Genomic DNA, 135,725 nt, shown 5'->3' with positions numbered 1-135,725 from the left:
CTACTTTTTCTTTACCATCTTTCTCACCTATATAGTAGTGCTGTCTAAACAATTAACACAACTACCCAGAGCCAAGCTTTTCCTGAGATACCTTGCATTGCAACCTGAAGGCTATGTGTTTTTTTCTTTCCTTTTTTTTTTTCTTTTTTTTTCTTCTTCTTTTTACATTTTCCCCCCCATCTTCTTTAAATAATGCCTGATTCAGCTTCTTTTCACTCTGGCATAACAGATGGTTGGCACAGCATCATTTCCCAGGAATAGTAGCAGAGCTATTTCTACAGATCAGGCTCATTTCTGAGAGCTGGGTACTTATGGAATAACCCACACATTTATCTCACTTTCAGAGGGAAAGGCTTTTAGAGATCTGAAGTTCCAAATTAGTTTTATAGGTCTGGAGTGTATTTTTCTTTCAGAGAAAGAAATCAGAGACTCTGCCGACAACATAATTGAGTTCCTCTGAGTTTGTTGCCATCATAAACTGTACCAAGTACACACAGCTGTCTTACTTCTTGGTAGGTCTGTGATTACAAGGTTTTCATTTCGGGACATTTTGCTGTCACCTGGCAGTCATTTGTAACCAACTAATGCACATCCATTCAGAATGAGTGCCATGTTTCCAAGGACTCTCTTTGCCCTTAATTCCTTTTTGCTGGCCATGATCAAAGCTCCTTCCATCTGAGTACCATGCTTATCATTTCCTTCTGCAAAAGTTGGCTGTAAAGAAATGTCAGCAGCAATATTCTTGGCTCGCTTCCCAAGATCAAGGTCTGAACTTCTATGAGACTGCCAAATATGATTTCAGGGATAAGAAAATAATTGAGACAAAAGATAACTAATTAATTTGTTGAACCAGGTGTTGAGCAGTCACTAGCGATAGTGAAAGGTGTTACATAAGTTTAAGAACTGGACTTCATTAGCTATCTAGGGCTAGGTGGGAGGAGTGAGAAAAAGGCAGATTAAAAAATATATATCCAGATCTTGACTTAGATTACAGGCAGTAATAAATTCATTGTGATTCAGCTGATATTAAAAATAGCTTTACTGAGGGGGAGGCAACCTCTGAATTAGACTTACTAAGTAAATGAGGTATTTCACTAATCTGAAATATGAATGTCAATCCGAAATAAAGGACCGATTAAGTAGCAGCCCCAAGAATTGTTAATGCATTCTTGTGGGTGTGTCTAGACAGATGAAAGGCAACTTTCTGCTTTCAGCAAATGAATAAACGAAAGCATTAGATATTTGCTTCTCTTCAAAGTCAGTGTTTTGTGCTTAGGTAAGTGTAAAATATAATCAAAAGAAATAGTAAGCACTTAGTTTCCCTGAACCATTAACCCAAAGAGCCGTTTATCTATGGTTGGTGCAAGTAAAAGTAATGAGATTGTCAGTTACAGCTAAAGACGGCACTTTTTCACTTTAACCATTAAACAGCTTCCTTGTTGCACACAGTGTGCATAAATAGGATGAAATTGTTTGCTCAAATGCATGGTTGAATAGACACAAGCATAGCACTTAAAAGTAGTAATGAAGGTATTCTTGGAAAACCATATATACACCTCACATTAGGTTCCTTAAACCTGTATTGTAGTCAACTGATCAGTTATTTAAGAAGAAATTCACATTCAACTTCTGAAAGCCAAGAAGATAAAAGTAAATCCTGAGGGACCACGTTCATTTCTCAGTTTCACTGCTGTGTGCTAACTGCAAACTTCTTTTCATTCATCTGGAATAGGTCCCAGTCTGAACATGTAAGGCAGGCTGCAAAATCTGGTCAAAGCTCTGTGAAATATTCTTTAAAGCAAGAAAGTTTTCTTTTCTATCCTTTTGAAATTGGAATGACTGGCAGCAAAAAGGTAGAGAAACACTGACTTAAATTTCTCCTTTGCTGTACTAAAGATTTGTCTGTTAATATCTAAGACAATTAACATTTGTAGAAAATAGGGTGGATAGACCCTAGATCTTGAACATGAATATATTGTTAAAAATAAGGTTGATGGGTGGAGCATTAAGCAGATTTGTACTACGTTTCCTAGACCTGCTACCACTGGTATTGAGACACAGCTCTGATCTTTTGAGAAAATAGATAAAGCTGTAGAAGAGAAGAAGCTCTATAAAAGGTTCTGAAGAGAAGAATTATCAGTTGCCTCAGTAATTGTTTGTCATGTTATGCAGCATCTTGAGCTAACAGATGGTAAGGATGTTAAATAGCCAGCCGCAGCTACTGTACTGTAATGAAACCCTCAGCCATTACCACTGACACTTTGGAACAGGACAGATAGAGTGACAGAAGGAAAGGCAAGATTTGTGCGCTCTCTGGAGGACAGGATGAGAATTCAAAATGATCTTCATAAACGGAGTAAATGTCAAAAATCAGCAAGTTGAACTTCAGCACAGACAGATGTAATGCACTGCTCATTGCAAAGAGAAAGCCAAGGCACAAAGGCAAAATCATCCTCTTAGCTGGCACATAAGGGCCATGGAAAGACTGGAAGTCAACAGTGTTGGCACTGCAGTGAGCTAGTCCAATCTCAGCTTGCTCTCAGAGTGATACACTAGGTCTACTTATCCTCCTTGGCACTAATGGGCCCTCAGCTGCTCATTTGGTGATTGTACATTTAAGAAAGAGGTAACAGGGAGAACTTGGATTTAAGAAATGTAATAGGCTTGAAAATCATGAGCTCTAAGTTTAAAGAGCTGAATTTAGTTTATATGGGAAGTGTCTTTCAATATTCAGAAGAGGACTCTAAAGAGGATTGCCGTGAATTTCCCCCTGGAATCTGCAGAGAGCTAAAAGAGCAACTGTAGGCACTACAGAAGATTTCTATCAACAAAAGAACATCAAATGTAGTGTTCTACACATTTTTCCTGTGTCTTGAAAACATCTGTCAAGCCCAGAGGCAAAGTGTACATATTCATCTTCCCCAATGGAGATTTGCTTAGGAGTTTAAAGCCTACTGTTGCTATCAATTTCATCAGACGAGAAGGTAAAACAGCACGTAGTGGGTAGAAAGGCCCCCCCTCAGCTGATGACTGATGCAAAATGGCCCTGTCTGGTGAAACTCTGGCTTTAAGGTTTGCAAAACTTAATAAATTAGTATAGACTCATTAAAACATATATAAAACATATATTAAAACATATATAGACTCATTAAAATCATAGACTCATTAAAACAGCTCATTCTTCAAAAGCTTACAAAACATCTTTAAAAAACAGATGCCAGAATAAGATTTGCCCCAACAAAGAGAATGAGGAAAAGGTGGGACATATGCACACACCTTGCAGTGTGATCAGCATTTATATGGGGACCAAAGCCCCACATAAGTCAATTTCCCATCCCCAAAAGTGACCTCTAACAGATGCTGAGGGGAAGTATAAGAATGGGACAAGCAATCCTGGTTTGCACGGGATTGTCTCCTAGCAGCATCCTCTTGCATCTGGGAGATGTTTTTACTCCTGAACCATGCAAGGCAGACAGCTTGTGTCTGACTGTTCCTTACCTTCATTTGTTGTAGAGGATAATGCTGGAGTTGTGGCTGGCTCGCTAGTCTCTGTGACTGGGGCAGATGTGATCAAGTCATCCAGTTCTGTGGTAGAATCATCAGTCAAAGCTTTGAGGGAAAAAAAAAAAAAAAAACAAAAAAAAAACAGTAGGAACTATGAACAACAATGGCAAAATGTGAATATAAACCAGAAGTAATTTTTTAGTTAAAACAATCAGGATTTGTCATTTTTGTAGAAATGTGTGAAAGTACAAGAAGTTGTTTTTTTTTCAGTGAACAAACTTGGAATTGTCCCTTGTACTTCAGTCTGAGTCCTTATATAGCATCACATAATACTATGATAAATAAATATTAAAGCTTGGGATTTTTAAGCTTCTTGGCTACTGGAGAATGAAATAGCATGTTCTTATCCCTCTTTATGAAAACTTCAGTGCACGTATTTTCCATGCAATATGTCTTTACCTGAGCTCACCTAGACTCAAAACTGATCTTGGTACTACACCATCCAACTACAACCTTGGTATTACAAGCTGAATTTACTCAGGATTCTTGCTATAGATGCTGCCTCAGTCTCATCATTCACTGAAGTGTTTGAACAGAAGGAATACACAGGTATAAACATAGGGATCATTAAAGAGTTGAGTTTGTTTTAGATATAACTTGCAAAATGGCCATTCTTACCTTCAGAAACTGTGGTTGGGATTTCAGGGGCCAATGTGGTATTTTCCTCTGCAAGAACAGCGGGTGCAGAAGATGGATCTGAGGCCAAGAGCAAGTTGAGGAAAGAGGGAGAAGAAGAGAGAGGCAGCAATTAGGAGTGAACGCGTGGTCTGAAACCTTGATGAAAGTAAGCAGGTTGGGGCTTAGCAGGGAAGCGAGTCAATGCATAGCCCTTTATCGTTACTGAAAAAAGTCTCTCACCTTCATTTAACCTTTAACTCTAAAGACAGAAGATACCTGTGCTATTTCTGACTGTGTTCTTTTACTGCTAGAGGAGCAACAGGCATTTGGAAAGATGCAAAGTAGCCATTGTTAGGGAAATAAAGAAAGATTTTTCTTGATTTTCGGGAGTGAGTGCTAGCAGACAAGTGCTCCTCACCTTCTTCGAGGGTTGTCACGGTCACTGTAGCAGACAGTGTCTCTGTCCCTGTTATGTCTGGGCTGGGTGCAGAGGAGGAAGCTGCAGAGATGGGCAGGGGTGAGGGAATATGTTACTAGACAGAATCACCTGAAGGGTTTGCAAGGGAGGAATATGTGGGTGTTGAAGGGACTGTTAAATTTAAGGAATTCATTACTGGAGTGAAACATCAATCCATGATAGAAACTGGAGCTGATGTTTGGTGTTATGAGTTAGCTTACGTAATCTAATTTAAACAGGAACTTAAATGCCATTCTTAGATTTTACAGCATAGTGCCTGTTTTTACCTTCAGGAGCTGTGGAAGGGATTTCTGGAACCGAGGTATCACTGCCTGTTGTAGGTGGGGTTGGTGCTGTTGATGCTTCTGTCGTGTTTTCGGAGGCCATGACAAGAAGGAAGAAATGAGGAAAGGAGAGAAAGAATGCATTCAGGTAAGGCAGAATGGCTGAACTCAGCTGTTGATGAATTTAATTGGTTTCAGACTTTGTAGAAAAGGGTGTCTGTATATTATCTGTCATCCAAATCCACACATATGGCTCAGAAATGGGTCTTCATGTTAAAACTTTGCACTACAAGTGTCAGGAAAGTTTCAGACTTTTCTCACTGGGAGTGAGGAAAGCAAAAGGAGTGTGATAAGCAAAAACAGAAACGGGTGTTGTAACTTGGCAGTAACATATATATATATAACAGTAATAGCTTCCCAGTGCTGCAACACAGCGTGTTTTATCTACTTCATTATGAAGTCCAAAATGTGAAATAACAAAGGTATTTTGTCTCTCTGTAGGAAAAAAATTATTACAGCCATTTCTGTCTTATCTGACTGAAAGTCTTTCTCCCAAAGTTGTCACAGTCATTGGGGAGGAGAGGGAGAGTCTGTTCAGACTGTTTTTTCTGCAGTTCCCTGCAGGGTGTCTCTGCACTGAAGAGCATCACCACAAGCTGGTAAGAGGCGTGGTAGAGAGGGGAGGCTGGTGGCAGAGCCAGCTCTTGCCCCCAGCTTGCAGGGCTCAGCCTGTGAAATGCTGGGACAAACGTTGGGAGAGGCTGAATCTGGTACGACCAAACCTGGAGGCTTATAAACTGTTAAGAATCCAGATAAATATTGTTATAAATGGTGAGAAACACAGACTAAATGGCTTTATCCCAAGTCATGCTTCTAAAAAAAAAAAATATATATATATATATATATATATAAATCATTATTTCGTTCTGATTCTCTCATTTAAATTCTGCACCATTCAGCTTCACTTGAAGTGAGATTTGCAAGTAACATTTGCAGCTCCTTATTGGAGTTGTGGTCTGAGTGCTAGTGGCAGCCTGCCTATGCTGCCAGAAAGCCAGGGGTTGGCACCAAGCAAATGGGATTCAGAGACAAGCATTGGTGGCACTGAGAGATGCTGATTTTGCAATATTTCTTGGCATGTCCTCTGATCTCCCCTCATAACCAAAACTTGCATCCAGATATTAATTCAGCATTTTTCTAAGGAGGCTATCAGAAGGATGAGAAATTAAATGTCTGCCAGTAGCAATTAAAGGCAGATGTGTGCTTTGAAGAATTAGGGACTCTAGATCTCAGGCTCAATTAAAAGCTGTGTTATCAGTGTGCTAAATAGCTGGAAAGGCAGAGGTCCAACTCAGGAGGTGAGTTCAAACGTTTGGCTGTGCTCCTTAATGGTTCTGAAGCTTTTATGAAACTTGGACACACAAAATCACAATGATCTGGACACTTCTGCTTTACAAAACTATACCTGTAGTATTTATAGCTACAAGGTCAGGGAAATTAATAATTAAATGCATATATTTCTACTGTACCTGACAGTTTCATATTTTTTAAGTGAAGATGTTAAAGTGAGGGTTGCTCCTTCACAATAATATTTAATTTTCATTGGCTACTGTGACTATTTTACAGATTCATATGGTCACATCTTCTTAATCCAGTTGAAAAAAAAAAAAAACACAATTAGCAGAGTGTTTATTTTAGATATAACTTGCAAAATGGCCATTCTTACCTTCAGAAACTGTGGTTGGGATTTCAGGGGCCAATGTGGTATTTTCCTCTGCAAGAACAGCAGGTGCAGAAGATGGATCTGAGGCCAAGAGCAAGTTGAGGAAAGAGGGAGAAGAAGAGAGAGGCAGCAATTAGGAGTGAACGCGTGGTCTGAAACCTTGATGAAAGTAAGCAGGTTGGGGCTTAGCAGGGAAGCGAGTCAATGTGTAGCCCTTTATTGTTACTGAAAAAAGTCTCTCACCTTCATTTAACCTTTAACTCTAAAGACAGAAGATACCTGTGCTATTTCTGTCTGTGTTCTTTTACTGCTAGAGGAGCAACAGGCATTTGGAAAGATGCAAAGTAGCCATTGTTAGGGAAATAAAGAATTCGATTTTTACTTTTTTTTTTTCTTTTTTTTTTTTTTTTGGCATTTCCTGAGTGAGTGCTAGCAGACAAGTGCTCCTCACCTTCCTCGAGTGTTGTCACGGTCACTGTAGCAGACAGTGTCTCTGTCCCTGTTGTGTCTGGGCTGGGTGCAGAGGAGGAAGCTGCAGAGATGGGCAGGGGTGAGGGAATATGTTACTAGATGGAATCACGACCAGGTAAAATAAAAAACATTTCAGGGCTCAGTGAAATCATTAGTACTTTGGGCTTCATGGAAAGAGAAGTTAGTTTACCAGATTTTAGCTTTTGCTAATTGGTTCAGAAGAACATCTTCTAATTAGTAAGAATAAATTGATGTAGTAGTAATTAATAGTGAATTTGGGAGACTGATGAAACTGGTATACCTCTTGTCATGGTATGAGCACACCTGATTGCCATTCCACCTATTCACTAACTTCAGAACCTGGAAATATTAGGTCAAACTATTAAAAGAATTGAAGGTGAAGAAAATATCCAGATAAGAGTGCCTCAGATGATCCAATTGTACAGATCTCATCATACAGTCTTGATAATTATATTGTAGGTAGACTTAATCATGTACTTGTTTTCCCTCCAAACACATTTTCCTGTGAAAATGAAGATGGTGTTGGCCATTGGCTCCTCCAAGGCTACTTACATACAGGATTAGATAATGAAATATTTCTACTGAATTCCAAGTGTTCCTCCTGTATGCTTCTCAAATTGCTTATTACCCCAAATTTTTGCAGGTGCCATTTACAGCTTGAGTTTTTCCCTTGCCTTTGCCAGTACAAGTCGGCAGTTCTGTGGTAGAGGTTACGGTGCTGTCTGTGGTAATTGTTGGTGATGAACTTGTAGTTTGGGGATTCTCTAAGGATGTTGGAAGATAGAGGAAATAAATTATTAGGGAACAATGATAATGGCCATGAGAACTGAGACACTGGTAAAACAATTTAAATGTCAGGTTTCGTGTAGCAGTGGGCTAATGCACTAGACCTGGTAGTGTGATTGCTGTCAATTAATGACAGTTCTAAATGAACTTCTGAGATATTTGCCAGTGGTACCGTTAAGGCAGATGTAGATGCTTAGAATATGCGGCAATAGATCAGTGCTACTACACTTTTTTGTTTCTGTTTTTGTTTTGTGTTTGGTTTTGTTGATAAAGATCTTGAGGAGAAATTATTTAGGGAACCAGCCTTTCACTTTTGGGCAAATGGTTGAGAACTGCATTTTAGTGCCCACTTCTTTGTGCACCACAAAGTACATTAATGATTAACTCAACACTTTAAAAAAAATAAAAAATAAATTAAAAAAAAAATCATGAGAAACATGAGCGGCACCTATATTTTAAGATTTCCTATTTCCATTATTCCATTATTTCAGGCACATGGTGGTGAAAAAACAAGAGTCACAAGCTTATACCTGGAGTGTAAAGACTTGTTTTATGTTTTCCTAATTGTTAGCAGTGTACTGGGTCTGGCTGGAATGTTAACTTTCCCTGCAGATGAAAGGCAAATACAATTCCTAAGAGAAATCCAAACAACAGAAATAATTTTGGGATAGATGAATAAGTAGTAATGAGGAAAAATTAGGAACATGCACCTTTCTAGGATACTGTCTGCCAAGGAACTCTAATCATATGATTTTTCAAGTTAAAAATTAGTCTCTGAGCATTTAAGGATACGGTGAAGTGCTAATGGATTTATGTCTCAAAAACGCTGCCTTACCTGGTGGTGCAGTCGTGGAGGATACTGCATCTGTGAAGACAGAACAAAGCAAAAAATTGATATTTACAGTGGAGTTATTTTTATTGCTTCAAAATAGGTTGCTTCTACCTATGCGATTGTTGATTTCATCTATGTTTATGACAAAAAAATTAAAACACTTTTTCAATTCAGACATGTCTTGGTTCACATCTTCTGGAAGTACTTCTACCTCATGTTAACTGTTTGCCTGCCTTATTTTGGGAAGAGCCTACAATAAGATGCTGACTAAAATGTCTTGGACTATTTTCTTTTCAGCATATTCATACTCAGTGTTTGTTGCTGCTGGTCTTGGTATTTTGTACAGAACATCCTTGTGTTCCTTGATCACTTGGTTCAGCCTAAGTACAAGGAGCCTCTGCTTGCACACAGTTCAGCTCCAGTCTGATTTCTGAATGTTCCTCATTTTTACAGTTGACAGAAAAATCCAAAGAAAGTTTTCTAAGTACAGATTTATATATTTTTTACCTGAACAGATGACACCGACATCTTCATTGTGTCCACAGTCATTTTTGTTCCAGCCAGCGTGCGGACAGTCCCAAAGGTAAGATTCAGTTCCTGTACACTGCACATCATCCAGGAGGATGTTTCCTTTGCCAGGGCCAAAGTAAGACCATCCGTAGACAGAAACAGCATAGCCACAACCAAGTTGTCTGCATACAACATTGGCACTGTTCATATTGAAGTAATCATCACAGACTGTCCCCCATTCGCCTTCGTGGTAAACTTCAACCCTTCCGGCACATCTGTCCCCACCAGATGCCAGTCGCAATTGCGGCGGATCTTCTAAAATGAAAGCAAACATTGGCAGGCAAACATCTCAATCTGTTTATTACAGAAAATGTAAACTTCTCACATCTGAGGCTGCATCCGCCTCTCTGCAGGGATGGACTGTGCAGTGTTTCTGTGTCCCCAGTTCCTGGGGCTCACTGGGGAACACCTGCAGTGCACAAAATGCATGGGGCAGGGAGCCAGGATCAGTGCTGTTAATTCAGCCCAGTTCACTCAAGCTCTGCTTCATGCAGGAGCTGATCTGTCATGTTAGGGTATTGCTGACTGGGTGTGTTCTCGCTCTGGAGTATGTCTCACTCTCTTACCTTTGCGTCCAAATGTGTTTCTTATCCATTCTAAGAATCTGTTCCATGCTGAGTTTGGATCTCCACCTCCTGTGGGCTGCCACCAGAAACCACTTGCTGTATCAGATAAGAAAGCACATTATTAGCACTGACATAGTTCTAGATATGTTTTATGGTTTTCTGTGTTGACGCAGAGATGGACAGTTAGTACTCTTATGTGGTGTGTTTTCAAAGCAAGAATAATCCTGCGGTTCCTTCCTGTGCCTGGAAGGACATGCTCATTCTCTCGTAGTTCAGTGGAAGATGATCATAGAGAACCTTATTTCATGGCAGCACAAGAGCAAAGTAATCCAACCCCACAAGTCTTCATGTACCTCCTGTGAAGACACAGGCGACTGGGAGCTGAGCTCTCCCAGATTTTACTGTGGCAGTAGAAAAGGTTACTCATCTTTGCCATGTTTTTGCCGTAATAGCAGGTGAGAGTGTGGAGCATTTGTACAGACTGTGACAGTTACTTTGGCTGACAGCCCAGCAAGTTAGCTTAAAGTGCTCTCTTTGCAAATACCTGCTCAGGTGTGGTTGGAGAGCCCAGGCTTCATCTAACTCAGCACTGAAGAATACACTACACACTGCTCAAAGCATTTCAAAATGTAGGTTTGACTAAAACAAAGCATGGCATTAAATATTTGTAGGGCAGCTCTTCCATTTACAGTCGGCGTATTTCTGGCTAGTTCTGTCAGGTGTAGTGAATAACAGGCATCCATATACTCATAGGCAATCCTTTGCTTCCTCTTGTACAGTGAAAGTGCAAAGAATAAGTAAGTGGTAGTCTTCCACTCTTCTTTCCCACAAAGAAGCAGGAAAACTCTCGTAGGTCCCATGACAAGGAAGAAAAACCCAAGCCCCAGCATTTTAGTGTTTCTCCAGATTCAATGTGATCATGCAGAGGTGTACACCAAGAACATGACAGAACAAGAACAGTCTTCTTTAAACCCATTAAGAGATGTTCACAGGACAAAATTGTCCTCCAAGAGAGGATACAAACATTTGGGCTGATCATGTGGTTTTGGTAATCTGTAGATTCAGTCACATAAATACCTTTGAAAATCTGGCCCTACGTATATTCAATTAAAGAAAAAATTATTTAGGCTGCCAGAAGTCAAAGCAATGTTTTCAAATGGCAGCTGTTAAATATCCTTGTTCCTTTGGAATTAGCAAGCTCTGAAGAGCTGTACCTGATTCAATCACTAAAATCAGGAGAAATTTCATTTGGGGCCTTTATTTATTTATTTATTTTTCCCCTAACTGCATTTGGTTTTCAGCCACTTGCTTTCACAGACTCTTACTCTTGTGAATAGATCAGTGATCCTAAAGTTTTGGGTTTGCAAGACAGGACCCTAAGTGACTTTTCCAGTCAAGTTAATCCAGCCTACATCGGGTCAAATTGAAGACAAAAGTGAATTTACTGAAGAGAGATTAAAGGTTTGCTGAAGTGTTGGGATTTGACCACCTTCTGGAAATGCGGCTTAGTTCTCTTTGATGCTGAGCTCACCTCTGGGCTGCCTTTTCTCTTGTCTATAAATAATTCAATATAGCCAACCCCAAATCTACATTCTATGAAATTCTCTCTCATGATTGATAAGCCTTTATTCATGGTGCCCAAGCCGATTATTAAAGATCAAAGTATCTCATTCAAACTAGCAAGACTGCAAGGAAGGTTTGGGGTTATTTTTGTTTGAAATTTGAAGGACAATAGCACTGCGTCAATCCCAAGTCTCAGCAGAGACTTGCATTTGTAACATATATTTCCACCTGCGTCTGACAGGCTGCTCTTTGTTTTATTTTATTTTGCTCTCTTGGTCTACATTCTTAAATGTATAGTGTAGAAGAATTTTAGTTCAAAACTAAAATATTTGAAGAAGAATGTTTGGAAAACAACTTCCCCTAGCAATTCCCCTCACAGAAGAGAAATAAAGAAAATACTCTTTAACATACCCCATTTTAAAATCTAACCTATGAATTTGATCTGAATGTTAGAATTAGAAGACAAATTAAACCAACAATTACATGATATAAAGCTTGTCAGCAATTTCTAAGGGAACCCTGCCACCACTTCCCAACAAGTCAGTCTGTATGAGAACTAAATTTTGTCTTTAACATTTCCCTGCAAGCACAAAAAAAATACTCACTGTACCTGGTTCACATAGGAGAGAAGCACTTAACAGAAGCATCCAAGTGAGACTCACTTGAAGGTCCATTTTCTTTGTGGTTGTCTGTTCTAAACCAGTGAAGATTCAGAATTTATACTAAAGGGATTCTGGTCTAGACCAAAGGTGTGTGCTGTGTAATTTGATCTCCCTGAAATTCCAGATCCATGCCAAGGAAGTGATTTACCAAGTATTTTCATTTCATAGGGTATATCCAGACATCCGGATAAGCAGATCCAGATCACACCACTGTTCCGGACAGGCTACCGAAATCTTCCCACTCTACTGACACCTTTGCAGCCATGTATTGATGTGTTTTTTTCCAGGAAGCAATGATTTATTTTTGGAGATTAGGCTGTTTGGTAAGGAAAACTTAACTATTTTTTTTTTTTTTTTTACCATCAGTTAATTTAGTTTCCAACATACAACTGTGCTAAAACAGATTAAATTGATGTGATAATTGTGTCAAAAGATCAGTATCCTAAAAAAGAAAGCCTCAACCAAATGATCTGTGTTTTGTAAGTATTATCCCTCTAAAAAGGAGTTTCTACACTTTTCCATATCTCTTTGTGTCCTCTTTAACCTAGGTTTAGATCCCTACAGTATGCTCTGGAACTGCAGTCAGTTCTTTCTCACTTGCAGCCTACAGAGCAATGAATCAGCTGTAAGAGATATCGGCCAAGGCATGGTTGAGATGGACAAACTGTTTTGGGGGCACAGCAGCAGGGCAATTGCTGAAATACAGCAACCAAGGAGAGCAGGATAGGAACAGAAGGTGTTAAGCTAAGCTAAAGCTGTGAAAGTCAAAGAATCTGTATTTAAAGGCATACAGAGAGGCACGACCAGCTGCCATGCCCTGCTGTGGGGAAGACCAGTAGACTCCACTGACAATTTATTCCCAAATTAGTCTGAGATTTTCCCCTTCAAAGGACAAGGAAACATGCTGTTTGACAGTTCTCTGTGTTACATCCCTCATAAGCTGACTGCACAGAGCCAAAGGAAGTGCAGCCTTTGTGTGCTAGGACTTACGAGACATGGTTTTGGGTCTGTGAGACACTACACAAAAGAATCGAGGCACAAAATAATTTTCAGGTAAAGGGGAGAAACTACTAGTAGGTTTTTATCCTACTAGTAAGAGATATGAGACCATGGGATAAGAGGCAGAAGATATTCTAGTGCTAGTGGAAATACAAATTAGTAGAGGAGTAAGTGAAAACATTAAAATAAATAAATAAATAAATCATTGTGAATAGGAAATATACACCAGGACTTGCTGAAGATAATAGTTTGCCATTTGGTTTCATGCTAACTTTTCAGATTAGGTGGCTTGCATGGAAAAAAGGATTCCCACCTAGAAAGGCCATGCTACACAACTGGAAAAGATTTGCCTCTAGCAAACCCACGAATCCAGCAGGATCCCTCCAGCAACAGTTTTCTCGCTGGCACGAGGTGGTGGGGTCAATACCCTGTGGCTGCTGATATCCCAAAGGATGCCTGCAGCTCTGTCTTACTCAGTACTGGCAAGGAGAAGGTGGGCCTCAGCTAGAGAGAGGGAAAAAGCAAAGCTAGAGGTTATTAGATGATTTGAAAATGAACATCAATTGATTCCTTTGTTCTGTGAATGCTTTTCTTATTTTCTCAGCACACTGTGATGCATTGTATCTATCTAGATGTCCATGTTCTTACTTTCCCACTACCTTCTTGAGCAAAACCAGTCATGTCAAGTATTTAAAATCCCATTTCCGCGTGTGTGGATTATTTTAATTCTGCTGCCATTTCCTGAAGTGACTAAGTGGGTTTATGGTAGATCCTTATCAATATTTCTATCCAAATAACTGTACGCTGGACCTGAACAGTACAGTATATACCATTTTTCTTTCCTAACAGCAATTAAACTATTTTATACAGACATTTCTCAGTTCTGAATGAAAAATTTCAGAAACAGTCCAAAACTCCAACTGAAATCTCATGAAGTTTTTATTCCCAAAACAAAGGAAAACAAATTCTTTATCTCTTGTGATTTTACTCAAGTCTGGATGAAAAGATTTGGATTTGAACATTATCATATAGAAGACACAGAAGTCTATTACACGCATGCTGTTTCAGAGCTCTTCATATTCATCCCACAATGAACAAATTCAGAGTTTGGCTGATGTTGGACTTTCAGTAATCTTCTCCCTAGGAAATGTAGAGGCCTGTAGAAACAGCTAATGCTTCATTCTGGTGACTCAGGCCAGACAGTGTGGAGCCTAGTTAAGAGGACGGGAAGATACGGGGAACGCAGACTATTAGCTGTCTAGCCTGTGTTAGATGCATGACTGAATTAAAGTATCTCAGCTATGAAGAAGCATCAAGATTTGCTTTTTCAGCATTCCTTATGAAGGAATGCTGAAAGAAAGGTCACAAAGAAGCCACTGGTCCCAGCAGACGTGCCTGGGGCTGAGGACTCCACATCCCTGCTCTTGCTCAGAGAAGCTGGATCTTACTGCAGGCTATTTTACACCGTATGCAAGAAGTAATGGAGGTAGGTACAAATGCTAGCGAGGGCAGCAGGTTTGTACAGCTAATCCATAGTTACAGGTGACAAGGAACAAGCAGCCTCCACGTTAAACACTGCAGCCCTTGTCACTGACATTGAAGGTGCCATTAAAAGGAAGTGGTAAGCCTCCAGTCCAAAGCTAAGCAAGCAAACTAATCCCATGTGGCAGGAAGCAGCAGTGATGACAGTGGGGGCTGACCTTTGTGGTCTCGGCATAGCAGTGCTGTTTCTGAGAAAATCTTCTTAAAGAAATCTCTCAAAATTCACTCTGAAAACAAAGAGTATTTGTTTTCTGTGATATAGTGAAATAGCTTTGTGCTGGAAGGTGGGTGTTAAGCTTTCCTCACAGTGCTGGAGCTTTGCTGCCCTGGCAAAACTACCCCTCCCTGTTCAAAGCTTTTTTCAGCCTTATCAAACTACATTCAATTTTCATGGAATACTGTAGTGGATCTGGTGGACATAGTTTGAGGGGCTAAAAGCAATCAGAAAATGTAAAGCTGTTCTGGAGGCTATTACCACTGGAGGGCAGTGAGGCACTGTCCTTAAGGAATGAGCAAGTTGCTGGATAAGATAGATGGTGTAACGCACAGTACTTTTGTAGGGTCCATAAAGAGGTCTCAATTTTAGCAAATACCTTAAAAAGTAATAGAGACAGCAAAACAGATTGTGCATGAGACAGCTACAAAGAGCAGGACACTTGTTTCCGTTCCTCAGCTGTCTTCTACCAATGTCAGAGGATATTTCTTGGCCAAATGGTGCTCAGGAGAACTGGCCCACCTACTTAGGTGGAGGCCTCAGGAACCTGTTCCCTTGCAGCTCTTAACACATTATCACTTATCGAGGCTGTAAACCATGACATTTGATAGCTCTCATAACTAAAGTTTGCAAGGAATTTCTTTGAAATATCTTTGAAGGAATAAACTAGCACCAATTGAATTTCTCCTAGACATGTATTTCTTGTACAAATTCTTATTTGTATTTCTTCTTCCCTGACAAAGAAAACACCTGTATGTGAAGCCAAAAAATGGTACACAGGTCTATTTTTGTTTTGGGTCACGTTAATAACTTTTTCAGTCAATTGTCCACTGTAGATTACTCACTAATGAAGTGTGCAACTGGAAGAATTTACTGAAATGCCCCACAAGATTACCACTTGAAAGCTGCCGTAATACTTGCCATATACTCATCCTTGACTTTAGTCAGCCTGGGGATTTGGCTGATGTAAGCCCGTGGCCCGGTGTTGCTTCAGGCTGCATTTGAGGAAGACAGCATATTACAGACAAGTGTGCAGCGCTTGTTTATGGTTCACTGCACATTGCTCCGAGGAGAGATGTAATGAAAGATTCCTGCTAACTGTAAATATACTTACTATGCTTTTGAGAACATTTCTTATGCAACAAATCCTGCTTTTCTGCTGAAACCATCACATTCCCAACAGGCTGTTTCATTGGTTTTACCTTCTGTTTCTAAAAGCAAAGAATTATGAACTTCCAAATAACTTTTGAGACCTTCAAGACACATATGTAAATAAAAGTTCCTTATTTTTCTGCATTGAGAAAAACCTTGAAATTAACATAACAGTGAAATAGTGTGTTCACAAGAAGCATGCCCAAGACAATAGCAAGGGACACAGCAGGAGATGATGATGATGATGATGACGGTGACAACGATGATGATGAGGATGACGATGATGATGATGATGATAAGGAGGCACAGGCTTGTCTGGAAGAGACAGGGCTCCAGTACAGCCTGGACTGAGGAGCAGTGGGCAGAAGCTTTACGTGTCAGGAGCTTTTCAAGCTCTCTGCAGGCGTCGTGGCTTGGAACAGCTGCACAGTCTCCTTGTTTGGGTCAATGTCTCTCCCCAGAAGCTTCTGAAACATGGGATGTTCCTTCCATGAGGAGAAAAGTTTGTTGGCTGGTTTGGTTTTCCGAACCAGTCCCTGATGCCATGATAGGGCCTGCTCTGTACAACAAGAGGTTGTACACTCCTCAGAAGGAGTGATCACTTGTCATATCATGCTGGTTTACTCCTATTGTAATGCTTTTTACTGTCTTTCAGTTGCATGTTTAACTGAAAATGTTTTTTGCACCTTTTATCCCATTAGGAAGCAGTTCCATGTTCTGATCACGTTGAGGATAAAGAACCTTCTCTGAACTTTGACCCTAAATGTGCATGTTATGTATGGCTATCCACTCTCAAATTGACATTGTCCTCTGTCCTAAGCAGTGTCTCCCACACCTCAGGGTTTACAGATTTTACTCATTTCTGACATGTGAAGTTTTCCTGGAATCCTGATGGCACTGAAAGGATTTATCACCCTAAAAATACAAGGGGGGAAAGATGCAGTAGGAAAAGTAACTGAGCAAGGGAACCAGAGACTGTCTTTTTTCCGATTTCTCAGCCTCAGTCCCTGCATCTGCTTCCCTCAGAGGTAGCAGAAATTACCTGATAACAGCAGTCCTTACTCCTGTGTACACACCTATCTAGTGGATAGGTGTGTGGATAGGTGTCACACACCTATCTACTGGATAGGTGTGTGACAAGGGATGATGAACAGGTGTTGTGCAGCTTTCTGTTACGATTTACATCTGGAAATGCAATAAGTTTCAAGAAATGCATTTACATCTGGAAATGCAATAAGTTTCAAGAAGTTTCAAGACCCTGAGGATGTGCCTGCTTGCTTGCTCCTAATGAGGCAAGCCCATGATATCATATTTTCACTGCTGCTGTTACCCATTCTGTCTGTATGAAGCTACCATATGGTAGTGTGTGGTATCCTAACATCTGTTGCTTAGCTATCCAGACATATTCTCGATTATAATTAAAATGTATATTCTTTCAATTCTTTCTTTTTTCATGTTTCCTCTCTGCCAGCCTTTCCACCAAAATCAGCTTCAGCAGGTTCTGAATTGCATTTTGCAGACTGAAGAATGTATAGAGAAAAAGGCAAAGCCAAGCTGAAATAGATCACAGCCCTGACCATATAACCTTTAATGGGGTTTCCCACATTTATAGTGAATATCTTGGTAAACCAAAGTGGAAACTTTACACATGAAGTCATCTTCTGTGGACAAAACTGAGTGCTGGTACAGCTTCTGATTCTTGTAGACATACTGTCTTGGAATAAAGATGTCACCACCTAGTCCCTGTAAGCTCCAGTCCACCCCCGTGAGTCCTGTGAGGGAAAATCTTTGTCAGAAATGAAGGCTCTGCCAATGTAAATGGGTATCAATTATTTTGGCTCTGCATACAGTACTACAGTTCATTTCATCCTGTTACCCAGATAATTTAATTGGCTAACGCTCCATGTCAACATAGGTTGCTTACCTTGGCGTGTGCTATGTTCTTGCAGCTTTTCCTGCTTTTGATGTTTACATGGACAATGGTATAATCTTAATTAAGACATTTTCTTAGCTTCTTTCTCCATTTCAAAGCATATCCCTTTGATTTCAGCAGGTGCCATAGGTAGGGATCACATAGAGTATCACCAGTGCCTTTTGAATAGTTCTTGCTACAAAAATAGAAGTGATCTTCTGGTGTAAGGGGAGTGCCAGGGGGTGAGGTGTGATTGGGACTGCCTTTAAACTTCTTTTACTTAGGTTTTGATAGTGTGTAAAATCATTGTAACAAGGTACATGGATAGGTGACAGTCCAGCCAAATCCTAAATAAGTCAAAAGCTGTTTTACTCTAGAAATAAGATCAATTTATGAAAGCTACATTTATTTTGAGAGTTTTATTTCCTGAGAGTTTGGAGGGATCTGAATGATTTCTGATGATTTGATTCATAGACACCTCTAAGTATGAATAGTCAATACACCACTGATTAAAAAGCTGAACAGAGACAATGCAAAATCCAGCACATAAATGGTCAAACCCCAGCCCAATCAATTCCTAAATTAAAGTCATCAGAGTTCAAATCATGGAATAATTGAGGAAAAATTCGCATCTGCTTCTCTGCAGGAAGCAGAGTTATGCCTGCATAAAACTCCAGGATTTTTTATCCACGTTTTTATGCCACATTAGAGCTCTGGTAAAGGATCACAACAGGGCCCTCAGATGGCTCCTGCCCCAGTGACACCTAAGGGACCCAAGAGAACAGGTTTTGCATTTTGATTTTCCTCAGGAAATTCATGTAACATTCCTCTGGGTATTGATTCATAAGATAGCTGTTATTAAACATACCAGGTGCAGGCACAAAGCAGCATCAAATTTTGATACATATTTACTGGATATACTAATGATAAATAGAACTGATGTTGCCCTAGCTTTTCTTTATTAGCTACTAATGACAGATAATGAAATGAACTGTTAACAAAAGAGCAAAAATGAATTACTAGAAAAATATATAATAAGAATTAATCAGTCTAACTACATCAACTAATTAGGAAAGCTTTCTTTCCTGCATGAGTCATCAGTGGCTGGAAAGTAAAAGGAAAAACTGGACGTAAAAGAAAAGCGTAGGTTGCTTTTGTTTGTACACTGATTTTTTTTTTTCTTTTTTAATTTGACAATGCAGTCATTCACATGTAAAGCTATCCAAACAAAGTTGCAGTTGGTGTAGCACCTATTAAGTGACCAACAAGGAGTGTTTCAGTGGGACATGTTGGAGTGACAACTTCTCCCTCCTCATCTGTCAAAGAGAACCACGTTGGGTGGGGGTTGGTTGTGAGAGACTGGCTAGGGGTGACTCTGCTTTCCACAAGCGTGATGTGGAAAAGCAGGTGTCCTGTTTAACTGTGACATTTGGACAACGAATGCAGTCAGAGTCTTGGTATGGAAAAAAAGAAGGATGAATAGTAATCAATATTGTGCAATGAAAGCATTTATTACTAACTGGTGATATCTTATTGTCACATCATTTAATACATTCGCCTTAGGTATGTAAAGAAAATATATCTGACTATCCTCAGACCATGTATTAGAGTGATTTGTGCTGATTCTCTGTCACTGGAAATGTTTCTACTAGATCAGGTTGTAATCAGGCTTTGTGTTTATTTGAATCTCTGACTGTTTGCAAGCATGAGAAGAGAATTAATGCACAAGAACGGTGCATTTCCAACAGAATAGGGTGAGATTACTGGAGGAAAAATTTATTGTTAGATGGATTATACAAATATATTGTTTTCTAGAGTGTTTTGTCATGAGTAAACAGCACCATTAGCTAAAGCGAAAAGTATAGAAGGGTAGCAGTCTTCAAACTTCACATCTCCAGAGGATCCTCAGTCTCAACCCAAAACTGTTCTGGTTCCATGGCTGAGGCCAGCAGCCTGTGATGGATGGCAATGGAGCCATTTTTATCTCTTCAGATACAGGAATCAGAGGCATGGAGTGGTGGGAGAACACCACAAGCACTACTTCTCCGAGGAGCTGTCCTCTCCAAGAGAGGAGACTGTTGTGGACATGGGTGTGCCAAGTAGATCTCCACAATGGAGGAAGGTCATCATCCTTTTCTGATTCCAGACTGAACAAACCTCCTGTGTCAAATCTCCTGTGTCAATTGTCCTGTGTCAAATCTCTTTTGAGACAAACTTTGTTTGTCTTAAAGTTTTCTTACTGGGTACACCAATCCTAGTGGACTCTATAGAGCAGAAGGAGTAGAAACAGCTTATACATGTATTCTGCTATGTGAACTAAAGGTTGAAAACACGAGTCACAATAGTCAGCTTTGGGAGTGTCAGGCAGGTAGCAGATGCAATCACTGAGACTTTGAGTTTGCAACAGATAAAAGTGATTGGAAAGAAGCTTTCCTCATTACTCCACATTGAGAAATCCCGTTCTCATGGAGACTTTGCAAATCTGTAAGGTGAAAGTGGCTGCTGAGATTTCTTTAGATGCCTCAGAAATTTGCAAGCGTTAAAGGCAATGCAAATCTTTATCCATTCTGCTTATGCTGCAGGCCCTGTAAGAATGAGCAAAGAGAAAAATGATCAAATGATCTGGCAAATAGCTATGAGATTCATATTTGTTTAGGTCTCTATTAGTCCACAAAAGTGAAGAAAGAAATGATTTTTCAACACGGGCTCAACTGCTAATGATTTTTCAACTATACTTCAAGACGTATCTTATGGGAAATTCTTGAAATGAATAAAACAAAGCAGAAAGTACCTGAGCAGACAACGCTGGCATCTTCATTGTGGCCACAGTTATGTCTTGACCAACCGTTGTGGGAGCATTCCCATAGGTAAAATTCATTGCCTTTGCACTGTACATCATCCAGGAAAATAACTCCAGAGCCTTCCCCAAACTGGGCAGCTCCTGGTGCTGACATGGGCTCGCCACACCCAAGCTGTCTGCAAATGACCTGAGCATCATTGATATCCCAGAAATCATCGCAGACTGTTCCCCATTGTCCTTTGTAAAAAATTTCAACACGCCCCTCACATCGATTATCACCATTCTCCAGCCGCAGAGACATTTCTAGCAAAGACAGAGCAGAAGCAAATTACACACAGCCCTAATTCTAATCTCACACTTGTGCCAGATGTGGGATTGTGTTACAAAATGACTAGAGAAAAAGCTATTCTGCAGAATGGGGCTGTTCGTGCAGCCTGATGTGCCTTTTGGAGCAGGAAAACCTCCCTCTGATGCTCTCACCATACTCACCACACTTGCACCATAATTAAACAAGGAGATACAAAGACCAGATTTTTGTAAAAATGGTGTTAGTGGCCATTTGCTCTGTAGAAGGTCAGTGAATCTTTGGAGCACCAGAATGAATTAAGGAAGCCTGAATTCCCTGAGAACAACTCCTAGAGAAGCTAAGCAGGCACATGTGACTGACACTTTGCTCTTCTGCCATGATGAATTTCTTAAAGTGTGTCCAAGATTTTCCCTCCTGGCATTGTGTTTTGTTGAGTGGTGGGGTAGGCTAGGGGAGTCTGATTTCCAATCAGTAACAAGTTACGCATTACACACCTTATACGGTTTTAGGGTGTTTTCCCAACATTTGAGCCATACATAATCATCTACAACTTCTGAAAAACTAAAGTATGGAATTTGTCCTTCCTCCTCAAATAAATGTTATTTTTTCCCCAAGACTTTCCATCAAACAAAAGCAAAATGTGTTAACAGTAAATACCCAGTTTTTAGAATGATCAGTTAAATAAATGGTAAGACTTACCAGGAGTTCTGTCTCCCCTAGAAGCTGTGGATTAGGAATAAATATGAAAATTTTAAGGTTATCATCTTCAGTTGTATTTCAGCAGAACAAAGATGAAACAAACTTTGCAACGTTTGGTGAGAGTCTCTCTCTTATATTATCTAATTTGTTCTAAAACTAATTTATCTTTTTATAACCTATTATAACCAAGGCAAACACTTCAATTTGCATTGAAAAGTCAAAGCAAGAGTTAATCCTTTAGGAATGGCTTCTGAGATGAAAAAAATAAACCAGTTAAAAATTATGTTCTAGAGAGGCATCCTGGGAAGGGTTCAGTTTGAACATGCTCTGAAATCTGTGTATCTGCGCTGTACCTGCTGGCATCCAGCCACTTTAGAATACTTATGGGAGAGCCATGCCCATGAAGCCCAAAGTGTGATGTGCCTGCCAAGCCACCAAACACTTCCTCCTCTGGTACCATGTGTGAGACATACTGTGCCCCCTTTCTGCCCTCCCATCAATGTCTTCTGAGCATCCTAGACCAGAAGACATGCTGCCCTTCCTCTCACCAGTCCTCACTCCCTGTAACCACCTCTGAAGCATGCAGAGGAGAAAGGAGAGAGGCAGTCAGGCTCTCAATTTCTGCCCTCACTGTGCTTTTCGTGTGTCACACTCCTATAGCTCTGCTGGCTTTGTTGCTATAGCCTTTGCCTAAGGCCGATGATGAGATTTGCAATTTACGCAATTCACAGTTTTAATTTCATAAATAAAAACATCCCAAATGTACCTGAGCAACGCACACCAGCATCTTCTTTGTGCCCGCAGTTATGTGTTGACCATCCTCTATGAGAGCATTCCCACAGGTAAGATTCACTTCCAAGGCACTGCACATCATCCAGGAGAATGTCCCCTAGTCCTGGAGAGAAGTAGGCATTTCCCAGTGCAGAGAGAGCTTCTCCACATCCTAGCTGCCTGCACACGACCTGTGCATCATTGAAGTCCCAGAAGTCATCACAGACCGTCCCCCAGCTTCCTTTGTAGTAGACTTCCACACGACCTTCACACCTGTTTCTACCATTTATCAGCCTCAAGGACACTTCTGTGAAAGAGAAGAGAGAGGAGATAAGAGTGACCGAGAAGCAAGGTTCATCAAGCCAAAGCAACACAATGGGACTAAGACTTTCTAATAACTAAATTATCTCTTCTCCCTGAATTTTAATATCACTTAAGGGTTTCTGAGTTTTATTAGAACATGGAAAAAGTTTATCTTTTAAGAGTGTGGTGTAGGTCCATCCAACAGGTGGAATTATTGAAATACTGATTTATCTAATACCTTTTATTTTAAAGGACCTTAGACTTAAAGCAACCTAGTCCAGTGAATCCAGTGAAACTCAGAATGTCCTGTCATTTCGGTACTCTACAACAAACAGGTATACATTTCAGCTTCAGTTATGAAATCTCTTTAAAGATTAAAAACCCATGGTTATGTTCATAAAAACTGTGTAGATCAGTATCGCTACTTTCATTATGGTCAAAATACACTACATTTTAAGAAGCTATTTTCATGTATAAACTACTGAATAAACTAAATGAGATTTACATTTTTAATAATTAACAAGAAGTTGATTTTGCTATTGAAAATTCCAAATAGAAATGATTGAATATGAAATTTAAATTACCAGGTATTTCAGTTCCTGTAGAAGCTGTGAGAGAAGAAAACAGAGAAAAAGAACATTTTAGCCATCAGTGTTTATAAAATTAACTAAATTTGTAGAACATAATACTTCTCTACAAAGTCTACTTTTATTTCAGAAAGCATTCAACATCTAGTTAATTCAGCTGTTTGCAATATGTGTGTTCGAAGATGATAAAAATGATAAGACATGAGATTATAAACTGACTTTCCTTACTAACAACTTGAAAATCAGTGGAGAACAGGATAAGACTTTGAAACTTTTGTTACTATTTGACAGATGTAGAAAAATTTGTCAGGGTTACAACTGGCTGAGTACCCAAGACCACCAGAAGTCTAAGTACATCCTTCCTCAGAGGGATCTGACAGAGCCCTGGTTCCTTCTCCTCCTTGCTTCCTGTCCCCCAGACTGCAGAAGAGTCACAGCTCTAAACCTCTGGATTTGGTCCTTAGTATGAAACTCAAATAATTATTCTGCAGACATTCAGTAGAAGCTTTGTCAAGGAAAGGCATGTGGGATTAGGACCTGAGCTCATGAGAAGTCTCCTGTGTGAAAGCCTGTTAGTGCTGTAAAGGCAGAATGTGCCTCGGGATTGGATTTTGGTGCTCTGCTCTAGTCTGGTGGCAAGCAAATAGGATTGGTTAATGCAGATTGCAGATTATTAAAATAATATGATTGTTGTACAAAAATACTGGATGTACTCTGAGTGACACTGATTAAAATACTCTAAAAGTTTTCACAGCTTATCTGTGCAGAAGTTTGCAATAACTGATTTTGATCAAATTAGGAAAGAGGGAAATTCTCTGTGTAGGAAAGAGCCTTGTTACTTGCAACAGAACCAAAATTCTTCTGAGAAAAGGGTTTTCTAGTTCAGGGGAGCAATTTTCAATTTGACAAAATTTAAAATTAAACTTAAAACTAAAGCTTAGTTTTAAAGTTTAAAGTTAAATGAACTTAAAAGCAAAATTTAAATTAAATTTAAATTAAATTAGAGTATTTCTTATCGTGACTCTTTTTGATAAAGCAAATATATCACTGTGTACCTGAGCAAATGACACTGGCATCGTGCCGGCTGTCACACTTCTCTCTATACCACCCCCTGTGAGAACACTGCCACAGGTAGTTCTCATCCCCTCTGCACTGCACATCATCCATGACAATATATCTCGGGCCGTGAGTAAAGGTGACATTTCCTGAAGATGATACAGCATGTCCACAAGCCTGCTGGTTACAGACAACGTCTGCATCATTTATATCCCAGGAATCCTCACAAATGGTCCCCCAGGTTCCTCTGTAAAGTATTTCAACACGCCCTTCACACTGGTTCCATCCATTCACCAACCTCACTGACAATTCTTTGAAAGAAAAAAGAGAATTTCACTGAACCTGGGATATTATTATTATTATTATTATTTGCTAAGGAGGAATTAAGGTGGAACACAGCAGGTTAGAGGACAGACAGACTTCCATGCCATGATTATTTCACTAGTTAGCCATGCACACACATTTTCAACCTACCCAGAAACTCCTGCTTTTCAGAGTCCCTGGGGTAAAACCATGCTCCTTAAGCTACTGCCTACCCTATCTGAAGACAGTGAATCCTGAATAGTTCAGTCTCTGCAACACAGGATCCACAGCGCTGATGTTCTGAATAAACTGTAGTTGTGAACTTTCACGTAACTCTGCATGTACAAAGCCATGCCTCATTTACCCAGACCTAACATTTACATGGGTATAAGTTGGGGAAGATCTTGACTTTGTTCTATGTTTTACTCTAACAGAACAAAAATGCTGAGCATCTGTTTGGTACCTGGGCTACAGTGTTGTATTATTTTAAAGGGTAGTCCCTTCCAACATGAAAAGAGCAATGTCCAGGCTTTTTGATTAACATCCATCAGTGTTTTTAGCTCTACAAATTCAGTTCTAAAACATCAAAACTTGTTGATATTAAAGGTAATGACACAAATTTAAGAAGCTTACCTGTCGTTTCAGATCCTGTGGAAGCTGCACATGAGAAAAAAAAATACAGTTCATTTTTAGGTGGAATTTTCAGTTACTGCAGTAATAATTGAAACTATTGATGAAATATGAGAAACTGCACATTAAAAAAACAGTAATACACATAATAATGTTCCTTTTGTCAGTACTATTACACAGGCCAATAACAGAAGCTAGACCAGTTCTGAGATATATTAGCTTATGATTGTAAGGAAAATATGAATTATAAATTTATAAAGTTGTTAGTGATAAAAAAAAAAAAAAAAATGTTATAAATGATACAATGTAATCACTAGGAAGAACTCCAAGGTGATCAAAATAAAAACAAGGGATTTGATTTGATGTGTTTGGAGTACTACAGATGTTAATAGAAATGTTACTAGAAGGTAGAAATATTCTCAGAATTTGAAGAAGCAGTGATGGCTATTGTTTCTTTTTTTGATGGTTGCTTGCTGGCTTTCCAAAGACTTAGGCTAATGAGGAAGCTCAGGTAGCAGCAGAGAAAAGAGAAAAGCTAAAGGTCTAAGCTATTCTTTGAAGTACAGCAGTGAATCCTATGTCAAGACCAGGGGTTTCTTGTAAGGTGTAAGTTCAGGGTACTAATTTCCTTGTAGACCTGTAACTGACATACATTTTGGTGCGGTATGGGTTGCGTTATTACAGTTAACCATTAAAGGGTGAGGACGGGCTGTTCAGAGTTCAGCCGATCGATGTCCAGGCAGGCGGTTACTCTCAGTGACTGTGTGAGCCACTGTTTGTACCACCGCTAACACAATAAAAACTTTGTGTTAAAATTTGCAAAGATAAGCTGTGCGGGGTGGCTCAGACACCAGGCTGGACCTGCCCTCTGTGTCTGCTCAGGCACTTCTCCCATGGGGTGGCTCCTTTTGCTGCGTGCCGGTTATCAGATAACCAGGCATCAAAGGAACCTCCACATCAGGGGGAGCAGGAAATAATACCAGGTGATATACAGAAGCAGTTAGCTAAATGGTTTTACTGCCCCTGGTAGCTCTGTTGGACCGTTAGCCCATTTTCACTGAAAGATCTAACCTAGACTGAAATACCAATGGGGCATACGTAGCAATTTTTCAATTTATTTAGTAGATTTTTTTAGTTCATCGATGTGGAAATCATTAACAAGCACCACTGCATAATAAGAAAAAACAATTATTACACTGGACTGCTGCAGGAGGTGAAAAAGTAGCTTCAAACATGCAGGCCCTGCCTGGTTTGCTTGGGGCAGGCAGCAAAGCAGCTGGATGCCCACTCCATGCAGCTCGGCCCTTTGGCTGGCCATAGCTGTGCACCGGGCAGGTGAGTGGAGGTTCTGGATGAGAGGAATAAATCAGCAGGTTTTTGAAATAGTGGGATGTTTTTTTCTGCCTACATTCAGCTTGTGGTCTGCCCGGTGAGGTAAGGCTGCTAAACACACCTGAGCAAACCACGCTGGCATCTTCCACGTGTATGCAGTTGTGGACCGACCACCCTCTGCTGGGGCACTCCCAGAGGTAAGCCTCGTTTCCTTTGCACTGCACGTCGTCGAGAAGGATCTCTCCTGAGCCTTGACTAAAATTGGCATTTCCAGGGGCAGAAAGAGCCCTGCCACACCCCAGCTGGCTGCAGACGACCTCAGCATCCTTCAGGTCCCAGGAGTCATCGCAGACGGTGCCCCAGCTGCCCTGGTAATAGACCTCGACACGGCCCTCACATCGGTTCCTCCCATTCACGAGCCTCAGGGACAAGTCTTTGGAAGGCCAAAAATAAGAGAGTTATCTGTGAGGGATGCTCCCACACCATCAGGCTTTAAGTGGGCTGTTGCAAATTTGAGGCAACAATAACAACTTCTGATAAGTAAAGTTAGGAGATTGACCAGAAATATTAACAATCTTTTTTTTTTTTTTTTTTTTTTTTTTTTAACTCAAACTTGTGAAATTTGACCTATACATTAAAAATTAAAGAAATAAACTGAATACATTAAAAACTTAAAGATACAGCATATTCCTAACACAGAAGGTTGGGATTAATGTATGATATGATATGTATGATATACTTGCAAATATTCCTCTTCATAAACTCTGTACATATACTAAATGATTATATTAGGCAATTATTTACTTTGTCAGTAAAATCAATTACCAGGAAAATTACCAGGAACTTCAGACATCAAAGAAGCTGGGAAAAAAAAAAAAAAAAAAAAAAGAGAGTGAGAAAGATTAGTTTATAACAAATTGTACTAAACACAGTGAGCAGAAGTGTACCTACATGGCTAGGAAAAAAAAAAAAGAGACAACACAAAACCAACCCTCAATACATTGGGATTTTGTCATTATAAGCTAATTTATACTTTTAAAATGTACAGTAGTACATTTTCACATTCAATAGTATTTTCACATTCAATAATATCTCCAAGGAAAGACCTTTTTCTACATCACATATGGAAATTGCTAGTTATTTTCTCAATGATTCATAGGAATGACTAATTGAATTTATCCTTTAGGTGAGAAGCAATGCCAATAGCCAGATGGACAACCTTTGAATGAGGCTTGGAATAGGCTATACTCTATCAGAAAAGAAAACATAACCGTTCTGCTTCTTATAGCTTATTATTAAAAGATTTTGAATGTGAAGGCTAATGCGTAGGTTACAGTACTCTCTTAAGAAGTATTTGTTGAATTGCAGAGGGGATATCCTGTAAACCTCAACAATTATTTTAGTAGTTCAGTTCCCTTTCACTGAGCACCAGGACCTCAGTCTGGCTCACATTTATAGCACATTACTGACCACGGATGTCAATAAATCTAGTTACCTGCGCAGATGACACCGGCATCTTCCTGGTGAAAGCAGTCATTGGCGAACCACCCGTCATGGGAGCACTGCCAGAGAAAAGCTTCATTCCCTTGGCACTGCACTTCGTCCAGGAGGATTTCTCCTGTGCCTTCACCAAAGAGGGCTTCTCCCACGGCCACAGTGGCTCTGCCGCACCCGAGCTGACCACACACCACGTCAGCATCTCTTCTGTCCCAGGAGTCGTCGCAAATTGTTCCCCAGACTCCGTTGTATAACACTTCAACACGGCCCTGACATCTGTTCTGCCCATTCACCAGCCTCAGGGAGAATTCTTTGGGAGACAAAAGGAAACCAGACCAGCCCTTAGAGTAGCTGTTGTGCTTCCAGGGACACCTGCAGTCTCAGTCTATCAGAGGAAATGCTTCACCACAGCTTCCCAAGGAGCATATCAGCAAGGGAAGCATGCTCTAGCCTCTGGCTCACCAGACTTGAGCTCCTACGGGTTCAGAACTGAATTTAAAACATCTTCCAAGGGTGATGCACCTGAGTGCCCCTATGGCAATTGCATTAAATTAGCATTATACTGACACAAACCATCACCGTCTGGTGGGGACTCTGGTATGTCATATTGAGTTTCCTCTGACCACAATGAATTAAACAAATAAGGCAGTGCTCAGAATAGCATAGCAGAGGGTCACTGGCCTCAGTATTTCACTTCTGAAGGAAAATTTGAAGGCATGTGGTGATTACTTTTGCACTAGGTGCATGCAGTCTGCAGCTGAAGATCTGCATGAAGACCATGGAGTTACCCCTTGCCTCTGAGTTGCTTTCAGATTATTACCTGCATTTGTTGTTAATAGTGCCAAAGTGAACAGAAACCCTCTGATGGACGAGCACCTTACTATAAGGAACAGGTATGGTGTTTTTTTTGTATTTTTTTTCCTACAATACATTAAAATAAAATACATTTTCTACATCACACTAACAAAACCTTAAAAGTACCTGGTGGCATCATCAGTCCTTCAAGCCCGCTAAACATGCAAGATGTCTACCAGTTTGAGGAGGCTTTGCTGCAAGCTACAGATTTTGCCAGCATTGATTTTAGAGGAAAACATAAGCGATAGGGAGGTAGGACTGAGCAACACTGAGCACAGTACCTGATGCCTGCAGACCCCCACCATGCAGCAGTAGCATCCACACAACGGTCAGCATGGGTTTCATTTTAACTGCGCTCCTATAATGCTGATAAAATGTTTCAGAATTTATAAATGTGTAGATATAAAGGGGTGTGTTCTGTAGCTTGATCAGCCTTTTTTTTTTTTTTCTAAGTATGTTCATGATTTCATACAATGGAGATGCTTTTAACTTTTAAAAACATCCTCCTGATTTTTTTTGGCAAAACTTTTGTTAGCTTGATTTTTTGGTTACCTTAATTATCATTTCAATCCCTTCTCCTCTATGGAAACACTGGCCAAACCCTCCCCTTACCAGACCCAATGGCAGCCGCTGGTTCAGGAGGAACCGGCTGCGTGCAGCCAGGGAGAAAATTACTGATACCAAATGGAAAACAACGGCAGGTTTCTTTCACCTCTCAGTTTCTCCCCTGTCCTGAAATGGATACAGGTGTCTGTTGTGCTCCCTGTCCCCTCATGTCTGCTGGACCCAGGTGTCCCCAGCTGGGTGGCTGTAGCCCCATTGCAGCCCTGGGCAGGAGAGTGCCTGAAAATAAAAGCATCATTGGAGCAATGGACAGCCTTGGCTGCTAGGAAACAAAATGCTTTTTTTCAAAACTCAGTGCCAGACATCCCTCCAGACTGCACAAGTTCTAGCCTGCATTTTCAGATTAATTGGGCCTTTGAAAATTGTTAATTTTCAGTCTCGTACTGAAACGGAAGGCTGAGGGCTGAAATTTCCAGCTTTCTTACTTCCCAGCCTTAGGAAAGCATTTCACCTGATGCCTGGATTAATCCGTGCAGGCTTGGCAGAGAGAAGGGCACTTGTCTTCCTCAACAATACGTGCCTTAGAGACATCCAACAAACTCTTATGAAACAAAGGGGACTTGTTTCATGCTGGCATGGCTCAGATCGAGAGTTTACTTTACATGCACAGGGTGCAGCTTCCAAATACAACGCTGCCCAGGAGCTCAAAGAGAAAGTGAAGCAACAGGTTCTTGGCTGCCCTCCTGCATCTGGGGCTTTGCAGTCAGCTTTCTGAAGCTCCAGGATCCAGCATTTTGGAGAGGGTGGTTTTGCTACGTTGATATTGTCATGCTCTTTGCATGGGAGAACAGGGCCCTCACAGCAGCCTAATTCAATTCTCATCAGGTCTCATGCAAAAAAGCTCTGCTCGTATCCAGGTTGAGCAATGAGAGGTGGTGATGAATGCCAAAGGTGGATGCTTTAAGTCAGGTTTTCTATGGATTTTTACCCAATACCTACAGTAAAAAACAACAAGCAGAAATGATGAGGGAGATAAAGCAAGGAGTAACAAGACCTTGACAGGTGTTAGGAAGTTATTTGTACTGCCTTCGAGAAGGGAGAGGAGGGAAGCAAAAGAAACACAAAGGGAAAAAGCCATATGGGCCATCTACTAAAAACATAACGACTTCATCCCCAGCCTGGTAGATGGGCTGATGTGCTGCAGCTGTTTAAAAAAACACATTTTATCTCTTCTGATTAGTGACTCATCACCATAGAAAACTTCCTTACTCTCAGCAGGTTTTTATGATGACAACTGAGGACAAAAAAAAATCGCAGCCCTCATACAGAAAGAGGAGGAAAGGGAAAAGCTTTCTCTTGGAAACTACAGTTTCTGAAATTAGGAAAAAAAATAAAAATAAAAATAAATATTACTGTCATTCAAACTCAGTGTGTTCTTTAGTACAGTGGCAGTGCAATTCCTTTCTACTTTACAGCCTGTAACTAATTCATTTATTTGAGAAAGGAAAAAGCTGCTCGGATGGGTACTAATTGGTTCAGGGCAAAAGAGGTAATCCAGGGGTTGTTCTAGCAAATGAAAACAAATGCCACTCCCAGTGACCCAGCTGGGTTTCCTCAGCTAAGCAGGACTTTGTAAAAATATGTTTTTCATGTCAGAGTTCTTGAGCCTGAGATAGAAAGTCTCCCAAAATACACAAACTACTGTGAGAATTTCAGTATCTCCTTGTTTGTTTTTTTTTTTTTTTTCCCAGCTAGATTTAAACTGCCAAAACAAATACAAATTAAATTAAAAACAAACATGAAAACAAAAGCAAGCTATCAAAATAAAGAAAAATAAATTGGAAAAATCAGTTCTCCTTGTAACACAAGCCATTTAACAAAAACTGTGCAAAAACTGATGTTTGTGCTCAGAGATGCTTGACAGCAAAAGCCAGCAATTATTCTTATCTTGAAATTGTTGCAGACAAAGGGCAATGGTGAGCTCTCTAAGGAAATGTATTTGCTGTTTCCCCTGAGTTTATTAAGCATAGTGGGCAGGTCAGAAACCCAGCTGCAGCCTCTCTCTGCCTGACCTCCAACTCAGGTTAGATTCTGGTGCAATCTATGAAAAAAAAGCTTGGTTGGTGAGACTGTTATTTAAAACAGGTGAAAGTGATCTCTGCACTATATTCGTTTAATGATTTAATTAGAACATGCTACAAGTGTGGGTATTAAAGAACATCTAAGCTAGAACCCTAAACAGGTTAACTGCTTAGTTCAGTCTGATGTCAATAAGTATCTGCCGGCTTTTGTGGCAAGGCATGGGAAGAAAGAAGTGAAAACAAGAAAAGCTGTGTTTCTTACTCAGACCCTGCAAAAGCAAATTAGCTCTTTTTAGTTTCAGTCTACAAAACATGGGGATTTATTATTAAAAACTGGAAAATGAATCTGGTAGCTATGGGATCCAGAAAAAAAAAAAAAAAAAACAAAACAAAAAAAAAAACAATGTTTATTTATACCCTATTATAAATATTTTTATAATATGTTCCTGGGAAGGAGGCCTACAGAGTTGAATTATTGGTCCATACTCCAAAATTAGAATAGAAGGATAAGCAGGACAGCAAAGCACAGGAAATTCAGCATACAAACAAACAAACAAGAATTTTGTTTCTAAGACCTGTTTTAACCCCAGTTTTGGCCAAATATGTTGCATGAGTTCACTGGGGACAGCACGCTGGCAGGAACTCACACAGTCTGTCAAATGTCTTTTTTCCCCCCCCAAAAAAAAATTGCATATTTGAAAACAGATTGCTTTGACTCCATCCTGTTTCCATGAAACACCTTCTTAAGAAGTGCCACTTTGGGAGAGTTGTTCAAGAATTTGCAGTTTCATCAGCGTTACAAGCACTTGTACCTTCATGCTGTGTATAGGTTAGTTTTAGTTCAGTAATTATCTTCTCCTGACTCAGCTCATACTACACTGCTTGGCACTTTTAATGGATATTAACATGTTGTTTTTTATGTTCTGGGTAAGTCCTGAGTAGCCAAACTCCTCACAATCACAAAGCAAATAACTGTGGGGAATAATAATAATAATAATAATAATAATAATAATAATAATAATAATAATAATAATAATAATAATAATAATAATAATAATAATAATTTCATTGCAATCAGCAACCAAAAGTTTTAAACAATGAACAAAATTCTTCCTTCTGGGAAGCAAATACAAGATTTCTTTTGATCCTTGTATGATATCTTGATGAGACCTGAAAAATCTCCTGATTGAGATTCAATCTCTTTAATGAGATTTACAGTTTTTGTCCAGTTTAGGATGTATCCAAAAACCCATAAGTCAGTGTGAAGGCTTCCAATTGATTTGACAAGCCCTTGTATCAGATTATATGGCTCAGCCTTAATTATTGGAAACAGAACACCTTTAACAGCTCAGTGTCTTTTGAATTTGGAAGTATTTAATCTGGAGAATTGGAAATGTAGTGGGAAAACACCAGCAAAATGTACCTAAAGAGAAAGGTGAGAAAATTACTTTGCATGGCCAGGAAGGACAGGGCAAGAAGTAAGGGGCTTGAACAGCAACAGTGAAAGACAGGGGAAGGCATTTTGAAAAGCCTTTCCAACAGTGATGCTCATTTCAGTAATGAGCCTTGGGCAGCACAAGGAGAGATTGTCTTGGCTGCAGTGGAGGTTTTAAAGTTTGGGCAGCATCTGCTGGGAAGATGTGGTGGTAGTGATAAGGGTGCACCCTATACAGTTCAGCTCCCTTACAGTACCTTGTAACCACACACTCAGAGGTACATCCAGCACTCACACGGCACAGAGATACTGCCCTCATCTTCACAGCACTATGTAGAAGTGTTTCATGATACAATGGATGGGCAGAACACAGAATGCTGGAGGGAAAGCTTTCCCTCCAACAACGTGAAGATACACACCTGCACAGGTGTTCATCACGGGCACGCAGTGGGCTTTTTTCCACATACAGTGAAGAGTGAGATAGGTATTTGCAAGAGCCCAGGTTGCAGTGGGCATGGGGGCTGCTTGGATGGAAGATGATTCTCAGGGACTATGTCAGCCACATGGTTTGGAGGGAACTCAGGGTTGAGGGACATACCGATAAGTAGTTCCTTTGAAGTCCCCAGTGGGTTGTGTAGTGCTTGTATGTGACACTGGGGAGAGGGTAACAGAAAACTCAAAGAGAAGTCATTTCTCCACCAGGCATCACTGATCTATTCTCTGGCTTCCCAAGGCCAGAAATTTTCTGTAAATTTGCTTGTGCCTGGCAAGTTTTTGATCCAACAAACCACACTCCAACACAGCAAAGCATTCATTAGTATTTTAATCACAGAGACATTCATTCAAAACAAAAAATTAAATTATTGTTTTGTAAACATTCCTTCATTCGATTTTAAATGACACTGCTCATATAACAGACTTCTTCAGCTTGAAAATCTCTGCATTTTATAAATAAGCACAGACCTATTATTGTTTCAATGAGAAATTTAGCATTAAAACAATGCTTAAGATAATTGGAATAGTAGATAGCCACAATACGAAAAAGATCAATATTGGTATTGATCACTATTTCCCTTTCCAACATGGCCTATTACTTCCCCCCAAATTAATCTTCCTACTTTTAATAAACCTTGAAATATTTATTAATACCTCATTTTTTTTTTCTCCAGCTTACAAAATTTTAAGGCAGTAGATAAATAGTCTTGTGAAGATGTGAGGAAATAATTAAGAGGAGAAAAATGATAAAATGACCACACCAAACAGCTTGTGTTAGTGCAAATGTTGAAATTATTTCTCAATCATTTAAGAGGTGTTAGGATTATAAAGTTATTTTGAAGCATTGAAACAGGCTAGGATTCACCCAGGATAAGGACATCACAGCTTCTTACAAAAGGCACGTATGGGACTGTCGCTGCTGAAGCATCCTGGTGGCTCACAGTATGTGACTGTCCTGTAGTCATTTAGCAGATGATACTGATTTTCGGTCTCACATTATCCTCTGCAAGAGCGGTTTCTTCAGTGCAGGTTTCACAAGAAAGCCAGCAAGAACTAAAACGATGATGGCCAGGGTGGCAACAGCACCAGTAAGTGGCCCAAGCACATTCCCAGCCGCAGCAGGAACCGCGTGGGGAGGAGGCGCGGTAGAGTCCAGCTTTGTGAGGGAAGGCAGAAGGGCTTGGTCTCATGCCAAGGGCCTGGGCTCAAAGAGCAGCTGCGTTAAAAGGGGTGCTCCCTAGATCGCAGCCAGAATTAAGCTAAATTCTAATTTCATTGCTCTTTGAGCAGGCTTTGTATTAGCAGGGATGACAGCTTAACTATGCAGATGTCATTAGCAGAAGACAACTGAGGGAATTAAACATTTCTGAAGAAGCCTGGGAGCTTGTTTCTCAGGAATAGAGCTGGCAATCACATTACACAATCAGATTGAGCTAATTAGTTCAACGGAGTGATAGCACTATTGGGTTTATATGTGCCCTCTGTTTTGGTGCCACCAAAGCGGTTACCATTATTCGTGCATGCAGGTGAAAATAGTTTGCAAGGTGTTGAGAGAAGAAGGATATCATAGACATTAGAGTTAGCCAAACAATGCCTTCCTGTTTACAGTAGAGTTAACATAAGCAGATTTCAGGGACAGATGTCAGAAACAAACAGAGCTATGGCATTTTTTCACGAAGACCTAAGTAGTCTCAGAGTAAATAAGAGAGAAATTTATTCAGCTTCACCGGTGTTCCTGTTCTGAGCACCTTCTTCTCGAAGCTTCAGAGGTCCGACAACAACATCTACTTTCTCCTGGGTAGGGCTTGTGTCTCTCTTGAACCTACTCAGGCAGCCCTGGTAGCAGCGGGAGGAGTAGTCCCCGAGCCTGCACACCACTAGCTGACACCGCAGGTAGACTAATGAGTAGCGGTTAATGAACTCAAAGGCATTAAATTTGAACCGAGCAAAGTGGCTGTTGGGGGTGTAGTATACGGCATAGGAAGAATCTCTAGCACATCTGAAAAGGAATGAGGAAGAGAATTAGTCACCATGGATTTACACGTGGACATTCCTGAAAAAATGCAGTAGATTAAAACATAAACATAACCAGGCACTGAGAACACCAAGGGATAATAGTGCAACTTTCAGAGTATCTCAAAGTATAATTAAGTCCATGAAGAAGCTAGAGCAGAGCTGACTCATTTTTCCTGAAGAAAAGGACACCAAGTGGTGAAGAGGGGAGAATGGACCCTTTGCTGAATGTCTGTGGCACAAAAAAATGGGCCTGGGGCTTGACCTGGTTCTGGAGGTTTTACTAAAACGTTAATGCCTGTGGTAGAATAGATTTCTGCTGCCAGTTTTCACCTCCTAATCTAACTCACTCCCACCACTTTGAGTTTTGCATATAGGACAAGGATGAAGTTAGTGAAGCAAAATTTTAGTAATGTTTAGGTGTTGTTTCTTATTCCCAGGCTCATAGTGTAAAAATAAATAAATAAAAACCTTTTAACTTTCTATTGATAATGAGATCCAAACCAATTCACATTGTCTCTATTCTCTTAAAATAAATTGTAGAAAGGATATAACAGCTATGCATCTAATGACTTGAGAAAGTTCTTACCCATTCTCGACTATATCATAGGATAGAGTGCTAAAATCCTGAGGATCAGGTGATGCCACACATGTGTCCACAAACAGCATCAGATTTGGGTCAGAGCTGTGAAGATAAGCTTGAAGGTACAAATTTTGGTTCAGGTCAATGTAGTATGGAGAGTCATGCACTGGCTGCAGGAATGATGAGGAATCATAAAACGTGATGTTCACAGCGTATCTTCCAAACTGATTTTCATTAATGTCTGCAGTATCTTCAGCAACATACATGATTTGTATCCACGTGTTTTGTAACATCTTGCAACTGAGGTGTAAGTGAAGATCCTTTTTCCTCTTGATTATATACTCAGAAGAGGTAACTTTGATCATGTTGGAATAGTTGATTGTACCATTGCTTTCCTGTTTAAGGTGTAATTTAAAATGAGGATTTGCGTTTCTGTCACATTCTATATTCTAAGCTTTGACATAGTAATAAGCAATTAAAAATGTAGTTTCATATTAAAGATAAGCTGCATCTTGGAGCTAAGAAGCTTGATGATGGTCTTTTCTGCTCACATGGAAATAAACCTGCTGATATAAAGTATTTAATTAAACAGAAATTGGTGTAGAAAAGCTCTGTTAAATTCAAGGCAGAGCCAACTCATTACATTTCTGTACAGAACACTGATCATTTAATACACAATCATCCCAGACCTGCATGGCACTTAAACTCATGAGCTTCCTCCCTAGACTCTCATTTCTGGTAAGGATGGGGATTCCCTACAGCAAGGAAAGCTAAAGGCATTAAAACCCCTGGGTCTCAATTCACTTCTTACCACTGAGGACCACAATGGTCTCTCTTGTGTCTCACTTCAAAGTGTGCCCTGCAATTCAGTTCTCCCAGTTCAGTTCAGTTCACTCAGTTTAGTTCAGTTCATACCTCTCGTATTGTCCCACAGCTGTCATAGGGAACGCTGAACACCACCTCGTGTGCTGTAAGTGTTGGCTCACAGCGAGTGTCATTCAGGGTGACCGTCTCTGCAGAGTAGCCTTGTGACTGGAGATAGTCCCTGCTAACCACCGCATACATGTAGTCTGGCAAGCACGTAAGGGCTGGTAGAAGAAGATACGATATAACAGTTAAATCAGCAATTTGTTAATGATTGAAGGTTTTAATTGAACTAAACGCTGCCTTTTTTTTCTTAATGTAGAAGGTAGGCTGTTCGCATATCAACCCAGCATATTTCGCATGCATCACTTCCTTTCCCTTGTATCCTTAAATAAACACATATATTTATTTTGCAAACAAAAACTATAAACAGGCTTGTCTGCTGAGAAACAGAGTTTCTGTCCTGAAGGGGAACTCACCAATGTTGTGATCTGTTGGGATGGAGGAGTAGTGGGCCTGGAACCCTCTAAATGTGTATCTAGAATCGCTGTGAAAGTGAATGCTCATTAGGTTTGAAGACGACGTGTATGTGAGGAAGGAACCAGCACAAATTCTCCCAAGAAGTGGAGAAGAGTGTGGAGGCCCATCATAGATTTCAATGTAGTCATACTGGCATCTGCTGTTCTGCAACCTGGGGAACAAACATCAGCACCTTGTCAACATGCTCCAGAAACTCTGATTTACCTGCCTAACATGTGATAAAATATTTTAACAGCACATGCTTTATTCATTTTGCATGTAGTTACAAGGAGAAAATACTTCACTAACCCAGTGTTTGTTCAAGCCTTCCAGCTGCTAGATGGTATTGAAAATATCTTTAAATTTGTGAAGGATGCCTATCTCAAATAAGTCTTCAAGTTTTTCAAGTAAGTTTTGACTCTGTTATTTGCCCAGAGAATCAATGTTCTACTTACGCAACATCTCTAAATGTGAGCATAACACGGAAATTATTCTCTACTTGTATTTCCCACACACAGTCAGCGTTGTTTGGATAATTTCCAGGGTAGTTTGGACTCTGCAGCATCCCAGAGGAATTTGAAATTAAGCCACCACAAAAATAAGGTGCTGCAGAAAGAAATAGAAGAGAATTTATTTATAGTAACCTTTAAAAATGGTACTTTTGTTGTACATGGCTAATCTGCAGCTGCTGAAAAACAGGTTTCCTGCTGTCCTCAGGTCATCTTCAGTATTACCCAAATCAAAACAAATATTTGGTTTTGCTGTAGGTTTAATTTCATAGTGCATGCTGTCACATCTATGGTGTCAGATCACCATCTTCAGGCTTCTCTGGTGTCTCCTTTCTGTAGTTCTGGTTCTGGGAGGGGTTATGACAATCAACATGGAAACACCTTCCTGTACAGACAGTGTCCCCTCAGACTGCAATAAGCACTCCAGGCAGCTGGGCAAAGTAGGAGATATATCTCTTGCTCTACCTATGAGAGTGGCTGCAAAAAGTGTTCATATTCCTGCCAGCATGAGTGCTTTCTTATGCTAAACACAGAGATAATCCTAACAGCTTCCTCACAGGAAGGTGGGCATGAGTTCTGAATTTAATCCCTACAGCATGTGACATGCAAAGGAAACCCCTTCCCCACAACTACCACCATTTTAAGTTGCTGCAAAACATCATAGCCCAATGCAGCACACTCCTGGGTGGGCTTTTGGGCACATTCACATCCACACTGATTTCTGATGTGAGTGGTCCAGCTCTTCATCTGAATTCTGCTTTCCAATGCAAAAATAGCAGGCTGGATATCATAACACCTCTAATAAAGGCAAAAATTACTGATTGCATGCCACCTCACTGATAAACTACCTGCTACTATAAATACAAATGGGGAACTCTTCAATTAAAACAGAATTGTTTTGGAAAATGGTGTAAGAGCGCTGTATAGAAATCATGACCTAAAGAAAGCATACTACACACGAGCAATTAATGTCAATAGAAGAGCACTGTGCGTGTACAAATAAAAAAGATTCAAAGAACCATGGGAGAACATTACCTTCTGTAGGCACTGGGGTGGTCGTGGCAGCTGTGAGAGTGGAGGAAGAAGAGCCACACGTGAGATGTAATGCTCTGGAGAAGGGGCCCCGGGGCGCAGGGCACCATGATGGGGATGCAGGGCTGGAGAGGACAAAAGGCCGGGAGCTCCACGTGGAGCCGCTCCCCTACCTGCACAGATGACACCGGCATCCTCGCTGTGGGCACAGTTGTGCACGCCCCATCCGTTGTGTCCGCAGAGCAGCAGGGAGGCCTCGTACCCATGGCACCGCAAGTTGTCCAGGAGGATGTGGCCACTGCCGGTGCCGAAGCGAGCGTTGCCTGGGGCGGCTATGGCAGGGCCACAGCCCAGCTGTCGGCACACCACCTGCGCCTCACTCAGGTCCCAGTAGTCGTCGCACACCGTCCCCCAGCTGCGTCCATCCCACACCTCCACGCGGCCCTCGCAGCCGTGCCGGCCGCCGGCCAGCCGCAGGTGGGCACCTGGGACACAGCAAGGTGAAGGTGGTCACTGCGTGTCCTGCCTCTCCCACCCACCAGCCCGAACAACCAGCTTGTCCCCACGCTCTGCTCGCATCCTCCCTACAGACCCTCCTGTGCCGTCAGGTGTGGGAAGGGAGATCAGGGCTTGGTGAGTGACCCGGGTTGGGTTACCTGCTGTGCTCGTCTCTACTGCGGAGGTGATCTCTGCCAACCAGACTGCTGTGGAGGGCACTGGCTCTGTGGAGGTGCCTTCTGGCAATACAGAGGTCATTGTCACTGCAGTAGTTGTCCCCAGAGTGGGGGTCGACAAGGCGGTGCTTGTCTCCATTTGTGTGGTTGCTGGTGGTAAGGAAGTGATCTCTGTTGACAAGGTGTTTGGCATTGAGTTGGTCATCCCTACTGTGGAGGGTATTGGTGTTGTAGATGTCCTTTCTGTGAGTACAGGTGTTGTAGATGTCCTTTCTGTGAGTACAAAAAACATGACCCACATGAGGACTGTGTTTGTGCAGTGGATATGTCTTTGTGTAAGCTGCAGACCCAGTTCCTGGGGAATTAAGTGAAGGTGGGAGAAATTACTCTTTTGGCATACTCCATCTTGATAGGTCAATGGAGAAAATGGAAGAGGGAAACAGCCAGTTTAAAGTTGTTCTTGAAAGTGGTGTTTACAGATGGTGACACCGGAGAAAGGTACTGCTTGGCACCTGCTCCAAGTCACAGACACCATGGGCCAGGTGAGGCTGGCAGCTCTGCTCTACAGGTTCCTCCTAACTACAGGTGCCAAGTAGGAAATAAATGCCACTTAAAATGTAAGGAACCCAACATGCATGCAGCAACAGAGATATCACAGCAAGCTTTTTGGTATCTCAGGAGGAGGACGTCTGCATATCCCTATGCTGACACAGGTATATTGGGTGCAATTTATAGAAAAAGTATTTAGAATACAAAAAAAAAAAAAAAGTGACAGCACCTGAACAGACAACACCAGCATCTTCGTAGTGGTTGCAGTTGTGTCTCCCCCATCCTCTGTGTCTACAATGCCACAGGGCAGGCTCGTTTCCCTGGCACTGCAGATCGTCCAGCAGGATGTTGCCTGAGCCTTGGCCAAAATAAGCACTACCCGGAGCTGAAATGGCCTGGCCGCATCCCTGCTGCCTGCACACAACCTGGGCATCGGAAAGGTCCCAGAGATCATCACACACAGTCCCCCACTGTCCTTCGTAATAAAGCTCAACACGACCTTCGCATCTGTGCCTTCCATTCAGCAGTCGGAGACCAGTTCCTTTGGGAAAGAGGGAATTGAGCACAGAGTCAGACAAATAAGATGGAAGTGACCTTAAGAAGTTCCATTCTCCTGCCCAAGGAGGTGTTTTTCTACCTTAGTATTAAACACCTGTGAGGACAGAGATGACACAGGCAGAGACCCCACTTTTTTTCTTCCTCTCTGCCAGATCTCTAAATCAGCTGCACATATTCCTGTGATATTTCATGCAAGATTTCGACAGAAAACTTAGACAGATGCAGCACAAACTGTTTCAGCAAGAAATGAATATTTTTGATAGGAAAAACACATCAGGAGAGGAAATGAAAGAAAATAAATTTCACTATCAGAATGAAATGTAGGTAAAACTCTTAAGAAAAATAGCACTGAAATTTTTCACATAAGAAAATACATGTGCTTTAGGAACATATATCATGGTTAGGTGTTTTCTTTTTTTACATTGCCATCTAAATGTTTTATGGTAAAGAACAATGAGATGTAGCCATTTGCTTTGAATCCTACAGGAATTTAGGAAGTTTGGAAGAAATATCAGTGTGCTACTTTGTTTAAATGATGTCAGAATAAGACCAAATGAATTCTCCAGGAAAAATAAATAAATAAATAAATAAAATAAAAATAAACTAGAGAACTTTTGAGAAAACAATAGCCCTTCTTACCTTTTCTCCTTGATTTATGTGATTTAATTGGGATTTGTCTTCCTGTAAAATTTTTTAAGAGAATTTTAAAGACCTAAGGTCCACACATTGCAAACAAATCCTGTAGTTTTTAAGAGTAATCTTACCAGAATAATTCTGCAAAGTGTTCAAAAGACTGGACAACGAACTCAATGGGATTATAAAAGTTTCATTAGGAAACCACTGGCTTTTACTTTCTTAAATACCTATAAAATTGTATCAGAGTTAGAAATAAATACTCAATAACCTTGCATGAGTACACCTGATATCTGCTGTTACAATGCATTCGTTCAAATAAAACCCATCTGTTTTTCAGTTTGATTAATCTTTTTCATAATTTAAACATTCTGCATAACCACATGAAAATACCAATTTTAAAAATTCATTTTTGGTGAAGAAATTTATTACAGACTTTACCACTAAGTCTAAGTAAGTCACCACATAAATGTTAGTGTAACTTAAGATCTACAGTATTTACACTTTGGAAATCAAAATATGCATGCTGCATATGTCATGCTTTGCATGTCTGCCAAATAGATATTTAGCTTGTTATTAAACTCTGAATAAGTCATCCAAAGCAAAAGAATTCTGCAGAATTACCAGCTCCAGAATTTCTCACTGCATCTAATTAATTGTCAAGACAGTATCCAAAACAAATATTTCCCTATTTGTATACATTTAACTGCCAGTTCAAAGCAAGAAGCTACAAATCTGCTCCTTGACTTATATCAAAATTGTTTCTTCAAGTACTTACTTGAAGATGCATATTTTTAGACTATACTTGTAGGATTTTTGAGAATTGGAACAGCAAACCTGGGAAAAAGTCACGTACTGTGCCCAGGGGACAGAGGCAGGGGCTGGGAAATGAAGCCAAAATGGAGAGAAGGACTACAACAGCAAGAGTAGGATGGCAAGCAGAGGACAGATGAGGAAAACTGGATGAGGTGGATGATGGCAACATAAATTAACATAATGATCCTTAAATAGGAAGTTAGAAAAATTATCTGTAGTTATTCTAGGATTTACACTTACTTAGCTCAAAACCATCTAAGTCACTTAGGAGATAGAAACTATCATGTAAGAAAAAAGACAATGACAAAAAGAAAGTTGAATGAAAATCATTTCATGTCTTTGATTATTTTTGTCTGTCACTCATTTATCCACAGTGATAGATTATGAAAATTAAGCTCATTATATTTCACTGAACGGTATGTCAAAGAACATTCAAATAATGCAAGCAATATTTTATTCATAGTGTATGTATGCATACATATACTCTGGAATAATTATACATTTTAGTGAAAAACAAATCTGTTCTTCCATAATTCTTAGATCAAATTTCTGTAACTGGAAGAATCACTCATGTATAACATACTCATAGACACAATTCTAGCAAGGATTCAAGGCACAAAGACATGAACTATCCCTCAATTAAATGTTTTAAATCATTATTATCATTTACACTGATTAAGCACAGTTTCATTCTACTAAAACTGTTAATTTCTCATTTAATTTAATTTCACCTTTAATCTTTTGCCCTAACTGATACCAGCATGAATGCCATTTCTATTTATGGAATCAACAGTCCTTATATTTTATTTTCTATGCCAGTTATATCTATAAAATCAGCAGTCTTTATATTTTATTTTCTATGTGCCCTGGAACAAATCTAAGTGCTTTACCTGATCTGGCCTCCAGAACTGCTGGGCCAAAAAAGAGTAGGCTCATCAATATCGTAATGGTACCCATCTTATCAAGAGTTATTGATAGAAAGGACCATCAGAATTTATAGTCTCTATTTCTAAAGGGGAGTGGCTTTATCGGTCTCTTTTTCTACAGGAAGATGATAAAATAATCATGGTACTATGATCTGAAACAAAAATATGTTTGATTTGTTATTCAATATTTTGTAACATCCTGGTTTCTGCATTAAGATAATATCTCAAGAGTAACATTTTCCACTGCCTGGAAGGAAATATTTATGCTACCATAGGTGTTACAATCATCTCATTGTACAAACAAAATGAGCTCTTATCCAAAGATACATTTTTGGCTGATGAATCTCATATTTTTCTTTTATGGGAAGATTTCTTGGCAGGTCTGCGGAAGGTAGTGGGAGCTTAAAATTGAAACGGGCTTCCTCCAGCAAAGTAGTTAGAGAGCTTCATAACTTGGTTCCAGCTAGTAAAACAAGCTAGCCATGAATGAGAGCCATGAATGTCTTACAGCTTTGGCATACTTCAAAAATAGTAAGATAACACCATGTGCAAGCATGACTGGGGGGTCTCTGAACATAACCCATGAGAACAGTGGCTGTTACTGAACGCAACGTGATGACCAAGAGACACCTAATGAAAATACTTTGGTCTATCAAAATTGCTAGCTACACCACAACATCAATGCTTCTGCCATCAGCAATAGATCCAACAAGAGGGTTAAGGTTGCCACTGGAAGGGAGCCACTGGTGCTCTCTAGAAGCCCTTGGAGAGGCAACATGGTGGAGACAAGAAGAAAGGAGAGGGGGAAATTAGTGGTCATGGGCTGAGCTACCAGTCCAGGACATGGGGAAAGAGAGTTGATACAAGGAAAAGCAGACCTCAGAGATGCATGAAACCTTGCTTGCTAGTTTACATGATTGGGAACCTCATCCATAAGCAGAGAGGATCTCATGCCATAGTGTGCGATACTATGTGGGCAACTATAGTTTGCCATACTATGTGGGCAACTTGCTCCAGACAATTAGAGAGACTGACCCAAGCCTTATAAGCAAATCTTTGAGACATCTGAAGAATCTTTGCAGCTGAAGTGAACACATGCAGCCCCAATATTAACCTATTCCTTTCTGACATGTTAAGTTCAAGTCAAAACTCATACACTGTTCACTGTGGAACTTAGATGGCAAGAAACCGTCAAAAGAATCAGGATCAACAGATAACTTTTTGTGAAAGCCAGGCAGAAAAATCAGTGGATTCTATGCATATTTAGGTAAATTGCATAGGTTGCAACTTAAATATGTTCTTAATTTTCCTTTTATCTTTTGAACCATTAAATGAAAAAAAAAAAAAAAGAAGATTCAGATCTAAGAATTTCTGTTAATATATTCATTGTTTAATTTTGCACAGGGACAATTACTTCTCTGTTCTTTGCAGAATGAATCCAAAGCTTTTCCATAGCATAAAATAATGCTTATTTCTCACTCATAATTCTTTTGCCAGCGTGGCTACTTTCCTGTTTTCCTATTTTAATTATTTTCTATTTTAACCCTTTTCCTGTTTTAACTATTTTAAGATAAAAGGCTGATGACTATCCCAAGATTGCAGAGCCAAAATATTGTTCTTCATCTGATTCTTACTTCTACGGCCACCATGGCTTGGATGGCATTACCAGGAGTCAAAATCTGTGGCACAATTCTTGTCATATACAAATTTATTGCATCCAAGAACAGTCATCAAGGAAGAATGCTGAAGTCAAGAAGCCCAACAGAATGACCGAGAAGGTCTTTCCACAAAGGCCAGCATTATTGGAATGGAAGAAGGAAGTGCAAAACACAAGAGGCCAAATATAATGTTGGAAGCCTTGAAAGCAAACATAAATGAAGGGTAAATATATTTATTCTTTATCCAAATAACCACATTTGTACTTGAATGAGGAAATGTACCCAAGATTTCATATTCGCTATTCATATTCTTGTGGTTTTGACAACTTGGCAAGAAGCAGAAAAAATACAGTATACTGGCTGACCAATCAAACACTGCAATCAGTGAAGCAAGAAAAAATGATGGATAGCAATTCTTCTCCAAACTCTTGCAATAACTGAAAAGGCAGGGGAGGAAGGGGAAAAAAACAAATGATTCCCAGATGGCTCAAATGGAAAAAATACCCATGTAGCTGTCCAGGTAAAGGAACAGCACGGATTACTTATTTCTCAGTACATTCTTCACTAATTAATTCTTTGCTACAAATGTCAAAGATCTACATATTTCTAGAGATCTTAATTATCAAGCAATCTGCGCAGTAGGAGTAGATAAATGTAATGTTCATATTAAATTGAATTAATTAATGCAAATAACACACAAAGCATGTTTTCGTCCTTCCCATTGGTCTCTTAGGTCTCTTGTAATAATGCATATTTTCTCTGTAGGACCTGTAGGACTTTTCTGGCAGCTTGAAATGTTTGTTTTTTTTGTTTTTTTTTTTTTGTTTTTTGTTTTTTTTTTCAGCACATTAGTCTGTGAAAGAAGATCCATTAAGCTTTGAAAACACTTTCAGTTCTGCTGCCTATTTCTGCAGGAGACTTCTGCAGACATACTGACTTTTGTGAGGTTCAGATGAAAGCCATTGAAAGGACACAGAAGACTAATCAGCTTTCATTCATGACTACCCAAAAACCATCTACAATGGAATGAGGGTATCCACAGACTTCTGCACAAAGGAACAACAGTCTGAATGCTCAAGTTAGGATCCAGTGAGGTGGCGTAGTTGAATTTATTGGGTTTCTTGATGGCCTCTTGGGCGCTGTTGCCTGTGTCACGTGAAAAGTGTCATTATAAATCCGTTTGCATTGGTTTAATGGTGAAGAGGCAAGCAGATCAAAACCATCTATAGGTGAGTCAAATCAACTGGATTTACCACTAGAAGAGCTCCTGAATGTGGTGGGACAGGAGGGATGGTTCTTAGCGGAGGGGCCTTTTTCTAAGCACGTTTACTTTAGAACATGACCTTTTTTATAATACAGGCTAAAGTGATTATTCCCACTGAGCTGCCCACATCCTCCACATCAGGACAGGATGTTACACTGGAGTATAGGTCACTACCTGGTCTCTGGTCCACCTCAAGCATAGTACATTATGTTGCTCCCAACATTCATCTTTCACAGCTCAAAAGAAAATAGGAAAGTCTGAAGAGGTGCATTTCTCAATCGAACACCAGTGACCTTTCCACCATGGTGAGTGAGTTCTTCCAAGCAGGTTCTTCCTTTATTGCTGTTTTTATTGTGTTTTCACATGGGGATAGGAGATCGGTGACACTTCCTTATGGTAACTTACGTACACTCTCTCTTCCACCCACCACTACAGGTTTAGAAATGCGTAAGAACGAGAGCACATATCATTGCTTGGCAAATTCACTTTGTAAGAAATCATGTTCTTCAATCTGAAAATGTTTGAGCTCCCTGCTAAAACACACAGGCGGCGCATTTGCAAATACACAAAATATTGCTCTAAATTTTTTTTTCTCTTTTGTTTTTATTAATTACACGTTTACATAGCAGGTTTGATCTTATTCTATACAAAGGCTCAGAAACGGTCTACATTTTCTCAGAAAAACACCTAAATGTGAAGAACCATGTCCCTCAAAACAGGGAAGGTTGTACTGGAGCAATTCCTTACGTGCAAAGTGTATATTTTTGCTTATGGCTGATTACGGAGATACTTTTACCCAAAATAAATATTTTTCTTGGATTAGTCTCCAAAGTATCTCATATCAGTAAGACACTACCATATGCTTTATATGCATATAAGCACGGCAAAAGAAATCACTTCTTTCTCAAGCCACCCAAATCAGTCTCTTGAGACAGACTCTCAAAGTAGGAGCTCAGCTGAGATGCGCCGTAATGTTCAAATTGCACCCTCCACCAGCAGATGTTTGGTCACCTCTCACATTATCTGGTACGGGGTGGGTTCCTGCAGTTTGCGCTTCAGAAGAAATCCTCCCACAGTGAGGACGGCAGCTGCCAGCACCACGGCGGTCACAGCCAGAGGAACATGAGAGCTGGCAGCAGGAGCTGAGCTCTCAGACTCCCCTCTCTCCTGGGTGTTAGAGGCCAGATCTGTGCACAAGAGAGCAAACAGAATGGCTTGCATTTTCTTACTGAGCTGGTTAACCTCAAAGTCAGCGAAGCAAAGAGAAATTGATATAAAATGCTGCAATGCGGATCTGATCCGAAAACAAATTGCTTTATCACACATTGTTTAACAAATGATCCTGTGGCCGTACCAAACAAGTAAAGATTACGACAAGAAATGATAAAGGAACTAAGAATTTATAATGATTACACTTTAAGACCATAAGATGCTATTTCCTGACAGTAGAAACACCAGCAGTAGGACACTGGGAAACATTTTCAAGGGGACCTATAGATTGTTCACTAATAAATAAGAAATGTGCAAATCAGGCAGGGACAGCATTGAAAATTTAATACAGATCCTGCAGGTAGATGGATTACATCTCATTTCTCTTCCAGAATTTAATCAATTGCCATTTGACACATGCAGAATAAATAGTTGATCTAAGATAAAAAGGAAACAGTCTGTAAACATTATGAAAAATTTTATATCTATTATGAAAAAAAAAAATCACCCATAATAATTATAGAAGAGTTGTGAATAAACCAGCAAAGGCATATTTCAGAACTAGATTTCTGAACTGATATGCACAGCAACATGGAGAGTCCTGCGTTAAATACAAGTGGAAGTTATTTACCAATACCAGCATTTCTGTTCTCAGCAGGAGCCTCCTGAAGCTGGATAGGTCCAACAATAACACTCATTTTTTCCTGTGAAGATCCTGCATTCCTCTTGAACCTGTTAACACAGCCTTGATAGCAGCGGGAAGAATAGTCATCGTGCCTGCACACCACCAGCTCACACTGCAGGAAGACTGATGGGTATCGTCCAACAAATGAAAATGCATTAAAGGCAAACCGACTGACACTTCTGTCTGGTGAATAGTAAGAAGAATAGGTAGAATCTTTGACACACCTAGAGAGAAATATGAAAGTAACAGATTAGTTGTCTTAAACAGAAACACTATTACACTGTTTCTGTGCAATATGCTTCAGGTTCAGATATAAAACCAGAAGGTAAGAGTATAAGGGAACTCAAAAAGATTTTTAACAAAAGTATGTTTTTAGCAAGAGAAAATAAAAGGCAAAAATATGTAGCAGTGCTAGTGATTTCAATCAAAATATATACGTTTCATAACTCAACAAAGTTCTTGTAAACATGAATAGCTGAAAAATAACTAGTAGTTCTGCTGCCTTCTGTGTTTAAGGTACAGGTGAGGATCTGTTCTGCAGTTGCTAACAGGGTTACCTGCAGGTTGTTGCAGAAGAAGAAAGGGCCTATTTCTACTCTGGAAGAACAAAACTTATTCTGATACACACCATCATAGACAAGCAATAGACTCTCTAGTCCTTCGGTGTTTGTAGAGTACTGTGCTCAACACCTGTCCCAACTGTACCTTGCTCAGTACTTGTCCCAACACTTGACAGATGTGAAACATTTCCACATTTCACAGAGCAAGTTGTTATGTTAACTTTCTTGTCACTGAGTTTCTCTTCCTATCAGTGACTAGCCTTTGCAGTTACCCAAACTAGATCTTGGTCATTCCAGATAAATTTAACAACCGTGAAATGATTCACCCACAGTTGTTACCCCAGAATATTTCAAAGTTGTCATTAATTACTTTTTTTAATCTCCATAAATATTTCACTGTGCCCATTTGCTTAACAAAAACCTTACGGTTTTCACAGTTTATTTTAGACTGCAAGATATCCCAACACCCATATTTATAGATGGATATTATTGATTTAAAAGTCAGTCAATACATTTCCCTTTGACACAGTTCCATAATATATGAACAAAAACTAACTGGAAGAGTATCAGAATCTATTTGCTCCATCTCCTGCGAGAGTGTCCTGCTCACAGGGCTTAAAGAATATGTATTTTTACAAATAAAAAGAAAAAACAAAAGAAATCCTAACAAGAGGAAAACCTCTCTCGGATTCACATTATGTGTGAAAAGGAAGCCATTCACTTGGCACGCAATAGACACTGGGACATTTAAGCCTGATACACGCTGTAACGTTCCAGCCTAGTGGTAGGTTACTACACTCCTACCTTGCTGAGGTTACCAATATCAACACCCTCCCAGGAGGCAGAAAGATTCAAATCCTACCAAGCACAGGAGGGAAATAAATAAGCATACACCTATCCTTCCTAGAAGAAAATGGGACTCCAAGAGTCACACTTTTATGCTTCTATCTCTTTGTCTGTTTTGCATTCCTTACAAGAGACACGACTATTTTATCAAGAGTCACATTTTGTAGCAAATCAAGCAAAATGTCCTAGATGTTTGAAATAGCAAGAAAAGTCTAAGGAATTTGCTTTCTTTTTGAACAGACTATGTTGTGTTCTAGTTATCATTACCTAGTTATCATTAACACTATTTGAATAACATTGTTGCTAAACAGCATAACAGAAGGCTCCCGTGAGCCTTCCAATACTTAAAGGGGCCTACAGGAAAGCTGGGGAGAAACTTTTTGTCAGGGAATACAATGATAGGACAATGGGTAATGGCTTTAAACTAGAAGAGGGTATATTTAGATTAGATATAAGGAGGAAATTCTTCACTCGTCTATGTCAGAAACAAGTTCAGACCTCAGTGCTTTACTGCAAATTCTGAACAGAATTTCAATTGTCATATTTAATTTTATTCAGGCTTTGCCAGAAAGTCTTTCTTAGAAGTATATTTGTACTGAGAATTGCAACCAATGTATACTGGCACTAAATTACTTCTTTCATAAGCGAAGCACTTTAAGAACTGTGTACACAGATTTAAAATAATTCCTAAGAAAATTCTTACCCACTTCTGATTAATTCATAGTTCAGTGTTGTAAAATTATTAGGATCAGGTGATGCCACACATGTATCCACGAACAACACCAGGTTTGGGTCAGAGCTGTAAAGAGAAGCTTGAAGGTACAAAACCTGATTCAGGTCAACGTAGTAAGGAAAGTCATGCACTGGCCACAGGAACGATGAGGAATTGTAGAACGTCAGGTTCGCATCATATCTACCGTATTGGGTTTCAGCGACATTAACAACGTCATCAGCAATGTACATTACTTGCACCCAGGTGTTCTGGAGCATTTTGCAGTTAATGTGCAACTGAAGGTCCTTTTGCCTCTTGATGATGGAACCAGAAACAGAAGCTTTTATCACATTGGAATAGGTGATCGTTTCATTGTCGCCCTGTTCAACACATTAGATAAGAGCAAAATTAATACATGTAGTCATGTTCACACTGTGTAGTATAAACTTATGTATGTGACAGGTCTCATATTATTCAGAAAGAACATGCCACAGAATCACATAATCACAGAATGGTTGAGGTTGGAATGGATGTCTGGAGATCATCTAGTCCAACCCACCTGCTCAAGCAGAGTCACCTAAAGAACATTGGACAGGATCACTCCACCACCTCTCTGGGCAACCTCTTTCAGTGCTCTGTCACCTTCACAGTAAAGATATTTTTCCTCATATGTCATACACAAAAACCCAAAGTATCCTGGATGGGATTGTTTGCTCAACTCTATCCTACATTTTCTTCTCTAGAACATCACTCTGAAATAGATACAGAGACGACCTAATACTTGGGAAGGACACGTAGGAATGTTTAACAGACCCTAGCCTCCCAAAATGCATGATTATTTTCTGTGTTTTGAATACCATTGGACCACAATGCCCCTTGTGATTCTTGACAGTTTTCCAAATGTCTATCAAATTTCTATGCCCAGGCCTGGAGACCTCTCAAGAATACATCAACACCCACCTGTCTACGTGTACCACAGCTGTTGTATGGAATGTTGAATATAACCTGAGTCGATGTAATTGTTGGTCTACAAGAAGGATCAGACAAGCTGATGCTCCATGCTGGGTAGCCTTGTGACTGGAGATAGCTTGTCTGTATAACTGCATGCATGTATGTTGGCAAGCACACAAGGGCTAGTGAAGAAAATATGAATTATTAGTGAATTCAGGTAATTGATAATACTTACATGTTAAAACTTCACCAAATGCAAAAGCTACTACCGTTTAGGGGGGAGAATTTATAAACCAGAACACTTATTTTTACACCTTACACTTAGATATGAATAGTCTCTTACAAACCTCAGAAGCCTGAGGTTTCTGAGGCTTCAATTTTGCCTTCATCGATAGATAAATGGTGTTGATATGGTGTAGGTAATAGCTCTGCTTGGAAAAGTTGGAGTAGAAAAATTCCAGATAGTCTTTCTAACCAATATTTCTATGATTCTATGAAAATTTGTCCACAAGGATAAAAAAAAAAAAAGAAAAAAAAAAAAAAAGAAAAAAGGAGTGCAAGTAATGAGGTGATAAGAAGAAAGATAAGTTTAGACTGACCATCACAGAAAACATCTAAGGACAACTAATTACATAATTGAAGGTTTTTTAAAGTAAAAAGTAATTGTTTTATTAAAGTGATCAGTCAGTAGCTATTTATGAAATTAAAGAAGGAATATCATCTTTGTGGGAGTGGCTCAACAATGTTAACAAATAATTATCTGGCAAATAAAATCAGGGTATAAAAGCCTTTTAGCAAAGAAAACATTATTAAGCGAAGGAAACTTACTGGTATTCTGATCTGCTGGAAAAGAATGATATTCAGCATAAAACCCTCTACTTGAATATCTAGAGTCACTGTGAAATCTGATGGTCATTAGGTTGGAGGATGATGTGTAGGCAACATTATAACCAGAACAAATTCTTTGAAGCAGAAGAGAAGTATTGGGTGGCCCATCATAGATCTCAATATAATCGTTCTGGCATCCACCTTGCAACCTGAGGAAACAACATGAATATAGGGTAAACACATTCGGTAAACTTCAGTTTGTAAGTGCTGAACAAACAATAAAATAAGATACTGCGCTCACACCATTTCCAAATAATATTTAAAATTCCTTTATAAGTTCTGGAAATACGCTTGGGAACTGTGCTTTCAGTTGAGATTTGGGCCCTATTTATTGCCCAAGCAACAAGAAATTTACTTACTGAATGCTTCTAAATGTGAGTGCAATGCGGAAATTATTCATCACTTGTATTTCCCACAAACAATTTGCATTATCTGGATAATTTGAAGGATAAAGAGGACTCTGAATTGTTCCGGAGGATCTTGACAATAATCCACCACAAAAATATTTTCTAGCTGAGAAACAAACAAACAAAAGTGATACAGATGTGATTCACACAGATTTGCCTATGAACAAATAAATATACATTTTTTGTACCCAAGCCATAGCAACAGCTGGTAAAGTCTCTGGAGAAACTGGATGGATATGCTCTTGTAACTGAGACTACAAGGGTGATTTAATCAAAGTATTCTGACTCTTCTGTGATACTTTGAAGTTGGTGGACTTAAGACATATATGTGTACAAGAGACAGAAAGAGACACTAGCCCAAATAATATAAGATATATAAAAGATCAGAAACAAAATCAACAGAGGCTGAAATCTATCCCCAGAACAAACTGAGTCATAGAAGAGCAGTGTGTGGGATTCAAGAATAAAAAATAATTATATAGAATAAATTAAAGCGTGCAATTCCTACAATTCCAGTCTATGCATTAGTAACTAACACAAAACAAAATATATGCAGAGGAAAATAGTGAAAAATTCAAACACACATAGAGTAATTAAAACTGGAATAAGAACAGAGTTTGAGGTATTTATCCAACCACCAAACTGGGCTATTAAAAAGTGTAGTCCAAAATCACAAGGGAGGAGTATTGTCCCTGAAGAGATACGTGTTGAGAAACAAAGCAAAATTTCTTGTGAAGATTTCCAATCTCCATGCCTGCAAGCAAGGAACACGACAGCCCCAGGGGCAGCACCATGCCCTGCCCGGGTGCGTGCAGCTCCAAGAACTGCCTCCTGCCCATCCAAGCCAGGCACTGGGCAGTGTCAGACCGCCAAGCTGCCTGGGCTGCTAACCAGTGCCGCCTGAAAAGAATGCACAGAAAGGAGCCACAGGAAATACAGATGTACCTGGAGTTGTGGTGGGATATGGGCTCGCCGTGGAATTTATAGCTCCTGAGGAAGAAAGAGAAAGAAGCAAGTGAGGGACTATGGGAAGAAGGAGCATGACCAGGTTTTCTACCAGCAAAGATGAATTTGCTGCTGCCTGGTCATGCTGGCAATGTAGAGCGTAGGGGTCTCAGCACAGGCATCCAGCATGGGAACAGAGTAAACCAGAAATGGAAAATGTGGCTCCAAACCATCTCCATGTCAGGCAAAGTAGGGGCAATTTATGAAAACACAATGTGATTTATGGACGAAAACCAATGGTACCTGAGCAGATAACACCTGCATCTTCATAGTGCCGACAGTTGTGGACGCCCCAGCCAGAGCTGCTGCACTGAAACAGGGAGGACTCATTCCCTGTGCACTGCACATTGTCCAGGTAAATGCTGCCACTGCCTTCTCCAAAATAGGCATTTCCCACTGCAGAAACAGCATAGCCACATCCCAGCTGCCTGCACACAACGTGGGCATCATTGAGATCCCAGCCGTCGTCACAGACTGTGCCCCAGCTCCCATAGTGGTTGATCTCAATGCGCCCCTCACACCGGTTACTGCCATTCACCAAGCTCAGCGAGACACCTAGGAAAGCAGAGGAGAAGGAAAATGTGGGAAAAGCTGCTGGCACACAGGCACCTGCCCTTACCGTTGCACTTCATCACCACACCACTTTCAAGCCACCAGGATCACCACACTCTGCTCTATTAGACTGTGCCTTTTACAGAATCAGAGAATCACAAAATGGTTTGGGTTGTCAGGGACCCTAAATACCACCTCATTACAACTCCCACACCATGGCCAGGGACACCTTTCACCAGACCCCAAAGCCCCATCCAGCCTGGCCTTGAACACTTCCAGGGATGGGCCATCCACAACTTCTCTGGGCAACCTATGCCAGGGACTCACCACCCTCCGAGGGAAGAATTTCCTCCGTATATCTAATCTAAATCTACCCTCTTGTAGTTTAAAGCTGTTACCCCTTCTATCACCTCTTCTACAACCTGACAAAGAGTCCCTCCCCAGCTTTCCTGCATCACTCTTTAGTGCTAGGTAGATAATGGAAGGCTGTAATAAGACCTCCCCGGAGCCTTCTCTTCTTCAGGCTGAACAACCCCAACTCCCTCAGCCTGTCTTTTCAGGAGAGATTCTCCAGCCCGTCTCCAGATCATCTCTTAGTGGCCCCTCTCTAGACTTGTTCCTGTACTTCGATATTCCTTCGTGCACTGGGGTCCCACAGCTGAACACAGGACTCCTGGTGGGGTCTCACAATAGCAGAGCAGAGGAGGAGAATCCCCTCGCTCACGCTGCTGTCTGTGCTGCTCCTGGTAAACCCAGGCTACAGTTGGCTTTCTGGGCCGCAGGCATGCATTGCTGGCTCATGTAGATGTTCTCATTCATCAGCAAAACTTCTCCTCACAGCTGCTCTCAATCTGTGCTCCGCCCAGCCTCTATTTGTGCTGGGTATTCCCTGATCCAGATACAGAACCTAACACTTGGCCCTGTTGAACCCATGGAGGTTCACACAGGCCCACCTCTCAAGCATGCCCAGGTCCCTCTGGACAGCATCCTTTCCCTCCAATGTGTCGACCACATGGCATAGCTTAGTGATATCAGCAAATGTGCTGAGAGTGCACTCCATTTCACTGTCCGCTTTCCCTTGGCTCGGCTCTCCCATCCTTCTATTCTGTGACTCTGGTGCTTCTTCAAAAGGTATTGGGGGGATTTGGTGGATGCGAGCTCAACGAGAGCCAGCAACAGGCCCCAGTTGCCCACAGGGCCAGCCCTGATGTGGGGTGCACAAAGCACCACTGAGCTAGCCGGATGGAAGGAGTGCTTGCCCCACTCTACTCAGCACAGCTGCGCCTGCACGTAGAGTCCTGTGCACAGTTCTGGGCTCCAAGAAAGAAGGATACAAAAAGATTGCAGTCATTCCAACGGGGGCCACAACAGCCCCAGGGGCATCACCATGCCCTGCCCTGGCGCGTGTGGCTCCCAGCACCGCCCTCCTGACCCTCCACACCTGGCACTGGGCAGCATCAGAGCGCCAAGCTGCTCGGGCTGCTAACCAGTGCTGCCTGAGAATGCACAGAAAGGAGCCACGGGAGATGCAGACGTACCTGGAGTTGTGGTGGGAGTTGGGTTTGTCGTGGTTACTGCAGCTGCAGAGGAAGGAAGAGAGAGATGCAAGTGAGGGACTTAGAACAAGTGAGTTCCGAGCCTTCTCCACGTCAGGCACATAGGGGCAATTTATGAAAACGCAATGTGATTTATGGACGAAAACCAATGGTACCTGAGCAGATAACACCTGCATCTTCATAGTGCCGACAGTTGTGGACGCCCCAGCCAGAGCTCCTGCACTCAAACAGGGAGGACTCACTCCCGGAGCACTGCACATCGTCCAGGTGAATGCTGCCACTGCCTTGTCCAAAATAGGCACTTCCCACTGCAGAAACAGCGTAGCCGCATCCCAGCTGCCTGCACACAACGTGGGCATCATTGAGGTCCCAGCCGTCGTCACACACCGTGCCCCGGCTCCCATTCTGGTAGATCTCAATGCGCCCCTCACACCGGTTACTGCCATTCACCAAGCTCAGCGAGACACCTAGGAAAGCAGGGGAGAAGGAAAATGTGGGAAAAGCTGCTGGCACACAGGCACCTGCCCTCACCGTTGCACTTCATCACCACACCACTTTCAAGCCACCAGGATCAACACCCTCCACTCTATTCGAATCAGAGAATCAGTAAGCTTGGAAAAGCCCTCCAAGATCATCTGCTCCAACCACCCCCTACCACCACTATCACCCACTAAACCATGTCCCCAAGCACCACGTCCAACCTCTCCTTGAGCATCCCCAGGGACGATGCCGCCACCACCTCCCTGGGCAACCCGTCCCAATGCCTGGCTGCTCTTCCTGAGGAGAAATGGCTCCTCATTTCCAACTTGAATCTCCCCTCATGGAACCTGAGGCCGTTCCCTCTGGTCCTATCACTAGATACCTGTGAGAAGAGGCCGACCCCAGCTCCCCACACCTCCCTTTCAGGGAGCTGTAGAGAGCAATGCGGTCTCCTCTGATCCTGTTCTCTCCAGGCTGAACACCCCCAGTGCCCTCAGCCTCTCCCCATAGGACTTGTTTCCCAGGCTCTTCCCCGGCTTCATGGCCCTCCTCTGGATGCTCTCCAGGGCCTCAATGTCCTTGTAGTGAGGGGCCCAAAGCTGAGCCCAGCGCAGAGCACAGGGGGCGATCACCTCCCCGGCCCTGCTGGCTGCACCATCCCTGACACGAGCAGGGTGCCGCTGGCCTTGCCCACCTGGGCACACTGCCGGCTCATGTTGAGGTGAGCACTGACCAGCTCCCCCAGCTCCTTTTTCATGCACAGCTTTCCAGCCCCTCTGCCCCAAGACTGTAGCGATGCACGGGGTTGCTGTGACCAATATGCAGGATCTGACACTTAGCCATGTTGAACCTCATCCCCTTGGCCTCTGCCCATAGATCCAATCTGACCAGGTCCCTCTGCAGGGACTGTCTACCTCCAGAAGATTGACTCTTCCTCACAACTTGGCGTTGACTTAAAACCTACTGAGGGGGCACTTAATTCTCCCATACACATCATCAATTAAGATAGGAGAGAGAATGGGCCCCCACATGGAACCCAGGGAAACACAACTCAAGATGCAGGTGCAATCTGGACAGGGCATGGTGCAGCCCTGAGCTCTGAGTTCTCCGTGCCTGAAGAAAGGAGCCAGGGGAGATGCAGACGTACCTGGAGTTGCGGGACTTGGGGTTGTCGTCGTGGTTATTGCAGCTACAGAGGAAGGAAGAGAAAGAAGCAAGTGAGGGACTATGGGAGGAAGGCGCGTGACCAAGTTTGCTCCCAGCACTGGGGATGTCGCTGCTGCCCTGTCACACTGGCAATGTAGAGCGTGGGGATCTCAGCACGGGCATCCAGCATGGCAACAGAGCAAAATAGGAATGGGAAACGTAGCACTGAACCTTCTCCACATCAGGCAATGTGGGGGCAATCTATGAAAGCATGACATAACTGATGGAGGAAAACCAACACTACCTGAGCAGAGAACACCTGCGTCTTCACTGTGCCCACAGTTGTGGACGCCCCAGCCAGAGCTCCTGCACTCAAACAGGGAGGACTCACTCCCGGAGCACTGCACATCGTCCAGGTAAATGCTGCCACTGCCTTGTCCAAAATAGGCACTTCCAAATGCAGAAACAGCATAGCCGCATCCCAACTGCCTGCACACAACCTGGGCATCATTGAGGTCCCAGCCGTCGTCACACACCGTGCCCCGGCTCCCATTCTGATAGATCTCAATGCGCCCCTCACACCGGTTCCTGCCGTTCACCAAGCTCAGCAAGCCACCTGGGAAAGCAGGAAACAAGGAAAACGTGGGAAAAGCTGCTGGCACACAGGCACCTGCCCTCACCATTGCATTTCAGCCCCACACCACTTTCAGGCCACCGCTATTGCCAACCTCCACGCTATTAGGCTCTGCTTTCGCCTGCCTCCGCTCTCCCATCCTTCTATTCTGTGACTCTGGTGCTTCTTCAAAATGGATTGGGAGGGTTTGGTGGATGCGAGCTCAACGTGAGCCAGCAACAGGCCCTGGTTGCCCACAGGGCCAGCCCTGATGTGGGGTGCACAAAGCACCACTGAGCTAGCCAGTTGGAAGGAGTGCTTGCCCCACTCTACTCAGCACAGCTGCACCTGCACCTTGAGTCCTGTGCACCGTTCTGTGCTCCACAAAAGAAAGATATAAAAAGATTGCAGTCATTCCAATGGGGGCCGCAACAGCCCCAGGGGCATCACCAAGCAATGGCCTGGTTCATGTAGCTCCCAGCACCACCCTCCTGACCCTCCACACCTGGCACTGGGCAGCGTCACACTGCCCAGCTGCTCGGGCTGCTAACCAGTGCTGCCTGAGAATGCACAGAAAGGAGCCACGGGAGATGCAGACGTACCTGGAGTTGTGGTGGGAGTTGGGCTCGTCGTGGTTACTGCAGCTGTAGAAGACAAAAGAGAAAGAAGCAAGTGAGGGACTACGGGAGGAAGGAGACTGACTGGGTTTGCTCCTGGAACTAGGGATGTCAATGCTCCCAAGTCGCATTGGCGATGCAGAGCGTGGGGATCTCAACACGGGCATCCAGCTTGCGGACAGAGCAATAAAGAAACGGGAAATGTGGATCTCAACCTTCACCACAACAGGAAAATTACGGGCAATCTATGAAACCACACTATGATTGATGGAGGAAAACCAACACTACCTGAGCAGATAACACCTGCGTCTTCACTGTGCCCACAGTTGTGGACGCCCCAGCCAGAGCTCCTGCACTCAAACAGGGAGGACTCACTCCCGGAGCACTGCACATCGTCCAGGTAAATGCTGCCACTGCCTTGTCCAAAATAGGCACTTCCCACTGCAGAAACAGCGTAGCCGCATCCCAGCTGCCTGCACACAACCTGGGCATCACTGAGGTCCCAGCCGTCGTCACACACCGTGCCCCGGTTCCCATACTGGTAGAGCTCAATGCGCCCCTCACACCGGTTCCTGCCATTCACCAAGCTCAGGGAGACACCTGGGAAAGCAAGGGAGAAGGAAAATGTGGGAAAAGCTGCTGGCACACAGGCACCTGCCCTCACCATTGCATTTCATCACTACAGCACTTTCAGGCCACTGGGATCACCCCCCTCAAGCTATTAGGGCTGTGCCTTTTGTAGAATGGGAGAATCACAGAACGGATTGGGTTAGAAGGGATCTCAAAGACCATCTCGTTACAACTCCCACACCATGGCCAGGGACACCTCTCACAGACACCAAATCCCCATCCAACGTGGCCTTGAACACTTCATTTTTTCAGCTTAGTGAAGAGCATCCTGAGGGGTGAGCCCGCTGCTGCCTATGCCTTCCCCTCGATGGGGAATGGTAAAAGAGACACCGATCTCTTCCATCCAGTGACAGGACACGAGGAAAGGCCTGAAACGTGCCTCAGGGGAGGCTCAGCTTGGACGTTAGGAACAGGGTCTTCACTGAGAGGCAGGCCAGGCACTGCAGCAGGCTCCCTGGCAAGTGGTCATGGCCCCAGGCCTTTGAGTGCCGAAGAAGCATTTCCACAATGCTCCTAGACATGTGCTGGAGATGGACATGATGGGCTTTGTTATTCGCTACCAACTATGGATATTCTATGGGACTGGGACCCCGTGGAAGAGTCAAAGCCCACCCTGGCACTCAGCAACTGATGAAACCCAAAGGGAGTGCACAGAAAACACTGCAAAAACACAGACCTACCTGGAGGAACAGTTCCTTGGAAGACAGGTGTGGTTCTGTCTGTCCGACCTGTTGAGGGAGGAAGAGACAGAAGCAAGTGAGGCACTTCTGGATGAAGGAGCAATTGGGACAGGGCACGGTGAATCCCTGAGCTCTGCGCTCTCCATGCCTGCAGGCAGGGAGGACCACAACAGCCCCAGGAGCAGCACCTAGTGCATGCAGAACCCAGCACCACCTCCTGCCCATCCAAACCTGGCACTGGGCAGCGTCAGACTGCCAAGCTGCTTGGGCTGCTAACCAGTGCTGCCTGAGAATGCACAGAAAGGAGCCACGGGAGATGCAGACGTACCTGGAGTTGTGGTGGGAGTTGGGCTCGTCGTGGTTACTGCAGCTGTAGAAGACAAAAGAGAAAGAAGCAAGTGAGGGACTTTGGGAGGAAGGAGACTGACTGGGTTTGCTCCTGGAACCAGGGATGTCAATGCTCCCAAGTCGCAATGGCAATGCAGAGCGTGGGGATCTCAACACGGGCATCCAGCTTGCGGACAGAGCAATAAAGAAACGGGAAATGTGGATCTCAACCTTCACCACAACAGGAAAATTACGGGCAATCTATGAAACTACACTATGATTGATGGAGGAAAACCAACACTACCTGAGCAGATAACACCTGCGTCTTCACTGTGCCCACAGTTGTGGACGCCCCAGCCAGAGCTCCTGCACTCAAACAGGGAGGACTCACTCCCGGAGCACTGCACATCGTCCAGGTAAATGCTGCCACTGCCTTGTCCAAAATAGGCACTTCCCACTGCAGAAACAGCGTAGCCGCATCCCAGCTGCCTGCACACAACCTGGGCATCACTGAGGTCCCAGCCGTCGTCACACACCGTGCCCCGGCTCCCATTCTGGTAGATCTCAATGCGCCCCTCACACCGGTTCCTGCCATTCACCAAGCTCAGCGAGCCACCTAGGAAAGCAAGGGAGAAGGAAAATGTGGGGAAGCTGCTGGCACACAGGCACCTGCCCTCACCGTTGCACTTCATCACCACACCACTTTCTGGAGAAGGACTCTTTACTAGGGTAGATGATGACAGGAAAAGAGGGAATGGTTTTAGCTAAAAGAGGGGAGTTTGAGATTAGAGGTCAGTAGGAAATTCTTTTACTCAGAGCATGGTAAGGCACTGGAACAGGCTGCCCAGAGAGGTTGTGGATGTTCCTTCCCTGGAGGTGTAAAACAACAGATTAGATGACACCCTGAGCATCCCCATTTAGTGGGGGGCATCCCTGCCCATGCCAGGGGCATGGAACCAGATGATCTTTGAGGTCCCTTCCACCTCAGGCTATTTGAATATGTGACAGGATTTAGGGCCACTGGGATCACCACCCTTCACCCTATTAGGCTCTGACTTTCCCCTGGTTTGACTCTCCGATTCTTCTATTCTGTGACTCTGGTGCTACTTTGAAAGAGATTGGGAGGCTTTGATGGATGCGAGCTCAACGTGAGCCAGCAACAGGCCCTGGTTGCCCACAGGACCAGCCCTGATGTGGGGTGCACAAAGCACCACTGAGCTAGCCAGTTGGAAGGAGTGCTAGCCCCACTCTACTCAGCACAGCTGCACCTGCACCTTGAGTCCTGTGCACCGTTCTGTGCTCCACAAAAGAAAGATATAAAAAGATTGCAGTCATTCCAATGGGGGCCGCAACAGCCCCAGGGGCATCACCAAGCAATGGCCTGGTTCATGTAGCTCCCAGCACCACCCTCCTGACCCTCCACACCTGGCACTGGGCAGCGTCAGACCGCCCAGCTGCTCGGGCTGCTAACCAGTGCTGCCTGAGAATGCACAGAAAGGAGCCACGGGAGATGCAGACGTACCTGGAGTTGTGGTGGGAGTTGGGCTCGTCGTGGTTACTGCAGCTGTAGAAGACAAAAGAGAAAGAAGCAAGTGAGGGACTACGGGAGGAAGGAGACTGACCGGTTTTGCTCCTGGAACTAGGGATGTCAATGCTCCCAAGTCGCATTGGCAATGCAGAGCGTGGGGATCTCAACACGGGCATCCAGCTTGCGGACAGAGCAATAAAGAAACGGGAAATGTGGATCTCAACCTTCACCACAACAGGAAAATTACGGGCAATCTATGAAACCACACTATGATTGATGGAGGAAAACCAACACTACCTGAGCAGATAACACCTGCGTCTTCACTGTGCCCACAGTTGTGGACGCCCCAGCCAGAGCTCCTGCACTCAAACAGGGAGGACTCACTCCCGGAGCACTGCACATCGTCCAGGTAAATGCTGCCACTGCCTTGTCCAAAATAGGCACTTCCCACTGCAGAAACAGCGTAGCCGCATCCCAGCTGCCTGCACACAACCTGGGCATCACTGAGGTCCCAGCCGTCGTCACACACCGTGCCCCGGTTCCCATACTGGTAGAGCTCAATGCGCCCCTCACACCGGTTCCTGCCATTCACCAAGCTCAGGGAGACACCTGGGAAAGCAGGGGAGAAGGAAAATGTGGGAAAAGCTGCTGGCACACAGGCACCTGCCCTCACCATTGCATTTCATCAATACAGCACTTTCAGGCCACTGGGATCAACCCCTCAAGCTATTAGGGCTGTGCCTTTTGTAGAATGGGAGAATCACAGAACGGATTGGGTTAGAAGGGATCTCAAAGACCATCTCGTTACAACTCCCACGCCGTGGCCAGGGACACCTCTCACAGACACCAAATCCCCATCCAGCGTGGCCTTGAACACTTCATTTGTTCAGCTTAGAGAAGAGCATCCTGAGGGGTGACCCCGCTGCTGCCTATGCATTCCCCTCGATGGGGAATGGTAAAAGAGACACCGATCTCTTCCATCCAGTGACAGAACATGAGGAAAGGCCTGAAACGTGCCTCAGGGGAGGCTCAGCTTGGACGTTAGGAACAGGGTCTTCACTGAGAGGCAGGCCAGGCACTGCAGCAGGCTCCCTGGCAAGTGGTCATGGCCCCAGGCCTTTGAGTGCCGAAGAAGCATTTCCACAATGCTCCTAGACATGTGCTGGAGATGGACATGATGGGCTTTGTTATTCGCTACCAACTATGGATATTCTATGGGACTGGGACCCCGTGGAAGAGTCAAAGCCCACCCTGGCACTCAGCAACTGATGAAACCCAAAGGGAGTGCACAGAAAACACTGCAAAAACACAGACCTACCTGGAGGAACAGTTCCTTGGAAGACAGGTGTGGTTCTGTCTGTCCGACCTGTTGAGGGAGGAAGAGACAGAAGCAAGTGAGGCACTTCTGGATGAAGGAGCAATTGGGACAGGGCACGGTGAATCCCTGAGCTCTGCGCTCTCCATGCCTGCAGGCAGGGAGGACCACAACAGCCCCAGGAGCAGCACCTGGTGCATGCAGAACCCAGCACCACCTCCTGCCCATCCAACCCTGGCACTGGGCAGCATCAGACCGCCAAGCTGCTTGGACTGCTAACCAGTGCTGCCTGAGAATGCACAGAAAGGAGCCATGGGAGATGCAGACGTACCTGGAGTTGTGGTGGGATATGGTCTCGTCGTGGTTACTGCAGCTGCAGTGGAAAGAAGAGAAAGAAGCAAGTGAGGGACTATGGGAGGAAGGAGCATGACCAGGTTTGCTCCCAGCACTGGGGATGTTGCTGCAGCCCTGTCACACTGGCTATGAAGAGCGTGGGGATCTCAGCACGGGCATCCACCATGGGAACAGAGCAAAATAGGAATGGGAAATGTAGCTCTGAACCTTCTCCACAACAGGAAAATTAGGGGCAATTTATGAAACCACGCTATGATTGATGGAGGAAAACCAACACTACCTGAGCAGATAACACCTGCGTCTTCACTGTGCCCACAGTTGTGGACGCCCCAGCCAGAGCTCCTGCACTCAAACAGGGAGGACTCACTCCCGGAGCACTGCACATCGTCCAGGTAAATGCTGCCACTGCCTTGTCCAAAATAGGCACTTCCCACTGCAGAAACAGCGTAGCCGCATCCCAGCTGCCTGCACACAACCTGGGCATCACTGAGGTCCCAGCCGTCGTCACACACCGTGCCCCGGTTCCCATACTGGTAGAGCTCAATGCGCCCCTCACACCGGTTCCTGCCATTCACCAAGCTCAGGGAGACACCTGGGAAAGCAAAGGAGAAGGAAAATGTGGGGAAAGCTGCTGGCACACAGGCACCTGCCCTCACCATTGCATTTCATCAATACAGCACTTTCAGGCCACTGGGATCACCCCCCTCAAGCTATTAGGGCTGTGCCTTTTGTAGAATGGGAGAATCACAGAACGGATTGGGTTAGAAGGGATCTCAAAGACCATCTCGTTACAACTCCCACACCATGGCCAGGGACACCTCTCACAGACACCAAATCCCCATCCAGCGTGGCCTTGAACACTTCATTTTTTCAGCTTAGTGAAGAGCATCCTGAGGGGTGAGCCCGCTGCTGCCTATGCCTTCCCCTCGATGGGGAATGGTAAGGGAGACACCGATCTCTTCCATCCAGTGACAGAACATGAGGAAAGGCCTGAAACGTGCCTCAGGGGAGGCTCAGCTTGGACGTTAGGAACAGGGTCTTCACTGAGAGGCAGGCCAGACACTGCAGCAGGCTCCCTGGCCCCAGGCCTTTGAGTGCCGAAGAAGCATTTCCACAATGCTCCTAGATATGTGCTGGACATGGACTCGATGGCTCTCGCGACTCCCTCCCAGCTCTGCATATTCTATGGGACTGGGACACCGTGGAAGAGTCAAAGCCCACCCTGGCACTCAGCAACTGATGAAACCCAAAGGGAGTGCACAGAAAACACTGCGAAAACACAGACGTACCTGGAGGAACAGTTCCTTGGAAGCCAACTGTGGTTCTGTCTGTCCGACCTGTTGAGGGAGGAAGAGAGAGAAGCAAGTGAGGCACTTCTGGATGAAGGAGCAATCGGGACAGGGCACGGTGAATCCCTGAGCTCTGCGTTCTCTATGCCTGCAGGCAAGGAGGACCACAACAGCCCCAGGAGCAGCACCTGGTGCATGCAGAACCCAGCACCACCTCCTGCCAATCCAAACCTGGCACTGGGCAGCTTCAGACTGCCAAGCTGCTTGGGCTGCTAACCAGTGCTGCCTGAGAATGCACAGAAAGGAGCCATGGGAGATTCAGACATACCTGGAGTTGTGGTGGGATATGGTCTCGTCGTGGTTATTGCAGCTGCAGTGGAAAGAAGAGAAAGAAGCAAGTGAGGGACTTTGGGAGGAAGGAGACTGACTGGGTTTGCTCCTAGAACTAGGGATGTCAATGCTCCCAAGTCGCATTGGCAATGCAGAGCGTGGGGATCTCAACACGGGCATCCAGCTTGCGGAAAGAGCAATAAAGAAACGGGAAATGTGGATCTCAACCTTCACCACAACAGGAAAATTACGGGCAATCTATGAAACCACACTATGATTGATGGAGGAAAACCAACACTACCTGAGCAGATAACACCTGCGTCTTCACTGTGCCCACAGTTGTGGACGCCCCAGCCAGAGCTCCTGCACTCAAACAGGGAGGACTCACTCCCGGAGCACTGCACATCGTCCAGGTAAATGCTGCCACTGCCTTGTCCAAAATAGGCACTTCCCACTGCAGAAACAGCGTAGCCGCATCCCAGCTGCCTGCACACAACCTGGGCATCATTGAAGTCCCAGCCGTCATCACACACCGTGCCCCGGTTCCCATACTGGTAGAGCTCAATGCGCCCCTCACACCGGTTCCTGCCATTCACCAAGCTCAGGGAGACACCTGGGAAAGCAGGGGAGAAGGAAAATGTGGGAAAAGCTGCTGAGAAAAGCTGCTGGCTCATGGGCACCTGCCCTCACCGTTGCATTTCGTCACTGCGCCACTTTCAGGCCACTGGGATCACCACCCTCCATGGTATTATGCTTTGACTTTCCCTCTTTCTGCTCTCCCATCTTTCAATTCTGTGACTCTGTTGCTTCTTCGAAAGGGATTGGGGGGTTTGGTGGACGCGAGCTCCATGAAAGCCAGCAACAGGCCCTGGTTGCCCACAGGGCCAGCCCTGATGTGCGGTGCACAAAGCACCACTGAGCTAGCCAGTTGGAAGGAGTGCTTGCCCCACTCTACACAGCACAGCAGTGGCTGCACCTCAAGTCCTGTGTGCAGTTCTGTGCAGCTCCGTGACAGAAGAAGGATATAAAAAGATTGCACACACACTAAAAGAGGACCACCGAAATTGGGAAAGGGCTAGAGAGCTTGATATTTCCAGGAGAGGCTGAGGCCACTTTATTGGTTCAGATTAGAAAAGAGGAGCCTGAGGGGTGAGCCCGCTGCTGCCTATGCCTTCCCCTCGATGGGGAATGGTGAGGGAGACACCATTCCCTCTTCCATCCAGTGACAGGACACGAGGAAAGGCCTGAAACCTGCCTCAGGGGAGGCTCAGCTTGGACGTTAGGAACAGGGTCTTCACTGAGAGGCAGGCCAGGCACTGCAGCAGGCTCCCTGGCAAGTGGTCATGGCCCCAGGCCTTTGAGTGCCAAAGAAGCATTTCCACAATGCTCCTAGACATGTGCTGGAGATGGACTTGATGGGCTTTGTTATTCACTCCCAACTATGGATATTCTATGGGTCTGGGACCCCGTGGAAGAGTCAAAGCCCACCCTGGCATTCAGCAACTGATGAAACCCAAAGGGAGTGCACAGAAAACACTGCAAAAAAACAGACGTACCTGGAGGAACGGTTCCTTGGAAGCCAACTGTGGTTCTGCCTGTCCGACCTGTTGAGGGAGGAAGAGAGAGAAGCAAGTGAGGCACTTCTGGATGAAGGAGCAACCAGGACAGGGCATGGTGCATCCCTGAGCTCTGCGCTCTCTATGCCTGCAGGCAGGGAGGACCACAACAGCCCCAGGGGCAGCACCATGCCCTGCCCTGGTGCATGCAGAACCCAGCACCACCTCCTGCCCATCCAAACCTGGCACTGGGCAGCATCAGACCGCCAAGCTGCTTGGACTGCTAACCAGTGCTGCCTGAGAATGCACAGAAAGGAGCCATGGGAGATGCAGACGTACCTGGAGTTGTGGTGGGATATGGTCTCGTCATGCTTATTGAAACTGCAGAGGAAGAAAGAGAAAGAAGCAAGTAAGGGACTATGGGAGGAAGGAGCATGTCCTGGTTTACTTCAGGCACTAGGGATATTGCTGCTGCCTGGTCACACTGGTGATGCAGAGCGTGGGGATCTCAGCACGGGCATCCACCATGGGAACAGAGCAAAATAGGAATGAGAAATATAGCTCTGAACCTCCCCCACAACAGGAAAATTAGGGGCAATTTATGAAACCACGCTATGATTGATGGAGGAAAACCAACACTACCTGAGCAGATAACACCTGCGTCTTCACTGTGCCCACAGTTGTGGATGCCCCAGCCAGAACTCCTGCACTGAAACAGGGAGGACTCACTCCCGGAGCACTGCACATCGTCCAGGTAAATGCTGCCACTGCCTTGTCCAAAATAGGCACTTCCCACTGCAGAAACAGCATAGCCACATCCCAGCTGCCTGCACACAACATTGGCATCATTGAGGTCCCAGCCGTCGTCACACACCGTGCCCCAGTTTCCATTGTGGTAGATCTGTACGCGCCCCTCACACAAGTTCCAGCCATTCACCAAGCTCAGGGAGACACCTGGGAAAGCAGAGGAGAAGGAAAATGTGGGAAAAGCTGCTGGCATACTGTCCCCAGCTCCCAGCTATGGGTCTGGGACTCTATGGAAGAGTCAAAGCCCACCCTGGCACTCAGCAACTGATGAAACTCAAACGGAGTGCACAGAAAACACTGTGAAAACGCAGACGTACCTGGAGGAACAGTTGCTTGGAAGCCAACTGTGGTTCTGTCTGTCTGAACTGTTCAGGGAGGAAGAAAAAAGGCAAGTGAGGCACTTCTGGATGAAGGAGCAATCGGGACAGGGCACGGTGCATCCCTGAGCTCTGCGCTCTCCATGCCTGCAGGCAAGGAGGACCACAACAGCCCCAGGGGCAGCACCTGGTGCATGCAGAACCCAGCACCACCTCCTGCCCATCCAAATCTGACATTGGGCAGCATCGGACAGCCAAGCTGCTTGGGCTGCTAACCAGTGCTGCCTGAGAATGCACAGAAAGGAGCCATGGGAGATGCAGACGTACCTGGAGTTGTGGTGGGATATGAGTTCAGTGTGGCTGTTTTGTCTGCTAAGGGAGGAAGAGAAAGAAGCAAGTGAGGGACTATGGGAGGAAGGAGCATGATCAGGTTTGCTCCCAGCACTAGGGATATCGCTGCTGTCCAGTCACTCTGGCTATGCAGAGTGTGGAGGTCTCAGCATGAGCATTCAGTGTGGGGACAGAGTAAAATAGAAACGGCAAATGAACCATCACACTCTCTCATAAACCAAGCTGAGTTTCTTGTTGGAATTGCCATGTTTAAAGAGTGGCTACATTTGTCCACACTGGGAAGAAACAACCTCAAGTGAGGAATATTTTCCATGAATATCCCTCATCTATAATGGTGCAGTGCAATCCCTCCAGGATCTCTGCAATCTCCATGCCTGCAGGCAAGGCACATGACAGCCCTAGGGGCAGCACCATGCACTAGCCTGATGCGTGTGGCCGAGCTGCTTGAGCTGCTAACCAGTGCAGCCTGAGAATAGTGCACAGTGTAGACTTACCTGGAAATGTACTTGTGTCCAGAGAGTTTCTTGAGGTAGTTGTTCCTGTGGATTAAGGAAAAGCAATAATTAAGTTAGAGACTTTGGGAGGAATGAGCATTACAAAGCTTGTCCCAGTACTTGGTTATTCATTGATGTGCTTTCACAGTTTCCAGACTGAGACATGATCTTGTATTTGGACAGGGGAATCTTTCCAAAAGAGAGAATTTCTCCAGAATTCCTCCTTTTTCATTTTTATCTACTTCTCAGATAGATAGTTGTGTATTTGGTTGTACAATCTAATGCCTTGGATAGGGATTTAGTTGTCCAGTCTAACGTAGAAACTGACAGAAATGCAATTTGTAAGCAATTTAAAATAAATCAATAAAAACTATGCAGATTGCTTTTTCTAGGGCTATAAATTTCAGTTGAGACAATAGGTTTACAATAGGAAAACAAAACAGCTGGACAAACTTTCTGAGACATACTCAATCCACGGAATGACTATTACAACAGCACACTGATGCATCTTCTGACAAGACAGACAGGAGCGGTGTGAGGGAGAGTTGCTGAAAATGTGTTTTAGGAAAAGGGTCTGCTGTATATTTTTCCCACCAATATGTTTTAAATACTGGAAGGATGCAAAGGATGTTTTTTTTTCATAGCTGCAGAGAACAACAGATAGGTTTCAGCAAACAGACAGGTTTCCCTAGAAGGAGTATAACACTTTTTTTTTTTTTTTTTTTTTTTTTTTGCCTATGTCTTAAAAGCACATGTGCCTGAATTAAAGCTGGGAAGTCCCCTTGTTAATGCAAACCATGATGCTGACAGGTGTAATACTGCTCAGGAGGTGTCTGCTGAGAATGGCAAGTCCAAGATATCACCCTTGTAAAATATCAATACTATTTAGAAAGTCCTTGGTGATACTAAATGTTGGTTTCTGAGAAAGCACAACATACCTGAACACTGTCACTGTTATGATTTGGTTGTGGAAATGTGCAAGGCTGGGTTTTTACAGTCTCCAGGTTTTCCATCTGTGTGCATGACCATCTCAGTGGCATAACTGGGAGGAAAATTCATGTCCCTGGTACTACATGATGCCATGCATGATAGCAACTGTGTCTTACTATTGTGCTTCGATTAAGTTATATAAAGTTAAATAAGTATTGGGTGATTCCATAAGCATCTAGAAGGTTAACCTTGAATTATTTTAAAGCAAGTATAGATTACAGCCAAGGAATGACATTTCTTCTTTATTTCATATTGAAGAACACAGATTTATGCAGTCTTTTATTAGTACTTTCAAGGTAGTTTATTTTTTTCTAAATTTGGTTTAATCTATGCCACAGGACACTACTATAAAAGTTGGAACGATATTGGTTTCATTGTAATAAATTTACTTAAATATAAATAATAATTAATCACAATGTTGAATGGATCATATTTTTAATAAGACAACACAATGCTATCAAATTGTAGACCATTTTACATCCAATCTTTGCACAAAGTTGATAATATTAGCACATGAGTTACATGTATGGAACCACTGCAGAAGCATAAGACATCCCCTTTTTTCTACTTTTTTTTTTTTTGAAATACTAGTTTTAAAAATTTTAAGTGGTTTACCTGTGGTGGCATCCAGAAGAGCTGTACTTAAGAAGAAAAGCAAGATCTTGTTGGTACCCATCTTGCCAAGAGGTGCCAATAACACAGAGCATCAGAATTTATACTTCTACCCCTGTGAAAGGGTGAGGCTTCCAAGGCCAGTCTGTCCAAACAATAGGTGATTATGAAATATAGTTTAACAGTCATGGCCCAAGTTATGTCTGATTTCTTATCCAATATTTTTATGACTACCTGATCTTTACAGAAAGATAACCTATGTAGAACAAAGTTTCCATTTCCCGTAAAATTTGTGCTGTCATCACTAATACAAATTATCTTAACTATATATTTGACTTGTGTGCAGGCACAGCATTACCTTTGGAACCAGACTGGTGAACCGATGTGTTTCTTTGCACCTACCATTCCAATTTTATTTATTTGCTGCTTGTAGCTAATGGCTTAATTAAGCAGACTGTAATGCATTGCAAGGTGAGGCATCAAATTCATACCAGGCTTTCTGATGAATCCTTCAAGAAAGAATTCTGGTCTCATATATGTTTATATTTCTGATGGTTTCCTCTTGAAATTACACGCTTGCTTCTCTGTTGCTTGTCAACAAACAGCACATCATACATGCAATTGAGTCTGGTATCAAAAATAAATTAATGTCAGCTATTTGTTAAATACTCTTACTAAGCCTAACCAGGGACCTCTGTTGAGCTTGCTCTGGTTTAGCAGTGTCTTCCCTCAATCTACCACTATGCTCCTTAGCTGAATTTGGCAATAAAACTTCCTTCAACCTTTTGAATCATGAAGTTTATCAAAAGAGAAAGAAATATGGGTTGAAGAAAAACCAAAAGTTCTGTTGAACTGGTTTCATTGCTTGGTCTGTGTGAAGTCTTAATGCAGTTTTAGAATGCTTAGGGAACAATAGCCTGTCCTGCTAATTTGTTAACTCGAGTCACTATATTTCACTTCGACTGTTTCTCCTCATGTGATGAGAAGAAACTCAGGCCAGCTAAAAATAGGACATTTGTTGGTCTAATATTCTGTTCATTGCACTTCATACAGGCTATACTTATCTGTCCATTTTGGCTATGACACAAACACTAATCAAACCACATAGCTGACATAATTCATGATTCCTGATGGTAGACTCCAACCTTCCTCCTGCAGCAAGGCACAGCTTGGGTCTAGAAACAAAGGGAATAAGGAATTCTCTTTCTGAAAAGGTTAACAGCACTAGAATAGAGGAAGAAAGGACAAAAGACCAGGGTCCAGAAACAGAATCAGAAGTTGTCAAAGCAGTCACTGAGAAGAGCAAACAAACTGGAGCACAATGGTAAATACAAGTGATTGTATTCATGTAATGAAGAAATGGAAGCATGAACATTGCTATTCACAGCTCTGCTGTTCCTGACAAAAGGAAAAACAATACCATGTGCTCAGTGGAGTGATCACACATCATGAGTCGGAAGGGGCTGTAGGGTCATTTTCCTTCCTCTAAATTCTTGAAAAATAACATTTTTTTACAGGCCGAGTTGCTCAACCAGCTGGAAAGCAGTTTTGCAGACAAGGAACCTGGGGGTCCTGGGGAGCAAATTGATCCCACAATGTGCCCTTGCAGCAAAGATGGACAATGGCATGCTGGTACCACATTCAGAAGCGTTGCCAGCAGCCGAGGGCGGTGATCCATTGTCCCCTGCACTCAGCACTGGTGAGCATGCTGGTTTCACACCGGTGGCTAACTCAGCTCCACCACACCGCTCTCTTACTCCCCCTCCTACACAGAACAGGTGGAGAAAATATGAAAAAAAAAAAAAAAAGGAAAAAAAAACTCATGGGGTGAGATAGTGACAGGGAGATTACTCACCAGTTACCATCATGGGCAAAACAGACACAACGTGAGGGAGATTAATGTCAGTTGTCGCTTACTACTAACAGACTAGAGCAGTGAGATCTAAAAGTGAACAAAAAACACCTTACCCTCCATCCACCCTCCCCTACCTCCTCTTGAGCAGTGCAGGGGAATGGGGGCTGTGGTCAGTCACTGACCCTTTGTCTCTGCCACGCCGTCATGGTTCCTCTCTGCCTCTGCTCCCCGTGGGGTCCCTCCCATGGGATGCCATCCTTCCCAAACTGAGCCTGCAGGGGCTGCCCACAGGCAGCAGCTCTTCAAGAACCGCTCCCTACACAGCTCTGTGCCACAGGGTCAACAACTGGCACAGGTTGCCCAGCAAGGCTGTGGATTCCTCCATCCTTACAGATAGTCAAATCTGACTGGGCACAGTCCTGAGCAACCTGCTTTTGGTGACCCCACCTAGAGAAGGAAGGTGGACCAGATGATCTCCAGAGTTGCCATTCAGCCTCGGCTGTTCTGTGGTACCATGAATAGAAAATTTATGGATGATGTCAAGGAGGTTCAAGAACAGAAGAGGACTAGAGGTGGAGTGGTTTAATTTATCTACATTAAATCTGCAAGCACAGCTCTTTATCACAAACTAGGCTTTCAGAGTTCTTGCCAGGCCTCACCCTATTCTAGCCTAAGAGGAAATTTCTGACATTTCCAGTCAACATTTTTAAGTTAGCTTAGGCCCTATATCTTCAGATTTAATAACCTTTGATTTACATCTGCTAGAATGCCAGCATCCTCTGTACAAAAAAATCCCTTAGTACCTCTACTTTATACTGCACATACCAAAATCACAGCAGGAAGTCTCCTGTGAAATGACTCCTCACACATTTAGTAGTTGCACAGTGATTACTTCCCAGCACCAACCCACTTACAGCAGGTTATTCAACTTTTATGCTACTTTACAGCATATTCAAACTGTTAAGCAGCAAACTCCTAGAGAAAGCTGAAATTAACCCACATAAATCATTTTGTCTAGAAGATTTTAACCATTCCAGCTCCTTTCAAGACCATGTTTCCATGTCTTGTTTTAACTAGACAGATTTTTCCCTTTGTTCTCAGAACACGACAACAATAGCTTACTTCTAGAGACTTTCAATGACTTTCTGAACTTGGAAAAACTCATTAAAACTAATTATCTCACCACAACATGGTATCTTTGTCAAGGACATTCCCTTCATCCTATATACCTGCCAGAGCTTGTCATCATCTAAAAATTATCCTGTGATTAAACATAAAAATGCAAAGAAAGAGATGAATTAAGCTACTTAAAAATAATACATTTTATTTGCAGGAAATATTATTGGATAAAAAAAAATAGTGTGCTTATTTATTTTTTTTTACATGTGGTACTTGAGGAAATTCAAAAGCTAGTAGAGTAAGCATTCCTTTCTGTTATTTGTCATACTAAATTCCAGTCCCATGTCTCATTATATCTCTGTTTCAAGTATACAGATGTGGGGAGGAACACCTGTAGTTTTAAGTGGGGAAAAAAAAAATTACAAATACTTAACTCTTTTGACCCTACAGAACCCAGCAGGACTAACAGTCTTGATTCCCAGAGATAAGTTTACAGTGATGGCCAGCGCTGGTTTTCATTATCAGCCCAGCTTACGTAGGTGTTCCCCAAGATTTCCTAACTGGTAGCTTGCACAGTAGATATCTACATTGTGCTGCCCAGAGCTGTATCTCGTGGATTTTATCTTGTTTCAGAGGTTAAAAAGCAGAAAAAAAGCAAGGGTGATAATGGCAAAGTCCAGATTACTGGGTTTTGATTTTCCCAGCTGAAGGACCCAAGCGTTTAAGAGCTTTCAGACAAGCTCTGGAAGAAGAACAGGGGAGGCTCTCATCCTTGCACATACTGAGCTTCAGCAGGGCAACTGGATTTTTGCCAGGGTAACAAGCCCTACCGCCTGTATAGACAGAGGTGTATTAGAAAATCCCCAAAACAAACCAGAAAAGCTAGTCATCATGAACAACGGGAAGTTCAATTAAAAAGAAAAAAAAAAAAAAAAGTCTCTTGAGGTAAGGTTGAGACAAAACATAAACTCCTTGCTAACACTTCTCTTCTTAAAAAATCCATGCAATTAGCATTTCTGGTAAGTGCTGACTGAAATGTGAGGAGGTTGTTTATAGCTATCACTAATCAATAAGCAGATTTCTTATGTTCATGTCACCAAAGCAGCAATATCACCTGCTGTGAAATTGTTGGTGATTTACAGACCTCTCCCAACAGAAGAATGATTATCTAAATTTTCCACAGCTCTATTCTCAATACCATCTTTTCAAAATTGAACTTCTCCAAAACATCCATCTCTTCCAAAGAAGAGCTTGCACAATTCCTGACCTTGTTAACGGAGCCATGCAAGGCTAGGAAGACCACTTGCATGGCCAAGGCATTGTCTTTCAGACTTCAAGAAAGATAATCAAATCTGGTGCTATGCTGATAAGGTGACTGGTACAGACTGTTGGAAGTTTAACGTCTGGTAATACTTTTTAACAATAGGATTTATTAACACATTCTATAATAAGTCACTTATAAATCCTTTGCATGAAGAAGAATTAGGTACGTCCATTGCAGGAAATGGAACTGAAACTAAAAAACATATCGACCCAAAGCACTTGTTCAGCTCTGGGGCATATCTGTCAATCACCAACAACGATAAATACTTTAAATCAATATCTAGTTAAATAATTCTTGTTAGAAAACTAGATCTGTTCTGAACTTCGGTAAGTGTAATGAAGAAATGCAATGAAAAATATTGTGTTAAGAAATATGACAGCTGAATATGACTGCGTTTCTTTTGCAAGATTAACAACAATATAATTCCACTTTAAATGACAAATCAAAGTTGAGTGCCAAAATAACATTTCCCTAAATGTTTGGTTTTACTTCTTGTGGCAGTTTGACTTAGGAATGTGTATTTTTAATAGTTAAAATCGTCACCAATGGAAAAAAAAAAATCAATCAATAAATTTTTTTCTTCATATCTCCAATCTAATACTTAGTCCAACATGGCCCTGCTTTCTGACCTGTATCTATTTCTTATTTTCCACTGCATCAGGATGGAGTGCAAAGTGCAGTATGTTCAACTTCTTTTTTTTTTTCTTTCTTTCTTTTTTCACGCCTAACTGTGTGGGTCATTTCTGCCAGTCTGGAAATGTGCTTTTTATAATATGGTAGGTGCCTCACATGTGATACTCTGTGAAGCAACAGGAGCATCGTACTTACTAAATTAAAGGTATAAATACACCTGTTCCTCTCCCCTGCCTCCCCATTACTATGCATTATATAAAAATGTGTAGACAGGGAAAGGAAGTTAACAAATTTCACCGCACCTCGTGAAGTCAATTTTGCACACTTAATGCTGCATTATATGTTGCACTACATAATCACAGCTTAACTGGGAGCCAATGTAGGTCATTAAAATTAAACATTACAATTAAAATTAAACATTAAAATTAGCAACAATTTTCTCCTGAAAGTTTTGGAAATACTGAGCATAGTTAAGTGTTTGCCTACCTCTCTGCAAAACCAGGCCTCCAAGATACTTCTCAAAATCCATTATGAAGATGTTTGCTGAAATGCTTATGGCTCAGGTGATGTCCTCGGTTCATACTTTTCACAACGATGGTGCATACTGAGGGCACCATGCTTCAAGATCCTACACTGGAAAACTTCCAAAGGCCAAGCCAGCCTATTAAATGCCTTTCTACAAAGCCCAGCACAACTTCAGCATGACCATACCAATGTCAAGCAGTAGGTTTTGTACGTTAGTATGAAGACAAAACACGAGTGCTCTCAGGTAATTAGAACAAGCAATGGGGTCTAATGGGCTCCAGCCTGTGCTTGGCATCACCTAAATAGCAGCCAAGCATTTGTTTAAAGAAGAGAGCCTAGAAGCTGGTCATAGAATAATGCAGGGCCAAGCACTGGCCAACTGCAATTCCTCAGCTGAGTTATGCTCACTGGCCCACATGCTCACAACCTGATGATAGGACTTTAGCTTTCTAACCCAGTCACCTTGGACCTTGCAAGTACATCCTTGTTAGATAAGAATTTTGTATTGCTCTACTTTTCTAAAAAAACATCAGAAGGAAGGGAAAGGTGATGTATGCACCCTAAAATGAAGCGATTAAAATATGTTATGGTTTTCACTGACATTCAGTTTTATTAGATTGATTGCAAACTCAACAGATATGGTCCAAAAACAGTGAAGATCTATAGAATTGTTTAAAACAAATATCCTAAAAGGATTATACTTTGTGTTTGCAAGTTAGGTTTTGCAAGAATCGCATACATCTCGCCCCCTGTAAGGTCTATATTTCTATCCTGAGGATTTCATTGTGCCGCAGTAGCCTTTGGTGTTGCCTGGTTTGTGTGAATACAATAATATTATAAATCCACTCTGTCTTGTCATAAGGATGCATGAATCATCCTTTCAAAAAGGGAAAAATACAAGAGCCACTGACTTATTCCATTGTACACCTTGTAGCTGCCACCCCATTTTGTAGTAAAATTAGTGAAGTTTTGAACCAAGAACCTGAGCTAAGAACAGTAATAATATGTTTTCCTTGAACTGACAAAAAGCTTTGAAAGACAAATAAACATTAACACGAGCCTTTTCAAATAAGCATTAGCAGGGCATGTAAGAATGATTTAAAAGAGTGTAAGAGTAGATGTTAACTATTACCAACCATTATTTGTATTTACTAAGAGAGCTTTAACAACTATACCCTTCACCTAAAATTTGAGATTTGATATGTAGATGCACAAGACATTACTATGAGACTTAACAACACATAACTAAGAAATAGTGAGGAAAACTTCAGATCCTAGTGCAAATAAGTCAGTGTAAATAAGGCTGTAGTGATGCTCATATCTTTTCCATTCATCCAGCAGTATTTAGTAGAGGAGGAAATTATGGGGGCAATTTGGTTTGTATTTTAACAAAACCAAAAATTTATTATAGCTCTCTAGCTACTCCATATTCTTTGGTCCTAAGCATTAAGTACACGTGAATCATCAAATGTTCAACCAGTCCAGTTCACAGTCTAAGTTCCACCTTTTCAATCTCCTTCTCCATCAGAAACCTTCCACGGAAAAAAAATCCCCTGCAGCACGCAATTACTCTATTTCAGCGGTGAGCCAAAAGACATTGAATGCTGATCTAGGTGTCTTCCTCAGAGAAGTTTTGAACATGCTCCAAAGCAGGAAGGCTGTAACAGAAGCTCAGTTTGCCCATTTACAGCTTCCTCCCCCAGATACACCTAAGCAGGTTAACCTTAGGAATAATAAAAAGCAAGGCTTTGCTCTCTTCACTTTCCTAAGCATCTGAATGTTGCAATAAAGGTACCAAAGGTCGATCGACTTAAAAGGGACTGCCCTAACAGCAGCCGTTAAAGGCTGGTTCTATCTGCCTTGGCCACAGCCCAGAGCCAGCCTCGAACACATGCAATGCAGTGATAAAAGACAAAAACGCATGTTCCAGAGACATCAAACCAAAGTTGCCCAGCAATAAGGGATCCAATGAGGTGCTCCTCACTGCCAATAGCATTGTGCTCTGCCTCTGACACATCCTATTTTGTGCCAAAGTCTCTAGAGGCACAGTCCAGCTCATGCAGGCACCTGCAGGCAAGGAACAAGGAAGTACAGCACTTCTTAGAGTCAGCTTCTCCAAAGATATTCTCAGAAGCTGCCCCCTGATGGGCTAGCAGAGGAGGAACTCCTGGTATCTCGGTCCAACATGTACCATCCACAACATTTATTGCTGCTTGGGAAAACAGGAGGAGGAGAAGCCCTAACTGGCACTCTTGGACCAACGCTCTGTTTGCTCTCTTGTGATGGCCAAAATGTTTGTTCCACACTGCATTCTGGGAAGGTCATTAAGCCCCATTAAGCCCTAATGATGCTCATTTGTTGCACCTGCTAACTGTCTTTCCTTCCAGCAGATGAATCGCCACCGTTGCATATGGCAGAACTATGCTGTTACCTAAAAAAGTTATACTGACTTCATTTGACCTTACCCGTTGACAAAGAAAAATAAACAAAGGACTTTCAAGTTGGTTTCCAGAATTGCCTTTGTTTGAGAGTAAAGTGCTAGGCTATAATTTTCCCATTGTGGTAATAGCATGGTAAGGATTTGTATGAGTTTTACAGATGTACCTGTGTTAGCCAGTAAGCCACAGACGTATGACATTACGCAGGGCTTATCTCACAGAAGATCTGGGCCAGTGACAAATAAGGTTCTAGACCAGGAAGACAAATAAGGTCTTCCTGGATTTTTCCAGAACCCAGGTATGTCATGTGCCTGTGTTTTTACAGAAGAATCCCATATATACACAGCATGTTGCTTGGAAAAAATTCTTTATTTTACATGATGCTCATTGAAACAGGAAAACTTCTGAGTTCAAATGCAAAGATGGTTGCAGGAATGAAAACAGAAATATCACACTAGAAACACTGCCTTCCTGATTTGGTGATTACATATTTTATGTTGAAAATCAGCCATAATTGAAAGTAGCTCAAATCTACATTTTCTCAAGAAGAATCTTCCTGAAGAACTAGTCACAAAATATCCATACGCAATTGGAAGAATCATTTCTCTCTCTCTTTTTTTTTTTTTTTTTTTTTTTTTTCAGTCATGTATGCTTGTCTAGGTATTTTAGATGTGTAAAATTTTATCCATCTGGAATATTTGATTATGCCATGCAAAATTTCATCTCCACCTCAGAAAATCTGAAGTGATAGAACAGGACTTAAAAGGAATCTTACTAAAGTATTAAAGCAGTACTTGTATTCAAATATTTTGCCTACTAGCACTGACTGTAGTAGCAACAGAAAACATTGCAGGGAAGCTTCAATAGTCCTACCCTTGCCTGAAGGGTAAATTGAAATATACACGTCGCATCATGATTTATTGTGGAGCCTTTCTGATATCTGTTGCCTTTCAGAGGTACTTAGGTAGGTCCTGTTACTGGTTATTATGCAGCACACATTGTCTGATGGACTCACAACTCCCCTGTGGAAAGGAAGGGCTATTGATCGTAATTTACGTCTGAGGAAACTAGAAACAAACTCTTGTTTGGTGTGGAGCAAGAATTGGCCATGTGGGTTCCCCACAACCCAGGCTATATTTTTCACTGGCAGATGCCAGATATTCATCTTGAGAGGAGGAAGCTGATTAAGATGGAGTGTTAAGATTTGACAGCCTAATATTGTAGGTGGCAACTGACTAATTTGAAGGTTGTTACTTGGCTGCAAACCTTTGCTGGTCTTCTGGCTTCATTCAGTGCTGAGTTATGTCAAGCCCGTCTCTTCCCATGAGGTTATCTATCACCACAGAAAGCCTTTAATCTTGAATTGTCGAGGAGATTACTCAATGCAAGGACATTACTCAATCCATCAAATTACTCAACCAATGTGATCTGCTGCAGGTGTTTACCAAATCTCATGTGATCTGATATGGAATTGATTTCTTCACTGTGTTTCAAAAGAAACCAACAAGAGTGAAAACAGCAGCTGTCAGGGCCATGACAGCAGTAATAAATGGAGTATGAGAGATACCAATTGGAGCAGAAGCTGAATTCATGTTCTCCAGGATGCCAAAAGAGTCTGGTTCTAGGAAGGATGAGAGGTCCTGGTTACATTTGATTCCTCATCTTGTTATTTCCAAAACATAAAAAAATGGGGAGAAAATGGCATTCTAGATGCCATTTAAATATTAATCTATTTCTTGCACTCTGATACATCCAAGGTACATCAACCACTTCCCTGGGCAACATGTTCCAATGCTCAGTCACCCTCTCCATGACGAAATCCTTCCAAATATCCAACCTAAACCTCCCCTGGCACAACTTGAGGCCATTTCCTCACAGCCCATCACTTGTCACCTAAGAAAAGAGACTGACACTCTCCTCACTGAAACCTCCTTTCGGGTCTCCCCTCAACCTTCTGTCCTCCAGAACAAACAACACAATTCCCTCAGTTGCTCCTCATAAGTCTTGTTCTGTAGTCCCTTCATCAGCTTTGTTGGTAGACTCTGCACACACTTGAGCAACTCAATATCCTTCTTGTAGTGGGGAAGCCAAAACTGAACACAGTATTTATATATAGATCACTTGCATCCTAACAGATGAATCAAGATCTAAGAAAGTTTAGGGGGAAAATAAACATAGATTTCTAGGATTTTTTTTTCAGTACAGGCTGAAGCTATTCAGAGAAAATATAAATGTGTAAATCTTTTGAATTATATTCCAAATACGTCTAGAATAGATGTATTTCCAAATACATCTAGAATAGATGTATTCTAAATAGGTCTTCAAGTTTTAATTTCAGCTTCTAGCAAACATGAAGAACCTTTGTCTCACTTAATTGATCTAATATTAACTATGTGAACAAATAAATGTTTGAAATATGGGCCATCCTAAAATATTATACTAAAATGATCAACTGAAATAATGATTAGTAGAATAACCGTACACATGAAATGGTAGAAAACAATAACTGATAAGAAGTTGCATAACTGTTGCTCATCTACAGACATATTTAACTACACTGGATGAGAACTCACCTGCACTATTATTTTGGAATAACCTGAGGGTTTTTTGGAGTAATCTAGTTGTTTCTTCATTATTAAATGAAGAAGAATATGCCCTAAAATTATGAGCAGTAACGTTCTCCTCATTGACTACAGCCATGACCAAGCAGTTCCTCTGCCTACTCTCATCCACACACACCCCAAAATAAACTTGAGACATTCCATCGGGGCACTGCCTTTGATGCTGAGTATATGTTCCATCAGAACACAAGGAAACACAGCACTGTGAGGATGACTGAGCAGTGGCACAGGTTGTCAAGAGAGATGTTGGAGTCTCCGTTGTTGGAGATAGTCAAGAAGCCAAGGCATAGTCCTCAGAAACCAGCTATAGGCAACTTGCCTTAGCAAGGGGGGTAGATAAGATGATCTTTAGAAATCCCTTCCAAATACAACCATTCTGTGAGCCTGTGACCCTCAGCAGAGGCAGGAGGTAATCAGAGCATCCAAACCCTCCAAACGTACCTGAAGTTGAGGCACAGTGGAAGTCGAGCTGGGGCTATCTGGCACTGCAGACAAAAAGCAGCAGGTGAACGAGGAACATTTTGGCTAAGAGAAATAACCTTTTGGGTGTCAACACATCCTCAAAGGGGCTTCCAGAGCAAAGAAACCAGAAATCCCCAGTCAGAGTTGTGACCAAGCTGGACTGAGTGAAATGAATATGGTCCCAACAGCCCCAGGACTTGCTCAAGGGCATAGCCACCAGGCTACACGGCAGACCAGCACACAATTTCTCTGTCCCATTAAGCAGCTGTTACATCCAAAAAGATCACTTGCAATAGCAGTGTCTCCCTGAATATCAAGGAAGTTACCCAGTTTCTATAACTGCAGCCCAGACCTGAAGCCAGGACACAGAGTACATCGCTGATAAGATGGATACAAACAGAAAATTCTGCAACCTTTCACTGGGGGCTCTGTTAGTCACGGGACTGAAAATAGAGAACATGAGAGTGTGAGGCACTTGCAATTATGCAATTAATTCACCACAGGGACACACACGCCAAACCTGCAGCACAGCACACAGCAAGGGCTGGCCAGCTTTGACTAACCTGAGACAAACACCACACCGGGTCCCTTCAGGAAAAAGCCACCACAACATAACATCCTACCTGAGCAGATGACAGAAGCAGTCCCGTGTTGGCATTCGGAGGACACGTAGTCAGAAGGGCAAAACAGCAAAGAGGTTTCAGAGCCGTCACAAGCCACCGCGGTCCTCTGGTACCACGGATACGAATCGCTTGAGGAGAAATAGTCCATCACGCTGACAGGTGAGCCACAGCCAAGCTGCCTGCACACAACCTGAGCATCGTTCATGTCCCACTGGAAGCCACACACTTTTGCGTTCATTCCAAAATAGTCGATTTCCACGTTGCCAGCACAGCGGTCAGGCCCTTCGGTCAGACGCAGCTCCAGCTCTTGGAAAGACAACAAGATGCTGCGTTAGGTGTGTGCGGGAGCCACCCACAGCATCACATAGGGCTGGCTGCCCCGTCCCGGCCTCCCCGCTGGTGGATGACGAGGCTGGGGCAGCATTGGGCACGTGCTTTGCAGTGCATGGGGCCACAGCGCCCTGTCCGGCAGACTCACCATCAGCTATGACTGCACATGGGGAGCAGCAGCAGCAGCAGTAGGGAAAAAAAGAGAGAAGAACAAAATTAGGATAAATCTTTTGGGAGTTGTCAACACACTGTGCTCTTTCCCGAGAGACCCCAGACAATCCCCAGTCAAAAGAGATCTTGCAGGGGAAGCTCTGGCTCAATGCCTGCTCTATGACCCTGCACAAGTTCTGTGAGGTTCAGCTGAGGGCACTGGCGGTGTTTAGTCTGGAGAGAACAGGCTCAGAGCAGACCTCATTGCTCTCTACAGCTCCCTGAAAGGAAGGTGTGGGGAGCTGGGGGTCGGCCTCTTCTCACAGGTAACTGTGATAGGACCAGACGGAATGGCCTCAAGTTGTGCCTGGGGAGGCTCAGGTTGGGAACCAGGAGCCATTTCTCCTCAGGAAGAGCAGCCAGGCATTGGGACGGGTTGCCCAGGGAGGTGGTGGTGGCACCATCCCTGGGGGTGCTCCAGGAGAGGTTGGACGTGGTGCATGGGGACAGGGTTCAGTGGGTGATAGTGGTAGTAGGGGGTGGTTGGACCAGATGGTCTTGGAGGGCTTTTCCAACCCTAATGGTTCTATGATAAAGGCCCTCCAAATAACTACGCGCACTCACACCTCCCCAGCTCCAACAAACAGCAAGCACAAAAGCCTCTTCATCGGACAAATTACTGCTCAACAACAAAGAGGATTAGGAAAATCTAAAGTGATTGCTATCATTACAAAAAAAAAAAAAAAAAAAAAAAAAAAAAAAAAAAGAGAGAGAAAAAATAAATCTTATACATGCTACTTACTTCCAGTGGGCTGGATTGTTGTTGGAACAGCTGTATCTATTCCTAATTTTGGAGAAGGAAAAAACAAACGTTACTCTATGGGTTGCTTTAGAAAGCAAACATAATTGAAAACTTCTACAAAATGCTATCCCAGAATCAGCACCCCATTACCAGAAGCCCTCAGAAAGGGAACAGCCCCTTTACACAGAAACCAGCAACCCCCAGTCAGCATGGACCTAGCTGAAACACTTATGGTCCCAACAGCCCCTGTTGATGGGAAAGCTGTATTTGTTGTTTCTTCTAGAGAAGAAAGAAACATACATGATACCCTATGGGGTGGTTGAGAAAGCAAGTATAATTTGAAAGTTCTGTAATATACGTCCCCAGTCTCTAGAAACTTTTGTCTGAGAAACTGAGAAAGCTCCAGAACATTTATTATTTTTCTTAATATATATATTTTGTAGACTTCAGGACTTTTTTTTCCCCCATTAATTATCAAATTTCTTTGTGACTCCACACAAATTTCTCACATGCAACTGGCCTGGAGAGTTCCATATGCATGTTAAGTGAAAGGACCTCTCTGAGATATCTGCTGTTTTTCACTTGATATGATCAGAAGTCGATGGCTCTGCTTCTTCTGTGGGAATAGACTATGAAAAATTCTTTTTCTCCATAGCAAGAAAAAAAAAACACACCTCCTTCCAATATCTTTTCTGGTTTCATCCATATCTCACTGCAGCTGGTGACATAAACTCTAGGTCAGCGCATCAGTCCCTGATAAGGGTTTTGCACAATACACCTTATGGAAAATCCTCCAGGTGGCACCAATAGATCGAGGACAACCTGTGGGAAAGGGGACTGACAGGCTAACAGGCTATCTCCTTCCAGTACTTCCTTTAACGTGACCTAGAGAGCTCAGCTGTTCTGAGGTAGGGCTTTATGGGGTTACTGAAACCCTGTGAGAGGGACAGCACATAGACCACCGCTATCCTTCCTGCATCATGGCTGACACCTCTCCAAACATCCTTGGAGAATTGTGATTTTATTATTTTTTTTCAAGAATCACTTCATTCAAATTAAGCTACAGTCTTAGATAATTCTATAGTCTTGTTAAAGTGAACATGCATTTTATGTACAGGAATATTTAGCAGTGTATTCCAGAAAGGTGTAGGCTTCTGCGGGCAACTATTTAGAAACAACTCAGGGGTAACTGGGAAAGTCCTCCACAAAATGCTGTTCTCTAAGCACTGAGAATGCCTATCTACCTGTTGCTAATCAATGTAGAAATTTTTAAGCTTGGAAAACTCAAGCACTTACTAACTATAAACTAATTACTAAATAATTCAGATTATTAATTATTAAAATCTACATGGCTGGATACTATTATTATTACTCATCTCACTGGTATGCATACCAGTGAAAATCAACAAACATTTCCAAAAACGCATCTGGAATTAAACTCATCAAGCCAACACCAATAAACTCAGCAAGTACCCATTACAGAGTAAATTTTTCCATTTTTTGTGCATGATTTGCATATTAGATTAAAATCTCACCTTTAGAAAAAGCATAATTAACAGAGAAACATTTAAAAGCTTTAAAACAGGTGAGTGTGGCTCTTTAAAAAGGGTTTCCAAATGAATATATTTGTTTTAACGTTTGACTCATTTTAATAATTGTAATTTAATAATTGTCAATTTAATTATTACTTTCAGTTCCAGAAACAAAACTGATTGCCTTAATTATATTGTCACTACATTACTTTGTAAGAACTGAAGTTTTAAAAAAATACTGAGCTGATGAGTCTGGTAAGATGACAGCACAGCAGAGCAAGGAAAAAATTAGGCTATAGGATCAGGAGACAGTAACAATCCTACAATCAAAATTAATTTCACAGCAGTAGTGAGGTCCTGCTCAGTCTGAGTACAAGTCACCAGAAACCAGTGTACAGACCTGTAGTCAGTGAAAATATCTGTCTGTTCAAAATCTGGATAACTTTTCTCTACACATTCAGATACCTTTGTACAGGCTGTTTTTCACGTCATTTATTATCTTAAGGTTTTAGATCAAACATTGATTTATTTAAGGTAATTGGAGCAGTTACTTGCATTCTTTCTTGGAGAAGAGCAATGTATATATACAGTTATATGCTGAAACTGAAGTGCATGCATATGCTGGTTCTGTATTTGTACATTTCACCATCTGGGAGCCCAGTCTGAAGGGCACCTGCCTATACTGGTAGGGTGACTATGTTTGCTACAACTGGATTAGCAAGGCTTTCAAATGCAAGCATCAGCTTGGAGAGAATATTTAGCAAGGTCAACTCTATGAACATTGTGCATTTTTGTATTACTTTTAAGTTACCTGTTGTTGGAGGTATTGATGCTGGTGTCCAAACCGCAGATTTGCAAGCAGCCAACAAAAAAAAAAAAAAAAAAGTTGAAAGAACAATACGTGAGTTAAGGTAATTAATGTACATGGGAAGTTTGCATGCACAGGATACCCTAGTGACACTGACAGAGGGATATGCTGATTTATAAAGATTAGGTCCAGCTACCATCAGGGATAAAAATCCTGCTCCATGGACAACCTGATAGTTGAAAATTACCGACTAATACTGTGTACAACAAGACCTGTAACACTGGCCCTTAAACACACAGTTTACGTAAAGTAATTACAGGATGTAAAGGAGGATCCTGACAGGGAGATATGTAATTTATCCAGTGAGTGGGGAACTTTCTGAATTTCTCACCACACTGCTCCTCACACATGCAAGGCTTTAAATCTAAATGAATTGGATGATAATAAAAGGATTAAATGACAACTCAGCATTTTCGAGGTGAACATCAATATTCCAGTTCACTTTTCAGTGTCATTAAATGCACCTCAAATATTTATGGAGGAATTAAGTAAAAAACTGAACCTGGAACCAGCACTGAATAACTATTTCCTTCCACTGTGTAGAGTTGGGGGGTAACACAGAAAGGGAAAATAAGTTTTTGCTTTCAGTTAATCAGTCCAAAGTCAAATTAGTCAAAAAAGTCAAAAAGCCAAATTAAAGACAGAACTTTGCAACTGAAAGAGGAATGGATGGAAAAATAGCAGCTGTTGCAAAGGCTTTTGATCTGTTTCTGTTCCCTCCTCCCGCACAAAGAATGCAACAGCAGCTGCTTGAAAAGGAACAGCCTGTTTCTCACAGCAGCATCCTGGCACTCTGCTAAGCCAGGGAAGCCTCACATGGAAAAGGAGGTGCAAGTGATTTTGGGGCAACCATCCTCCCTCCCATGAGACCCACTGATATTTGTGTAATTGATACCAACAAACTTAATCAAATACAAAATGCATGGTTCAAAGAGCACCTCACATCCTTTAAAATAAACATGCATTTCACCAAGAAAATGCATATTTATCTTCAAATTCATTACTCAAATACAAAGATTAAGAAAATTTTATCACTGGCTTTACAATGTATTTATCTGAATTTCCGTTACTAACCTCTTTAGAAAAAATGGTGAGAAGACAAGTTGAAATTCACTAAGCAGTTCCAGTAAGAAACTGTTAAAATAATGGACATAACTATCGATTTTCTCACCTGACAGGTTTGATCTGCTCTCAGTTTTCAACTGAGCTAAGAAGTGCTACTAAATTTAATCCTCTTTTCCCTTTAAATGTCAACATTAGCTTGATGTAAAATATAGCCATGAAGTTGATCAGAAGTGGGACTCTTTACCTGCATCCAGCTGCATATGAAGACCCATCATTACCATCCAAGACAAGATCATGGTAGTAGCCATCTCGGAGCTCCTGGTAAAAGCAGGAACCAGAATTTATAGACAGAGACTCTAAAGGGGTGTAGCAGCCCAACCTGTCCCCTCACTAAATCAATATCAAATACATTCCCTTGCTACTCGTACTTCCTTAACACATGACGATATGCTTGATTTGTTACCCAACTTTTTTATAGCTTCCTGGTTCTGCAAGATGGCAACACCTGACACCTTCCTCAGAGAAGGTAGAGATGAAAAGTGCTTCCAATAGCTGCTATCTTTCCATTCCATCCCTCTGTCACTGATGTAACATTCTTGGTTTTGGATGGTATCTGAGCCAAAGTTGCTCTTTAAGTTGGTTTAGTGGATCGGAGCGATTTTCCTTCATTTTTTTTTTTTACTGCATATGGAGAAGTGGAAGAGCACGGTAAGAAGCAGTGGAGGGGCTTATGGAGACCTTTCTGACTGGCCTGGCCTCCCTTGGGGAGACATACCCACCTGCTGCTGAGACAACCATCACATCTCTAATTCCTTAAATTTGTTGTGAATCTACAGTTTCAGGGACTGAGTCAAATATCACGCAAATTACCATCACATCTTTCCCAAATATTAGTTACATGTTGGTTAACCTTAGGGAGACTGAAGAGTTTGGAACCAGGGTACTGAGTTGCTTTGAATTCCCTCTAGACTACTTTTGTGAGTATTTTTGTCCTAGTAGATGTCATGTAGAAATTCAGTAGAAAGTCATTTTATCTCTTTCTGGTCTCCCCTGTTCATGCTCTGTTGGGCTGTATCTTCACTAGGATAGTGAGACTAAGGCATTACATTTAAGCTTTGCAAGTCATCTACTGCAAATTGGAAACCACCAAAGTCATCTTTTAAATTTTGTCACAAACTCAAGACAAAATTCTCTGGCATACACTGATTATTGTTAAACTGCACGAACTCCTGGTTCTGTGGAAAGATTTAAGTCCAGGGATAGAGGTAAGCATAGAAAATAACTGAAAATTCATTCCTCAGTCTCTGTCTCTGAAGCTCTTAAGACTTTACAGACTCCTTTACATAGACCTCACACTAGAATTTGGAACATATTTAAGAAAACAAATAAATAATGGGATCCAGTGGAACCCTATAATGGATTTTTATGAAGAGAAGCTGTTTTTCAGGCCATGGATGATTCTTCCCTTGACCTGAGTACCCACTGAAGAAACTGCCTTTGCACAGCACTGCTAAATTTGACAATGTTTGATTAGTATATAAAACTCCAGAAACTCCAAAAGATTTGGTCTGGAAGAGGTCTCTGGAGGTCCAACCTGCAAGTCAAAGCAGGGCTATCTTCAGTGGTCATCAAGTGGCTCAGGGCCTTAGTTATTCTTTTAATAAAAAAATCTGAATTTTTATCTAGAGAAGTGTGTGTTATTATTATTATCATTATTTATTATTGTTAATAATAATAATAATGTAAATAAAGATGTGACATGCTGTTTGTTTCTGTTGCTAGTTTTACATACGTTTGGTGTCATCACTGATTGGCGGACATATTACACCTCAAGAACTCAGAAACATGTTTCTCATGTTTCATGAAACCCATAACCTAAATGTCCAGGCATAGAACAGCCAACACCCAACCTGATATAGCAGAGAAGAGTCAAAAGAAAAAGGGAGAAAGGAAGAACAAATGTCACAGCAGAAAGGAGAAATACATGTAAAAAGTTACTTTGTTAGACACGCAAACAGTCCATTGACTCTGTAAATATAGGCAGTTTCTTATTATGGTTTTGCAAGCCAGATGGAAGAAACAGTTACTTCAGAAGAACTGATGGAATTAAGGGAGGTGGCTTGTTAAATAAGCTGGGACAGCTGCTGCATATACCTGAAGAGCTGGTAAAATAAATATTTATTTTTTTTTTAAATAAAAGCAAAGCCAGATTGAAAACATTGAAAAGTCAACAAATGTTGTTAATAGTTCAATGGAGAAGGAGAACATGTGAAATAACTCCAAAGATTAAGCCTTCGGGAATCTAAAGAGACGTCCTGCTCAGGGTCTGGGATCCATCATATGTAGAGAACAAGGTGGAAAAGCTCTTGGATCAAGCTAAGAAGAGGGAAATCACTTATCAGACATTGTCAAGGGGAAAACAGACTCAGCTTGGGGAAAATTAATTTAATTTATGGCCATTTAAAATTGATTTTCATAGTGAAAAACAGAAGACTAATTAAAACAACACCTGCTTCCCACTCCTCCCCATTTTCCCCTGCTCTGGCATGGGGCTGTCCCTGTGGATACCTGCTGTGTGGATATCTGATCCTGGCACTTCACCCTCTATCTTATCTGATCTTGGTGTTCACAGGGCTGGTTCTCTCTTTTTTCCTCTCAGCCCTCAATGCCAGGTAGTGTTTTGCCCTTGCTTACATCTGTTCTTCCAGAAGCACCTCCAGCGGGGCAGCCCCAGCTTCTTCTCCTCCCAAAGGTATTGACCCTGCAGCCAGCCACCTGCTGTCAACAGAAAAAAAAAAAAAGAAAAAAAAAAACAACAGATGCTTCCATTTAAGGAATATTTATTCATTTAAGGAATATCTGTTGTAACACCAACATTTATTTACCCTTTTAAGATGTTACAAACATTTTATTTTCCCAACATGCACAATCAAAACAATGACAGCATCAAACCTGTACTGGATTGCATTTGCTTTGTTTTCCTTGTGTGTTTTTTTTATTTGATTTGATTTTCTCGATTTAATGGAATATAATTGAAGCAAAGGAATATAATTATATATTCAACAGTTAACTATTTGCTTTATTATTTTAAACTATTTTTATTATAAAAATAGTTTATTATAAAAATTGTTTTTATTATTAAAAATATTTTATTAAATGAGTGTTTTCATATGCAATGGTCACTACATTCTATGACCACAATTCTGCATAGTCCCTGATGCTGCAGAAGAAAAATCCAAAGAGCCAATACCAAAAGTAGTCCTCTGATATTGACCTGTATTTTGCACAAAGCTGCCTTTCTTCATGCCGGGTAGGACAGCAGATAGGGTGGGGGGTTGTTTACTGACTCTTGGTTCATTTCCCCAGAACTGGAACTTGATGAACTCATCAGCTTCAGATCCACACTCACTTTCAAAGTCAACTTGAAAGAAACAATGAAATGTTTGTCTTTTGGGTGGGAGAAAGGATACAAGCTGTTCAAGCTTTATTATTATTATTATTACTATTTCCCACAAATTCATTTAAATTCAATTGATACTTGAATTTCCATTGTTTTTTATTCTGTTACAGCAGCATTGATGTCTTTCACCTGGGACGCAGCAAGGCACCCAACAGTCACTTAGCCAAAGCTGAGGTAGCCTCCATGGCCCATGCCTTCTCCTGGTCCCTGTCTTCTCTCCTCTTCATTTGTTCACTGTTCTTGCACCTCTGTCCAAAGCTTTGTTTACACAAGTTTTCTCAAAGCTAATTTCAAGGCTGGACTAGTTTCATTGCTTAATGAAATTAGCACATGAAACAGTGAAAATTAAAAGATTCAGTCAACAACTGGAGCCAGCTGTGCAGCTTGGACATGGGAATACTGACCTCCTTCCTTGCACAGAGGCCTCCTGGCAACCCCTCTGCTCTACTTGCTCCAGTAATGGTCATTTCTCAGTGACTATTTAGGAACAAATACATATGAGTGGCAGTGCTACATCTGACAATTTGTAAACAAGAGAAAAAAGTCCGGTTGCTGTCCCCAGAGAGCAGAGCTCAGCGCCTGCCCCTCTGCTCCCCTCGTGAAGGAGCTGAAGGCTGCCATGAGGCCTCCCCTCAGCCTGCTCTGCTCTGGGCTGAGCAAACCAAAGCACCTCAGCCAGTCCTCATACGTCTTGCCCTCTAGACCCTTCACCATCTTTGTAGCCCTCCTTTGGACACTCTCGAACAGTTGAATGTCCTTCTTATGTTGTGATGCCCAAAGCCACACACAGTACTCGAGGTGAGGCTGCACCAGTGCAGAGCAGAGTGGGACAATCCCTCCCTCGCCCAGCTAGCCAAGCCATGCCTGATGCACCCCAGGACACAGCTGGCCCTTCTGGCTGTCACTGCACACCGCTGGCTTGCGTCCAACTTGCTGTCAACCAGAACCCCCAGACTCCTTTCTGTGGGGCTGCTCACCAGCCTCTCATCCCCCAGTCTGTACGTCTTTCAAGTGTTTTTCAGTATTTCCCAAAATAATCCTCTGTGTAATTTTACTAGGCACTGAATCGAGACAGACAGGCATGTAAATCTGCCTTGAATCTTGCCTGGTGCTTGTTGAACAGACTTGGTCTAATACCTGACAAAACAGAAGAAGTTTGATAAGGTTAGCAGCAGCTTGCAGAAGAAGGATGAGTCTGAAACAATCTTTTCTTATTGTTTCCTCCAGAGAAGGAAAACGATTTGTACAATGATCCATTAAACCATAATCCCATAAAATTTCATTGGAAAATAAAAACTTCATGGGAACACAATCGATATTTCCGTAAAAAAAAAAAAAAAAAAAAAAAAAAAAGTTAAACAGAATAGTGTTCCCATGAAGTTTCTTTCCTGTTACATCAACAGTGCTTTAAAAGATTAATGCATAATTTTGCATATACAGTTTAGCCAACTTCCTAGTACATCCCACCCAGTCTTTAATTTAGGGTAACAGTTTAATGAATTTGGTTCAGCTGGGCTGATCACAGCTAGTTCTGAACTGAACAGTTCCACCTCCTTCCGAATATGACTAGTAACTGCAACAAATACGTCTGCCATCTTGACAAAATAAGTAATTCCACAGCCATCCAAAAAGGCAAAGGGCATTTCTACTAAAAAAGGAGAGAAAGACTATAAAGATGTGTAAAAGGTGAGAAAGAAACCACACAAATATGCTCAGTGAGGAGAACAAATATATGACCAGCATGAACTTACAACTGAATTCTGCAGTTGTGTCCTGCTTCTCTATTGCAATCTGCTTTCTGAAATACCAGATAGTATAGCCAGGTGTCCTTCAGCCTATACTCAGCACAGTATTTGGAGGTAAAGCTGACTTCCAGCACCAAATGGCAGAAATTCAGAAACCTAAGGCTATGCCTGGGGAATATCCTATTCATAGAGGCCCAAGCTCTTACCAAAGTCATGAATGACCAACAGCATGCACGTTATAATTAATTCTTAGTTTTTAAAAAGGAGATTTACAAATAGATAAGTGTTTAATACCAGATGTTATATTCATGTGATGGTTATATGATGGTTAAAGATTTACCTGTAGTAACATCTGGATATCATGACATCCAGATTGTGTTAAAATAAACAAAACAACTACTTTATTTACAACAATAAAGCTTCTATTGCTTAATTTATGTTTAATCTAGCCTAGCACTTCTGTAATAAAGATAAAAAGTACATATTGCTTTGTTTCATCTTCAGATTATCTGTTGGTCAACAACTGAGTGGTATAACTATCGTATAACATAAGTACCTTTGATAATGTTTTACTGCCAAGATGATGTGAACAATGAGAAACGAGACATGAAGGCCTCGCATTTTTCATGAAATCACACACAAAATGAAGTGTGCATAGTCTATATTCTAAAAAAATGGATTACTAATTTACTATGGTAATTGTATGCAGTTATGAGCTGTATTATGCATTCACCCAGTTATTTCTACATATCCACATTGCATCAAAGCAATACCATTATATTTAACATAAGCAAAGTAAGTCTAATTAAAGCAAGAGGTGTGTTTTTTGTTGCTGTTGTAGTTTGTTTTGTTGTTGTTTTGTTTTGTTTTTAATCCAGATGAAACATACAGTACAAGAAATATCTACTTAGTGCATTTGCTTACTTTTTTTACCCTTCTTTTCTAAAACACCAATAATGCAAGCCCGCATGTATCTCCCTTGTAATATACAAGAATCCAAAATGTATCAGAAGTGACAGGTAATAAATCTCCTGGGATCTTTTCCCCTCTCCTAGAGCTGCAGGGCTTCATGCCCTGATTTGGGTGGTGCTAACAGTCAGTGGATATGGTGCCACGGATGTACAGGGTGTGCAAACACTGCAAGCCAGCGCAGCAGCCCCTAGAGAGAGGAATCGGGTGCCTATGCCAGGCTGGAATTTCAAACCCTTACAGGCTGAGGCCAAGGATAAAGAATAAATATGAACATCTGTGGCTTGGGATTTGTTCTTTTTCTGTTTGTTTCTCGAGGACAGAAACAGCATTCAGCAGAGTGCATTGGTGGACTAGCTTTTAATAAAAAAAATATTCCTCTGCTCTTCAGGCAATGAAGTAAATTGAGCAGAGGAAGCCCTTCCAGCTGGTGACAAGGTGCGTAATGGCCCTCGGTGCTTGCAGGAAATTGTTGCACAGGCTGGAACCAACCCAGCAGAGCTCGCTCTTCTGCACAGCGCTCCTCCTCTTTTCCTGCAAACAAACCAATCCAACCAACCAGCTAACCAAACAAATGAACAAAACCCACCTTCAGCTGAGAAGAAATAAAGCAAATAGATTGCAAGAAAGACAGAAGATGTGCATCATAGCTTCAGTACATTATTATTCTTCATGGGCACAAACCAGAACACTGTTCCAACTGACTGGCTCTGTCCAGATATCAGGAAGCATTTCATTTCTGTTTCTTTGGGACTACACCCACAGCTGCATTCAGCAATTCAAACCACACTTTAGCTCTCAGCCTCCCCTGGCCACAGCAGTACCCTTCTTTTCAAGCACAGCACTTGATCTGACCATGCTATCTGATTCAGAGGTGAGGAATCATACTTTGACCTCCAGTTAATTACTATGTTTTATTGCAGGTTTGTTTTGCACCAAGTGACAGCCAGGGCTTGATTTGGGTGGTACATGACAGCTGCTGGTTGACTTGCAGTTTCTTCTGTAAGAGCAAAGCTGTACAGGATTTTAAACCAGTCACAACATCCTGAAACTGCTCCCCATCTTAAGCTTGGACTTTCCCCCAGACTCAACTACGGTTTTGAGGTTTTGGCTGTTGGGGGCTTTGGGAAGCGGGGACAGCCTGGCAGACACATCAAGACCCCATGGCTGCCACATGGACAGCCTAAGTCACAGCATCCACAAAGGCAACAGACATGGTGGGGACTGTGAACCATTACTGCCCATATTTCATCAGAAATAACAGCTAACAGTGATAATTTCCTCTGCAGTTATGATCTTCACCATCATCCCAGTTTTACAGGAGGGGAAACAAGGGCTGTGTGTCTGCTGGAAGCAGCCGTACCGCACAAACAGGAGACAGAAGGAATGCAGCAGCTCCACATCTGCTGTCAGCTGGAGAAACTCCGCAGAGAAGCAAGCAGGACAACGGAAAACTTTGCTTCTTGGGCAGGTGCTGCAAGGGACTTGCCAGCTGGCAAGGACCCAAGTGTACAAGGTTACCTTGGAGTTCAAAAGCATGAACAAGGCCTAAGTCACAGTGCCTAAACTCTGCATGCTACAGGGCTTCAGATGAAAGCAAGGGAGCATGCACCAAAACCACAACGTACAGGATCGAACCCACTGAAATGATAAGCCTGTTTGCTATCAAAAAAAAAAAAAAAAAAAAACTAGTGAATGTGAACAAAAGTGATGAAAAGTTTGGAATGGAGAAGGAGAAGGGAGACTGGTCTGATTTTAATAGGAACAGAGAGAAATTGCTTTAATTATTCAGGATAGGTAATTTTATGTATTTGTGCAAGAGTCTGAAAAAGATCCAATCTGTACTCAGAAAAATTAATCGACCACCTTTGGAGTAACTTAGACTTTTCCATAACCACTCTTCATCTCAACTTGCTTTGAAACCATTTCTAATTAGCAGCTGCCATCGCACTGTGCCCTAATCCCATCGCCTGAGGCAGACACGTTCCCTTTTTGATGCATCGATGGCTTTGTGCCCGTGCCCATGGAAGATGACAGTTCACACAAGCAGGGTTTTCTGGCAGATTCAGAGAGCTCGGTTATTGCAACTGCTTGGGCTGCCCGAGACAGCCACCAGACGAAGCTCACTGCAGCAGCGGGGTGCTTGGGCAACAGGCGGCATCCCTCAGACACTGACACTACAAACTTCCTGAAAATCACTGTGCCCTCCCTGCATAAACACTGAGCAGAGGAGGAAGGAACAGAATAAATATTTAACTTTCTTCCCCAGTGCTCTATGCAGTATTTCCAACCTACTTAATTATTTATGAAATTGAATAAATTTGACTCCAGTTCCTTAGTTCTGACCCCATTTTCTCTCCAATCACTTCTTAGTTATTGTCCATTTCATCAGAGACCTTATGGGGGCAGATGCCCCTGTACCATGACTACTGAACTATGAATTTTGGAGGAAAACTTTCCAAAAAATGTGGATAGGTTAAACCAATTAGCTGCTCTGGTGGTTAAACATGGCCTACCCCATGTCTGCCTTCTCTACTTTCTCTCTCCAATTAGCTGAATTACATATGCACTGGTTTTATGGTAATTTTGTGCAATCGAGAACACCCAACAAGTCAAGTTATTGCATGTCCACAGAGTACCAGCACAAACTGAAGGAATTCCTGACACCCACTGGGCCCAGCCCCGATTTGCTGGCATCCTGCACGTGAAAAAATGAGTCTGGGGCTGGGGAGGAGCAGGGAATAAATTGATGGGGAGTTTGTCAGACATATGTACAGCACAGCTGGACTCATGGCAGAGGGATCCACAGCTCTACAGTGCACATGCACCAAGAACATGAAATTTACCAGTCCCTGCCCCTCCAGATGTAACTTTATCTGATGCTGGCCTGGATGGCAAGTGGCTGAGCTGAGAGTACAGCACGACCCTCGGCTCTCTCTGCTGGCTGACTCCTTCCCATCTCTTCGGGATGTTTCTCCTCTCAGTACAAAGAAAGCCTCACAACAGCTTGTTGACATTTAACTTCAAAGCCTGACTAAATGTCAGCTTAGGGTGAAATGTTGGTTTCCTTTTCCGACAGCTATCAGCATTACTAATGGAAAGGCAGCTAGAGCAATGGGAGTGGGGAGTCTGAGTAAGGGATGCCAAGTCACATCCTTATTTTCTGGGTAGAAGAGGACACAGTGGCAAATAATACGGGAACGCTCTCAAATATAATTCAGTCAAGGAAATCCTTGCAACTTCAGGCAAACATTTCTTGATTCTCACTCTGAGGATGAAGACTCCTTCTGGGACATACAGTGCAAACAAACACTTGGTGGCACCAAATACCACTGCTCTGGAGTGGTGACTGCTAACCAGCTGCTCATCACCACTGCTCCTCCTGGGTCTTGGCAACTGCAGATTTAAGAAACTCTACAGTATTTTTCTGATATGTAATAAGAACAAGGGTATGATCTAATATCTGATGGCCTGCTCACAGTGAGAGACCTCTAGCAATACAGGAAGATATAGTTTTAAAAACATTCTCAGCCTCCTGAATGATATAAATACAAAATAGGTATTCTGAAAAAATATATTCTGGAATTGAAGACTTTACTGCTTGGTGTTTCAGCTACAAAAGCCAGACAATTGTTAGTCATTATTATTTTTTTTTTTTCAGTTCTGGAGCCATTTCCCTCATGGAATAAGTGACTGAGCTTTTGAGACCTACATCCGAGTGCAGCCACATGCAGCAATCTACTCAGCATCAGATACGCAGGAGCTCCATTTTCCATCTCAGACATTCCACGTTACTGAAAATCACGCCAGAACACTTGATTTCCCTGATTTAGTGTCCAACACTTGCTAAAATTTCCAGGAATCTGGTATTTATGTGAACTGTGCCAAAGCTATTCTGTACAGTCTTTTCAATTGCACTTTGGAAAGCACTTTGCTGAAGCAGAAGAGAATTAAAACCATTCCAACTCTATAACCAACAATACACCCAAAATATATGCTAATTAATGAAAGACAAACTTCAGTTTCTTGTCTCTGTGTATCAGTAATCTTATTTCAAATACTTACAAAACATTTAGAGACAAATTTAAGAAAACATCTGGGTAGCTGCAAATATGGCTGAATACCAATGGAGTAAATTCTGAACATTTTTCAGGAGATGCACGGCTTTCTGGGTATCTCAGGCAAATAAATCAAGTATATACAAATAAATAAATAAATCAGAAAAGTGCTTTCAAATATATGATGAAAAACGACCGGCTGTCTAAGAGATCATCTGGCATCCCACTAGGTGGAGCTATGGGCCCTGGGTACACAGGCTAGAAAATCTGGTCAAGCATTTCATTAATCCCTGTGGCTCAGGAAACCCATTTATAGAATTTAAGCTCATTTGCCTCTTCCCTATTCTACGTGCAAGACTGAGCTGTTGTCCTGAGGCATTTCTGCCTTGCAACAGCATCTGTGTGCAGCACAGGGGTAAAGATGTACTGTGCTAGTTGTTATTGCAAGGACATCATCAGGAAACCAAAAGTAGCTAGTTAGAAACCAAGCTAACAAATAAATAAATAAATACAAATTTAAAAATAATAATAATTAAAAAAAAAAAAGGAGAGGGGGGGAACACAACAAGAATCACTAGGAACAAAGAGAAGCAACCAGCTTCTTAAATTATGCAACCCCTTGTTTTGAAATAAAAAGGCAGATGAAACAACTTGTCTGAAATGATTTTCTGACTTCAGGGCTTTAGCTTCACTTTTTAATGGTTAGTAGAGTGAGGTGCAGGAGCGGAGAAGATATGTGAGAGCTTTTTGTGACTACACTATGCACTACACAGGCCCTGGATGTTCTGCAAAACATATTACTGCTTCAACAGGAGGCTGAAACATTGATCAGCATCGGAAAAACAAACACTTAATGAAGCATATTAAAAAGCAGCTCTGCAAGATTATTCTACCTTATAACTTTCATGCTAGAAAGTATTGTAGACTTTCAGCACTTGGCACTGCATTATGCTGGCAGATTTTCAGAGGTGATTTCAATATGCTGTGTGAGTACCCCTGGGATCCAGGTAAGGAAGGTCAGGTTCTGGCATCCAGGGATACAGGGGCTCCCTAAGACTGCACAAGCTGACTGAAACAGAACTGAAACACAGCTGGTGGGAGACTGCCAGGGACCTGGGTCTAGAGAATTTCTTGCTGTACTTGTGCAGAATACAACCCTTGGTTTAAAAACCATAGACTGCCAGCAACCCCGCTGAAGTTTTATTAAGGAGCAGTTTCCAAAAGAGCACATTTAGGACTGACAGTCGCTGAAACTTGTCGATTGACCTTGCATTTATTCTCTGAAATACATATTTCAACAGGGAAAAGAGAAGCTGCTTATCTTGTTGAGTAATTATTATGTACTTTAATTTAGTTGATTGTTCACCTTGACAGGAGATTATCCCATTCACTCCTCAAGCGTTAAGGGCATCCATAAATATAGATATTAGTCTTCATGTTACAATAATGCCCAATATCCTATAATATGCACAGCAGCATTCAGATTATGAATAAAAGAGCCTGTTTTAAAGAGCTTAAGGCCAGCCAGATCTGCAAAGGTTACAGATATCCAACCATCTGAGATATAACAGCATATGCTCTGTGATCCACGATGACAATTTCTGCAGTAGGCAAACAGTATTTCAGGCAGTGGTAAGTCGTAATTAAAACAAAACAATAAGGAAAACATACTGACATATGGAAAACAGGCAGCACTGGATAGCCAATATGATAAAATTGAGCCAGCCAGGCTGAGAAAAGCAGATGCACAAGAGCACAAATACAAGCCCATACTGAGAACCAAGTGTTTTGGTTTATGCTGATAAAAACGAGAACATCAGAACATCCTTTAGGGCAGATGTGTTGTTCAAAGACAAAACACTCCATAAGAGGAAGTAAAATGACTCACTCACAAAAAGAAGTACTGTTGAATTCTTTTAATAACACTAGGAAAATATCATAGTATTAAAATCCTGCATGGGACTCTCAAAGGGTTATTTTGGTTGGGATTTCTGTGTTTATAAACCAAACTTTTTACCCAATTGTGTTTGTCTTTTAAATCAACTACTTCTTTAAAATGGTATTTCCAGTTAAAGCACAGCTAACCTATAAATACCTGAATACCACAGCACACACTGTGTGCGTGGGGGTTGTTTAAATCTTAGCGGAAATAATGGTAAATCTATTCAACACAGGGAAGCAATTGTCGATTTGTTAAGCGGGGATGTAATAGCCAGTAAAGAATACATTGCATACATAATACAGAAGGAAAAAATTATCATCTGGAATATGTGAAATTACACAGATTTTTGCACCTTAAACCTATTAGGAGTTACTCTGTTGGCCAAAACTAATCCACTGAAGAAGCAGAATGTTGGTCAGAAGTCTAACGTTTCCTGTACCAGCACAGAGAGAATATAAGCAGTCCAATGCTGTTAAAAGAAAACATGAAATCCAGCTCATGTTTCTGGTTAGGGATCAATTTCTTCAGGAACTACTGTTAACATAACATCTTCGTTACCCCTGCGTACAACCATGTTCAAAGTACTGTCCTTTTTAATAATGTCACTGACATCACTGGCTGAAGTTATCGACTGTCCATTGATGCTTATAATCACATCATTGTCCTTCAGGCCACCACTGAAAAGACAAAGAAGCAATGAATTACTACAATTGCCATTTTATCATCATCACAATATTCTGAAAAGAAGATCACCGGATATTTCTGACTTCCCTCCAGCTAGACAAAGACACAGCAGGCTCACAAAAAAAAAATAAAAAAAGAAGAGTTTAGTGGTGCAGATCTGCAGGTCTGATATGCTGAGCAATTCACACACAGCCTGGCAGCCACTTCATCCTACCTTTGTATTTTAAACCTGGGAAGAACAACACATGCTGAGATCTAGCCCAGTCACTAGAAATGCATGGGTGTCCTTCTCCTCATCTGCCCACTTACAGCACCCAGAAAGCCTCCTCCTGACCCGAGCACCAGACACAAACCAAAACCCACCACCTCTGTGCACCACAAGGCAAGAGACAGCAGAAGCGGGGCTGGCACAGCATGGCTCCTCTGCCCAGGGCTGTCGAGACTGTTACCGGGACTGGGAAATGGGGTGTTGAGGGATGCCATCAACCAGAATGTCTTGCCCGGTCTTGCACAACAATCTGGCTCCAAGTCATGGAAATATTAACCAAGAAACCAGATCAGACATGATTCAGCCCTTCAGCATAATCCTTTTTTACAAAACCACAGAGCAGTCATAGGCCTTTTCCGCCCGCAGAAAATGCCTCACATGAGTGCCTCTTGCAAGCAGGATGCCTTGGCCAATGTTTTCAACCCACTAACAAATCTGGTTGCCTACTGAAGACATGACTTTCAGCATTCTCTTGAGAGAATCCATCCCAGATCATCTCAGTTTCTCACACCAGCAGTTTAACAGGCCTCTACTCCTGACTCAAATCCTGCATGTCTACCCAGCATGTCTACATAGGGTACATTGGAGAGAAAACCAGGAGAATAGGGACACCCATGCATAAGGGGACTACAAGTCGCGGAGAAAGAGCTGCATTTTAATTGCCAGGCCAGCCTTCGGATGGCCATCCTCTCAGTCTCTCTCTCTACATGACAAAATATGTCAGCTCCAAGCACCCGAAGTGCTGGGGCTGATACAGAAACATCCTCGCAAGGTAGAAGCAAAACTTCTCCCTTGCTCTCCCACACCAGTGACCTCCAGGGCCACAGGAGCACGCACAAGCGAGCGGCTCTAATTCAGCTCTGGCATTGGTACAGCAGAAGTCTTAGAAGCGATGGATGAGAAAAGAGAAAATTGGGTTTTCACACCCACTGACTCCTTGCCCTTTCAACCGGGAACTCTGACAGGGCTTTGCTGCAATGCGCTGGCATGTCTGCATTATTGCTGATCGGGGACCCAACTAAAACCACAAACTGATTTCAAGCTGACAACCTAATAGCTATCAGATGGTCGCAATTCTGTTCATTTAACATAACCAAGATAGCTAGCTAAGCACAGAACATTCTCTATTGTTACCTCTCAAGCCAGTGGCAGTGGTTTTGAGAAAAATGACTCCAACTTACGCTTCAGCTGGTGTTTCTGGAATTACTTCAATAACATAGGCTCCAGAGACAACATCAGGAAAGTCTTTATGGCGATCCTTCAGCTCTCTAGCTTTGCTGGAAAATGAAGAAACATCCATAAAGATATTTTGCCAAGATGGAGAAAAAAACATGGATTCTCACTTGGTTAATTTACTTAGCATTTACTAGCTGAGGTATTTTACACATATTGATGTGATACCTCACAATACTTTTTAACCCTTAAAAATAATTCAAGTATTATTATACTTTTTGCATACATACAACTTTTTAACAACTATTTCTGGCAAAGAGAATCATTTCAACAGATACCGAAGATCAACTGTGTTTCTTGCAGACATACTGTCCCATTTTCTCCTTGACCCTAGTGACGGCCCAGGACAGATGGTAACAGTAGTAGTGGAGCCCCAAGACAAATTAGCAATTTAACAACAGCTCATACAAGAGCCAGAAGGAAAGGTCAACCATGTAATGGATGCACACAGGAAAGACAGCAGAAATTAGGTGGAAGTTGTCACTGCAACTACAGTGAGGTACATGCTGCTGGCTCCTTTTTCTGCTGGTTTCTGTAGGTTGTTAGATTGATCCGAATACATGAAGTGATCAGAGTTCAGTAAGGTAAAGAATTACCGCTTTTACTTACCTAGGTGTTAGAGACATCATTCGTATACCAATGTATTTCTTTTTGGTTATCGCTTTTCCTATAAAAAGGAAAACAGGTCTTTATCAATTGCTTTTATCAAAAAGAGGGCTGTTAGCTTTCTGTTGTGTTACTATCTTCAAGTTTATTTCTTCCACAGCAGTGAAGTACATTACCTTTAGCTTGTCTGTCATGGGATTCAGTCAGGAACTTTTTGATTTTATCAGATGGGATAGCAAATGAGATCCCAGCTGTAACTTTTAACGTGTTTATTCCAATGACTTCACCATCCTGGGGAAATAAGAAATTTTTATTAGCAAATGTAAAATGTCTTGAAGAGAAAAGGACGATTTCTTCCCAGCAATCAGAAGGAAAAATTCGCATAACGCATTTTGTAGCTGGTTTTCAATTTTCCTTTTAATGTCACTTCTCTGAATCACCTACTTGATACAGACAGTATTGTACAATTTTGGAAAACAGATGTGAATATTCGTATTCACACCAGCAGAAGAGAAGTCAGAGTTTGGCAGCTGTCCAGCATGCATCAGGTTAGCACCATGCTTTACTGTGAGTTTCAGCCTGTTTCTTTCAGCAAGGCTGTCTGCAAAGCGTGGCACTGAATGGCAGTTGAGGTTCTGAGTAAATATTGGATAATGATAAATAGAAAAAAAAAAAAAAAAAGTTTTTCCCAGTAATGTGGCTCAAAGAGAGCTTTCCCTCCAATAGAGGTGTGCAAGGACTGACGAGGGGTTTGCTGTCAGCAACACCACCACCACTAGCCCCACTTCTCTATATACTGGAATACGCATGAATTTAAAATAATTTTGTACTGAAAAGTTTCTGGATGGAAAGAGGTAACAGCAGCTTCTGACCTTTTCAACACAAAAACCACCCAACTTTTAAAAACATTTAAAAAGCAGGTTACTAGTGCTGAAGTTGTACTGTGAGCTGGGTTGAAAAAAGTCACCAAATCCCCAAAGCAGAAAATTTGACGGGCGTTCTTCCCATCTGTGCTGTCCCATGCTGAGGACAACTGCCTCTCCTCTGCCAGTCCCCAGCCACGAGCTCTCACACAGCACTTGGGTTTTGAAACCTGCCTCAGTTGTTCTCCCTTGGGCTTATCCACAGCTGCTGTTAAGGAAGCTCTGACTCCTTGCTACAGTACCAGCAAATAAAAGCCCTAATATACCCGTAAATGTGTGGGGTTTTCTACACTGTCAACACAATTCAAAATGAAGGAGTGGACATGTTTTGAACCATTAAACTGAGTTTCAGTATGCAAAAAAAAAAAAAAAAAAACACACAGTTTTTAGCTGCATGGTACACTGAGTGCAAACACCTCAAATTTAAAATGTGCTTTTTACTTTTTGCAAGGCACAAGCAAATTATTTGGGAATTACACTTGCTCAAAACCATGCAAACTATAAACACCTTAAATATTGAAATGCTAGAGTAGCTTGAGATGTGCCAACATAAACACAGACAAGTGATTAGTAAGAACCATGTGAATTTTGTGTAGTCAGCCAAATATCGAAAGCTCTGAATCACACTTTTGGTGTGCTTGTTTTTGTTTTTAAGCTAAAAAGTAACAAGCTTCACATTAGGCAAACAAACTTAAAGAAACTTACCAGATTTACTAAGGGTCCTCCAGAGTTTCCATACTGAAAATAAATATGGCAAGAACATGTTTTAATATCTACTTTTTTTAATCCATGGTAAGCAAAACATTCGAGAAATTTTTGAAACGTTTCTGTACCAGTTTTTCATTGTTTATTAAATACATGCAATAGAACATTTTTAAAATCCCTAACCATCACTTAACATTCCCCCTTTTAGCTGAGCTTTGCAAATATTTGCCCTTCTTCTCTTGCCAAAATACATGTAACTTTAGAAATTTGAGTTTTTTCTTTGGTTTTAATAGTACCACACCAGCAACTTACAAGATTTTAATACAGCTCCATGAGCCATCAGTGAAGATCCCTTACAAGGTCAATAGTAGAAAAAGAAGAAAAAAAAAAACACACTATTGTTTTGCCTTAATGCAGAAACAAACTTGAATTCTTAAAGTAAGCTTGGTTTCTTTTTGGAAAGAATGATGGATTTTGAAAAGATACTTATACGCCAGAGCATACTGCCTCCTCCTTTGCAATCTGTAAAAGTTTTGAAGAGAAGGCAGACATTGTACTTGGTGTGGTCCCTTCGGGGTTTTTTTTAATAACAATCAAGCACTGCTGCACCGCAGATGTCCAGATTTCATGGATAAAAGAAAAGCCAGCTCTGCTCACTGTTTTTAAGAACTATATTACTGGTGAAATTTTCAAAGCAACTATTCAAGAAATCTCAGAGGTCAGCAGGACAAGGCTCAAAGCAGGACATACATTGATGATGGCATCTGTCTGAATATAATCCATATCGGAGTTGCGGAGCCCCAGCTCCTTTCCTCCACGCTGCGTGGTACTGACAATCCCCGTTGTCACCGTGTTTTGAAGTGAAAACGGACTTCCAATCGCAACCACAAATTCTCCTGGCCTCAAGTCTCCAGACTGACCAAGTAGAAGTACTGGCAATTTACCCTACAAATGGAAAAGAAAAAAAGAAAAAAACTCAGGTGTTGTTAAGACATTACTATGCAGGTAGAACAAATTCTTCACCACCAAGAATCATGAATAAAACAGAAGGAAAAAAAGAGGCTTTTATCCCTTGAGAATTTGGCTTGCTCTTTTTATGTTGGATATTTCAGGTGGCTATGTGCAGAAACATCTCAATGAACACCTGATCTAAAGAGTGCTCTTTAGGCTGTAGGAGTGCTTTTTCCACAACAGGTACCCGTAAAATCAAAAACAAGGTAAGACCAAAGGAATATTTATGCACTGTTGTACAAAACAAACATTTGATGATACCACGAATGAGTTGTTTCCAACGGTTTCTTGAAGTAATTAGACAACAGATGTTGATGTAAAAATAATGAATTGTTTAAGAGTGAACACTAAAGAGTCATGAAAGCAACAGCCAAAGTGTATCAAACAAACATATGCGTAGTTTAAAGCATTTCATCTTCTTGTAAGACACAAGCTAATGTTTCATCTCCCTTATTGTTCAATGGACTCCCTCTCTTCTAAACAACTACAGTGCCTCCTACATACACTGCGTGTCTTCTTCTGAAGATGTTAGGATTTAAAGGCTTTATAGTATTTTTCTTTTATGACAGAAAGGGATAGTATTATACTTTCCTTTCAAGATCTTATCTCTAAACACTAACTATCGCGTTATTAAAGATCTTCCCACTGAGACAGAAAACATTCCTAAATCCAGCAATTACAGCAATTTAAAAAAAAAAAAAAAAAAAAGCAAAGGTTGGATCTAAACACCTTTGCCAATGCAATGGATCAAGGGAACTCAGCGTTGCTTCTCCAAGACATCTGTAGAGGAACTGCACTGGCTGCTGCTTAACAGATGCTTTACACTAGAACAGAACCCCCCCCCTCCAAGAGCAATGATCAGAAAATGGCAGGGAAGTCCCCAGGGCCTCCTGCTCACAAAGTAATTACAGGCATTCTGCAACAGACTGCATTTCAAAGAAATACTTGGCCTTTTTATCATCTGCTTGTAAAATATGCACTGGGCTTCACTTCTTTGTTTCACATCTTTAAGTCACTCTTTACCCCTTCAGCAATGTTGCACATTTTTTAATTCTTTCATGTTTAGCCTAAATGACTTTGATCCTTTCCAGGTATTTAGCCATTGCACTAGACCGCTTCCATTAGTATCAATGGACTATGACATGTATAATTTGAGGTTTCAACTTAAGCATTTTTCAGGATTAGAAAGGTAATGAACCCTAAATCAAACCAGAATTCTCCCAGGACATATCATTTGCTTGATAGACTTACAGACAGGTTTCCTACAAGATCTCCTAACTTCGAAATTCTTTCTTTTGCTCAAGAAACCCAGCCCCTAAGAGAAAAAGGCATTAGTATAAACTTCCAAACTAGGCCAGCGATTCTAGATGCAGTGGATGCCCAAGCTATGGATTAGCCCATTCCTGTTCCAGAGCACACAAGTGACGTGCTACAGGCACATAACAGGATCATAAAGCGTACCATGTGCTCGCGTTGCAAAGACACAAGGTGGTATTTAGTATGCCCTGAGTATCTGTACATACTCCCAAGTTAGTCATAACTTTGCTTTAAAAGTTCACAAAAGATGAATCACTTCTAAATTTTGGCAAACAGTGAAAATATTGCAAGTGTTTAAATTGGAAATCAAGAGCTAGCTCTTCAGTCGTCTTTTGTCACCAGCAACTCAAAAGCATGTATCAATGATTCACCCCTTGGGACAAAAATCCACTCATCTAAAACAAACCAAATGCGCATTGGTTTGTGTTTTTCACCTACAGTTTTATTTCAAGTGTCCTAGGAGATGCACAATGTCCGTAAGTAAAAAACAGAAGACGCCAGCCGTGTCACTATATGCTGCTGAAGATCCAGAAGTTACTGCTGTAATATTTCACAAGCCTGGTTCCGAGCATCCTTTATCTAACTTCACTACAATCCCACCAGCAAAATCTTACTGAGATGAACATGTTGTTTCAATAAAACTCATTGCCAAATCCCAGACAGGATCAGATACTCTGTGGAAACTTCATCTTCCAGTCTCCAGATTAACCAACTGCTTGTTAAACAGAATCAGTTGGAAGGGAAACGGAATAGGCAATATAAGTAAGAGAAAAAAACATTTCCCCCTTCTAATTATCTTTCAAGGAGAGCTTTCCCAAGCAGCAATGCCCTACTATTAAGTAATAATTATCTGTATCACTATCAGTGCCACAGCCATGGATAAACCCATCTAAAGCTGTGGTTTGATTCTGAGAAGGATCTAAGGGCGATACCAAGCTTCCCCACCTTGTTCACAACACAGCGAATGAGCAGCAACATCCCAGGTCAGCTCCTACATCAGACCAGAGCCCTGCCTCCAGTACAGCAGGACAGAGGCAGCTACGCTAAGCTGTGCTGGGAAGCACGCAGCGTATGCAGCGAACGGCTCCATATGGGTATTGTTTGGACAGAGGGAGCACCCTGGCCCTTCCTTGCCTCCAGATGCTATTAAGCTTACGTAGCACGTGTTTTCAAGATGCCGTCGATCAAGCCGTGCATCTCTTTCTGGCACGGCTTTTCCTTGTTTAATAAAGAAAAAAAAAGTGCCTTTTATTTATGTGCCTCTGCACTGAAAACAAATGCTTTGTAGAGAAAGAGGACACAATAAATAAATGAAATGGACAAGAGATTGAAAATAAAGAAAATAAAACACTTTTCTTTCATTAATAGAGATATAAGATCGGTCCCATACAAAGTTAAGATTTATACAGTGTTCCTGAGTTACAAAAACAGTCACGAAGCCAAAATCGCATTTGGCAGCAGAAAGAAAAAACATGGAACAATCTCTGACTAATACAATTATTTCTGATTGTGCTGAGTTTTCAAGCCTGTGCCTATACTAGTCGGGCTTCGGTTCGGAGCCTAGCGCTGTATGGATTGGCGTGGGTCAGCTGTGTGATTCACCACGCCTTCTGGAAAGAGTTAGGCTAACCTCTCGTTTGCTAGCAACAAAAATCTCCTGCAAAAAACTGCCTTGCTCTGCACATCACGAAAATTAGCTTTGGAAAATGTGCTTTCTGTGCAGTGTGCTTCTAGAAGAGACAGCCTTATGCAAAAATTCACTGTCTCAAGATAACTGCAAGCACAGTTGTTATTTGCAATGTGTTTTTTTTACCAAGGCAATGAATTTTTACCCATTGTGTAGTCCCCCCCAGGTGTCTTTGCACACCCCAAAACAAGGAGGATGCTCAGCACACTTCACGAAGAGCTACAGGGCCCAGGAGCCTGGGAGGGAAAGGAAAGGCAGGCGGGTTCACACAGCTTTAGAAACACTTTCTTACGGTATACCTGCACCACGCTGCAAAATTAACACCATTGCATGCAAATATTCAGAACTAAGCTTTCCATTATCAAATATAAAAATAAAAATATAAAGTATTTATTCATGCTGGGGGCAGGGGAGGGGTTGGAAGTGAAATTAGTGCAAAATGCAATCAAACTGCCCAGGTACCAAACGGTGAGTACATCCTGCGGCCCTGCTGGTGCCCTCACTCGCCTACACTGCAAGCCCTGGGCTAGTTCTAGGGCTGGTTCAAGTGCCTGGGAGCAGGACCCTTCATTCCCATGCTTCAATGGACACTCCCAATTCTCACACACCACCTGATGGTCTCAAGGGTGACGTAGCTACTGCTACAACTCGTGATCCTCTTTGGTTAACTAGAGATTTGCCGCAGCAGTTAATTAAAACCCCGGGCAAGCCAGCATGCCTCGCAGTGCGATGCACAGAGAGGCAGGAACACCCAGCACCCAAACCCAGCTTTCCCAGTGACTCACTGCATGACCTTGGGCGACACATAACTTCTTTTCTTGCCCTCCGTTTTTCATTTGATTAACCCTCGGGCTTCTGCCGGGATCAGCGCTGGCTGAGCGAGACAACTCTGCAAGCACCCAGAAATAGGACCAAACATGCAGAGCCGTAAGTGGCACATGACTCACACTGTTTACACCCAGCCGGAGAGGGAGCCATTAATTAGCGTTAATATTTTAAGCCTTTCTCATCCCGAAGCGCCCCGCACATTTTAATATAGGGATTTGACTCAGGACCTGGGTAAACAGAACTCCCACGAAAGAGCGAGTGGTTTATCCAGCAACAAAACGGGTGGGTGGGAGGCAGCAGCTCGGCACTGGAGGCCAGGACACGCATGGAAGAGGCCAGGACATGCATGGAAAAGGCCGGGACATGCACGGAGAAGGCTGGGACACGCACGGAGAAGGCACACACATCCAGCAAGAGGCCAAATATTTGCCTGGTACATGTTATTAGCTACATAACTCGAGTCGGGCAGAGGACCGTAAGCAGGAGGTGTTTCTGCTGGAAGCTTTTCATCCTTGAAATACGTGGATCTGCCTCTACGCTGGCAGAGAAAGAAAGTAAATCCCTTCTCTGTGTGATCATCCCCTTAGCTCGTGGCAGGAAGACCGTCAATGTGCAGAAAACGGTTTGCAGTTCAATAAGCCGATGGAGACAAAAGTTCTGAGCTCAATTTGTGTTAAAAACTGACAGCTTGCCTTCATGCTTTTTATTTTTAGGTCGAAAAGAAACAGATGTTTGTATGGTACGCTAATTCAGCTGTAAGTAACTCTGGCACAACATGCAGCTTCCCTGGGAATTGCATTTCTGTTCTCATTAATGGAACAGTTTAACTTTCAGAATACGTTATAGCAAGAAAACAAACACAGGCCATGAGCGTATAAAAATGCAGAGTGTCACCAACAATCTAGAAACTGCTTGACAAAATGCCAAAGAAAATGAAAACCCAAACTGAAAGCATTACAAGTCTCTGAAAGTATTTCATCTATAGTTAGAAAAACAAAACCAAGTCTCCTTATCTAAATATAGAGCATGGGAAGCTTGTAGAAAAAAAAATGGATAAAAAAGAGAGGCAAAGCATAGTTTTGCTAAGTCACTGGAATTTCAATTACCTGGAAAGATGTTGCTGTTCTCCCTTAAAATAAAGTGTAGCAGGAGTAAAAGCTCTGTTTGTCCAGCCATGCTTTGCAGCGGCTGTGCTGCACTCACGGCTGTTTTCAATGTGCTGGGAAGGAAGCACTGTAGCACATCATGAATATGGTAACATTGTCTGTATTGATGATGGAAACTGAAATACTAACACACAAAAAACTCCTGTAGAGGTGAGAGAGGGGCACAGATCAGGGGCAGGATGAGGGCTGGGGTGCTGGAAAGCAGCAGAGCCCCAGAAGCAAGCACTTTGCTGTACGAAGCACAGGAGCAGAGCGTCGTCCCCGCACTGCTGCCCACCCTGAGGAGCACCAAGGAGCCAGCATCCAAGCTTTTCACGTGCTAGCTCATTTCCATGGCTCCTGAAGACTTCTGGAAGCAATAAGAGGGCTTCCTGATGGGAGACTCAAGAGGAAGCAATGCAATATCCAGCGACAGATTTCAAAGTCAAAAGGCATTTGAGAAAAGCCACTTACATCTGGAATTCGAGTAGTTTGGTTTTACAAAATGTGGGCTTTTAAAATATTGATACATAAACAGGAAAGTTTGCTTTCCAGCTTCCTCCAGTTTGTACACACAGGGAAAGAAGCAAATCCCCTCTGACCACAAGGACACAGACGCTGCATTGCCTCACGAAACCGCTGAAGGAATGAGGGCAGGTCTTGTTGATTTAAAAGCGTCAAGCCAAGTGGTTATTAGTAAGATGCTGGAAAGAAACATAAGCGAAAGAGCCACAAATTAGAGGTCGGTCCCAAACTCATTAGTGCTTTATCGCTTAGGTGCCAAATTCTTTCTAAGATACAGAAAGAAAAATACCTGGTCAGGCTGAGGAGGGAAAACCTCCAGACCTCAGCACATTTCCGTGACACCAGGGCTGTGTCAGTCGGTGGCAAGTGTCTCATGGCTGGTTTTGAAGTGTGCAGGCAGAAGACACACCTCAAAACAAAGTCAACCACAGTGCCCCCTCCTGCACATGCTACAGGGATCAATCATCCCTGCAGGCAGAGGCAAATTTGGAGGGGTGAAATGGGTCTCCAGAAAAAACCACCTCCACTTTCCCCTGTGGATGTGGATGTGGGTGAGGGCACAGGTCATAAAAACCTCCCTTTTTAACCCCGACGCTGTACATTAGACCACCCTAAAAGTTTTTCCTCCTCCTCTGGTGTTTACAGTTTTCAGCAGCTGTATCACACGTCGTTCCCATTCGGCGACACGGTAGTTATTTGTCTTAAGACAAATTTCATAACCGAGCTCTGCTAGCTCCACAGCATCTGTCTGCTTCGGAGTGTTGTGCAACACTTTTCACGGGTTTTATGCTCCTTGCAGTATCCCGTGTGCCACACAGGATGGATTATTTCACTAGGCTCTGCCTATGCTGCCAGAGTCCTTATTTTTCTAGGGAAGCTTTATAAATTTGGAAGTTTGTATCCAAATTGTCTGCAACTGTGCAGTTTCTTTCTATTATTGCAGTTTCCTCAATGCTGCTCACATTTGAAAGGACTTCCCCCTCTGCTGTAGGGTTACATTGCCTTTCAGTTTAACACAGCTGACCCCAACCTTGCTTCTTACTTTAAACACTTCAGCAAACTGCTTTGTTTCATGGTGTACAAAAGAAATACAGTTTCTCTCTTTTACAGATGGTGAAAATAAACCTACTTTAGAATTAGAAGAACAACCCTAAGATTTCTGTTCCTCATTGACTTCACTATGTTTTTCAATGAGAAGAATTTAATCAGGGAAACTTCCTCCTTACTGGTGCCCAGATCGTCTTTTAATTTCCTATTCTACTAAGCAAAACCAAAGTAGTTCTAGTACTGTCTTTGGCCAGATGTTCACAGCTTAAAGAAAAACAGAGTGCACGCTGCTGCAAAATTTTAACGGTTTTAGGAATACCAGCTGACAGCCTAGACTCATTCTTCAAGCCCAGCTCTGTTCTTAACCACAGAGGCATTCTTCATCCTTTGGATCCTGCCTTAACATGCTACAAAAAAATAGGGGAAAAAATTTTACATCTTTGATGTCACCTTCAAATAATTTATTCACAAAAGAAAGACTTCATCTCTTACTTCAGAAAAAGTGTTAGGGGTGGTTTTCATGTTTTATCTAAATTTTTAAAGGGTTAATCGTACCACCTTCTTCAGTCATCAAGTAAATCTGAGCTTCCAACAGATTATTTTGAGATGCAGTGGGTAGGGGGAAGGGAGGAACAATACAGAAGGTGGAGTTGTGCAACTGATAGGAAACTTACCAAGGCTACAGCAGACTATGGATATAACCTTGCATTGTCTAATTTAGAGCAGAGACAAGATATTTGATCTCCTGCTACCCAGATGGATGTGCTAAGTCGACATCATGTGAGGAAGGCAGCAGGGGCCCACTCACTTCCTTAAGCAAGAGTCCAGCCTCCAGGCATCAAGACACTTCCCAGCGTTCATTAGTTCATTAAAATCAACGCTTTTTCTCACAGAAAACAATGCTGAAGTGCTGATCCCTCCTTCCCCCCCAAAAAAAATATCTAGCTGATTTAGCACATGATGGCTGTAAGACAGAAAACATTCCCTGCCTTAAAGAACTGGCAAGTATGTATGAGTGAACTAGGCTGCAATGCTCATAATCTGAAGCATGCACTATGTTGGCCAGCTTCAGAAGTCAGAGCATCAAGCCAAAAACACCATCTTGTGTCTTGAGCTAGCAAGTTGTATACAGAGAGTTACAAGTTTTTGAAGTTTTTATTTTATTTTATTTTTTTAAAGAAAAAAAAGGTAAAAACCACTGCTTGTCAGATCAAAAACCATCTATTCATGTCTGCTCCATAACTGAACAGCACAGGAGGATAATAACCTGGAAAGATAAGCACTTGTAAAACAACCATTCATTGGTGTGCCATTTGCAAAGCAAGGCCACAATTATGTTCGAATGTTAAACTGATGGAATAAGACTGTGACTATCACTTAATTACATTGCTACAATTTTTTAGTTTATTTTTTTAAAGATGAGTCTGTCATCTTGCAACAACTAGAATCACCAATTCAAAAGTCCTGCTTAGCAGTGGTTTCCACCATAGGCAACTAAGCTGGTTGCATTCTCTTTTTTCCAAGCTGCTTCTATTCTTCCAGATTCTCCCTTCCCTCAAGCAGCTGATGGAGCTGCAAAAGTGGGAAGAGGAGAGTGAGAGAGCCAGGCTCTCCCTGGGACAGAGCCCACAAGGAGTCTGTAGAAGCCTCCCTGGGTCCTTAAGTGCTCACTGTTTTGCACAAGTGAGGTCTGTTATGTTTTGGGGTTTGTTTTGTTGTTTTGTTTTGAATGTGCTCAGGCTCTTCCATTAGACATTCTAGCGCCAGGGAAATGTTGGAGCAATTTCTTTAGAGTATCAGATAACACAAAACTCTGTCAGTTGTCTTCTGATGGCCTCAAAACAATCTGTTGCATCAGTTCAACGTCTCCTCTCTCTCTCTAACTTAGCAGCTTCTTTTCTCTGAGGTTTATTTTCCTATCACTGTTTAAGCCCTTTTCTTCTCACCTCTCCTTTCTGTTTTCTTTCAGTATTCTGCTTCCAGTTATAAATAATTTCTCCAGCTGCCCCTTCCCCTCCTGTCATGTCCCACTCAGCCTAAAACTGTCAATTCTCATCCTGGGGATCTTTCCCCTTGCTTTGTCAATGTTTTCAACCTGCTGGTCTGCTTTTGCTTATTTCACTATAAAAATAAGGAAATAAACAACTGGTAAATATTTAAATAAGTTGCCTCAGGAAAACAGGAAATATATATATATATTTTTTTTTTTTACCATGCTACTGTTACGCAGCTTTTAAATAACAAAAACAAGACAGAGCCTTTAAATTACAAAAGTAGCAAGGGAGCAGCAGGAGTACTTCATCTCTTGGGTCATCCAAGAGTTCTGCATCAGACGTCCGAGTTAGTCATGAACTCTGGAACAAACACTTTTGACCTCACTGGGGAATAGGTCTGAACTAAAACAACCCTGCAAGATCTACACATTTTTGAGTCACGTGTTTCAAACGGCATATTATTGCCCACTAAATTTGGAGGTTATTAACTAAGTCTAAACAAGGGAAACCAATATGAGCAGAACCTCAAGCAATCACATGCATCTAATTTCATCTACAGAATGCAGGAGTATTTCAACACAGTATTCCACTTGCACTACACTCATTGACATGTGCAGAACAGCATGACAATTTTTCTGCTGTTGCTGAGAGCCACAAACCTGATATGGCTGAAGACTATTGTTGGGGAGTTGCATTCTGTTTTGTTCCGAAAACATTCAAACATCTTGAATGTTCAAGATACTTCCTAAGATATTTTCCCATTTCAATATCTACATCTGTGCAGTACAGTCCTTCATAGGAACAAAATTATCTTCTAAAAGCAATTTGGCAACTTCATTATAGGCACATGAGAAAGACTAATACCTCTCTCTACCAAGCACAAGGAAACACCCCCCCAGAATTTCCTCTCAGAGCAAGAGAGTTACATTAGCCAAAGCATGTGTAGATCAACCAGTAAACTACGCTGTTGTTTTTTATTTTGAGGATGCACACAAAAGTGATAGGTGCTTGCTTGCATTACTCAGAGAGGTCAGAAAATAAACCACTACCAATCACAAACTTGGCTTTTAAAAAATGCACATCCACCCTATTAGCTTTGAGGTTGGCTAAAACTCACACCATTGAACTATTGCTCTCTCTTTTAAATATCAAAATCAGCAATAGCTTTTAGAAAAGTAGGTTAAGAGGAATAAAGTATATCTTGCTCACAGTTCTCACTCACCTGAGCATCTATTTTAATTAGTGCAATGTCAGCTTTTTCATCAACATCTTTAATTTTAGCTTCATATGTTTCACCGTTCTTCAGTTCCACCTTCACCCTGTTTTTGTTGGTGACCACGTGGGCGTTTGTCACTATCAGTCCGTCTTCTGAGACGATGAACCCTGAGCCACTGGCAACAGGAATCTCCCTCTTTGAATAAGGAAGCCTAAAAGACAAGGGAAATAAATATTTTTCTCTGCAAAAGGTTGCAAGATCACGTATAATACCTAATAATACACAGCCAAAATGAATGTGGTGTTTTTTTTTATGCTTTTGAATATCTGCTATTACTTGCTGTCATCAACAAGGTAATGTACATGCATTAGTTTAATTTTTACTTATTTATTTATTTTGCCGGAACTCTTAAATTATCTTTAATTCTTACGCATCCATATTTATCAGCTCAGAAACCTCTGTGCTCTTCCATATCATTAATTAACATTTCTGGCACAAGGTCAGCTGTTTTCAGGAATACAAAATCAAAACCGGGCATCTTGTTTACTTGCGAAACAATTCAATGTGAACCACAGCAGGAGCTATCTTCTCCACCACATCTGCAATAAAGTTGTATTTATGCCGCAGGCTGTTGGGATGTTCTTGGCCTGAAACAGAAACAGAAAGCATGTCATGAGTTCTTCAAGTGACAGGGGGAGGACCATTGCAAAACACCTAAATTAAAAACCCGGTGTGGGTGTTTTTCCCACACAGGTATGCCACCAACCCCTCACCCTGCAGGATCCCCAATGTTTTTTCATACAGAAGGGGCAGAAAGCCTTGTTATGCCAGCAGAAGGGCCCGTGCACACCTCTCGTTTCACTCACACATGACTGGGCCACAAATCTGCCATGGAGGTGGCAGCGGGGCTGCAGCACCGGCTGCATTCGGGCTGCCCCTGGATCAGCACGTGGACAACGAGGCCCTAACCCCTACTGAGCCTGGAGATGGGAAAGCTGAGCACGGGTCTGAGGGCTGTGAGGCCTCTCCCGATGCCACTTCAACCCGCCTCAGACGCCAGGCCTCCACCGGGCCCCTATGGAGCACCACAGGGCCACCCGCCGGCCATGGGGCCATGGGCTGCACGGGGCAGCAGGGCCCATGGACTTTGGAGTAATCGAAGTGCCCCCGGAGCTGTAAAAATAGATACGGGCATGGAAACAATGGGACCGCAAAGCTGCGCATTCCTGGGCAGTATCGTAACACAAAAGCACATGGCCACTGAGTATTCAAGAGGGGTCACTGGGATTTCCAAAAGCAACTGGATCCCAAACTCCTATTGTGGCTGACAGAAAGCCTGTCTGCACCATCGGATGTCTAAAAATCTCTGGAAAAAAACACACAATCGTGACACAGCTTCCCATTCTCACAGGTCAGGGATAAAACCTTTTTAATGGGGAGCAACTAAGCAATCTGAGTTACTTCGTATTTCCCTAGAGGCAAGAACCCCTTCTTTTCACCAGTACTCCCATTTTATCTGACACATCTTGCATTACAAAGGCACACACAAAATCAGTGATTGACTTCCAGATGAGAACTACGTGCTGTGCTGCTCCATCCATCCCTGCCCTTTGGGTTTTCAATCCACAGATTAAAACTGTAAGCAGCTTGTGGATGCTGCAGGTGCCTGGGACAGTGTAACAGGAGGATTTATTTGCAGAGCTGTAGGGCACGTGGGACTCCTCTGAAATCATCCCGCTTTCCATAGCTGGATGACCCGCATTATCTGTTAAAACCAGACTGGAAAAATCCAAAATTGTTTACGTATGGGATAAAGACAAAAACACACTACAGGAGTTTTAGAGGAATGGTTTGGAACAAATCACTGCTGCTCTTAGCAGATACCGGCGTGATTCAGGGGTGAAAACTGGGTTTCAGATGGTTCAGTAACACCAGCTGTTATGTCCTCCCCTTTGGAGCTGGGGGGATGCTCAGCCCAGCCACCACCTGACCGCTCACAAATCCGTTTTCTTCCCATTTGTACCCTGAGAAGCACCTCAAGTGCTTTGAAATGCCATCAGTCACGAACAGCAGTAACCACATAATCCACTGTGCAGTTTCAGATCAACATTTGGACACTTTAATCTGCTTTATGACACGGGAACATTGATCAGGAAAGTAGTGCTCTCACCTACTGCTTTCCTCAAAAGTTCTCTGTGCTTTGTCTGACTTGTGCCTAAGCTACTATCCTTGGACTTGAATATCAGAAAGGCATAAAGGTGTTTTGATTAACAGACTCCTCATCCAAAGGATTTATGTTTTCTCTATCAGAAATACCCAGCATTACACGAACCACATCATCACTATACCTAAATCTGGCAACTACAACAGGCGTGTTTTGGAAAACTAGTAGGAAGAAGAACCACACTGAGAATGCATTTGGAAGTATTCACTCACATGGAACAGGAGCTTGGACAGATTATCAGATCAGATTAACGTGACATTGGGATAAAACGCCACGGGGCATGAGCGTATCCATCAATACGCTTTTTGATCACTGCTTCTAAAATGATTTTGTCTAAGTTACAGTGCTGCAGACATTTAAAGGTCACATCCTGCCCTTGAAAAAAGAGAGCTGCCACGGATGAGGGAAACCACACTGGAAACACAGGTTTTTTATGTCTTCAGTCTTTCTTTTTTTTTTTTTTCATTTGGCTATTCAAGAAGAGAAAGGATGCCTAAGCTGTACATGGTGAGACTACTAATACTTCATCTCAGAGAGCTGCCTGCACTTTGAGTCTGCAGCTATGAATGCCAGGATTTCAGAAGCGAGGCTTTTCTGCATATAAACCAGCCTGTGCAGTCCCAACTAAGCTGCACAGCTAAAAGGTCAAAATTTCACACTGTGAAAAAGTTAGATAATAAATACTGATTCATGGCATACTGACCTAAAAAGCTTACCACGCCTGTCCTTTGCTTATGTATCAGGAATTCTTGCATTGTGTAACACAGTTTTGCAACAGCTCTTGAACGACTGCCCACTTAAATGGAAAACATACCTTTTCGAAGCAAATAAACAAAAGTCAAAGTGCTGTTCACATGAATTCATTGATGAACACTAGCAGAAAAAAAAAAAAAAAACAAAAACAAAAACTAGCAACTGGTCTTTAGCATCGTATTGAAACGAAATTTAAAGGCAACAGTAAAAGAATTAATATGTTGAAAAATTCTTCTATAATGGGGAAAAGTAGAAGGGGGGGGAACAGGAAAACAGACAAAAATGAGACACGTGTATGCATCCTCTTCGACTGTTAGGTACACACATTAAGCTCACCATAGCTAATTGCTCTTTGGGATTATTGAGCAATGCACGTGGGAGCTGAGAGGTGTGTTTATCTTTCCTCTGAGCCACCGCCACCAACGTTATCTCAGATTCGAATCACCAGTAGGGTCAGGCTACCGAGGTTTTCGTGACATGGCTTTCACTATTTAACCCCCCTGTCTGTGTATTCCAATACACACAACCACCGTGCCCATCCTGACTTACAGGGAACCTGACAAGCAGGTGGACAGCTCTTTAATTCCGTATTTCAATTGTAGATTTCTCGGTTAAAAACTGCTTCTTTGGCATAACCGACGTTGAATCCATGTGAATATTTCTCTACAGTTTTCTGGCTTTTTTCATATATTTTTTTTAAACCACACCCTTCTGGAGTTTTGTTCCTAGTAGATTCATTTTATTAGTTTGTGGGTTTGTTTGTTTGTTTGTTTTGCAACACTGAGGTGGGCTTGAATGAAGCTCCAGTTCCTACATACCCTCAGGCTTTGATGTTCAGATCTCTGCAGACTGGTCTCTGTCTATTTATATGCTGTGATTATTTGCGTTTTGTAATGTTTTTATTGAACTATTGCACAATGCCCTAAATGCCCATGAGCATGGTTAAGAAACTTTCATTAATGGCATTAATAAGATGATTCTTGTGAATTCAGTTAATGACCAAAAACTGACTTAAAAACATAAATAGGTTACAGCATGAAAAATTCCCAAGGCAACGAAATTTTCAAGGACTTCAAAGGTGTGCTGGCTGTCAGCCCTCGAATGAAAGGGAAAATCTCTGCCAACTGCCATTAAGGGTGCTAATATCAGTAAACAAACTGCTGAAAGGAAAGGCTGAACACCAAGTCATGGAAAAAAGCACAAGACGCTGTAAACAACCAAAATAATTTGGTTTCTGAAAGAGGAGCCAAAAAGGCATAGGAAGATCTAGGTTTTGATTAGGTCATGACTCACAGTGGCATTGATGCTTTAATGTTTACATCTCCCACATGCTGCTTCTGGTAATATTTTGAGCTAAACTGAAAGGATGCTTTGGAGATAGCAATCTCCTGGAAGTAACCTCTCCCCTTCAGTTGTGAGAACTGCATCCGCTCACACAGGCAGGTCCGCACCTCGTGAGAACAGCTCTTCACATCAAGTCGTAGGCACATCACTGATACACGTATTTTAAAACCTGTAACAGAGGATGCTCACGTGCAAATTGCAGGGAGCGCCGTCTCCAGGTTCATCCCTAAAGGCACTTCATTTTGGACAAGTGCAACACCCCCTCCTCCCAGGGGAACCAAATTAACATCCCCTTTGGGCTGCACTTGAACCAGGGGGGCTGCTTCTCCCTCACCCCACTCCTCAGACCTAAGGGTACCAGCCCAAGGGCTGGGATCCCACAGCCTGCTAACATCAGCCCAGAAGAAAATGTGACCCAGATGGGATCCACGGTCAAGCTCTCCTCTCCCGTAGGCTCCGTGATGATCAGGACTGATTTCTGTCCCTGTCACACAGGGTACGACGAGCAGAGCCACTGCAGCCTGCTGCAATTTATGGGCTAGCTAAATGTATTAAGCAGCTCCAGGTGGCTGAAAATAGATGACTGCTTCTTCCTGCGCTGGCTGCTTGCTTAGCACTGTGTCCACACGTCCCAGGTACGGACGCACGCTGGGGTCTGAAAGAAAAGCTTGGGTTTCCCTGCAGCACAAAGCCAGCAGGGCTGAGGCGCTCACAGAACCGCTGGGCTGGCAGAATCGGCGACTACTAACACAAACCACAAGACCGTAAAGTTTTCCTTGGAGGACTTCCACCCTCCCAGACGAAACTCCGACCGCGGCTGTTTGTACAAACCCCCATTCATGTCATATAGGAAAACGGCAAACCTCTGACGCTGCTGTGGAAACAAAAACTGGAGCAAAAGTGCTTAGCTCACACTGAAAACGGTGCTATCAGCAAGCTCTGCTGGAGAGACACAAGGAAAAAGTGATGTATGGGAATCTGCCGCCTCTTTTTTTTTTTTTTTTTTTTTTTTTTTAAGCATAAAACTGCAAGCCTAAATATTCCACTTCCTACTCGAGGATATATTGTGTAAGACACCAAAAAAGGATATTATGCAAGAAAAACACTAAGAAAAGAAGACAACATTCTACATGTTGCAGACGATTTGCTCAGGAACTGTTCTGAGATCAGCGGAGGGAATTTCAAGAGGTCTAAACCGCAGTACCGTGCTAATGAAACCACCATTACATCAGTATTTTTCCTGTAAAATCAAAGGAGAAAGTAAAGAAATGTCACTGATTTCTGAGAAGATGGTCTGTATTCCTGTGACATCCCTAACAACAAAAATATTTACATAGCACTAAATAACGGAGCGATTCCAAGTGTCTTACTCTACCAAATAGTAAACTGAACAAACCTGGTAGTCATTTAACGTATTTCCTGCAGCGAGAACCACTGCAAGATCGAAACGAGGATTGTAAATGAAATTGACTCTATTTCACCTTTGCAAGTTTGCATTCGTGCCAAAAAGCAATTTTCATCTCCACAATATTTAGATGATCGATTCATTCTTGGCAGCCTTTCACAAGGATTGTGTCACACGCATCAAAAATCTTGCAAGTATCAGGCTTCAAACTTTGTATTCTCCCTGCTAATATAAAAGCCTGAAGCCATTATTTCTGAGTGCTGATTTTAAAGGTCTGTGTAAAAAAGGTTCCAGTTAAAACAAGGCATCTATACAATGTTCACAGAAGAAAACAGCTCTCAACAACAAGAGCATGCAACAGTTTCCAGACCAGAGTGCAGTTGTTCATAAAAAACAGCACTTTTGAGTGCAAAACTGCAGGTGAGTCACACATTTTAATTGATATCCTCAAGAAAAAGAATTGATTTTGATGATTTTCAGGCAAGAGAGTGTGAAAGAACAAGTGAACCCCACCAGCAACCAGCAGCAGAGGGTCTGCAGAGAGCACAGCTCCAGGCTTCTTTCTTAGTGAGAGCCAGACCTCATCAGCATCCATTTCCAGCGTGCTTCAAGTTTGTCTTTCCACTGAAAATGGTAAAATGTCAGTGACCTAAGGTAACATGCCCACAGCTTTCTTGTAGGAAATCCATATATAACTTCAGATATAAAACTTAAAAGTTTTAGCCAGACAGGAACTTTTCCTACCCCTTGGCTAAAAAGCAGAATAATATTATATATATATTATAAAAATCAGGGAGAAATCTGCATTGCAAATCAGCTACTGAATTGCTAGATAGATATCAAATAGTTGGAAAGTTCTGCAGGAGGAGTAGTAGCCAGGCTGCGTGCATCTAAGCTGCTTTCCTCAGTCTCTATGCAACTTGCAAAACAGTAATTTAAATCCTCCGTGTCTTAGGTTTATCTTTAAAGTGGGCATAACCCCTATGTTATCCTATGGGAGTAGTCACAGACTGCAGCAACACTTGCAGAGCCTCACACAGGGAGGAAATATGTATATAAAACCTCCCCCAAATGCCAGAAATTCTTCTACAAACCAAGCATGCTGCCCAGTCCCTGAAAAAAAAAAGAAAACAAAAAACCTCTCTCACAGTTACAACAGCAGAAATACGAGAGCAAAAGCAATAGGCTCCCGAGCTGGTGAGGATAAAAAGCAGGGGGAAGGCATCCAGAGAGGATCCAGCTCCATCCAACACAACAGGAAACTGCGATTTCTTCTGTAAACACCGGCGGCGAGGTGGGAGCAAGCCCAGCTCCTGCGCAAACAGCCCGCAGGGAACACGCCGTTCCCTGAGCTCGCCGGGCAGTAACATGGCCATATTAATACAACGTGGAGCCCGGGCTCATCGGCGATGACAAATTAGCAGCAGGACGGTGACAGCGAGGCGCTGGGTGGGCACAGTGCACTGCTGGGGACGGCAGGCATCGTGCACCCAGACCTGCCTCGCACAACAAGCTCAGGGAGGGCACTGGAGAGGAAGAAGAAGACGACTAAGAAAAGGAAAATAGGAAAAAGAAGAGCAATTCAGGGCACGGGCTGAGTGCTGGGCTTGAAAACATTGTTAATGGTAGTGCTGGCCGAGCTGGAAGCACTAAGAAATGTAAGTCAGGTAGTTATGGAAAAGAGTCTGCCTTATTTCCTGCAGACAGATGAGAAGAGTATTTCAGGCGACAGGTTAACGCAGACGTGGTATTCTCTCCTCTGCCGAATGCTGAAAATACAGCAGATGAGTCAGGAATAATTTCTCCACTCCTTTTTCCAGCCCAGCTCTCAGTTTATGTCCCTCCCAGCTCGGGTCATCACCCGGCTCCACTTCCCAGCTGCAGGCATCGAAGGCGGAGAAGGGGCAAGAAGTCCACTGAAAAGTCAATGAGGTAACAACGATGTGGTAATCCTGACACCCCACTTGTAACCAGCAGCTGTCTGATCTCAAAAAAATCCTCTTAACATTATAAAAACATTAAAGTCTCATTTTAAGTATGTGAGAAATTTTCGCGATGAGTGTCCAGAAAACAGAATTTTAAGAGAGATTTGGTTTTAGCTTCTAGGAACCCTGGTAAGAAGGCACCACAGTATAAAAAGTTCTTGTTTTTGTTGGTTTTAGTTTGTTTATTTTAAGCAGTTTTTCTCTAATGAGAAACCTTAAAAAAAAACTCTTTAGATGCAAGCTCTGCAGCCAGGAGGCCTTGGTTTCACCACTTGGACTCGCACTCCTCCTGTGGTGACAACAGAGAAGGATCAAATCTATAGAAGAAACCTCAAAACTGTAATAAAATGTACATGGCCCATAGCCTGGGGCTTCATAATTGTACAACACATAAATTCAGCATAACTCAAAGGCCACAAAATATCTACGCAGGGAACAAGTCCCACCGCCTCTGTCATTATTCTCTACGCGTCTATGGAGTCATTCTAGGAGCATCCACGTTTGTTTTAATGCAGCATCAGCAAACAGGGAGTGTTTGGGAAATGAAACTGGATTGATGCAGGTTGTGCTCCTGCCACCCTATGCAGATATTTACAGAAAGGAGGTGGCACTGAAGATTTCTCGGGTTATTGATAAGCGACTCCTGCTTGCCCATTTGACTGCATTCAGATGGAGGTCTACATACAGACCTCTGACACCCAATATTCAGGCATGCCAAGCTGTGTGCACGTTGTCCTGGAAAAGGGAACGAATCATCCCTTCACCAGCACAAATGTTGAAGTGTGGCAGTCCTGGGGGCTTGTGTTTACTTTCGGGGAGGGATGGTGGAGGGGAGCTGCTTGGGTTTCTTGTCGCTGACGGTGCTCGCTCCACCCACGGCTTGCCTTCTCCAAAATTACTTTCTGCAGAAGCAGATTGACAGATCATCAATGCTGTTTGCAAAACTTTGCCAAAACTGCAGTCTGCAAGTTTAAGAAATAAAGTAATGGAAAAGAAAAGTAATGGAAAATGGAGCAGCTATGCTGGCCAGGGGCAGAAAAATGAGCAGGGACTCGAAAGCTTGGTTTGCGCTCAGCTCTGCTGCTGGCTTAGGGGGTGACCCTGAGCAAAGCCCTTTATCTTCCTCTGCCCCAGATTTGCTATCTGTAAGTGGGGATAGTGACATCGGCCTCTCCAAATTGTTGTGAGATCCCTTAATGCTCTGCTATATAAACCCTTTCAAATTTTAGACCATCAGATAACTTCTAGGCGTAATCAGTAGATATACGATGCACTAATTCATCCGTTGGTTATTTTTCAGTAAAAACATGTAAATCCAACTGCTATCAGAAACACAGAGTGATTTTTAATTCTTACCTCTCTCACTCCGTATCGTCCCTATTTCTGCAAAACTGGCTGCAGGAGACACTCACCCTGCCAAAAAAAAAAAAAAAAAAAAAAAAAAAAAGCTCCTGAAACTTCACAAGATCAGGGAAACAGGAGACAGAACGAGAAACCCTGATGGAATTTGACAGGATAAAATGACAGCAAGCCAAGGGCTTCCCAAGTCACCAAACTTTAAAGTAACACCATCAGCAACCTGTGTCCTTTTTTGGAAGTTTAAGATATTATTATAAGTCTCCTGTTCCAGACATGAGGGGAACGTCTTCAGTCAGCGTAAATGAATGCATTATTTTATAGTTATTAGTGCAGGGAAGCCGAGACTTGCCTTTTAGAAACGTTCTTCTCTTTGAGGCGGGCGAGCCAACCTGGGAATCACAGTGGCCTCTATCCAGAAGACAAAACCAAGTTTTTCTTTTTTCCCCTACATCCAGAACACAGTCTCCAAAATAGTATTATATGGAGACTTGGGCCCAGTTATGAGTAATGTGGGACACACGACGCTGCCGAGTCCAGCCAGGCATCCTGGAGGCCCCAGCAATTTATGGGCGCAGGGAATTACTTTATTTACCACAAAAGCTAAGTTCTGCAGTACCCCAGTTTCTATTTGTAACATCGCTTTCTTTCACTCCAAGCACACAAACTCACATTTGAAAAATATTTTCCAGCTTCTCCTATTTCTTGGACAGCAGCTTCTTTCCTTCAACCGCTCGGGATACGCTGCCTCCGTCCCATCCAGGCTCTGTTTAACACGACTCCTCCTGCTTACTCATGGCTTTGAGTGCTCCTGCTCCGTCCACAGGTACCTTCAAATTTCAAAGCCCAGAAGATGAAAGCACTGAACCTTTCCTTGTTCCAAATCTGTGTTTACTAACTTCACTGTTTGAAGTCTAAAGACTAGCAAATGACTCCCAGCTCCCCGGGAAGGAAATCTAGACGTGGAGTGAGGAAAAAGGTGAGCCTCTTCAGACAAACCACTTCTTACAGTCCCCTCCTCTCAGAGCCGAATACTTGGCTTTGGAAAAGTTTTTAAGCCCACGCTGGGGAATTGGTTCTTTTCTGGAAATATGTTGCTATTTATTTCCACTGCACTTGGCTCCTTTTCCTTCCTTCTCTCCCGTTTTCCCCCTGCCACAAGGGACAGGGGAGGCAGAAGACAACTTCAGACCACCCAGGCACAGTAACTTGAAGGAGATGAGGGAGGCTGAAGAAGTCCGTGGTGCTGGAGTGCCTTTGTGCATCCTGTTCCTTTCCACTCCATCCTCCCGGGTCACTTTTCCAGGCTCCACACGTGCCGAGCAACCTGCAAAGCTCCGAACATTTCTTCAGCACGCTGACCGTGACGTGGCTGTTATGATCTTTAGGGAAACAGCTGAAAGCCTGGTTCACAAAAACAAGATCAACTTTCCTCTTGATAAATCCCTGGCTAATTTCCTGACCTTCCCAGATTTCTCAACCGAGTTTCTCTTCCTGCCCTGATTATTCACTCCTGCAAGGCGTACCACTGCCAGACCACTTAGCTCTGAGTACTGCAGGCTGGCAAAGTTAGCCAGTTCCATCTGCTGCTCTTTCCCATTGTTTGCTGCATCAATCTCATTCTTTATATATATATTTTTTCAAAGGGCTGCGAATTAATGACAAATGGTTTATTGACCGCTGAGGTCATTTTCTTCTGCCAGATAATTATAGAGTCACTTGGACGCAATTCAGCCGGGTGCATTTCAGAGCAGTCAGCTACTTCGCAAGAAATTGAGTTTGAGCGATGGATTATTTTTTTCTTTTCCCATCATCTCTGGAGCTACACAATGATAACATGGCAACAAGAAATAGCAAAACTCATATCCGCCTTCCTGGAACTGAGGGTTAGCCCCAAACTCACCTCCTGCTTCCCCCAGTGGAAGGAGCACTTCTGTGACAAAGCAGCGTGACCGCCCTGTGATAGGCACCAGCATCCCGAGGGCTGCTGAGGTACCACACAAGTCTAATAAAAATATGAAGGCCTAAAAATCCACCTCAGAAAGGGTCAGAGGAAAGCTAGGAACCGAGAGCATCCATGAGGAACTTTCTTCCTCTTACTCTGATTAAAGGTCAGAAGACGATCTGGGCCCATTCATGTTTTATGGGGCAGCTCCCCAGAGCCCGGCATGGAAAGAACAGCACGCTGCCCTCAGGCGCTGGGAGAGGCGAGGAGGGGAAGGGAAACCAGCTGAAGGGTGTGCTGAAGGTCCTCAGCCTACTCCCCTCGGTCAGCAGGGACTCGAGAGCACCACAAACATATTTGCAGAAGAAAAAGAAAACATCCTCCGACACGATGAACATCAGCACGCAAAACACTGAGGTCTCCTTCACTGACCTCATTCCTGGGAGTGGGACAACATTTATTTACGTGGCTGTGGCTTCTGCTCAGAGGATGTTCACCTTCTTTTGGTGACATTTTATTTTCAAAGGGTCCTGCGCAGGCCCTTTTTACCTGTGTGTGCTTTGACAAGCCTGAGCGCTCTCTGCCAGCGCCGCTCGCCCTTGACGGGAAGCGAAGGTGTCTTTTTGTTAAAATTCAGGCTACATTTTGTCCCAGCCACAGCTCAGCAGGCCTGCCCGGCCTGCTGCACAAAGCACACGCAGCCTGCCAGGGCTGCTGGGGCTCGTTTGGCAGCGTTTTCGGTACGAGCAGCAGGGCCACGTCCTCCGCCAGAGGCAAGAGGCTTCGGGAATGTCTGCCTGGGACTGCAGCCGCTGCGGAGGCTGCCCACCGCCACCGGGCAGACAGGACAGGGCTGGGATGGGGACAGGGCCCACGCCAGCGGGACGGGTACCACCGGTTACACTGCCCCAGCTATGTGGCAGGAGGATGGACAGAGGCACACACGCCTCCCCGGACATGGACACAGGCCCTAATGAAAGGGTCAGCAGCCGCCACACAGCCCCAGCAGCACGTAATGCTGCCCGCTGCCTGCCCAGGAGCGTTTGGGCCCTGCTCCCATCCTGAGCGTTCACCACACAGAGGCCAGGCCTGTGTTAGCCCTGGCTGGACGCTGCAGCCTGGCCCTCAGCAGTTTATGGGGTTTCTCCAGCCACGGTTCATTTCACCCCTTCTGCTTCTCCACGTGCCTGGCTGCAGAGTGAGCTGTCAGCCCACCCGCTCAGCACCTCAGTGCCACCACCACCCCCTTGCCACAGCTTAACTCTGAGGCCAGTGAAATTTTCTTCAAGCTTTTTAAGGCACAAAATCCCTATCTTGCAAAAGAAAGCATCTCCCTTATGCACACAGACCCAGAGCAACCCCACCCCGGCCTCTCCTCGCCCTCTCCACAGCACACCCAGGGCACAGGCACAGAGAACCACTAAGGGCAAAGAGAGGGGACTGTCACAGGTGGGAATTGAAAAGGAGAGAAGTTTTATTTCACATAACACGCAATGTTGTGCTTGACCAACTACTATAGTGATGGGAAGCTTGCTTTCTCTACCTCCCCATTCTCTTGCTTCCCTTGGGCCACTGCACTGTATTCACTAGATTATTTATGAAGATATGTTACTGTGAGCATATAAAAACGTTTTACCAAGGATAATCCACCTGCAGGTAGAAAAAACACTCTTGAAAACGAACTCAAAATAAAATAAAAAATTAACAACTGTAAGGAGCCACATATTAGGCAACGGCATTTCGGCATTTCAAAACACCACGTTCAATCTGCCTCCAGGGAATGCAGCTTTACAGCCTGCTCTCCATTTCTCTTTATTTTGGAGGTTTTCAGCCAACTCTCCATTTCTCTTTATTTTAGGTCCTTTGCATATGAAAAAAAGCTCTGTGTGCAGCACTGTTCACTGTGTACTAGGGATAACCACGTGCTACTGGTTTGCTCTCTAGCACCTTCCTTTTGTCCCTGCTGATACAGAAAAGAAGTGCAGCTCCAACCAGAGGTGCATGGGGACAAAAGGAAAGGCTGAAGGCACCCTGGTGGTCCTGCAAGAGGTCCTCTGCCAAGCAGAGCTCTGCACCGGGCCTATTTGCCCAACAAGTTCTCTGCACGGCTTACAGTGGATGCACATTGCTCTCCAGCTCAAACGCTGCGAGCATTCAGCGGAAAAGGCTGCAAGGCAACAATATTGGCATCATGAATTGAGAACTGGAAAGAAAAAATAAATCACAAGGCATTATATTATGCTGCAGATCAGGAAACCGCAGTGTGAAAGCTTTGATTGTCTCCGTCACTAAATGCCAGCAATGTTCCACAGAACACAAGGCAGCTTTTAAACCGGGGGGAAAACAGGGGTACAAAAAGGGACTGTACTGATACAAGAGTTTGATCGCTGAGGCAGGATCGGCGTTCTGCCCAAGCACAGCACAAAGCTGCTGTACGATGGGATATTCTTCTGCTGGAGAGGTGAGGGCTAAACACGGAGAAAAGGTTACCGCTGTTTGTAAAGAAAGAAGTGCAGAAATGGTGCAGCCTGCATCCAGAGGATTGCTCCTCAGGGAAACAGCACTTACCAAAACATGACTACCGCTTCAGAAATACAGCCTTACTGCACTCTATTTTTACATGTTACCCTCTCAACGTGTTGAGTGGCTTGAAACAAATGCACAGCCTTAGCTTAAAAGACGTAAACCAATCTGTACAAGGGCTTGCAAGAAGACACCTTGTAAGAACCATCCCATGCTTATCGACCTGCACATTTCTGCCTTGCTGTGTCACATCCTGCATGAATTGCTCCTAGAAACGAGGCCAAAAACTTGGCCCTGCTGCCCAAGCTTGGCAGTCCTGCGTGCAGAGGCAGCTGCATAACGCGGCCACGCGCCTTTGCCTGGTGCACCAGCAGTTTGCACCAGTTCCCATCCTGGTGCACGGCATGTTCGGCTGCCTCCAGCTCCACTACAACAACTAAATAATAACCATAAAGCCGAAGGAAAAACACCCTGCTTCTTACTATAACAGCTTATGCTGTTACTTCTTGATGACCACTCCTGTCCTCCAAAAGCACTGGAAGCCAGCCTCCTGTGCTGCTAAGTCACTAGTTTCCTCCTCTCTAGCAAACTCATTATTAATAAGCAGAGCGCATCTGCTAAGATAGGCAGCCGGTTCTGCTCTGCTGCCACGGACACATCGTGAACTGATTTTAACAGCTTCCATGCTCACAGTTTTGCTCCCCGTTGCGTTACTTCGTGATGAAGTGCCCGGATAGCAGCGAGTTTTGCCAAAGTGTGCTGAAGGTGCACAGACCGGGATCCTCACCACACCAACTTTGCAAGTCCTGCAAGCAACTCCCAAGCTGCAGCCCAGCATCCTCGAGCATCCCTTTATTTTCGGAGGATGGCTGGGTAGAGAAGGAGTGGTTTAAAGCTGGACACACCATCCTCTCCCCGCAGTGCTTGGAAGAGTACAAACCCATATTCTCGCTCTAGTTTCTCACTAGACCCGAGCTCCAGTAGTGTGCCAAGGGGAAGAACAAGCCGCTGCCACCCGCTGCGATCCCCATCCTGGCTGCGGGCAGCACCTTGGGCTCCCAGTCCCGACCTCAGCAACACCACCCGCGCCCCCCCCGGCCGCCGCTCCCCACTTTTCCCCCTTCTCCCCTTACCCTGCCCGCAGGCTCCGCGCTGGATGGCGATGACGGGCGGCTGGCGGAGAGCCTCAGCCCGGCGGCTGGCGGCCCGCAGCTGGCAGGGGCTGCCGTAGGTGAGCCCATCGCTGCCGCAGACGGGCTCGCTGCTGGAGCACACGCAGCGCCCGGCGGCCGCCCGCTTGCGGACGGTGCCCGAAGCGGGGACGCCGGCTCCGGCCGCCACCACGCAGCGCAGCCCCTCACCGCACGGGGGGCTGCCTCCGCCAACGGGGGCTGCTCCTCCTGCGGGAACACCGCAGGGCTCGCCCTCCTCAGCCCCGCACACCCGGCAGCAGCCGCAGGCATCGGGCACGGCGCCGCCGGGGCAGGATGCGGGCAGCGGGGGGCAGCGGGAGCGATCGCAGCGCTCCGGGCAGGCGGCGGGGGGCGGCGGAGGGGCCGAGGAGGCGGCGGGGAGCAGCGCCGCCAGCACCAGGCTCCAGGCCCACAGCGGCATCGCGGCGGAGAGAGGAGGAGGAGAAGGAGGAGGAGGAGGAAGGAGGGAGGGAGGAAGGAGGCAGCGGGACGGCGGCGGAGCGGCGGCGGCCGCCTTTAAGCCGCGGGGCGGGGGCGGTGCGGCCGGCGGGGCGGGGCGGGCACGGGGGGGGGGGGACCCAGCCGCAACACCCCCCGGCGGGGCTTTTTTTTTCGGTTTTTAGTGTTGTTGGTGGTTATTTATTTACTTTATTCCATTTGCTTTGGTCTGTTTATTTACTTTATTCTATTTACTTTGTTTATTTACTTTATTTTTTATTTATTTTTATTTTTATTTTATTTTTTATTTTTTATTTTTTATTTTAATTTATTTTATTTTATTTTTTATTTTAATTTTTATTTTTTTATTTTTTTACTTTATTTTTATTTACTTTATTTTTATTTACTTTATTTTTTATTTACTTTATTTATCTATTTATATTATTTACTTTTTAATTTTATTCTTCATTTTCATTTATTTATTTATTTTTTCTCCCCACACACCCAGAGCAGCAGCCCAGCCCACAGACAATCCCAGAACCATTCAGGTTGTAAAAGCCCTCCAAGATCCTCTGCTCCAACCGTCCCCTACCACCAGTGTCCCCGCTGAGCCGTGTCCCCAAGCACCACGTCCAACCTCTCCCTGAACACCCCCAGGGATGGTGCTGCCACCACCTCCCTGGGTAACCCATCCCAACGCCTGGCTGCTCGTCCTGAGGAGAAATGGCTCCTCATTGACAGTCTAAACCTCCCCTGGCGCAACTTGAGGCCATTCCCTCTGGTCCTGTCACAGTTACCTGTGAGAAGAGGCCGACCCCAGCTCCCCACACCTTCCTTTCAGGGAGCTGTAGAGAGCAATGAGGTCTGCCCTGAGCCACTGGAAAGTGAGCACAACCCCATTGTTAATTAGGTGTTGATTGACCTTTTGAACAGGCTACCAATTTGTAATCATCTAAGTGTGTCTTTATCAGGTACCGGCCAACCAAGGGCCTAAGGAATTTCACCAACCCTTGGGCCAAATGAAACGCTATTGAACTGAGCTGCTGCCAGTAAATGCTCAGTGCCAGCAACGGCTTCAGTACAGAAAAATACAATGGCTTTTCTCCTGCAAACAGTGAAGCAACAAAATCTTAACAAGAATCTTAAAAAGTCTAACAAAATCTTACAAAATCTTAACAAACTGACCACAAAAAACACTGATGTACTCACTGGGATGCTTGGTTACCTGAAGATAGAAAAGCACATCGACTCCAGCATCCCCAGTCAAATCCCCTTGCGGTTGCTGTTTCCCAGTAACTCCTATGTTGCACAAGAGAGACTTCAGGAGAATTGTTTGATTTCAGAAGTGACCAAAGTTGTCATCTGGAGCAGTTTGCAGCAAAACTTCCTCACTTGGGTTATTAGAATCATTACAATGTTTAAAAAAGTCTAAAGAAATTGCAAAAATACTTACAAATATTTTAAATGTATGCATATATGTGTATATATATATATATTAGATATTTTGGTAAATTATTCACAAGATATTATTTATATATCCCTTGCTTATCAGCTACTTTCGATAAACTTCAGGTTTTGAAATAAAAAACAAGACTTTAAGGGAAGAGGAACAGTTACCGGCACAAACACATTGGCAATACAATTTAGTAGAGAAGACTGCATAAGCACAAGCAAAACACTCGGCAAAGTCCAAGCAGGGAATTCCTATGGGCTGTCCCCACCCAGAAAGGCCATCTGTGTTCCCATCATGTTGCCTCTGATGACTTACAAGAGCTGTTTGAAGCCGTAGCAGCCTTACCTTGGCAGGTAGGATAAAACTCTATGCAGCGTGAAAGCTCCTTGTCCCGCCATCCTCTCTGCCTGGATGCTCATACCCCTGGGCAGGAACAGACCCCAGAGCACTTCAACCAGTGCCCAGCTGACAGAAACACACTCCAAATAATTGTAACTTAGTAAGTCAATGCCCCAGTTCAAAACCCAAACAAAGTGAGTGCCTCCTTACCTCAGGTGAGGGTAAATTGGTCAATGAAAACACAAAGTGTTCGCTTAACTCTTCAGCTTAGCAAGTTTACAAATCTTAACCCCAATATTGAACTACTTCAACAACTACTGCAAGTGTGAAGTGTGCTTGCACAAACGTTTGAAACACCAGTTGTATTTGTTTCTTTCCCATAACATACATTTCTCCACAGGTTGTGCCAGCACTATCAGCCTCAAGCTCTTTTACAGACCATAATACACCAGCCAGTATTTTTCCTTACATTAGTAGCACAGAAATGGGAAGTGCCTGTGTTGATGGGGAGCCAGGGAAGGGTTCAACTCCACACCAGAGAAATCAGAATCCATCCAAGGTCCTGCGTGGAAAGCACGAACTAGCAGTTTGCTTTCAAATAAGCGGGACAATACTGATGACTTTCAGCTCTCAAGCTTTTATTTTCATTTTAAACAAGGGAAGGATGTGTACCGAGTACTAAAAACCTAGGTTTTAGTATGTGAATTTTATAGGTTTCACATGGATACACACAGGACTGAAAACACCTTCCTTTCCAGAATAAGAGAGATACAACTCTAGGGGTTTAATATCTTAGCTAACTGACAAATTTCTTAATTACCCATCTGCACCCACCACCCGAAAGGCCCTATACACCTAGAAGTTGTTTCTCCCCCTTATCATAACATTTTCACACAAAACAGCTTTCCAAAGCCAGGAGACACCTATCAGTACTCAGAGGTGCTTACACCTGGGAGACTTACAAGTAAAATTGTGTCAGCTCCTGCTTTTCAAATGGAACTCAATGGCAGGAGACTCCACCCGAGAGATCAAATGCCATGAGATCCTCTAAAGGAGCACAGGCTTTGATCCTGCTGATAGGGATCCCCAATTTGCCCCCAACATCCCAGCCCAGCCCTCGTGGAGCTCCTGCCCCACAGCAAAGCCAGTCCTGCAGGTGACAGTAAGCCTTATCTCACCTATTATGAAAGCGAGTTTTCCTCAACGCCCATAAAGATACTCGGGTGATAACCGAACTGCACCATTTACTGACTTTGAAAGCTCGGTTTTGGGAAGAGCAAAGCACCTCAGGGCAGAGCTGCTGCCTGGGGGCAGCCTGTAGGAAGGAGGGAACACAGGGCAGCAGCTCTCACAGCAGGGTTCCTATACTGCTCCTGCACGGGGGCAAGGAGGTGGCTTTGGAGTCAGCATCTGGGAACAAGGAAAAAGAGGTTAAAGGATGAGAAAGTCCACGTGGCAGGGGTTAAGGCTAGAGCAGGACAAAGGGTCCCAGCCAGGACCCTACAGACCCCAGTTGAGCTTCCTGATGGCTCAATTAGCAGGAGAAAGGTGGCCTTGGGAATGCAGCGTGACAGAGTGGTTTAAATTCTTAAAAGGTGGGTTCATCTTGCATACAGATATGCAGAATGACAGTGTTGGTAGATGTTTTAAATGCAAAGCCCTAAATTAAAATGTCAAAGGTGCCGCTTTGAAGGGCAATTACTGCTACACCATTAATTACCTTTACAAAGGAGTAGTAGTTCCTTTTTTCCCTTCCCACCAGATTCTGCACAGAAAATCTGAAGTGAAAAACCCAAGGTGGACACGTGGGCCATGATTTGGTTGTGGGGTTGGACTCACATTTCACTTTTCCAGCCTTCATCGCTTCGGTGGAACACCCCAGGAGAGCTCCAGCAGCTTGCTGGCTCAGGGCATCAGTGGTTGCATAGATTGTGCTCCAAGATACAGATGGAAATTAAAACGTTCAGCACATCTGAAAAACTGAAAACTTCTCATAGCACAGAGCAATCAAGACGATCTTTTAAATTTTGTTTATGCTTTTAATCTAAAAAATCCCCAAGTTCCCTTTCTTTCACCCCTCTCCTCAGCCTCAAATGAAAAACAGTTGATCTGGCTAAGAACAGTAATATTTGTCCCACAGCTTCAGAGTGAACTTTTTGGTGCTGACTTCTATATCCCTCATAAGGTTGGCTTCCTATAAAGCTTAAAATATTAGCATTTGTGTATCTACATATTCCATTAATAGTCACTTTTTATGAGGGAGGATTCTCTGTGATGCAGCGTCTATTTTTAACTTTTGTACCCATTGTTTTTTTACCACCCAAAGTCCGTCAGAATACAATCATAAAAATTCAAAGTTGTAAAAACCATAAAGAGTAAAACTGATTAAAATAGCAGCTCAGTAAGGAGAAAGAAGGAAGCTCCAAACTGGCTAGGCCTCGGCCCTCCGCCTGCAGCCCCGATAGCCCCGGCCTGCCCACGCCACACACACCAGGCCACGTTTCCTCGCCTGCTGCCAGCAGCAGACACACCACACTCTAGCCTAACAGACTGATGCTGTGCTTGGATGAGACCCCTCACAGGTCCTTCTGAGCAACCACAGTGTTTTAACCAGTTTCCCAGCGACATTCTGGAGTTTTTATGCATCAGTAATTGAAGCCAACCAGCTCAGATCGCGACCTCTCCCAGTTCACTGCCTTGCACGGCTAGACATGTACATGCCTTACAAGCACAAATTAGTGTTTTCAAAGTGCATGTTTTGTAGTCATTTTGTAGTATGTTTGCATTTTTCTCCAAAGGCTACTCTTACCAGAGCTGATTACTATTTAGCTATTAGCAACAGGCCTCTCCTGAACTGGTTTGTCACAGGGAAGCATGGGTTATTTAAGACCGATGTATTTTGTTAATGCTGTGGTTTGGGTTTTGCTAATTTAGGGAATTTGCTTTTCATACTTGCATAGTTCTTTAATTCCTTCTGTTCTATTTTTGACTATTTGTTGATTCATATCATTGCCTGGAGTTGCTTTCCACAGTCAGCACCACTGCGAGAAACCTCACGCCTGCACTATTTACTGCACAAGGTCCTAGGCTATTCACGTTGTTCCTATAACATTAAGGCTTGCACAGTTGGTGCTGTGAACGAGTGGGGCAGGAAGAGGGATATTTTGTCTTCAGCTGGTTTGCTGCCGTTGCTCTACTCAAAGCATACCAGGAGAAAAAAGGTTTAAAAGCCTTTTTTCCACGACTTAACAAGTGGAGTTTCAAAGATTTTTAACATTCAGAAATACACTTAAAATAAAAGCCCAAGTCAGATCGCTTTAAAAGCTTGAGTATGACCTCTAGGTGGTGCTGACACCCTGTTGTTACAGGAGTTGAGGCATATGCCAATTAATATTAAACTACATTCAGGACCAGTATGTACATCACATGCCTTAAACGCATTTGAATCAAACCCACCATATTACAGCGAGAAGCTTACAGAAATTTATAGCCATAAAGAATAATTCAATTCCCTCTTCAATAAAGGGACAACAGCAAATTTTTAACAGATGAAAAATGCAAGATAGCCTGTAGTAAAACACATCCAAGTCATTTCAGTGACCACGGATCAGGTCTCAGCCTGTGAAAAAAAACTAAGATATTTATGAGAATCGTTAGAGGATAAAGAAGCTGAAAGCTAAACAGCAGAAAAGCACCCAGTAAAACAGATGAACTAGAAGTAGCATTTCAGCTCAGTTAAAATGAGTGAGCTGCAGCCAGTGGTTGTATTTTATTCCGACATTTATTACTAAGAATAAATTGTGTTGCTGCACTCAGCATGGCGTATCTAACTTGATAGAGCGAAGGCCTTACTGAAACATCAACTGAAGTTCACATACCACTGAGACACCGATCCACTTAAAAGAGAAAACTGGATTCGAAGTACAGTCACTCAAGTGTGGTACTGTCCTATCTACTGTACGGTGAGCTGCTTCCAGATGTCATGGAGGTGCAGTTATTTCAGGAAAGCGTTTCTGAGAGAAATTTTGTTATGCTACAGTATAAAACCAGAAAAAAAGGCAAGTTACGTTTTCTTCTCTTGCTGTTCCCCAGTCTCAGACAGGGCCTCGACTGTTTCCAAATGGTTAACTTGAAAATGATTACACACCACCTCTTCCCTACTATTGATCAAGAAGGGAAACGAACAGCTTTCTCTTGTATACCATCTGAAAACTCCACGAAAGAAACTGAGAAGAGTAAAACAGCTCAATTTGTTCATTTTTTTTTTCTTTAGGCTACACAAACAGATCTGATTTGAAAAGTGAAAAAAATAATTTGACCTGTTATATGGCAAAAAGGGATATATTAATCTGGTAAAACATGTAATGCACTGCAAGGAAACAGAGTCAGCTGTTACTTTAAGTTACCCAAACTGATTTATTGACAATTTAAATGTGACATATTTACAGCACTGTTTCTAAAATAATTTAACAATTTTCATAGATTTAAAAAAGTACTGATAAATAGGAGACCCTGACAATTACCAACCACAAATATTTCCCTATGCTACTGAACTACAACAGTAGTTCTCCCCCCCACCCCTTTTAAAAGTCCCATAATGGAGCTGCTTTACCTCCACCCAATGTGTAAAATTGCCAATACCAAAATATAGTAAAATGAACATGCAGTGTGAAAGCTGTACCAGAGCGAGTGATTTCAGATGTTAGACTACAGTAAAAATATTTCAATGCAAAGTGTCTTCCACACAGAATGTATTTGTGAAAAAATATGCCTTTAAAGATCTATTGTTTTGTCTTTATAGAAGTTAAAACCTACAATACTAGTTTAGACATTTACAGAAACTTCCAATTCCGTACTAGTTTTCACATGTATTTAAAGAGTCAAACAAAACCAGTAATATACAAACACCACTGCCGTGAGACTGTGGTTAGATAGCTTATGGATAAAAAAAATGAAGGTGCTGATATAATTTAAGGTTGTGAAATTAGATTACATTTCACT

General features: G+C 42.7%; 3 protein-coding genes across 3 annotated transcripts; all 3 read right to left on the bottom strand.

Moving 5' to 3' along the window:
• Window positions 1–20,507: 20,507 nt before the first annotated feature.
• Window positions 20,508–40,050, bottom strand: LOC311211672 (scavenger receptor cysteine-rich domain-containing protein DMBT1-like; the record flags this gene model as incomplete). Its single annotated transcript, XM_084290570.1, has 16 exons — window positions 20,508–20,521; window positions 20,728–21,039; window positions 21,743–21,766; window positions 22,509–22,820; window positions 23,401–23,424; window positions 24,459–24,770; window positions 25,396–25,419; window positions 26,846–27,157; window positions 28,220–28,531; window positions 35,379–35,650; window positions 36,254–36,642; window positions 37,163–37,335; window positions 37,591–37,802; window positions 38,086–38,236; window positions 39,345–39,656; window positions 39,828–40,050. 16 exons carry the CDS (start codon window positions 40,048–40,050, stop codon window positions 20,508–20,510), a joined length of 3,378 nt encoding a protein of 1,125 aa, XP_084146696.1.
• A 7,213-nt stretch (window positions 40,051–47,263) lies between these two features.
• On the bottom strand, window positions 47,264–86,711 carry LOC311211670 (scavenger receptor cysteine-rich domain-containing protein DMBT1-like; the record flags this gene model as incomplete). Its single annotated transcript, XM_084290568.1, has 23 exons — window positions 47,264–47,436; window positions 48,096–48,367; window positions 50,253–50,641; window positions 51,222–51,394; window positions 52,041–52,249; window positions 52,460–52,613; window positions 53,756–54,121; window positions 55,761–56,087; window positions 57,551–57,916; window positions 58,765–59,076; window positions 59,787–59,834; window positions 60,115–60,156; window positions 60,418–60,764; window positions 61,875–62,250; window positions 62,960–63,007; window positions 63,678–63,902; window positions 64,600–64,647; window positions 65,318–65,542; window positions 66,486–66,533; window positions 67,215–67,439; window positions 68,455–68,499; window positions 81,657–81,962; window positions 86,648–86,711. The coding sequence occupies 23 exons, from the start codon at window positions 86,709–86,711 to the stop codon at window positions 47,264–47,266; spliced, it is 4,788 nt and encodes a 1,595-aa protein (XP_084146694.1).
• Window positions 86,712–98,474: 11,763 nt separating this feature from the next.
• Window positions 98,475–129,284, bottom strand: HTRA1 (HtrA serine peptidase 1). The gene is made up of 9 exons (XM_084289791.1): window positions 128,435–129,284; window positions 114,314–114,413; window positions 113,773–113,977; window positions 103,747–103,941; window positions 102,997–103,029; window positions 101,545–101,659; window positions 101,372–101,429; window positions 100,711–100,806; window positions 98,475–99,254 (listed from the first exon to the last, which is right to left on the bottom strand). Exons 1-9 carry the CDS (start codon window positions 128,913–128,915, stop codon window positions 99,086–99,088), a joined length of 1,452 nt encoding a protein of 483 aa, XP_084145917.1. The 5' UTR covers window positions 128,916–129,284; the 3' UTR covers window positions 98,475–99,085.
• Between the last annotated feature and the right edge of the window lie 6,441 nt (window positions 129,285–135,725).

Source organism: Netta rufina (assembly GCF_964035555.1).
Source record: "Netta rufina genome assembly, chromosome: 7".
Classification (NCBI taxonomy): Eukaryota; Metazoa; Chordata; class Aves; order Anseriformes; family Anatidae; genus Netta; species Netta rufina.
The sequence above is the reverse complement of the archived record's forward strand: the minus strand, read 5'-3'. Positions and strand labels throughout refer to the sequence as shown.

Excerpts from the sequence above, each read along its gene's own strand:
- HTRA1 (XM_084289791.1), bottom strand. The coding sequence starts at position 128,915 with ATGCCGCTGTGGGCCTGGAGCCTGGTGCTGGCGGCGCTGCTCCCCGCC. Across the intron at positions 100,807-101,371 it reads ATGATGTCTCTAACACCTAG|CAAAGCTAGAGAGCTGAAGG; the intron begins GTAAGTAAAAGC and ends TTCATTTTCCAG. Across the intron at positions 99,255-100,710 it reads CCAGAAACACCAGCTGAAGC|TGGTGGCCTGAAGGACAATG; the intron begins GTAAGTTGGAGT and ends TTGTCTTTTCAG.